The sequence below is a fragment of the Oxyura jamaicensis genome, chromosome 8, assembly GCF_011077185.1.
Source record: "Oxyura jamaicensis isolate SHBP4307 breed ruddy duck chromosome 8, BPBGC_Ojam_1.0, whole genome shotgun sequence".
NCBI classification, from domain to species: domain Eukaryota; kingdom Metazoa; phylum Chordata; class Aves; order Anseriformes; family Anatidae; genus Oxyura; species Oxyura jamaicensis.
The window spans coordinates 20,610,259-20,732,357 of record NC_048900.1 but is presented as its reverse complement, the minus strand read 5'-3'; the positions used below and the strand labels follow the sequence as shown (position 1 = coordinate 20,732,357).

Below are 122,099 nucleotides of genomic sequence, written 5' to 3'. Positions count from 1 at the left end.
GCCGCCGCCGCCGCCGCCGTCCTCCTCGTCCCCACCCGCCCGCCGAGTCGGCCCCGCAGCCGGCGGGCACGGCACGGCACGGCCCGCCCCGGCCAGGTGTGGGCGGGGGCGGCGGGGCGGGGACGGGCACGGGGAGGGAGCGGCCGCGGCCCGGGGCTGGCGCCTCAGGAAGGAGCCGCCTGGGAGCCGGGGGGGGGCCGGGATGGGCAGGGGGGACCGAGGGAGGTCCCCGGGGGCGGGAGGCGATCGGTCGGGGCCCGCGCGGGGTCGGCTCTGAGGGGGGCAGCGCGGCCCCGGGCGGCCACCGCTGCCCTCTGTGGGCGGAGGGGAGCAGCGGCCCCCCGGGCCCCCCTTTCCCCCCGGGGCCCTTCCAGCCTCGCACCCACCCCCCACAAACCTCCCCCTCCGTAGCAGCAGCAGGTGAACGCCAGCCTGAGACCTGTTGCGATTTGGGTTCATTTCGGCCGCGTTTCGTTCAGCAGCCGGGACTTGAGAATGGTTTCAGCCTGCAGGCTCGCAGCGTGCTTCCCTCGGCCGCCTCGTTTCTCGTGGCCTTTTTTTTTTTGATCCCCACCTCGCTCCCCGGTCTGGTGGAGCTGAGGTGGGTGTTGTGCGGCCTGGTCGGAGGGCCGAAGGGTTAATCAGCTGGCCGCCGGGTGTTTTGGTGCTCTTTGGCTCCTTGCCCAACCCTTCCTAGGTGCTGGTGTTGCATCAGAGCAGCCACTATCACCGCCCGGCTCGGTGTTTTCACCTCGCCTCTGCCATTCCCCTCCGCACGCTGCACTTGGACCGCTCAGGCATTTCCCACGGCATGTTAATTTTTTCCCTCTGTGGTCTCCAGGATTTCTTCCCATGCCTGGCAGCTGTGTTTCTCCGGGATGTTTTGCCCTTGTCCTCTCATCCAGGGTGCTGCCAGGAGCCAAGGAGCAGCTCGCGGGGTTAACACAGCTCTTCCTGCGCCCTGGCGTTGTCCCCTCAAGTGCTCGGAGCAGCACAGGGCTTCAGGTTCCTGACCGCGACACCATGAGCTCAGTGCGGCGTGCGTCACTCCGCTCTGCCCTAAACTAAGCACCTGGAGCCAACCTTGCACCTCTGCCGCACGGCGAGCAGCCCTGACACAGAAAGCCTTTGGTTCTGAGACACTTCCCTCCCTGCTCGGTATCCAAACGTTGCTGCAGAACGGCCCTTCAGTGCATTCCACAGCGAGGCCGCGGAGCTTAGAGTAAGTGTTGCTGGCACGGCGCCACACAGCACTGCCAAAGTGCCCATGGGTTCGGCTCTGTATTAAAATTTGGATGTGCTTCAGGATGCTTCAGAGCACAAGACCACGGGGAAGCTGGGAGATCCTCGCTGCCAAGCGGTTCACAGAGCTGCGAGTGGGAGTCCAGTCCCTCGGCTCCCACCGCAGCCCTGTCGGCAAGTTTACAGGGGGTCACATCAGCCCAACCCCTCTCTGTTTGAGGTGGAAGCAACAGGTTTTTGAAGTTTGCTTGAAAAATGGAAGATTTGGGATTTAATGCTCCTTTGCTAATCTTGTCAGATGTTTAGCAGCTTATGAGAGGAGACACTGAAAAGTTGATCCAATCTATGGGACAGATACAGATACTTTTAGACACCTAAAATGCGGGTTCCTAAGCACCTTTACAAATCTAGATTCGTGTCACTGACACAGAGCTGCCTCATAAACTTTTGGTGCCCTGGAGCTTCTAGCCAAGACTTGCAAGTAAAAGATTGTCCCATGGGTGTAAGCCATTAATCATCAGCATCATGAAACAGTTTTCACATACAGCTACCACCCAAAAATCTTTATTTTTCCTTTGCACACTTCACGCCCTTATGACGTATAAACTTGGAAGACAATTAATAATGTAAGCCCAGGAGGCACTGATGCCTGGTGATCCACCGAACACAGGGCTGCCCGTCGGTCACCCCTTTACCCGTTCAAGGATTTTGCAGTGGCAAGGCACCGTAGCTGAAAACAAAGGCACCAACCTAAGCAGTTTGCTTGCTACAGGATATGCTGGCATGTTGCCACCGGAGCTGGTGGGGGTGTACAGCGTAGGGTGTCCACCAGTTTATGGGTAGCACCCCGTTATTTCATCTCTCATGACTGCAGCCAACCCAGCCGTTGCAGTGGTAAGCTGTTCGGAAGGCCAAGTCCTGGTGTGCATTCGCAGTACCTGGCTTGGAGGTCACTGCTCTTGGCTAAGCTCTCAGCAGCCCTTCCTTCCCTTTGATCAGATCTTCAGAGCAAATGCACACACCCATATTCTTGTCATGTGTGCCACTTGATAACAGGCTGGTGTGTAGATACTGTGGGATGGGTTTTGCTCACCTTTAACATAATAAATTAGTATAAAATCAAAAGACCAGGATTCTGAATTTTTTAAGACTTGTCAGAACAACTTCCCTTCTCCTTTCAGGTGTTGCTAAACTCACTAAATATTTTGGATGGAACCTATAAGCTGCAGAGCCTCGTGGAAGCTCGTCCTTTCTCCAAATATTTTTTCTTAGAGGGACAATTCTGGGTGATGACTTTTTCTCACCTGATTTTATAGTAATTGTCAATTGTATTGTGAGGTCTTCTGGTCTGTTTCACAAGTGCCTACTGCAATGCTCAACTTTGCGCTAGTGTAAGATAATACATCTCCATCTGCAGATCAGCCTGACAGCACAGCTTGAGGACCATATGGCCTTGACTCTGACTGCCCACCATTTTTTCAATATTACCCCTAAGACTCTTTCATTTCCTTTGTAAGACGGGGTTATTAGAATTCTCTGTTTTGCTTCAAATAAAAAGATATCCATCCTGCCCATTTTTGGTTTTCTCTGATTGAAGGAACTGCAGCTTAGGAGGGGCACAACGATGCTTTCTCTTCTGCAGCACTAGGCGTCTGGTCTGTGAAGCCTTTCAGCTGAGGATAACAACTCACCCTTAATTTTGCTTTACTACAGTTTGCACTTGGTTGAAGAAATAAAAGACAGTAATAAAAGTGCAGCCACAACACCAAAGTGGTGGTTACTTCTGCTTCCTGGCTCAGCCACCAGCCAGCAGGACTGGTCAAGCCCTGCGAGTTTTCTGCTCCTCAGTTACCTTTCTGTGAAGTCGGTGCAATTCCTTTTCCTTTCCTTCAGCGTTTGCCCCAGTTGTCTGCAGAGACCTGGACAGGATGTGTGCACTCTCTTACCGTGGCGTTGCATAGTGCTTAGCCCAGTGAAGCTCCCTTCTTGATGGATGCCTTAGAGATCCTGCCAAGACATAGCATAAGTAATAACTCTTGTAGTTCATTTACCTCCTCCTTATCATAATAAACTAGAAAGGTAAGTTTATTGAAAAAGAAGGAAAAAAAGCACACAGCCTGACAGCTGGTTCCTGGCAAAAAATTCTGCTCCTGACCAAATAAAACATGGTAGAGGAAGGCCCTGGGAATGCTGGCCACCGAGGGGGGAATTGAGATGACCTCCTGCTTCTGCTGAGGGCCAAAGCCTGGAAGTACAAATGGCAACTGGCATATGGGAGACACTTCCCAAAAGTAGCAGCACACTCACTTGTTCAGAAAAGCAGACTTACAGATGAGTAATTCTTTGCAGTGTGGTCTCCATGTGTCCATGCTCCAGAGATAAGTTCAGTCTTTCTTTAACCCTAAATAAACGGTAATGGAAAGAGCAGCTTAATTCACTAAAATACAACATGTTCATTTAAGTTAAAGAGAACAGTGCAGGACATTCGGTTAAGCTCACCACTGGAGTGGTCTCTGCTCCCCTCTATTTCCTGACAGAGTTTGTCTCTCATGCATTTCTTTCTGTTCTTGTCAGCTCTGTGAGAGAACATGTTTTTCTGGCCATGGCTGCAATGGCCTCTGTGCTCAGCCTGTCGGAGGGCTGCTCTGGTGGCCCTCAGCCCTGACCCCTCACGGGGCGGCAGGCCACCGGGCTGCAGAACGCAGCCTGAACAAGAAGTATCCAAACACTGATCGCCCGAGTATCTGAGCGCTTCCCGTGCTGATACATTTATCCTCACAGGATTGCTGTGAGGTAGGAAATTGCCACTGTCCCCCTTTTAAAGATGAAAACCAGATGAAGGCAGAAGCTAATTGACTTAGCTAATGTCGCACCGGAGTCTGTGGCAGAGCAGAGCAATGAGCTCAGCATCGTGCCCCAGTGCCATGTGCCAGAGGACAGTTAGTCCCCAACATTTTAAGATCCCGGTCAGTGCCCAGGGAAAATTACAGGTCCATGTAAATTCAAAGCAGAAGCTTTCAGATCATGGCAACCTGGGAGGGAAGGGACTGGTTCTCACTCAGCTCCAAGTCGTTCAGCAGCAGCAATACCAGCCTGGCCCGGACCTGCAAAGTGACTGGGCTTTGGGGACTGCTGTGAGGAGGAAGTGTATTTTCCCTTTTTCCCTGACCAATGTCAGGAGATGATTCATGACATTTGATCAAAACTCTTGCTTAATTTCAGCCTTGTCAGGAAATCCTCATCTTCACATTAGTAAAAGCAGTAAATGCAAATGAACTAAATTTCAGCCCAGTCTTTTTTTTTTTTTTAATATTCATTTTTAGTTCATTCTACCCTTTTATATTTAGTTTTCAGAACATGCTGAAAGCATTTTAAAAGGAGCCATGAGGCAATTAAGAAAATAGTAGAAACTATGTTCAGAGACATTAGAAACAATTCTGTTTTAAAATTTCGGGTTTTGAACATGAGCTGCGGAATGCCACTAACACAGCTCCTGTGTACAAGAGTGGCTTTTGATCAAATGTTTGTCCTTATAAGCATTTAGACAGGAAAGGGAGTGGCATTGCCTTATCCTTGCAGCAAAGTTATAGACCTTGTTAGCGAAGTGAAACTTTTGTGCTGACTAAGCTTTTCCACGCCCTCTTGCTGTAATAAAAATCCACCTCAAATTTTCAGCTCACAACATTGCAGATAAGCAATATAGAATGCTTCATTTTAAAGCAAGGGAAGTATCCCAAAATACTCTTCTGCACCAAAAAAACGATTCTGCCCAAATGTCTGCTTACTCAGGCAGAGCACTCCGCCTCTGACCAGCTTTTAATATTTTATCGGATTGCGAAGCTAGGGCTTTCCTTCCGATGCATCATCAACTTAAGGTCTGATTGCAAGACGGATTCTGCCCTGGGTCGTGCGTGCAGCACCCTGTGACAGCAGCCACCTAAGACAGAGAGGCAATCGGAAGACTGGAGCCTGTGAGTGTAACTGAGGGAAGGATCACCCTGACCACAGCTCTGCTGCAATAGGGAACAGAGGTAAACAGGAAAAAATATGTTGGATTGACTCCTATATTCCAAAAGGAGCTGATGTGATCTCTGTTTACCAACTTTTCTTTTTAACTTAGAAGCTCAGGTCTGGAACTTTTGAGGTAGAGCATATGGGGGGGTCCTGTATTCCTACCTCAGACTGTGAGGACTGGAACCCTGAAATGGTGATGGAAATCAAGTATTGTTCCAGTCAAATAACCTCAGGCTTTGGGATGCAGATGGGCAGACTGGATTTGAGAGGTGGTAGGAACCCCCCAGGCACAGCACAGTTACTGTGGCTCCGCTCTACCTCTGAGGTCTACAAAGAAATCGAGCAGAAGAATTTGGGCTCTGCAGTCCTCCACGGCAAAGGCACAGAGGAGGGATTTTGGGGGCTGCCCAACAATGTATGTGAAAGCTGGGATTTCCTGGTTTAAGTATTTAAGGCGTCAGAGTTGGCCCGTGCTACAGGCAGCCATGAACTTGGCAGAAAGTTGAATTTCACAGCTGCACTGTACCTGTTCCTCTTACAGCCAGCGGAGCATTTTCCCCGTGTGAAGCTCAGCACCGCAGTTCTGTGCAAAGCCCCAGCTTTAGTGCTCAGCGTGGGGGTGCCATGGCTGCTGCGGCAGTGCACAGTGTGGCGGGGCTGCGACGAACACCCGCGATGGCGGGATGCACGCGGGGCAGCCTTCCTCCTCCGCTCTGCGTGACGAATCGTCGCAGCGCTCACAGGGCAGGGTGCGGCCTGGGAACAGGCCAGGACAAGGGATATACCACACTTAATCTCATAAGCTTCAACAGGAGGTAAATGCTTCCCAGAATTTTGCTACTCTAACACAGAACATGCATATATTACAAAAGTAAACTGAAGCTCTCCCCTAATGATTTTGTTTGCATTTAATTCATTCCTTCTGCCACCCCTTGGGGGAAAAAAAAAAAAAAGAAAAAAAAAAGGCAGCCAGCAGGAACCAGCTGTTTTGACAGGTCATTTAAAACCACTTTTGTAAAAATAGAGTTGTATTTTATGGCTTAATATTTTAGAGGCTGGTGACTGGTTAAACATCTTTCAGCACCAGCACCTCTTGCTTTGGGCTCCAGCCTTCAAATAAGTCACTGGTTGTCATGATTTACTATGTATACTATGGGACAAGTGCAAGATTTTGACAAGAAAAGATATTTGGGTGTTATTTGAGGAGACATGGGGAAAGTCACTTAGCTCAGTGTTTATATAGAATGGCTTTCTTGTTTCAGAGGTCACCTCTGTTAGAATAACAGGTGCAGTCTTCTGAGCACTTCAGACATCAGCTGCAAGGGCTGTTTTGTGAATCAGGGAGGCTATAGCTTTCCCTATCAGAAATAGACCAAATTTCAAGGAATAAATTTTGTTTAAATTTAACCAACCTTTCCAGCATGGTTCCAACAGCAAGATGCAGCCCATTAGCATAACAATTACTTTTGTGGTGATAATGCTAATGTTTTTATCTAAACACTGTTCCCAATTATTATGTTCTGAGCAATGGATGTGGAAACCTGTTCCTGGAAAGTGCGTCCCGACTTTGAAGACAACCGTCTACAAGTTTAAGTCAGAGTAATAAAATGGGTGGGGAGCAGGCAGTAAACACAGCATAGACTTGGTCAAATCTGGGGATAAAGAGTTCCTGCAGAGCTGTTCAAAGTGGGGAGATTTGGCTCCAGCAGCCACTCTGCGAATATTACAGAGTGGTTTTGTTTTTAAAAGCACCTTCAGCTGGCACTTCTCCGAAACTGAAGGGCTGGGTGTGCTCCGCAGACGTGATCAGCTGCTGCGCCTTCCTGGCCGTGCCCCAAAACAGCTCGGAGCTGAGCCCCCCCCAGGGACCCGCCACCCTCAGCAGTCCCACACGCTCCTTGCTCAGACCGCCTTGGAGCCAAACTTCCAAACACAGGCACAGAGCTCACCCACGCCTCTATTTCTCTGCCCTGCATTTTCCCATCTGCAAGTCTTTTTAACAACTTAAGCCCAGCGCTTGCCAGATCTGCCCTGTGCAGGTTTCTGGCCTGGGCTCCCCTCTATCGTATCTGAGCACCTCTCAGTCATGCATGAAGTGATGTGACGGATGCCTGGCTTGGTGATTTGTTCTCCCTCTCCATTCTCTCTCAAGAAGGAGAGTTGGCCCTGCTGTGCCGTGGCTTTGTTGTGTTTTGGTGATGTTTCAGTTTGTGAGACTTGGCTGTGGCTGAGAGGCTGGAGGTGTCACCCACAATCTTCATTCTTTTATCCCCTAAGTGTGCTCTGTTGACATGTTGAAGACTTTCACAATTTTTATGTTATCTGTGCACTGCATTCCTCTGATACCAAGGATATTTGGTGTTGTCATGTATAATGACTAAAGCCATCCAGCAGTATTCCCTCTTCTACCTTTGGGTGCAAGTCGGTCCTTAACTCTTAGTGGTCAGGCTGGGAGCAGCACAGCCCACATGGCTCTTGCCAGTTTGTACACCTTCCTCTGCATCATACACCGCTGGCTAGGGCTGGCGGCAGGACGTGGGGCTGCATGGATGCCTGCTCTGGCCCACTTCAAGCAGTCTGTGCTCCTCTTTCCCCAAAATCTTAATTGATGCTATTCAAGGTACTCCCCGAGATTCACAAAACCAGAAAAACTATAGGCTTGTGTATCTTTTCCTACTTTTCTTCCATGGAATATTAACAGGAAGCTAGCTACTTGGAGAGTTGGCTTTGTTTGTTTGTTTGTTTATTTTCTCTCTCATTTCTACGTTGTAATTTTATTTACAGTGAGAACTCCGCTTTAGAAAAGACACTGAAGGAAAACAGTGCTGCCATCAGATTCACGTTTGCTTTCACTGGTGACTCTCCTCATCCTCCAGCCAGTTCTGAGCTGAATAGAAAAGGAACAACAGCTTTCCAGGAAGAGAGGCGTAATAAAACAGGTGATTTTCAAAAAGCAAGTAAAGAACCGTAACTTCTTAAACAGTTCATCTTGGCATTCAGAAAACAAAACCTCTGCTCAAAATCTCATAAAATACAAAGTGATCTTTAATACAGTTGTACAAGTAAGTTCCCTCGGGCGTTCCTGTGGCTCTCCATACATCCCATGCTGTCTTAGGGGCTGGCTTAGAGCAATGTGAACAGATAAAAACAGTGCTGCAAAGAAGGGCAGACCAGCAAGCTTCTGCTGCTCTGGTTTGCTGTGAATGTGGGGCAGGAAGACCCTTCTCTTCCTCAGCTTCCTCCCACCCTCACAGCCTTCCCCAGGACCTGGGGCCTGCAGCTCCCACTGAGACAAGCCTGATGAAGGGGGTCTCCACCCAAAGAGAGAGATATGGGATATTTTAAGGCCTGAGCATTGCATACAGCTGAATCCCGAAAAATTGGGTAACTCCACCAAATCCACCAAAAGAAACAGACACATCGTCTTATTCTTACCTGATATTTATTATCCATTGCACTGACAGAGGGGGCTGCACTGTAAAGCAAACCAGGGGACAGTTCTGGATTAAAACTAATCTGAAAAAAAAAAAGGCAAGGTTTAACCACAAAGAGCTTTCCCTTGTGCACACCTTGCACATGCTTGCAGCAGCAAGGAGCCTAACTTAAACGGAGTTGCTTTGTGCCTAGTTCAAATTTAAAAGGCTTCCACAGGTTAAAATGTGTGTAAGTACTTCCAGCTGTATGACCAAATGCTCGCCCTGGTTGCTGTGTTCTGCACTGGCCATGTAACACAGCTGTAAGTTCAAGTAGCTGCTTGCATTACCAGTGGGGCACAATGCAGCCAGTACCAGGGTTAGCTAGGGATATACTTGATCTTTCTATCCATTGCATCAGAGAGACAAAAGCAGACAGAATCTCTATGCCAGAGAGCGATTCGTCTCCCTCCTCCATCTTCCCGGTCCCTGAGCAGGGAAAGGGACTCCTACAGTGCCTGGGAGCAGCCAGGCTGGAATAAGGTCCCACACCAAGGGACGTGAGCTGAACGTGGACAAGTGAACAGCAGAAGCTCATGGGAAGCAGAAACCTTACTGCAGGTGACTGCACGGCACCTCCATCCTGCTGCTCGTAGCATCCCCACATGCCACTGCCCTCCCCAGTCACCAGCTCCAGCACAGCATGTCCCCAAACCCGGCTGTCCACTCCTGGCCATCCCAGTCCCACCTGCCAGCCTGCTCAGCGGGCTGCAGCTTCAGGTACATTTATCCCATCCCTTTGGATCCCGTTTCAGTGGTTGTTGTTAAAAATGTGCATCTTAATTTCTAGTCTGCATTTGTCCAGTTTCATCTTTATTAGCTTTTATTATGCTGCTCTAATCTGCTAGAGAGCCCTTTAATATTGAAAGGCTAGAGACTGCCAGAATCCTCGCAAGAGCTGGGTTCTGGTTTCAGGAAGCTGCAGCATATGCTCTTTGCAGGAAAGCTTTCTATTTCTTTCAGTGTGCCTTTCATAAAAGCATCCAAACACAAGTTTGTATCCAAACGCCATCTTTCTCGGAGGGGCAGAGTAGTGCTGCTGAAACTCGAGCATCTGCCTGGGACTCTCTGCAGGTGCAGGGGCTTCAGCAGACATTTGCGTATTGTCCAAGCGAGGCACGCAGGCGCTGCAGCCAAAAACGCGTCTCCGAAGCCAGGCTGCAGATGTGCAGGCTGGGGGGGGAGACGTCTTGAAGCAGCGCTCAGGCTGTCTGCAGGAGCTCAGAGCAGGACGTAGGGAACGTGAGCGGTGTCATGGCTTGTCCCAGGCTCTCGCTGTCCTCCCTGCATGTCCCCTTGAGGAAAGGCATGCCACCAAGAGGGGCTAGAGGTCCCCTCGGGGTGCCTCCTCATTCAGCATGTCCCTCACATCTTGTTAGCGCTTCCCCAGTGCATGACCAGGTATTCTGTGAGACTGAAAATGCTCCAGGAGTTTGCTCAGCGTCGGCTGGAAGAGTGCATCAGTCTTTCCAATGGCATTTAGTGTTGCCATCCTGACTCTATAGATGAAGCTTTGTCATGCTGCCATCAAAACCTTCACCTTACAGCCTTCACCACGAGGCTGCACGGGGCGGAGACAGCCCAGCCGAGAAGGAAGTAATCCTTTCAGAACGTGAAGATACATCACCCCGCTGAAAATAATTTGTATGTAGGAAAAACACGCATTAGTGGGATTTGTTGTTTGTATAACCCAGGAACAGTTTTAATTAAACAATAAATCTAAGAAGCAATTAGGCAAAAAGGGGTTGAGGCAGAACTGGTATTTTGAGAGAAAGCTGAGATATTGCAGTTTAAAAATCAGCCAGTCTGCGTGTTCAGCAAGTATCTGCTACAGCACCTGTGGAAACACCACAGTGTGGTGTTGCATAAATAGATGCCTATCAGGCGAGGAGCTCCATGGGTAGATATGTAATTATACAACTTAAAAAAAAAAAAGCATAATATTTATACTGCTGCCGGGATTGGCTTCAATCATGTGCATAATACATTTATTTGAAAACATCCTAATTATGTGTTTACCTGACAGAAGGAGCCATTACAATCACCCTGGCACATAAACCCATTTTATAAATCTGCCTGCTTTTGCCTTTACCCAAGAGACCTACACCAACTGCACATTTATGATTATTTATATAAATCTGCGAAATATATAAATAATAGTATTCTTAAAATATATCATCAAAGCACTCTGGACTTCTTTTTCTCTTCATTCTAGATCGCTGCAAAATGTTTTATTCTCGGAGATTTTTCAGAGCAGGGACGTTGCGTTTTATGCGCGTGGGGAAAGAAAACACATTCTTAACACTCTGGCAATAATAACAAACTCCTCGAAAGATTTAAATTAGTTAGTTCCCTGAATTAAATGTCCCATCTGCTTCCCCTCCTTCCCCAGGCCTCTTCTCGCCGCCCACCAGTGCGCATGCACTGGGTTTGCTGGTTTTTGGGGATGCTGCCCAGTTCCAGAGGACTGCCCAAGGACAGCTGGCGGCTGCGGGAGCCGGAGGCAGGCCAGGGCTGGGTGCACGTTCACTTTAAACCCGGGGCACTGAAGCGTTTGAGAGCAAGAAAAACAAGTGTTAAGAATTCTAGCAACTTTGCAAACAATCGTAAGGGGAAGCGAAGTGGATCTGGGGCTTGGCGACCTTGGCAATGGGTTTCTGAATAGTGCTCACAAAGCTAAAGTAAATTCTGATTTCAGGCTGGCTTCATCTTATACTCACAGGGCTCGCTCTGTCTCTCCCCACCCTCTCTCCCTCTTTTTTCTGTCTTAAGAGAGAATACTTCACTTATACTAAAGAATGGCCTGGCAGCCTCAGCTGAACATCACTTCTGCCTCGTTAGAGAGGAAATATTACTTGTAAATATTTTCAAACATGATGTTTTGTTGACTCCTTTTCTGTAACTCATCCTAATCATTAGCTTACATTTTAGACATTTGTAACTAAAATGCAATCATTTACATTTACTCTTCCTGTAGTGAAATATTTTAAAATTTAAAAAAGTGGGGGGGGCACGGCTCTCCTTTCTGGTTGCATGTCCTGCCAGCCTGATTACACAATCTGTTACAATTACGCCGAGCTCTGCAGACCTTCAGGGAGCCATGTTATACAGTAGAATGACTGCTAATTGCTATGGGTAAAACCTTGAGCCCATCGAAGTCAATAGCAAAATTTCTACTAATTTCATAGAGAGACTAAGACTATCTTCAGAATGATAAGCATCAATATTATTCAATTTACTAACCTGACTGAGAGGAAAACCAAATCTATCATCAATATTATATAGAGGCTAATAAACTCCATTCCTTGAATACTCAAGTTACCTGAAAATTTAAAATCTTTAGGTCATCAGTATTAAAAATACAGAACGCCTTAATTTAAACTGACTGAGCTATTTCCTTCTAACACAATTTGTTATGCCTCTGCAAAATTTTATGACGGAAAGCTGTATGACATGTCTGTGGGGTTTTTATGCCAAGGCAAAATGCAAAATGGCAGGATAGATCTGCTGAGAGGCTTAAAAATGTCATCTGGGCTAAGATTTGAGATCCAGAAGAATTAGTGTAAGCAAATTGTGAGCAACCAAAAGAGGGTGAATGAGATGTAGGACGCATCCCAGCCATGGCATGATGGATGGCTCCGCATGTTGGGGACGTTAGGAACAGAGGCTGCTGCCTGGCGGCCCGGCTCCCACCTCCTCAGGGAGCCGTGGCCCAGCTCCACATCCTCCAGCATCTCCCAGCTCTGCATTTGCCTTTCTGACTGCTGCAGACTTCCTCATGTTTCTAGTTTAGAGCACAGCCTTTGAGTTGTCCAGCCTCCTGCTTGGCTCCATTTCTGATCCCTTTCACAGCCATGCCCATCTGCCTCGACCCTGCTGTTTATCTCCCGTAAGGACAACACTTGGATGCCTATCTATGTCTAAATTCACCCTTCCCCGAATCCATTTCCAGAACTGACTGATGAATTTACTAAACTAGATACACCATTTTTTAATATGATGGGGAGAATTTTAGAGAGGAATTGGAAATCAGACCCACGGTCTGAAGTGGGAGAAAGCTCTCGCCAGCACTGACTCATTTGCATCTCTTTCTCAATTTCGTATTTATTTCAAATTATCATTTCAGCTTGGGTTGAGCAGTATTTTTCAATGCTGGAAGATAACCGCAAGCCAAACAAATTTAAGAATCAGTACAGAAGAACCCAAAATCCTGACTAATCTTCATCATTTTTTAAAAGGAGAATCAGTCAGGATGAGACTAGAAAGCCATGCCTAACATAATTAATTTTTAAAACCTTTTTTTTTTGTAAGTGTATTTGGAATGAAAACAATCCTAGCGGTAATATTGCTCTATTACTAGAAATGAGGAAATTGTGAAAGCATAATTTTTTATAAATCATCATCCTCCGTCTTCAGAGGAAAAGATAGATGACATTGTCGTGTTAAATGATGGTGAGACATAATTAACTCTCGTTGATCATGGAAGGCATTGCATAGCACCATTTTTAAATCTGTAGCTTAGATAGTTTGCATCTGAGAATTTCATCGGAGCCAGCCAGGAAATTATCCAGATGATTGCTGTTGATTTTCAAGAAGTTTGGGAACTAAGAAAAGTTCATGGATCTGTTACAAAACTGACACTGTTTGAGAATTTAAGAAGATACACAGTGGTGGTTGTCCGCACCCTGACAACTAGCCACAGCAAAAGAATGAAGTGAGTGAAGCAGCACTTTGGTAAAGAATTAAAACTGGAAAATATAACTCATCCTCACTGAGTTCATGGAAAATTCCAACTAATTTGATATATTTTTTGAATGGCCAAGATCAATTTAAAAAAGCAATAGTTTATTAATACCACCTAGAGCAAGGCTTCTAATTGACTAATGCCAAACATTCTCCTTAGCAAATTAGAAACATACATATAAACATGCTAAAGATTAAGTGAGTTGGATGGTGGTTCCTCGACAGTTTTGACAGAGGTTTGGCAGTGTAATGGTAAACGAGGATTACTCACAAGAGATGTGACTAGAGAGCTCTAAGGGATCAGTTCCTGGCCACGCACAGTTCAAAAGTTTTAACAGTGATGAAGAAGAAAGTATGAATTGTTAATCATTACGTCTCTAGATGATACAAAAATTGTGGAAATACTGGAATGCAGAAAGCCCTGATACTAGAGGAAAGAAGACAGCCTGCACCAAAGGCTTGTGTTGGCAAAGTGCCTTCTTCACAGTATGCCCTAAAATAGCATTTGCATTCGCTATCAAAGGCTAAGAATATACTAGAAACCATAAGATTACACTTAATACTTTTTATAATACGCATGTAGAATGTTATACAGCTTATAGAAATCTAAGAACGTGTGTTCAGTCACTCGGGGCAGGGAGGCATTAGCTGGAGCTGCAACACAATGGCACTTCTCAGCTTCTAAAAGAAAATTTGCAACCACAAGATTGTGCTCCATAGCCACAAATGTGCCTATCCTTCATGAATTTGTCTAATCCCATTCTAAGCCTGTTTATGCTCTACAGTATTTTGTGGCACAATTTTTAAAGTACATATATTTTTGTATATTATATATATTGTAAAGAAAAGCATTTCCTGTTGTTGGTTTTACACCTGTGACCCATTTCAGCTGGGAGCTTGCCAGTTCCTGTGTAGTGAGAAATAGTGTATAGTTTATCTTTGATTACTTTCCTTATATCATTTCTGATTTTACAGACTTCTACTGTATCTCCTCAGCGCTGTCTTTAATGGAGTACATAATCCTAATCTTTCCTTGCACAGCTGTTGCATGAGTTGCTGCCCTCACAGACTCCAAGAAGGTGATGGGGGATTGTGCTAAAATCAGTGAACACCAGTAGATGCCTTCCTGGCCCTTTCGCCCTGCTGCCATCAGTCACAACCCAGGGTTTTTCTAAGCCAGAAAAGGTAAGTTTGTTTTCAGTTTGTGATATAATTTTGTTTGATTAATCTGCTCAGTCACTTCTTGAACCCTATCATCTTTCAGGGTGCTCAGCATCCTCTGGCAGCAAGTTCCTCAGCTCGTTTGCTTCTCATCTAAAGGATTATCTCCTTCACTTGGTGTTGAACTTCCATCTGGTTACTTTGCTCGTGGCCCCAGCTTCTTATATTGAAAGAGGCAACAGGCAGTAAATCCCACTTTGTCTTTTCAAGACTGCTCAGGATTTTATAAACCTCTAGCACAGCTGTGTCAGTCCAGGTTAGGTGTCCTAAGCTTTTCAGTCGTTGCTGTATTCCTGTGCACTTGTGCTCCTTGGTGCTCTGCTTCACTCTTTTCCAGCTCTTCTTTCTGCTTTTTCAGACAGGAGACCAGAACTACACCCAGCACACATGGCACGTGGGTTTTATGGTGACTTCATGCTGTTTTCTGTTTTGGTCTGTATTCCTTCCCCAACCATTCTCCTTGCTTTTCTGATCTCTGCTGAACACGGGCATGACATTTCCAGACGTTTCTCTGTGATAACCTTGAGATCTTTTCTCTGTGTGGTAATAGTCAACTCAGAACCCAACGTGTGTTTGAAATTAGATTTGTGTATTCCCATTACATCCCTTTGCAGATATCTACATTGATTTTAATGACATTTTATTGTCCAGTCATTCTGAATTGTAAGATCCTTCTAATCTCTTCATGGTGAGTTCTTGTCCTTTAGCCTCGAATAATACTATCAACAAATTTTGTCACTTCACTGTTCACCCTCTTTCTTTTCCAGATATAAGGTGACTACACTGATAGTGTCAGCTTTCATACCTCTTCCAATACATTGACATGATCTTTAAGGAGGGAAGGCAAATGAAGAAGAGGGAAGGAACTACTAGTACAGGCTTCAGTATTCAAGAAATGGCTGAGGGTGGATTAAGAGGGCAAAGTTTCTCAATAATTCTCAGTACCAGATTCACTTCATAGACCAATGCTGAGTGGTGAGGTACTGTTTTCAGAGAACCTTCTGCAGTGAGTCCACAACCCCTTTCCTGGTGACAGCAGCTCACTCAGAGTCCACGATTTTATGGGTAGAGTTCAGGTTATTTTCCCCCCTGTGTATTATCTTGAAGCTACAAACACTGAATTTCATTTGCCATTTTAAGATTCACTTGCTTGGTATTATGTGATCACCCTCCTCTCTTTGCAATCAACTTTAGCTGTGTTTAGCTTCATTTCAGTCACTTGAATGATTTCATATAATCTTCAGACTGTGTCATCTCACTACTCACCCTCTGCTTCCAGATTTTTGTAAAGATGTCTTGAGAAACCTGTGCGCCCGTGATGGAGCTAGGGAACCCAGCAAATGGTATTTGCCAGCCTGCTGAGGGTAAGTGGGTGGTGAGGGAGGAAAGTGAGTGCTTGTGCTGCCAGTTTCCTGCTCTGGGGAAGAAGGTCCCTCCAACTGGCATGGACCAGCACTCCGCCTGCCAGGAGCCACGGCTGTTACCCCACAGCCACCCTTCCTGGCGTCACAGGTGATAAACAGCAAGGAGTCATTTACTCAGCAATCCAGACTGCTGTGTATAACACAAGAGCAGGCAAACAATATCTGTTTTAGTATGAGCAATAGTAAACTCATTTATCTGAAAGCAAAGAAGGATGGCTGCAAACGGGGAATGAGGACTTTGGAAGCAGCCTTTCTGAGAAGGGCTCATGGGTCCTGGTGGAGGATCGCCCGCACAGGAGCTGCCAGCCTGGATCGGGGCCACAAGAGCTGGAGAAAGTCAGGATGTAGAAATGGAGAACCCAAATGCTGGCCTCTGTGCTTGGCTCTAGCGCAGCTGCTTTATTATTATACATGATAATATGTGTTTAGATATGATATAAAGTTTTATTTATTTATTATTTTCAGGTCCATATTATGTAAAGCTTTATTATTTCCTTTGATGGGATTATTTCTTTTGATCACATTTCCTAGCCACTGGATGGTGGGCTCACCTACAGCTCAGCTGTTGCCTCAGCTCAGAAGTTGCTTGAGATTGGTGGAGATGGGGGGAAGTGGGATGCCGGCAGGCTGAGCAACAAGCACCAGTGAGCTACGGCCTGCTGAGTTGCATGAAGTTTCCAGCAGGTTGCCACAGGGCTAATACTTAGGCAGAGTATTAATTAACATCTATAGTAATGATCTGCAATGGAGTATTAATAGCACACTGTGAATGCAGCTCATCCCAAAGCTCAGGGTGTTGTAAGCGCCAGTGAGGAGAGATAAATAATACAAAAGGGCTGCGAACCTCAGCAATACGGGCAGGAAATACCGCAGTAAGTACACCCTGGAAGGACAAGTATTATTTCAGGAGGAGTCATTCAGACCATGGGCAAATGGAGTCCTGTTTCATTTGTCCCTGTCTGGAATCTCAAAATGAGTGTGTTTGGCCTGGTCAGGAGCTCATGTGTCAAGGGTGCATCTGATCAGGGTCCCTGCTAGAGGCCTCTGAGCCTTGCAAGGAGAGGGTGGCACTGAGAGAGGCAAAGGCAGCTGTGGGGACCCAGGCTGCCATCGGTGCCATGAGCACACCCCATCTGCACAGTAACTCATAGCAAAGCATCCATGCTCCTGTCTCAAGGGTCTTGTTGAGTGAAGTAGCCCAGAGCAAGGCAGCTGCATTAACCCCAGAGCCTTGAGAAGAGCCTGTGAGTCTGTGAAACCTGTGAGGAGGCCCAGCATGGGAGGCTACTTGGTTTGGGTAACGTAACAGGATATAAACAGAAATTCTGGGCTGAAATCAATCAGAAGATACTTTAATGAATAATACTGACGTGTTCCTCATGGTGATACTGCTGCAATGAGGGACACATCCCCAGCACCAATAGTGGAAAGGAGAGCAAACCTTCGGGAGCACCATGCAGGGAATCGTGTCCATCAGGGAAGAGTCAGGCTGGTTGCCAAAGAGCTTTAAATTGCCAGCTCCCCACAGCTCCTTCCTGGGTGTCCCGTGGGATCAGCCTAGGGTTGTCTCAGGCTCCGAAGATCCTCCAGGGTTGCAGATGTTGCCTTCTGAACTGCCTCTTCACCACTGTGTGGCAGCACCAGATACTGCATTTGTCCTTGAGGACACGCTAGCTAGAACACGCTCTGGTTTTATGGACGTGGTGGTGGGACCCAAACCTCCAGACAGCTGCTGTGGCCTGGCCGTGGGGACAGGTGGCAGCGTGGCCAGGTCGCAGTGCCGGGCATTGTTTTGTTGGCGAGCCGGAGCTCTAAACTTCACTCTGACTTTCATCTGCAAGCAGTTAGCAGCATGTGAGGAGCAGGCTGGCATCATCACAGGCAGTTCCATGTGGCCTTCTGGCCTGGAGCTCAGCACCCTGCCACCAGCGCTGGCTGCTGGGGGCTTCTTGCACCCAGCCTCCTCCTCCCCGCCTCAGCTGCAGGCTGCGTGCAGGTCCTTCCACTGAGGCCATCTTCCAAGGCTCTGGATGAATTCTCTTCCTTCATTTATATTGTTACCTTGAAGGTATTGATAGACCGAGACTGCATCTCCTCTGACTCCCGACATTGCTAATTTATAAAACATTGGTTCCTTCAGTCTTTCATCAGCACGTGCTTTAATCCTGGTCTCATTCCTATGGCATACGTCTGTTCCTCCAAAGCCTTGAGGGATATTTTTTGTATTTTACCCACGGACACACCCAGCACTGTGCTGCCCACCCCTCTGCCACCCAGGCCCTTCTCCCACGAGGAGGCAGGAGGGAAGAGCCCTGAGCTAGAGGCCTCTGTCCCCATGGCTGGCACCCCAGGCAGGTGGGGTCAGAGGGGGTGAGGGACAGGGAGGGGAAACACACCAGCAGTGCCACCAGCAGCCACACAGCCTCTGGCACTCAGTGCTCTTCCCAGCTCTTGCTGCTGAATGGCGTCAGCTCTGCTCAGAGCTGTTAAACTGCAAGATTATGTGGTATTAGCTTGGCTCTCACCTGTTAGCCTCCATCTCACTGCTTTCCAGATATCTGAACTATTTATTTTCTCTCTCTGAGGTCACAGGCTGCTGTATCTTGCTGCATTCAGCCCATGGCTGAAAGGTTTCCAGGCTGCTTTGGATGCGTCCCAGTCTGTGACGGGTGCCTGCTGGTGACACTGGTATGAATGGTGTTAATTGTTTCTCCGTTTAATGAAACCTTAAATGCAGGTGCCGGTCCTGTCTCCTGTGGTAATGTCACTAAAATTGTTCCCAATTTTGAAGTTCCATTTTTCTGGCTACTATCTGAGTCTGTGACTCATCAACCAATTCCTAGCCCACACCAAATCCTGTGTAACGATAGTTTTCATCCAGTTTTTTAGAAAACTTTGTTATAACATGACAACAAGAACTCCTCCAAGGAGACCAGCCAGGCTGGCAGCTGAGAAGCTGGCTTCACACAGGGGACAGCCTTCTCAGGAAGGGAAGAGGATTTGTTGTAACAGCTGGAGGTGGGGTGGCTCAGAGAAAGTTCATCCACACCTGCACAGGGTGCAGAGTGACTCTTTGGGTTGCCTAGGGCATGCAGTTGGGTGCCTTGCAGCTGCTGATTACAAAGCAGCCCTGATTACTGCAGAAACCCCAAAAATGCAAGCTGCTTGCAAGGTTCAAGGTGCATCCTGCATTATCTTCCTAATTACCAAATTTTTGTGCGCACCACTTACGAGCTCTTTGGGATGCATCCCTGGTGTGAGCTGTGTGCAGGAAAGAGCTGGGTAAAGGGAAGCTTCCCCATCCTCAATAAAGTTTATGCTGCTTTACAGTGCTATATAAACCTCTCTCAGCTTTTGCTCCTCAGATCACAGCAGCTCTCTCATATCTTGTTCCCTTCCCAAAACAAGGAAGGGCTGGGGAGGGCGATGCATCTGCCTCCCAGAGAGGGAATGGGAGGCACAGCAACTCAGCAGGGTACCTGAGAATGGAGGTTATTGAAATTCTTATTTCCAGGGGAGTGCACTTAAAAAAGCTGTGGATTATTTCCCGATTCCCCACTTGCACCAAGCTGCCGTCTTATTTTGGAAAATAAAGGGTCCATGTGCAAAAGCAAAAGTAGAGTACAGACATACCTGCTCCTGACACACTGGAAGATCTGAAGCATATTTTTGTATGCAGGAAAAAAGCGCCTGCTGCAAGCAGGCTTCCTGATCCCTGAGCTCCCTGCAGCTGTGTGGAGCCCTGGGCAGAGGCTGCCAGCTCGGTGAGACAGTAACAAGGAGAAGCAGGGAAGGAGGAGACCAGGGATGAGAAAAAAAAAAAAACAAAAAAAAAACAAAAAAAAAAAACAGTTTGAAACTTGCCTGCCAGAACTGCGGGAAGGTGGGTGGCAGACTCCTGCTCCGTCTTCTCAATCTTTCCTGTAATGGGATGCACATTTGGCCTTTCCCAGGCCCCAGATAACTCTCATGATGAAGGGAAGATTATTTTTCAAGATGGTCTTCAGAGATTTCTTTTAAAATTCTCCAGCGTGCTGTGTCTGGACCTGCAGATTTACAGTATGTGGGTTGAGTTTTGTCAGATACTCTTTTACCATCTCCGTGTTTATCCTTTGCTCTTGGCCTCTCCAGCTGCTCTCTCATAAATCCTCTGCTTCCTGCACAAGAATCCCCAATTTCTTCATTATCATTACTGAAACTAAGCTAGAATGGATCTTTCCAGCCCGAGCCACCCTGGAGTCGGCCCAGCTCAGCCTTCAGTTGCTGCAGGACTGGAATTTATTCCCCAATTCCTCTGCCCTTCTGTTCCTGATTTTAAATAAAAATATTAATGCACAAACACTGCAGCGTGACTAGAGCAAAGCTGTCCCCATGGAGGATGTTTAAAATGCACAATTCAAGCATATACTGTATATTACAGGTATGCATCGCTTTGTCACCTGCTCACCTTCATGTGGATCCGGCGTGTTAGTATTTTTGATAGATTAAATTAATAGGTCACGGTTCTGCCCACGTTTATGGGCTGTTTTCTTGTTTCTCATATCTTAGCTCTCTCCTGTAATTCTGATGCAGGTTTCTTTTTATTATTATTATTTTATTTATTTATTTCTAACCATATATTCCTTGTCTGCTGTGCATACCAGCGGGCTACCTGCGAGTTTCTCAGGGGATGCCATGCTCGGAGCCCAGCCGCTCTCAGTGCGGTGCTCCTGCAAGGTGTCCCACGGTCACAGCCCACGAGCGACAGCAGGGCTTGCAGCTGAGCAGGGACAGAATAAGGACCTGGCACTGACCTGCGGGCCCTGGAGCACATGGTGGAGGTGTGCAGGTGAAGGCCTGGCCACCTTCATGCCATCGCTGGGTGCTTGGGCTGTCCTCCTGCCTTCTTTGTTTTTTTTCTGCTGGTTGCTGAGGGCTTGGTTCTGCGAGGTGCTGAGCAGCAGGACAGAACTGCCACAGAGCACTTGGCCTACACATCTGGCACAGGCATGTCAGCACCCCAGCAGTGTTTCAGACACTTGCACACTTATTTTGCTGTGAGAAGGACTCGGTGCCTAGCACATCCTGAAGTCAAGTCTTTTAAGCGAACCCCTCCGTGCTGCTTGCTCACCTGTGGAGTGTGGGAGGCCAGGTTCAGGTGCTGACAGAAGCAGCTGCAGGTGACTGTGGTTACAGAGGGACCAGCCCGAGCACCCCGTGCTCCCACCCAGCCTGGAGCAGTGCTGCTCCCCCAGGACACCCCGCAGTGCTTGCTCTCTTGGCTTAAGCAACTGCAGATTTCCTGAGGAAACAATACTCCACCGCCTGCTTTAATCCCTTTTGCTGCGGTGCAGGCAACAGGACAGGGCTTGTGCTAGGCAGGCTCTGCAAAGCCAGCTGTGGATGTGCCAGACGCTTGGTATTTTGCATTTGGCTGTGCCGAGCTCTCCCAGCGCCGGCCGGCATCCCAGGCCCGCTGGCAGCGTCCCCGTCACCGCGGCCCTGCCCTCTCGGCGCTCGCTCATCTGCCTGCGCGATGCCAGGCAATTTCGGACTGCAGCGCTGCTCTCCTGAGGAAACGCCGGCCATAGATTTCGGAATGGATATTGCCAAACAGTATATTGTTTTCATAAATCTCTGTAGATCTGCTTTATATCCTGGAGGCTAGACATTCTAATTATTGCTTCTATTTTATCTAAATTGGCAACAAAGCCGTCCTAGCTCAGCTCAGAGCCGGTACAGGTAATTCTGCTAGACCAAATTTGACCTTTTAAAGTTCATTCTGAAGTGCCTGCTGCACTCGCTGCAGCTCTTGCCTGGGTCTCCCGTTCTGCTTTCCTGGAGCCATTGCCCAATTTAAAACAGCAGTCACCATAGTTTTAATACATCGTACCTTAAAGACGTAGGCAATTACTGTGTGAAATATCTCAGGAGCAGGACTAATATCAAAGGGCATTCTCATCCCCTTAAAACACCCAAACAGCATATTAAAGATCTCGCTGAAGTTAGATTTAAGCTCGTCTCTTCACAGTTTATTCGCTGAAGAAAATGCCCTTCATTTCACAGTGATTTTTCTTCCTTTTCCTGAGAAGGCGCCTGTCGTGCAGGGCTTTCACAGAGCAGTGCTCACGTGTTGCAGCTGCATTTAAATAATGTAAACCAAAGCATCTCCCTCCTTAAGCTGGCTTTTCAATGACAGACACAGAATTAGCTCCATCTGAAATTCCTTATCCTTTCAATAACTTCCAGATTTTCTGTATTATGCCACATTTTTACTGTACCCCATAGAAGTGGGATTTTTTCCTGTGGAGAGTTCATCAAAATAACCCATTGTCTGAGTTCAGTGCCGTGTTCCCTTTCCAGCCAGCCCCAGCCCAACCAGATACCTGAGAACCCCCCCAGGCAGGGTCTGTTACAGGGAGTGCTTTGCCTGTTTGGCAGCTGATTTATTATTATTATTTTTTTAAATGTAAATGACAACCTTTAAAGGAAAGTGGAACTTAACTGTGGCAAAGAGCGTGGAATGGCACCGGGTGAATATCTCCCTACATGTCATCCCATGGCATTTGCAGTAAAAATATTTCTAATTTCACAATTAGGAGAGGTTCTCAAGTGGTGCATCTGGATATAATTGTTGGGAATGTATTATCTGGTGTTTGTTTAAAGACAAACGGTGTTGTGTGTTATTATTCTTTTTTATATCCTAAATGTGAAGCAGTGTTTGCTATAGGCTCCTGATTAATTCCCTCAGCTGTAGCACCATGCGTTGCCTTGGAGTGGTGATTTTGGAGATGTTTTTTGCCTTCTCCCAGCCCCAAGGTGACTGCTTGACGCTTCCCCCCAGTGCAGGAGGCAGCCCCTTGCCCAAACACCCATGGCCCACTGCTCATATCCCACAAGGTTTTGGAGAAAGGCATTAAAACATGTTGCAACTGCCTTCTTCAGCACCTGAAGGCAAGTAACCCCGCATACGTGTAGTTCCAGGTGGGTTGAGGCGTGGGTTTTAGGCAGTATTGATGACTTTTAGTGGATGCACACACATTTCTCAGTTTTTGCCCTTGGAAGTTTCACTGCTCGCTTGAGCATGTTTGCTCCCCTGGAAGGGTTCACTCTGCTGATATCAGGGCACGGGCAGCCCTCTCTGCCCTCTCTGCAGAAGGCACCGTGGCATGGGTGTGTGCTCCTGGAGACAATTATTTTCTGCTTCATTTGTGGTATGTTTGACTATGCATAATGATTCTCGCCTTGCGCCTTCAACAAAACTTAGCAAATAGGGATTTCCACCTGTCAGAAAATGTCTTATTTCTACTTGCTTTTTCCCATCTTTCAGCATTTTGTGCTCGGAACAACGCAGCGTAAGTAGCTGCTTGTCCTGTGGCAGAGGATTCGGAGGAGCACCTGCAGCCGCTCGGCCGCCCCTCTGCCCAGGGCGAGCTGCAGCCCGGGGGCCTCTGGCCAAGGCACAGGTCATGGCAGCTCCTCCTGGTGCTCCGTAACTCATTTACCTAATGATATTCCACATACAAGCCTGTCTGTTATTAATGAGTCACTAAGTTTTCAAAAACCTTGCGTTTGAGCTTTAAGGTTTAAGCCCATCACGTGTGCATCCACTGATCTGCATTGCAATTAATGATGAATAGAAATGAGCTCTGCTTCTAAACTTGCTCAGGTTTTTTTTTCCTGCTGCTGTGGAACCTCACACGCCCTGAGATGGGCACCAGGTCCTCGTCCCCACATGAAAGCTTTTCATGGCTGCCACAGTGGCTCGTGCACCAGGGGACATAGACCCAGGTCCTGCAGAGCTAGGAGCAATGGCAAACATCTGCAACTGCTCCTCGATCCCCATCTCTTCTGGTGACATTCTTGCAATTCCCAGGCACAAGTGGGCATTTGGATCAGCACTGGCTTTGCTCCAGGGCAGCCTTCTCCTCAGACGACCTCATTCCTTCGCTGTCATCTCCAGGACACTGCTCGTTTCTCCCCTTGGCAAGCCTGCACGGGGGCGGCTGGCACGCTGCTCCTCCCCACGGTGCCCCTGCCGCGGTGCCTCCACGCGGTTCCCTGACGGTGTTTCCGTGGCACAGCATCCCACCAGGCCCCTGCTCTGCCAGCCACATCACAACTGCTGTCACGCACGAGAACGTCTCCTTCCTCCTGCTTATTCCCTCGCTTTCAGAGTCAGTTCTGACATACTCTGCTTATTCCCTCTCTAATTCTTCCTCAGAGTTTCCTCTTCTCATCACAGACTCATTTCCCTGCCTGTGCAGACTCACAAACCCTCGTGCAGAGCCCAGTTGTGGTGAGCCACTTCCTTCAGGCTGCCCGGGCCCTCCTCTTGCCCACAGCTACCTTGAGCAGGTCCTGGACCTCCCTAGCAAAGGAGATATCACATTTCCCAAAAAGAAGCAGCAGCACCACCCCGGTGATGTGCCCCCACTGAGGCTCTAGCTGTTACCCGAACAGGAGACAAATAAAACAACAACAATAAAAAATCATCAAAAATAATCAAAAATCACACACACACACACACACAAAAAAAAAATTGCTTGGTTCCAATGAAAGCTTTTCCTCAGCTTGTTTCACTTTTCAAAACCTGAGCCTGAGATCTTTCCACCCACCCTCCCTCTCTTTTGCCCATCCACATTTTGTCCATCTAATAGTTCGTGGATTTTCCTTTTGCTCCCCTCATTTGCTTCTTTGGAAAAAATAAACCAAGAAAAAAAAAAACAGTTTTTCTTATTCTGACATTCCAGATCACCAGAATTAGTACTTCTTTTTTTTTCCCTCTTGTCACTTTTCCAAAGTTGAGGAAGTTTGGCCCCATTCCAGATAGAAAGGGAAAAGTCAGAAGGCAGCCCCCACCCACCAGCCGTCTGCTCCGCTTCAGAGCAGGAACAAGTCACGGGAAGAGATGGGAGACGAGGCAGGGAAATAACACACCAAACTTCCAAACTTTTTCATTTCAACAATTTCTTAATTTCTTAATTTCTCAATTTCAAAAAAAAATCTTATCAATAAATTAAAAGAAAATGCACAAGGAGAAAACACTGCTTTTGTTCCACAGCATCTTTTCACACAAATGCTTGGTGAGATGTGTCCGGAGGATACTTGCACAGCCGCCCTGCGGGCTGGGTGCTCTGCTGCCCAGCACCCTGGCAGGGGACTTGGGTGTCACATTGTCACAGCCCCCAGCCTGGTAGGGGCAGGAGTCACTAAACCTCCCTGCAATGCAGAGGTGGAAATGCCATGAACACCTCAAGGCCAGGACAGGCAGTCCTGGTGTCCCCAGGGGTGGCAGAAGCACCCCTGGGTGCAGAGGGATCACCTGTGTCTCTCATGCCCACCCTATGGGGCCTCTCCCAGAACCTGGATTACATTTCCGATATGTGAATTTACTGTGAAATCAATAAATGTGCTGCCTTCTGTAGTCAGTTCTTCCAGCATCCCCTGCTAGGATCTTCCGTATTGTTTCCAAGCTGAGTTTTTCCAACATCTGCTTCGGCTTTCAGATCTTGTCGTGCACTTCTCTGCGAGACTGAGGCTGCTGAACTGTCAAGAACTGTTCTCACTGAGATCAGGGCATCCCTCAGTCTTCTCTCCCGCAAGCTGAGCTGTTTGTGCACCCCCAGTCTTGTACCAGAGCTTGTTTTCTGATACCTGGACTGCATGCATGGCCTTCCTTTGCAGAATTTCTGTGTCCTTCTTAATTCTGGACACCCGAGCTGGAAATAACATCCATAGCAATGCTTTCAGCAGTAAAATGAATAGAGGCAAGATTGCTCCCCTACTTTTCTTTGATATTCTCCCATTATATATTCGAGGAAGGTGTCGGCTGCTTTTCAGCGTGCTGTTGAAACGAGCTCATGTAGAGGCAGGTACCTGCAATCATTCCTGAGACTTCTGCGTCGCGGCTTTCCAAGCCCCGTCCTGGAGATAAGGGCAGCATGCCTCCCTCCCAGGTGCCTTGCCTTGCACGCAGCTGTATGAAAATGCATTTAGTTGGATTACAGCCATTTCACCAGGCAATTCAGAAGATACTAGAGCCACAGCCTGGCCTGCTCGTTATTAACATCCCCGCCAGTCTCTGCATCACCTGCAGACCTTGCAGGCTCTTCACAGCCACCACAGCCCCTCCTGCTCATGGTGACCATCCGACAGAAGCACACGTGGTGTTACTGCAGGAGTAGGTTCCCCCAGGGACCCCAGCACCAAAACCCCCAGTAACCTCTGCACCGCGAAGTCTGGCTGAGACAGGTGTGAGTCCTTCTAGTGTGTGCCCTGGTTGTTCCTTACACAGTGTGGGTTTTTTAATCCAATTGGCATGTGATAATAAGGAAAATGTTCTGAGGAAATCCAAGTTTGCTCTACTGGTACACTTCCCTTTATCAGCCAGACCTATAATTCTGTCCAAAAAAGAGACCCCACAAAAATGCATAAGCAGCAGGGTTGAAACGCAAGTCCCTGGGCTGCGCCTTTAAATTTTTCTAAATACTGGAACTACACTGACATTTCACCAATCTTTTGGAATTTGCCCATTTTTCTAAGATCTGCTAAACCAAAGCATTGGCTTGAGCTAGTTCCTTCTAGACTCTTGAGCATCAGCTGTCCGGATGATCTGCAAATGCTGAATTCGAGGAGATCATGCCTCACATCCCCCATTGTTACAGATGGCAGGATTTATATTCCATCCACAGTATCATCTGGAGATGAATATATCCTCCTGCTTCATTCCAAATACAGAACAGAAATATCTACTAAACATTTCTGCCTTTCTGCACCAGTCACCATCTGGCAAGAGCAGGCAAGGAGCCGTGCTGAGCGCCAAGCTCGAGTGCTCCCGCGGGGATGCTCGTGCCATCCCCACCACCGCACACGCGTGGGGCATGGTGTGGCGCCGTGCCCGGGGCTCTCCCCGCTCCTGTGCCCTCTGCAGTGAGCAGGGACAGACCCCCAGCCCCAGACCCCTGCCCCAAGGGCAAGCTTGCAGCCTGGCAATAGATTCCTGATTCAACCCTGAGCCAAAGGCCCCATTACCATGTAAATCACTGCGTGAGGGGCACCGGAGGGCAGGGAGAGGGGAGATGCCTGATGGGGGAGGCTGAGATAAGGGTGCTCTGATTGAAATTCAGAAATCTTCTTTTCTTCTTTCCCTGGCTACTCAAAGAACAGATTAAAGCCGAACAGTCTTGCATGAAACCTGTTGGGGGAAAATACTGCAAGAAACACCCAAACAGTGACTTGAATGTGTTTGCAGTGCGAGTCACCTCTTGTCTCTCTCCAAGGGGCTCCCTTGCTCGAGTCCCCACCACCCGGGCGCCAAGGGCACTCGGTGCCATCACACACAGCAGCTGGGCTGCCCACCTGCAGTGCTGGTGGCCACAGCCCCGGGCTGCTGCTAGTGAGAGCCCAGCAGAGGGAACCCAGCCTTTTCCTTCTTTGACTTCGGTGTTCTTTATTTACTTCTTATTGCATATGGCAAAGCCAGGAGGAGAGAGGGTGAAGAGTGAAAAAGGAATAAAATAAAAACATAAAATAAAATAAAATAAAATAAAATAAAATAAAATAAAATAAAATAAAATAAAATAAAAGGCACAAAGCCTGCAGGGGAGAAGGGAGGCGTTCCCGTGAAGGTGTGCCATCCTCGGACGTGGGACGCGGTATTCCCTGCTCCGACGTCTGCAGCACTGCTTTACAGAGTGGGACATGGGCTCAGCGCCAGCACTCAATCTGCTTCTTGCAGTGCTTGCTGCAAAGGGTGGGGGTCAGCCCGGCTGCGCCCCTCTCAGCATCACCGACCCCATCAATAATGGATGGCTGTGGAGCCAGGCAGCGCACTGCCAGAGCAGCGCGGACATCTGACACCCCCAGCAGTCCCCTCCGGCACAGGGCTGCTGGCGGATGCTGCCTGCAGGAGCCACTGCTCATCAAGGTCACTTCTGTGTCCTGTCCCCGGTGTCTGGGCTGTGACACGGGGCATTGGCACCCACCAACACCCAGTGAATGGCCAACGCCGACTGGTGCAGGAGGCACCATGCCTCAGGGGTCCCTCTGAAGAGGCCACCCTGTTGTCCCCATGCACCGAGGTCAAAATGTGCAAAAGTTCACTTGGAAACACAGAGGAATGCACTTTGTCCATCAGACTTCTCCCATCAGCAATGAGAACCCATTTTAAGCTCCACTTGATTTTAAAGAGCTGGATTCTGCCTCCACCAGCCACTCCCAAGGGGGTGCACACGCACCCTTCCTAATGCTGGCAGTGCCCCCGCGCTGCCCGGTGCCCCAGCCCCTCCAGCCCTGCGGTGACGTCTGCCAGCTATTTCTCTGATGTATTACAAATGCAGTGGCTGCTCCCCAGCGCTGGGGGCTCCTGCCTCCCCCCGAGCCCTCCCAGCATTGGGGTGAAGCTCTGCGGTGGGGACGGTGCCACTTTGTGTTCACCACAGATCTCACCATAGCAGTGGCAGCGATGCTCAGCCCCCCAGGCTGGGGGCACGGCTCCTGCTGTGGCTTTGCTGTGCATACACTGCCAAACCATGTTTTTTAATTTTTTTTCCTTTCAGCATCCTTAAATCCCTCTCCTGTTTGCCTTTTCGAGCATCACTAGCGCTTCAGCGAGGAACCCGCAGGGACTGGGAGGTCTCGTATCTGAACGGAAATGTAAAGCCTTGCAGCGCACGGAAACGCCGGGGTTATTTTTTCACCACGTGTGGCATTTTGCTGCATCTCACCCGCCCTGCCACCACCCATGTTGTGACCCGGCTGTGTCCCAGAGCCACTCCGCGGGGGCTCCAGGGGACTCCAGGCACTGAGGGGACGCCGGGGGGACGTGGGGGCGGGCGCTCCCCCCGCACGGGGTTGCCATATCAACAGGTCCCCGGCGGAGACCCTCGCTGCGGATGCAGCATTATCGGAAGGCGTGGGAGCCCTGATGTGAGCCTGCCTGGCTGGCACCAAGCCCCCAAGCTGCTGCGGGCTCCCCCCAGCCCCATGTCCCCCTCGGATGCCGTTGCCACCCGGGTGGGCTGTGGGATGCTGAGCCCAAGGCTGGGCGAGGAGGGGGGAGCGGTGGGGACTGGTGGCTGCTGCTGGTTCCCTCAGCATCCACATCAGGAGGGCAGCAGGGAGCTGCCTGTCCCCATTTCGGGGTGGGGAGAGGAGTCTGTATCCAGCTGCCCCTTGAACGCTCACATGGTTGCACTGCATTGCCTGAGCAGGAGGCTGGGAGAGCAAGGGGTGGTCACCCCAATCTGCCCAGGGCATGGGGTGCCCCAGGAGCCACCCAGGATCCTGGGGGGAGAGAGGAAAAGGAGGAGAATGTGTACATGGAGTTAACCGAGACCTGGGAGAGCTGCAGGATGGCGAGGGGAGGCACGTCCCCAGCTGAGGGCAGGGGCCCCACAGTTGACTCAGGCGGCGGCAGAGGGGAGGAATTTGCTCGTGAGGCACTTGCTGCTTCAGATAGTTGGGATGCCTGGGCCGAGGAGGGTGTTTGCATTCCCTCCCTTATCTGCTGCCCCGTGGGGCCCCTTCAGCCGCCGGGCAGGTTCTGGGGGTGGGGGAGTGGGGATCCAGGCGCCAGCGCTGCGGTGGCTGCAGACACCTGTGGGGCCAGGTACGGGGCCAAGGATGGGGCCAGGGCCGAGGCCAGACCCCCCGCCGCCCGGCAGCCCGGCTCTGCTGCCCACCCCTGCCCCTCATTACCCCAGTAATGCCCCACGGGTCTGCTTTCACCCCATGAGGAGCCCCAGGGCCACCCCTGCAGCATCGCCCCCGAAGACCACGGCCCAGGTGCTGCTGCCTCCTGCTCCCCGGGCTCCCCGCAGGTACACTGAGCGACACGGGGCCTGCGGAGAGCCTGCCGGCCCCGCTGCTGCCCTGCGCTGGGATGACAACTGCCCGTTGATTCCTCCTCTGCTTCCTGGCTCTCTGTGAGCCTTTGATCCGTGGCAATACTTTGCCTCTCGCTCCACGACAACTTAATTTCTATAGTAACCTCCTGTGCTGGAGCTTGTTGAAAGGCCTTTTGAAAATCTGAATAAACTATGTCGAGTGGTTTTTCTTCTACCCACTCTTTACTGGAGTATTAGAAGAACTCTAATACAACAAATGAGGCTGGATGCTCCTGTGCGGAAGCTGTGCTGGCTGACGCCGAGCACGTTGCAGTGTTCCAGCCGCTCTGCGTGCCCCAACCAACCCCACAAATTCGGCACGGCCACCCCTGCGCGACCCCACACTGCTGAGCCCCCTGGTTCAGGACAGCACCGGCCCCGTCCTGGGCCAGCGGGGGGAGGGGCTGCAGCTAACTGCTCCGGCTCGTTACAAAAGTTTAATTAATCCACTGAAATTTCCTATCTGCAAATAACTCAGACCTTATGAAATTCCAATAAAACCATTTATCACAGCTGGCAATTTGATGCTGCCAGCAAAGCTCGTGGACGCTCAGGGAGTAATTGATAGCCTAATATAATTTTAAATTAGCGTTTGTGTTATTAATTTCAGACCTCAGAAAACACCCCTTTGTTTGGAGTGACCCCCCTGTCTCCTGCTGCCTGTCCCACCGGGGCTGCCCGCGGAGGCTGGGGTCCCCCCATGTCCCTGTGTAGGGCTGTGACACTGACCCCTTGCCTTTGGGATGTCCAGGTGGGGCCCAGAGCCCTGATCCCAGGCCCCATCCCACCGTTTCTGGTTGTGCCAGGAGCAGCTGAGCACCTGCTCTGAGTAATTCCAGGTTGCGCATCCCTCACCTTCGGCGGCAGTGGGATCCCTCACCGCAGCCCGTCCCTGCTGAGTAACATCGCCGCGTGTTGCTAAACACCACCGCAGCCCGCTGCAGGGCGGCTGCATGTCGGAGGTGGGAGAAGGAAAATGATCCCTGTACTTACGTGGTCCTAACTCCACAATGCGCTCTAAACCTTGCAAAAGATGCCGAGGAAATGAATGCGTGATGACAGCTGCGGTGACAGGCGCAGTCCCCCCGCTACAGCACTCACCGGTGATTCACAACGGGAGCGGCACGGAGAGGAGCCCACGGCGGGGTGAGTCACGGGGAGCCCCCGCCCCGGGCAGGACCACGGCCACGCAGAGCCCCCTGCCCCACCGAGGGCTGGGGACAGGGGGGACGATGGTGCAGGAGGGGCTGGGAGGCGAACGGAGAGGATGGTGAGATGCGAGGCGCGAGCACGTTTGATGTGGTTCATTAGTTAATGGGCGCGCCGGGGCTTTGAAAGTGCAAAGCACTGAACAGGTGCAAAGGAGTTCGTGTTTTAAATTAATCTATTTTTCCCCCTCTTTTTCTAAGTCAATGCCACGAGGAGCAGCCGTGCGTGTCCGGCCATGAGCAGCCCGGCTGCACTGGCACTCGGTGAGGCCTCCAGAAATACGGCTGGGGCTGTGCACGGCTGGTGGCACCACAGGGCCTCTGCACCCCGGGATGTCCCCAGCCCAGCCGCATCCCCTTGCCCCGGCAGGACATGGGGTGCAGCTGCTTGGCCCCTTCCTGGGGACCATCAGGAGCGCCCCAGCCACGTACTTGAGCCGGGGAGCTATTACCATGTTAAAAATCTGGACACGACGCCGTAATGAGATTTGCAATTTGTCCCAGGCAGGCAGGCTGCAGCGTGCGTTCCCCATTAGGGGCCGCGTGCTGCTCGCAATCACATTAGTGGGGCTGGGATTTAGCAGCAGGAAATCAAAGTGCTCCCTGCAGACCCCAGTTGATAGCCGGGCAGCCAAGGGATCCCGGGAGCTGCTCATCCACCCGTGGCTGCAGGGGGGCCGGGCTGCGCTCTGCCCACCCACTACCATTGCCCCGCAGGCACTGGGACCCCCAGGGATGCTGGCCAGGACCCGGCCATGCCGTGCTCTGCTCTGAAGCCCCAAAAGCTCCAGGTCGCAGGGAGCTCCCCCCGGCTGCCTAGCCTCATTCACTTTTTTTTTTTTCTTTTTTTTTTTTTCTTTTTTTTTCATTTTCTTTGGGATCTATCAGTTAAACAGATTTTAATCTACGCAGTCTGGAGCTATTGATACCATGCCGCGCTAATTCGTTAGCAGGCTGTCAAGTAGCTGAAACTAAATGCCAAATATTAAATGAAGTTGGTGTGGTGTGAAAGGGGCCAGCGCTGGGACCCTGCTTCCCCTGGTGCCAGGGACCATTTGCGGGTCTCTCCCACACACCCTGGCCACGTCCCGAGGTCCCGGCTGCTGCTGCTCTTGGGACCCACAGAACCCCCCAGCCCCACAGGTTTGGGAAAGCAGGAGCTGCCCCACTCCCTGCCTCCAAATACTCCCTGATCCCTCCCCTCTCTGCCCCATGGCAGGGCTCTGCCCCCAGCCCGCTGGGTGCCCCCTTTGCCCCCCACACGGCTGCACCCTCGGCCTCACGGCACAGCGGAGGCGGCCGTGCAGGTGCGGGGGGCACTGCTCCCCGAGCACCGCGCCGAGGCGATTATTTATTCGGTGAGTTATGACTTTGTTTTCCCCTGTGTAAATATCTGGGAAGCACAGCTAATGTTCTGTGCACAGCCGAGGCAATTACAGCCCTTATCAGAGCGCTGCCACCCCCCCCCCAGCCCCCTCAATGCAAATCAGCCCCGGCTCCCCCCACGCCCTGCGTGCAGGGAGAAATTCACATGGGATCAGCCCTACGAAGCCAGCCCCGAGCTGCCCGCACCCCTCTGCCTGCCCAGCCCTGCTCCAGCCCCCACGTCGGCCAGAGGAGCTGGGGTGACCTGCCAGCTGTGCACGGGCTGCCCCCGCCAGCTGGGCGCTGGGTTCCCTTCCAGCTGTGCCGGGGGCTGCAGATGCTGAGGGGTGAGCCTCCCGTTCTGTGTGGGGAGCCTCTGCAGCTGGCTGGGGACGGGATGGGGCTCCAGCCGAGCAGGGCTGGCCCCCAGCTGTGCTTGCGAGGGCCGCTCCAGCTGTGCTGGGATGGCTCAAGCTGCCCCCAAGGAGCCCCACGGCCCGGCACAGATGGGTACAATCCCAGACCACTCTCCTGCAGAGCAGAGCGGGGCTGCTGATCCCATCCCAGGGCTGCTCGTTAGCCCTAACGAGGCGGGGAGCCAGGCAGCGGGGGCACCCAGCCCGCCACAGCCCGTGCCCGGCAGTGGAGACTGCGCGGCGGCCGAGCCTCCCGGCCCCAGCCCCTGGACGACAGGCAGCCCCGAATCAGCTTCATTAAGAGCCATTGATCTGTTTCCTGCTTAATATATTTTTCATTTCCAAATGTTTTTTTCCAGGCTCCACAGCGTTTGCAGCTTGTACCAATTAAGGCGGCAGCACAGAATGAGCGCTGCAGCCCATTAATTAAACTTACAGGGGGAGATTAAGTGCCCACTCCATCCTCCCTGGCAGCTCTCTCCGAGCAACAGGCAGGCAGGGGACCGGAGCACGGCCGAGCGCTCATGTGCCGCTCGCCAGCCCTCCATGCCACCCCCCTGACCCGCCACGAGCCCCCAAACTGGGCGGGCGCCCATGGGTGCAGGCATTGCCTGCGTGGGGGAACAGGGGTGTGCGGCTCCTGCACACCGTGGCTCAGCACAGGCTCTGCTCCAAGGGGGGCACTGAGCTCGGTACTGCCTTGGTGGTGGTGCAGCCATCTGGGGAATGGGCACGGGGCATGTGGGGATGCTGCCGTGCCCTCTGGCTGCTGAAAGGCACGCGGGCAGCTCCTTGCATCCCCTGTCGGGATGAAGCACACCTTCAGGGATCACCCCAGCCTGCAGCGAGGAGCCAGCCACCGGCACCAACACCACAAGGCAGCCGCGCTCGCGCTGTCACACGCAGTTGCCATGGAAATGGTGACACTGTCACAAGCAGCCATCCTCCAGCCCCGGGCCCCTGGGTACCACACGACCCCGCTGGCACCGCAGGCGTGTGGAGCTGGGGCAGGGGCTCCTGGGGATGCCGGTGGGACGTCCTGCCCCAGCGGGAGGGGAAGGAGCAGCAGCTGCTTGGGTACAGCCCGGGCAGGTACACGGGTATGGAGGGCTCACCCCATCTCCTGCTGATGAGCCCCCCAGGCACAAACCACTCATTTGGACAAATGCTGGAAAAGTGGAGAGGGGCCCAAAGCCTGCAGAACGGCCACGGCTGCTGGAGCAGGTGAGCTCCCCGTGGTGGGATCCTTCTGTGGGATCAGTTGGAGGAACCGGGGAGGTTTCGCCGTGTCTGGGATGCAGCCGGGGCCTCTGCCAGGCTGACTGTCCAGGTCTGGCAACCTGCGAGCATCTGTGGCTGCTGCTCCCTGCCGCGGCCCTGTCCTCACACCTCTGTGTGCAAAATGCACGGAGAACAAGCTCCCCATCGATGCGCATGAGCATGGTGACGAAAAAGTGACAGTGCAAACAGCAAAGGGCAACTGGGGAGCTGCGAAGCTTTGGCAAGCAGTGGAGCATCCACTGGGATTGTGTTGGCAAGGAGCTCGGAGGGACAGCGGGGCACATCCCAGCCCAGCGCTCACACAGCCCTGCTGCCTCCTGGGCAGGAGCCGAGGCCAGACCGAAACTGTCTGTAGTTTCCATCAAAAGACAAGCTAAGGATGCAAAAGCTTTGCTGGCTTGACTTTGTGCGGGTGATACAGAGGCTTGAGGGATGGTAAGCACAGAGATCATTTGCTGCAGCATCGCAGCCTGAGCGGGGGGCACAGCAGAGCGAGCTGCTCTTGGCAGTGACACCTGCAAGGGGTGTGACCTGCAAGGGCGACACCGCAGGGGGCTTTATGGGAAGAAGTGGGGTGTCCTCCTTCCTAACACAGGCTGCTCTCAGAGGGGATGGAGAGGATGGCCTTGGGGGGGAAACACCCCCACTAGTCGTGTTGGATGCCTGGTTTGGCCCTGCAGGCATGCAGCAGCCTCAGCCGGGGTTAAGGCAGCGGGGTGAGAACTCCTGCAGCGGGTGGTGGGCTCAGAGGGGCTGGGGGCAGCAGAAGGCCCGGCCTGGCTGGGCACACGGGCTGCGGGAAGCTGGCTGCGTGGCTGCTCCCTGCGGCGCTGCAGGGGCGAGGGCAGGGTGCCCATGCCCAGCGTGGGGCACCCACCCGGCTGGGACCCCCGTGCAGCCCTTTGCAGCATCAGCACAGCTGCTGGAGCACCAGCAGGCATTTTGGCACCCTCCTGAAGCCCAGACCTCGGTGCACACCCCTGAGAAGTGAGAGCAGCCCGCTGGGAGCAGAGCGGGGCTGTGGGGTCGGGCCGGGCTCCGCTGCGCCCATGGCAGCGGCACGGTGGCACCCGCTGCACGGCTGTTTCCGTGCCTCGTTGCTTTTGATTTAGCAGTTGCTAGAGAAACTAAAAGTTGCAGTTTGGGGAGCATCTGCATTTTAATGAGCAATTACCAGCAGTGCTGCTCTGGCCCAGCTGTTGCTTGCAGGGTCCCTGCTGCTACTGGGGGCTGCCCTCACCGGGGCCAGGTCGAGGCTGTGGGGCTGTGCCCGTGTCCTTTGGCGTGTCCCCAGCAGGTGCTGGGCAGGACACCAGGGCTGGTGGCACTGTGGTGCCCTGCTCTGGGTGCTGCTTGGTGCCCCCTGAGCCCCTGGGGCAGATGCCCTGGCCCTGCCTGCCCTTGTGCCTGTGCTGGCCGCCCCGCATGGGAGGAGTGCTGTCCTGTCACCACCATTGTCCCCTCCAGTGTCCCCCACTGGAGCAGTGGGGCCAGACAAAAGGGGGGGGCAGGACCAGGGGCAGGACCCCCACACCCTTTGCAGCCCCTCGGTGTCCCCTGTCCCCTCCCTGGCTCACTGGGCCAGCCTTTCATTTTAACAAGGCTTTCAAGCTTAAGTGCTGCTTGGCGTGACTGGGAAAAATTGATATTTTGAGAATGAGCTTGCGAGGGGCCATGAATAATTCACGCCGGGGCGGATCCGTTCCCATAAACAGGTTGCTAAAAAAAAAAAAACAAAACACATAGAGCTTAACAAGGAAACAAATTACCATCCTGCAAACCCCAGGCCCTGCTCTGCCTCCCCTGAATCTTTAATCTCCAGAAACAGACTCTGGTGTGCACAAGCATGGGACCCTTGTCCTCTGCACCACATCTGGGGGACCCCACGCAACACAGGAGCATCCCAAAACCTGACCCAGTGCTGCGGCGGAGAGCCCAGGACCCCCAGGCAGTGGGGACAGGATGGGGCCACCCACTGCCCGGGGAGCACCTCCCATCGCTCGGGGGTCCGGCTCCCTGCACAGAGCTGGCAGCCCGCGGCAGCAGAGTCTGTTTGCTGCCACCCGGCATCGCTCCCCGGCTGCTGGCTGCTGGACGCCTTCCAAGCGAGGCAGCTCGGTGACACTAATCCAGCTGGATTCCTAGCGTGGGGACCCCAGAGCGCCCTGGGGATGGGATCCAGGGCCGGGCACAGGACTGGGATGATGAGCACGGACTCATCCCCTCCATATGCACACCCCAAACTTGTCTGCCTGGGCATTCAAGGGGTGGTGGGGGAACCCCCAGGTTCTCCAGGTTCACCTTGAGCCCCACGGACAGTGCCCAGGCCCTGGGGACAAGGGCACATGTCAACACTGTCCCCAGGGATGAGGGCACGGCACTGGGGCAGCGATGCCGAGGACAAGCCCTATGGCCCCGCCACTGCGCTGGGAGAATTAGCGGTAATAAGTCATGATCATCCCCTGATGACGAGCACTTAATGTGTGCCAGTTCTGCTATCAAAGTGCCTCTTAAACCCCAATCGCCCTGTCGATAGCGGTGGCAGAGGCTGATGGATCCCCAGCCGCCCGCTCGGGGCGCTCCCGGCATGCCCCAGGCGGGAGCATCGATTTCCCTCTGCTGCAAAGAGGCAAATATTTGAAAAGTGATAAATAAGGGGAGCTGCCGGCTCGGCTGCACGCGTCAGCGCCCGGGATTAAGGCAACGAGGTGAGACTGCCCAATTAAATCCCAATAAAAATGGCTGCAAATTCAATTTTTCCCCCCGTCCATATCCATTTCCAGAGCCGAGGGTGTGGGGGGGAGCTGATAACACAGAGTTCATCGATTGTCACTGCCAGGAAGAAATCTCTCTGAATTCAATTAGCCTGGAAAACATGCTGGGCAGCGCGGGGAGGTGGCTGCCCTCTGTGAGCACCCGCCGGGCATGGGGTGATGACACCCACAGGTGCCCACAGCGCCTGGAGGGATGGAGCATCGCCCTCACCATGCACCAGTGTTTCTCCTGTACCGGGGAGGTCACCCCGGGTCTGGCACCCACCGGTAGCAGCAGCAGCTGTGTGAGTGAATTAAACGTGCCCTTTATGTTCCCTGGGTGGATGGCGGGTGACAGGGAGCTGCCTGAGTGTCCCCAAGTGTGGCTGCACTTCAGGAAGGTGCCTGGCCTGTGCTGACCCCATAAGCAGCAAGGCTGGCCCCCGTGAACCCCAGCCCCAGGGCATGGGGAGGGCAGCAGGTCCCAATGGCGTGGGGAGCTGGGGGGGCTGGGGGCTGCAGCTCTTCCCCAGCCCCGGGGCTTCAATGCGGCGCGATGACCCCGCTGGGATGAACAGCCATCATGTCTCATTGCCTTGGAAACCGAGCAGCAGCACTGCAAAGCCTTCCCTCTCCTCCTCCTCCTCTTCCTCCTCCTCCTCTGAGCTGGGCCCGCAGGAAGGGGCTGGGGGACTTGGGGACATGGGGGCTGTGCACCCGCTGTGCTGCCGTCCTCCCTGCTTCCTCCTGCCCAGGTGTGAGGGTAAGTGCGAGGCCCAGTGGATGCCAAGCCCCCACGGGGCAGTGTCCAGCTGGCTCAGAGGACAGCACCCACTCGTGGGTCATGGGGGGACGGTGACACCCAGCTGGGGTCTGCAGGCACAGGAGGGGTCAGGGCAGGGCTCCGCCTGCCGCTGCTGTTTGCCTCCACGTTGCTCCAGCGCAGCAGCACCAAGTTGCCTGGTAACCCTCCTCCTCCTCTTCCTCTTCCTCTCCTCCTCCTCTTCCTCTTCCTCTCCTCCTCCTCCTCGCAGCCCAAGGACGACCCTCTCACCAGGAAGAACTGAGCTGCTCTCAACAGCCCGGGCACTCAGAGCTGGTCCCAGCCTCGCTGGCCCTGACTCCCAGGGAGGAAGGGAGCCCCCGCCGCTGGCTCCATGCTGCAGGGGTGGGCAGAGCCCCCCGGGTGGGCACCCCTCAGGGGGGCACCCCCTGCCCGGGCTCCCTGCCCCTGCCCTCCCACCGCACCCCAAAGCTCCTGGGGCCCGGGCTGAGAGTTGATATTCTGCCCGCTCCCCTACACACATTGGCAATTAGATCGTAATTGTAATATTTGCATATTCATAACAGCTGAAATTAATCGCATTTGCATAATGGTAATGAAAGGGACTTCATTAATTACCGCTTTTTTTTTCTGGGGATTTTGCATATAAATGGCTTCCATTAGGCAGGTTGAGCGGGTGGGAAGGCAGCACCACCGCTGTTTTGGGATGGAGCTGCCCCCGGTGTGGTGGCCGTCTCCGGCTGCTGGCTCCTGCCCATCCCCAGCCCCTGGCAGCCCAGCGGGACCAAGGACGGGCACCAGGGCTGCTGTGGCCACAGCTGCTTGTGGGCCGGACCCGAGGGGCACACGGTTAGTGCCGGGCTGGGGTGATGCTGCTTGGCGCTGGGAGTCACCTGGTGCTGTCCTGGTGTCCCCGTCCCATCGCTCTGCCTCTCCTCCGGGATAGCCGTGCAGCCCGGGCGCTGTCACTGTCTCTTCCCTCCTGCCGTCCCCAGGGCTGCCACCAAAAAGGGACACCAGCACCTCTGGGGTGCGCGATCACTCCCGTGTGACAAACCCAGGGGAGCCCCACCACGGAGGGGATGTCCGGGGCAGCACCAGGGGACCTGTGGGACCCCAGAGATGGGGACACGAGGACAAATGGCACTGGCAGAGCCGGGGCTGCGGGCAGCCCAGCGCTCCCCTTGTCCCCAGTGGAGATGCAGGAGAAGAGATGGCAGCTGAACGTAGCACGTGGAAGCTGGAGAGCTGGGAGCAGGGAGTGAAAGCTGGCAGTCGGCAAATGCAGATGCTGAAAATATCAATGAAAGCCAGCGGCTGGCGGAGTCGCGGGGAGCGGGAGATAATTGTGGAAGCAAACGGAGAGAAAATCAAGTGCAGGCAGCAGCAGCCTGGTCTGGAGGTGAGGGAAAGGTGAGAAGCCGTGGCCTGGCAGATATTCAGCTCCAGGTTGTGCTGAAGTGCAGGACCATGTGTTCTCCTGGGCGTGAAAGGGAAGGACACCATCCTGCGCTGGTCCGGATGCCCCAGAGCTGGGGGCAGGGGGGAGCTCACATCCCATACAGAGCCAGGAGGGTCTGGCTGAGCCGTCTGTGTTCAGGGCCTCTGCCCCGCAGGGAGGATGCTGCAGCTCCATCGGGGTGCAGGGGCACCTCTGCTCTGCTCTGCTCCGCTCCAGCCGGGGCCGCCTCCCAGCCCTCATTGCCTCCTAATGGATGGCTCCATTCCTCCTGCTCCTCTCTCGGAAGAGGCCTGCAGAATAAATCAGTGCAAGAGACAGATTATGGCAGCTAAAGACTCCAAATGAGATGATAATTGCCGTGGTAATGACAGCGAAGAAGACCTGATGCTGCGGATAAGGGAATATCTCCACTGTTCTCGGCTGGTGCCCAGCCCGGGGCTGGCGCGGGTGGCACTGCGGGGACTGTCCCCAGGGTGCTGTGACCAGGCACCGCTCCCCTCCCACGCTGCTGCTGGGGGGCACGGGGCTGCCCCAGCACCACCTTTGCCCCAGGGAGCTCCCTGCAGCACCTGGGCACCCAGGGTCCATCCGTGCGGCTCCCCAGCACCCGCAGCGTGTCCCAGCAGAGGCAGGGATGCCGCTGCCCCGTGTGGTGCTGGGCTGCGGGACCGGGCACCGGCCGGGAGCTCTCGGTGCCTGCAGCTGCCCCTCTGCCACGGGGCCTGATCCTGCTGCCCACCATGCCCCCAGCACTGGGCACCGGTCTTGGGGTGGGGGACAGGGGGAGCAGGAGTTGGGGTCGGGGCGCTGGGCGCGAGGCAGGCGGCACTGCCGGGGCTGTTTGCCTGCCTCTCCCGCCGGCTGCGTGTCAGCTCTAATTAGGCAAACTTCTGTATTCATTGCGAGCCCAGCCAGCGGAGAATTCCACAATTGAATTTTAATGCCCTAAAAACACATTACAATCAGCCTGATTAATTAAGAGATGGCTTAACACGGTGACCGGGCTGCAGAGGGACACTTGAGGCAGGACCACGGGGCTGCAGCGTGCCAGGGGCCAGCAGAGCCAGTCCCGTCCCCAGATCCCCACAGGGCTGTAGGAGGGGACAGGGAGCTGGGGACGTGCCCTGGCGGTGCCCATAGTGGCTGTGGATCCCTGCCCGTGTCCCACCACCAGGACCATTGGTGCTGTGCACCCCGCAGCTGCTCCCCGGCCGACAGGTGATGGCACAAGCCCACAGGTGCCCTGCAGCAGATCTGGGGCCGGTGGCAACGCTGGGCGCGCTCCCCGGGTGCAGGCAGCCGCCGACAGCGTGATTGCAGGCGTCTGCTTAAATATTTGTGCGGAGCCACAAAGCCCTGGGCTGGCGGGGAAATCACTCCCCGCCGAGGTGGCTGTTACGGGGCTGATTGGCACCAAGATTACAGGGGTGCAGGGGAATCGCTCGGAGCTGACAAAATAGTTGTGACAAACGCGCGTGTCGGGGGCGAGGGAGGCGGGCGCAGCCGCGGCGCCAGCACGGGCGGCCCTGCAGAGGGGCAAAGCCCGGGGCAGAGCCCAAAACTGGTGTCTGTGGTGGGCGACAGGGGGTGACCGGTGTAAAATGGGTGGGAAATGGGGAAATTCATAATCATGGTAAAGGAGAGGTTACAAGCGGCAGCGCATAAATCAGGGGGAAATTGATAAAGGGAGCCTCTCGCCAGGAAGGGACCGGCAGAGGAGGGAGGAATGTCTAAGGCATAATAAGGCCAAGAGAAATCCTGGCAAGGCTATCAATCCTGCGCCCGCTGGAACTGTTCGAGCGCTAATGATCATGCAAAAACGCCAGACACGTTTAACAAATATTTCTGCTCTGTATTTGGAAAGAAGCGGGACGACATGTTTGAATCATACAAGAGTGATGAAGCCGTCTATTAATTACTGCCGGGAATGTTAAACAACATCTGCCAGCTCAGCAGGCCCAGGCACCGCCTGCACCGGCCTCCTCCAAGAGCTGGAGGAGAATTTGGCCTCCTCGTTAATTTCCCGTGAAATCTTGCGATAGCACTAAAATCCTAGAGGCCCACGTGGGGCGAGCCCACCCATGCCGCTGGGGCTGAGGTGGATGGACCAAAACCAGCCAAATAGCAGGAAAATGATGCCGAGGGGCCAGGGGGTGCGGGGCTGTGGGACTCTGCCTCCTCTTCTTGGCCTTGCCGGGATCGATGTCACATTCAGCCCCGGCTCGGTGCTCGCTGATGAAGAATGGCCATAGTGCCGGCGGCTGTGCGTCTGTTTCCCAGCGCATGATGTATGGATCTTCAGCCGAGCGTTTTCGGAGGCTGCAGCGAGGCGAGCTCGCTAAGGCGCCCCGCAGAAATCCTCACCCAGGCTTTGGGGACAGGTTGGCAAGGCTCCCCGCGTGGTGCCCAGCAGTGGCACTATCACAGGTTAAAGCTACAAGCCAAAAAGTAAATCGACCCCCCCAGCTCTGCCAAAACAAAGGGGCTGTTAATCCAGCTGAATGGGAGTGAGTTTCCCTGGTCCCAAGAGGAAACACCTCACATGTCTGGCAGGGGGGCGGCTGCTGGGGAGGGCTTTTTGTCTGCTGGTACCTCCACATCCAGACGGGATGGGTTTTGGGACGACTGCCCACCTGGCAGGGTGACAGGCGCGGGTGGGACGTGCCACCCAGCCACCCCAGCCTGCGGTGGCAGAGCCCTCCTGGCCCCCGAGGGTGGCATCCAAGCCTGGGGACAGGTAGTTAAAAATACAGAAATGCCAATTTAAATTAAAACACAGCTTGTGAAGAGAGAGAGATGAAATCTTGCCTGCAGCACAACGAGCAGGGGGAGTTACGGGGTGCTGCGAGGACGCCGTCCCCGTGGGCTCCGGGTTGGCTTGGCCACATGCTGCGGGTGCCATGGGGCTCCCCGAGGCACCGTGCTGGGGCACAGGGCCCTGCCGCCTCCCCGTCCCTGCCGTCACAGAGGCCACAGCCGGGTCTGCGCCAAAATGTCAGCTCGCTAATAAAACGAGCCAGAGCTACGCTCTCCCCGGGCCCATAAAGCTCGCGGCAGGGATGTGTCTGTGGCTCCCCGGGGCGCGCAGGGCTGGGGGTGCCGGCGGCACGGCGCTGCCCCGGCCAGCCGCGCGGCGGTAAATCCTCAGCGCCTTGTCAGGGTAAAGTGACAAAACACCCGACTGCAATGCAGGAACTGCAGTTATAACAAGAGAAAATCAATGAAATATATTACCAGAGATATAAAGACGCCGTTAATTTGTAGAGCCCAGCAGATGCGCTCGGTGCTGGCAGGGCAGGTTTGATGTGCAGGCTGCCTGAATCCGTCTCTCGTGCTCACACCCGCGCCCTCCCAGGTCTGGACCATGCCCTGTGCCTGACCTACAGCTGTGGCTGGGGCCGGGTTTCCTTCAGCTGGAGCGGGCACGGCCTCGGCAGGAGCCTTGTGGCTCCACGGAGCAAGGGCCAGGAGCATGGACCGGGGCAAGGAGCAGTGGCAAGCACCAGGCTCGTTCAGGGGACGCGCCCTGGGGACACACGGCAGCCCCGGGGCCTGCAGCTGTCCATCACCGGGGACAGCTCTGATTATTGCTGAGAAGTCAAGTCAAGCTTCTCCTAATTGATTAATCAATAGCCTTAATTGAGTTGAGACTCTTTTAACAGATAGCTTTGCTGCCACCTTCCCCTCTGCCTGCAGTGCCCTGACCTCTTCCAAAGCCCTCCAGGTGCGGGTGGAGGCAGATGGGGACAAGAGGACCTGGATGGGGCCCTGGGGACACCCCAGGGGACAGCTCGGGTCCCCTGGTGGGTTTGTCACTGAGGGAGGCAGGAGCTGGTGGTAGCCACGTCCCTGCACTGCTGTGATGGGGCTCAGAGCAGTGCTGTGTCACCCATGGGTGCTGGGCTGGTGGCTGTGGATGGGGACAAGGATGAGGGCGAGGGCGAGAGCAACGCCAGCCCTCAGCAGCCGCCCAGCCCCAGCCCCAGCCCCAGCCCCGGGCAGGCTCCGAAGCCACGAGATGGCGGCGGCTCCGCCCCTTGATCTGCATGGCCCCGCCCCCTGATCTGATTGGCCCCGCCCCCGATCTACACAGCCCCGCCCCCTGATCTGCATGACCCCGCCCCGCCGCCATGTCGCTGCGCTTCGCGGCCAACGTCTCGTGGCTGTTCGCGGAGCTGCCGGCGCTCCCGGCCCGCCTGGAGGCCGCGGCCCGCTGCGGGTTCGCGGCGGCGGAGGCGGCGTGGCCCGAGGGCTGCCCGGCCCCCGCCCTGCGCGCCGCCGCCGAGCGGGCGGGGCTGCCGATCGTGCTGCTCAACGCCCCGCCCGGTACCGCCGCGGGGGGACCGGGGGCTGCCCCCATGGCGGCGGAGCGGGGTCGGTGACCGCCCTTCCCCGGCTCTCTCCTAGGGGACCGGGAGCGGGGCGAGCTGGGGCTGGGCGCCGTGCCCGGCCGGCAGGACGCCTTCCGCCAGGGGCTGGCCGCCGCCGTGCAGTACGCCAGGGAGGTGGGCTGCCACAGGTAGGTGCCCACGGGGCCCTGCACCGGCAGCCGGGGCTCGGGGGCCCGGGAGGAGTCAGCCCCGGGAGAGGTCTGTCCGGGGTGAAGGCAGCCTCGGGCAAAGCCTGAAGTCTCCCGGCCCGGCTGCGCCCGCAGCAGGAGGCAGCGCCCTGTGCAGAGCCCCCCCGGGAGCAGGACCAAATCCACCCCCCGCACAGGGTGCCCGGTGCTCTGCTCCGGCCCGGTGATACCCCCCGGGGCTCTTGTCCTCACCTCCGCCCAGCAGTCCCCCTCTCACAACCCTCCGTTCCCCCCCTCGCCTCCAGTTATAGCAGTAATTTCCCCTCTCACACCACCACGGCTCCTTTATCAAAGTCCCCGCTGACCAAAGCCCAGCAGAGGGGCTGTAAGAAACACAAGGAGCTTGGTACAACCCGCTCCAGCCGATCAGCACGGCCCTTTGATCCCACTTTGCACACGGGGAAGTCTGGCTGGAGCCAGCAGCTGCCTGGGGACTGGATCTGTGTGTCTGCAGGATCCACCTGATGGCCGGGCGGGTTCCTCAGGGTGCCGACCGCACAGCCCTGGTTGGTGAGATGGAGACCACCTTCATCGAGAACCTCAGATATGCCGCCGACATCCTGGCCCAGGTAACGAGGGAAGGAGTCCTGCTGCAGGGGGGGAGCTGTTAGGGTACCGAGGATGGAGAACCCCCAGAGCCTGGCAGTGGGAAGGAGTGTTCCCCACTGCAGAGGTGAGGGCTGTCCCGCAGGGTGATGTTACTGTTCCAGGAGGACATGATCGGGCTGGTGGAGCCTATTAACAGCCGCATCACCGACCCTCGCTACTTCCTGAACACCCCGCAGCAAGGTAAGGCAGACATCTCTCCCTAACGTCTCCTTCAAGGGAGGAGGGGGAGCCCCACACTGTCTGAATGAAGGCAGACCCCTCGCTGTTACCTGAGCACAAAGCCGGGTTTCTACTGAAGAAAGGCCTGAAGCTTCCAGCCTGGCAGTGACTGGCTCTCACTGTTTGCACCCATAGCTGCTGCCATCCTGGAGAAGGTGGGACGGCCCAACCTGAAGCTGCAGCTGGTGAGTCTGCACTGACAGCTCCAGGGTCCACCTCCCACCTAGGTACCTGGCTTCCCACATGCAGAACAACCCCAGTGCCCAGGCATAGCTGAGAACAGGAGGCACCCAGCACAGCAGCATGAGGGTCACAGGCAAGGGTTACACTTCAGGGCTGGGCAGCCCTGCTCCTCCAGCCCCAGAACACAGCACACAGGAGTACAGTGCCTGGGCCCCCAGGAAGTCCCAGTGGCCAAGGGCACGTTAGCCCATCCTGGGGACAGGGGGAGGGTCAGGGACTGTGACACAGCCATCCCCAGACAACTGCACCATCTTCCCTCTTCCTTACACAGGATATCTTTCACTGCCAGATCATGGATGGGAACTTGTCCCGCAACCTGGAGACGTACTTCCCACTCATTGGTAGAGCCCTGCTCCTGAACGGGCTCCTCTGTGACCACGGGGCAGGACGGACTGGGAGGGGACCCTCCTTCCTCACGCCAGCTGGGGATGAAGGGCTTCTCTCAGCTTACCTTGTACCTGCAGAAAGCTGCAGGCAGGGCTGCCTTGGGCACAGCCTCTGATTTCCTCTGTAGGTCACATCCAGATAGCACAGGTGCCAGGGCGGCACGAGCCCGACAGCCCTGGGGAGCTGAACTTCCCCTACATCTTTGAGCTCCTGGAGTCCCTTGGGTACACCGGCTATGTGGGGTGTGAGTACACTCCAAAAGGTGAGTGGGCCTGGGGGCAGCGTGTGGCCTGAGCTCCCCAGCAGAGCATGGACCAGCACTGGGGGACAACGGGGTCCCTACCAGGGGACAACAGAGCAGAAGCTGTTCTAGCTTGCTTTGGGCTGCCAGCAGGACACTGTGTCTGTCACTGCAGGAGACACGGTGGAAGGTCTGGGCTGGCTGCGCTCGTACTGGGAGAGCCGCGGTTTGCAGCCTGGTGGGACCAGAAAGGCAACAGACTAAAGCAAGGAAATCACTGGAATAAAACGTCAAACAGCCTAACACAGGAGTATGTCTGTCTTCTGTGGGAGGGAGGAGGGAAGAAGGGAGAGAAGGCGTTGATACCTAACATGAAGTTAGGAGCACCCATGTCCTGTTCCCCTTTCCCAGGCCATACTCAGCACCTTCACTTCCAGTCTGCAGGGGGGGCGTCTAGGCAGAAGTTTCCAGGCCCCTGTGTTGAAGCAGCATTCACTCCTAGGAAACAAGTGTGTTTTCCCAGGCCAGCTCCAGCTTGCTGCTCCTGCTCAGACCACAGTACAAACCCAGCCTTCCCCTGCTCCAGAGGAGGCAGGCTGAAGGGCTAGGGTTGCCTCTGCATCCCTGGGAGGCTTGCCACATTCTAGCCTACAGCACACAAGTAGGGATTTGATTGAGTTTATTTCACAGATATGTCCATGGCTTTAAATGTACACCTCCATAAAACCTTCCCCTGGTCCAGTTCACCCTTCCTGTCCCATTCGATGCTCTCTTGACGAGAGCAAAGGGCTGGGAGCGGGCAGCCTCCCTGCCCGGAGGTACAGTCTTTCCACCAGCGGGCAGAGTGCTGTGCGGTGCTGCCCACTGTGCCCCTCCAGCCCTTCCTGGCAGGCAGAACTCACTGCAGGTGCCAAAGGCACATCCCTGAGAGCTGCTCTGCTTCAGCCAGGCTGCAGCAGCCAAGCTCCTGTCCTTGTGCTTTGGTTCAAGGTCACTCAAACCCACCAAACCCTGCACCCAGGGCCCCAGTAGGCAGCCAGAGACCAAGGTGCAGCTGGGGCTGGAGCCCACGAGGAGCAGCCAGGCTGCCCGCGCCCACCCGCAAGCTCCTGTTTGGTACCCATGCATGCTGCCAGCAGTGCTGAGAACAGGTCCCGCCCGGCGGCCTGTTCTTCCCCCTCCTCACCCACGGCACAGGCACGCAGAGATGCAGTACGTGTGTCCCTCCAGGACGTGGGTGCCAGCGCTAGAGCAGGCCTGTCCAGAGGTTGAAGCAGGCGGTGTTGATGACCGACTCCAGGTGGTGGTACGTGGACACGAGCTGCGGCAGGGGGCTCTCGCTGTTCTGGGGCTGCACTGGGAACGGCTCCCGGAAAACCACGGTGAGGCTCTGCCGAGAGGAAGGAGCGGGTCAGGAGCTGGGATTAGGGGGAGCACTGCGTAGCCCCAAGCGCAGGTGCGTGGGCACTTGCTTGGCAGTCAGGCAGAGAGTTGGAGAAGTCCCAAAATGCCAGCGGCACTAAGCTGTGCCTCCTCCTGTGACAGCATGTTTGAGCCTCCTCCCAATTTTCACGGGGGAAATTAGGTGCAAGGACATGCCCACTCCCCATCCCAGCCCCCGTGCGTCTGCAGTTACACAAACCCCAGCAGCTGCCTCGGGAGAGGAGGGGATCCTACTGCCTCCACAGTAATAAGGGGTTCCAGGGAAATTAGAGGGAAATTTCTTGTACAAAGGCAAAGAGTAGGAGTGGAACGAATGGGGAAGGGGAGGAGATTAGCTGTAATAACTGCAATCCTAAAAATAAATGCTAGCTGCTCCGTTCTCATTAATAACTGTGCCAACAAGGTGGGGCAAGGGCAGAGGGGGGCAGAGAACAGGGTGCAGAAGAGAAGGTTGCAGGAACCGAAGCTGAAGAAACACCTGAGTGACTCAGTGCACTCAGAGCAGCATCGTGGAGGCAAGACACGGGGACTGGATGTTCTCCAGAGCTGAAATAGAGCACATCTAGCAGCCAGGGCCTCCTAACAAACTTGTGAAGCCCTGAGAACAGCTTCCTAGCTGCAAAGCACCAACTGCACTGCTGCCACTTAGAAGGGAAGAGAAAGTGATTTGTGAGCCTAACTCCAGGAGCGTGCAAGGCTTTAAAGCAGGCTTGGAAGGAACAGGTAAAGGCAGCTCTGTTTTACCAAAGCGATGTGCTAACACGAGAGTTTTCTTTGATAAGGTAATATTTCTAGACAAAGGAATCATGGTGTATCTTATCTGAGCTTCGGGTAGGATTTGATGTAGGGCCACATGGGAAATTTAGGTAAGCTGAAGATAGGAATTAATGCAAAAAAAAAAATAAGGTGAAAAGGGTAGAGCTGAAAGGGGAAGTGGTTGACTGCAGATGGGTTACAAATGGAGTTCCTCCAGGACGGGTTTAAGGACTCACGTTGCCTAGTACTTCAATGAGTCTGGCACAAAGATGCGGAGCACATTGATAAAACTTGAGGAACTAATACAAAAGTGAATTGGGATAATACGAAAAAAGCCCTAGAGATTTTTTGAGAGGCCACAGGAAAAGGATGATCATTTAGTGAAAAGTACACGGTTATAACAGAAATCCTTCATGTTCTTAAACGGAGCTCAGCGGGAGAGGCGATGGAGGTGCTCAAGGGCCTGGCTCGTCAGTGACCACGCGGTGGCACTACGAGCAGTGCCACAGCCACCAAGAGGCAAAACCACCCTAGGTTGTACCAGAAGCAGCCGGCAGGGACAGCAAAGCCTGCCTTGCGACTGCAGAAGGCTCTGCTGAGACTTCTCAGGAACACAGGGTGCAGTCCCAGACACCTGTGTTTACAAGGGCTGACCCGAGCCTTTCGGGCTGTGAAGGACAGTGAAGCCGTCGGGGAAGGGAGGCCTGAAGCTTGTGCAGCGGGGCTAGCAGAAAATCCCACCTTCAAACGTGGAGGTGGGTGTAGGGCTGGGAAGAAGCGGGCATGTGTAAAGAGCTGTTTCAGCTCTGAGCTATGACTGGCTTGAGAAGCGACAGATGAAAGTGGCTACAACAAAAGCTCCAGCTCAAAATGGGAAGGACTCTTCATCATCAGGTGGCGAGAAGCACTGAGCAGCCTTCCAGCAGGCACCACCTCTTCAGTCTCCCCTAGCCACGTAAGATGCCGTGCAATTTGTTTCCAGAGGGATCAGATATGCTACAGTCCCTGCAAAAGCCTCACTGGACTGAAGCATTCTGTAGATCCGCTGCTCTCACACGGAGCTGCATTCCCTGTGACCCACGCCATCCCCTGCCTGCAGCACAGTTGCTAACAGAATATTTTTTGCTCTCAAGTCCAATGAAGGCCAAGGCCCATGCAGCTTTGCTGTGACCCTCACTCACAGGTCCCCTTCCTTTTTGCTCAGGTAGGAGCAGCCTGCAACACTGCAGTTAAGTGTGCTCTAGATTTCGACTGAATAGAAAGGACTCAGCCTGGACCAAAATAACCCGAGGGATCTAAAAGCAACCCCATGAAAAAAAAGGGGATTGGCTGCTCACTGTTTTCGAATAGAAGAACAAAGGGGCATCAAATAAAGAAAGCGTAAGTATGTCCAAAAAACAAGCCAGGAAAGCTCTTTACCCAGGTTGTAATTGCATCATGGAGCTGCAAGTCAGGGGAAGTCACGGATATTAGAAATTAACCAAAAGAAATAAAGCCACTGAGGGCTATTAAATAAAAAGGCCTCTAGCTCAGGGCAGCCCTGTGCCAGATGGTCAGACGTTGGGACAGTTATTTGGGAAAGGTATCAAAAGCTTCTTGACTTGCTCTTATTCTTCCCACAGGCACTTGCTCTCAGCCACTGCTGGGTGAATCCAGACAGACTCCTGGCCTGAGCCAATAAAACTGCTCTTGTGTTTCTAAGTTCTTACCGTCTTTCCTGAATGAGAATCGAGGAACACAAGAACGAAGCAATCTGTGAACTTCTGGTTGAGCACGACCTGTTAAGAAAGTGACAGCACACACCTCAGGACAGGGCTATGGACTACACCCACCCAGGGACGTGCTGACGTGCAGGGTGAGGGGCCCGATCAGGAGCAGCGGAGAGCAACGTGGCAGCACCCCAGCTGTCCTGACAGCACCCACCAAGCCCACACTGTGGGAAGCCACGGCAGGAGAGGGCCTAAGGGGACAGGCCACAGGTGGGCCACAGGCTGGGTCTTACCAGGTACTGGGTGCCAGTTTCAGCGTTGTGGAAGTGCCGGCAGCTCTGGGGAAAGCGGCTCAACAGCACTTTGATGAGGCTCTGGTACCACGAGACCGTCATGGTGAGGAAGCAGCCCTGGGGGTGGAAAGGGCCTGATCTCAGCTGCACCAGCAGCCATAATGCTACAGCAGCCCTCAAGACCCAAACCAAGTGCATCTCCCAAAGGTGTGCTGACCTAGGGCCCGTAATTCTCCACAGACGGACCTGTGCAGCCTCCCCCACCAGCTAGAAGCCATGCTCCTGCCTCCGCCCCCCCATCAAGCAGGAAGAGCTGTGCCCTGCAGGCCCTTCACCTGCAGCCCCACTCCCTCCCCCAGAGCATGACAGCCACTGCTGGGCACCAGGATTACAGCCCTGCTGCTCACCAGCTGGGGATCCACATCAGCAATGGATTTCCCATGCACGGCATCGAGCAGCTCCTCCAGCTCCACCAGTGACAGCTTGCCCAGCTTCAGCTTGTCGGAGGCCAGCGGCTCCAGGAGGAAGAGGCGCTTCCAGAGGTTGTCCCTGCGGCAGTGGCACTTGGCCAGCTGCACCATGCTGCTGAGCTGCTTCTGGGCCGAGGCCACCTCCGAGGCCAGCAAGGGGAAGAGCGGCGAGGTGTAGAAGAGCCCAGGTCCAAGTTTCACTTGCTTGCCCCCTGCGTAGAACTCGCTGCTGTCCTCCACGTCCTGCCACAGCTCCTGCTCGGCCGGCTGCTGCCGTGCCAGGCTCGGCTCCGGCTCCGCGGCCTCCCACGCCGCCCGGCCCACCACCGGCTCCAGCACCTCTCGCTGCAAGCGGGGCAGCTTCTTGAAGCGCCGCATATCGGCCGTCAGCCGGGGGAAGAGCTCCCGCTGGCTGGTCATGATGACGTAGAATCGCAAGCTGAGAGCAAGGAGACATTGTGACCTAGGGAAGGGCTGCTCCCTTCTCAGCTGGACTGCGAAGGGCTCCTCCTTCCCCACCAGTAAGGGTATTCCTCTGCCCACACCAGGGCAGATACCACACTGCCCTGTGAGGAATCTCCCGAGGTAGCACCACACCTGCTTGTGATGTCCCAGACAAAGCCAGTCCCTCCCAGAGCCCTCTTTCCTAGCCAGGAAGCTTTACTGACATGCCTCTGGGCCCTCAGTTCTCACCGGAGCATGCGCCTCTCTGCCTCACTCTGCTCCTCGAATGGTGCTGCGCTGTGACACACCAGCAGGGACACGTCAAAGTCGTCGTGATGACGCAGACCTTCAGAGTCCTTGTAAGAGCCCGAGCTAGGAGCAAAAGCACATCAATGTGAAGGGGATCTCACCTGGTTCCCACAGAGCTCTTGGTCACAACAGAATTGCTGGGCATGCGAGATTTGACACAGCAGGACCCCTCAAAAGCACTATGGGAAGCGGGTCAATTGCACATGCATACACAAACACCACCACATACACCACCTCTGCTGGACATCATCTCAAAAAGCTGGCTAGAACCACTGCCTGGCGCTATGTAGGACAGAGTCAGCTTTCCTGGCACCTTTGAGGGCAAACTCCTCAAGACTGGGGTGCTGCCTGGCAACTTGAGGCAGCTCCAGGATCTTGCAGCAGATGCACTCACCTGTTCCAGATAGAGACCAGCGCGTACTCGTTCTGCTCGGTGCCTGGCGTCCCCTTCTTGCTGTCACTGCCCGTAGCTGGCCGGGCCATGCGCAGGGGTTTCATGTGGTAGGTGTTGGCGTGGTCAGCAATGTAGTTGTACAGCTGGTGGGCAGTGATCATGTTGGTGGGCAGGGCCAGCATGCCTAGTGGAGGAGGACACATTACTGCCACGGGAGTCGCTCGGTGCCTGTTACCTGGGCAGAGCAGTGTCCTACAAACTGCTCTAGACACAGCTCTAGAGCAACCAGCCTCCCTTCCACAACAGGGCAGCAAGGACTATCCCCTGGAGTGGCACCTCATGTCACCCTCCTCCTGGATGCTTACAGGGTCAGGTGTATTTGTAAAACACTTGGGAACCTGTTGCCAAGTTATGGGCTGGTGATCAACCCCCGACTGATTACATGCTGAGCTACTCACCTTGGAAAACGTGATTGCGGCCAAATTTGGGGATGTCAGGGTGATGGGCGATGAAATCCTCCAGGAAGCTGGTGAGGTGGTAGCCCTGGCGGAGAGTCATGTGGGAGCCCAGCAGGTACTGGTGGACTATACGCAAGTGGAAGTCGTAGCTGAACGAGTGCACGTGCATGAGGTCCCGCACCTTGTCACACTCCTCCGTGAAGAGCATGGAGAGCTGTGGGGGACAGGGAATCAAGGCAGGCATGTTACCAGGCACCTCACACCCTTGTGCATGGCAGCACCAGCGCAGTCACCCCTGCCCAGACACCACAGCAGGATGCAGCCCAGAAGCTGTGTGCACAGTGCAAATAGCAGACGTGCAGACCTGGCCCCTGGGACGAAGTGATCCAACTTGGTAGCACTTTCCACACTTGACCTCATCACTGGTCTCCAGTAGCAGCACAGACCGATCAGCACTGCCTCCTTTTTGGCATCAGTACCCCTTAATCTGAAAGCCACAGGGACATGAAGGAGGACACAGCCTCCCTTCAGCCAAGCGCTGCTCTGCACTGCCTCGTCCCTGAGCAGGTACAGGATGCACAGGGGCTGGAGCCCCAGCAACTTCTGGATCCTCAGGCAAAGGCTGACTCACCGAACAGCCCTGGGAGCAGGAGGCAGCACGAGCCTGTGCAGAGTGGCTGGACCCAGAGATGGGCATCAGAACTGCTAATGCCCAGTAAAAAACAGAGACCCAGCCATGGCTGGTGTGTCACAGCTGTGCCTGGGGGAAAGCCTCCCTAGCATGGCTGTCACCTCTGCCCAGCATGCCAGTCCTTCACCAAGGTAGCGCCAGCCTTCACACACACACCCTCAGCCATGTCCCCAGCACAGCTGCAGCTGCTGTGGCAGGGGATGGTGTTGGTGAAGGCCTCAGCCTTACCCTCATGCCAGGAGCCCGGAGTACCATTTTAATGTCTTTCAGCTCTTTGCCCTCTTTGGGCAGTTAACCCACACCATTATCCCTTGGCTTAAGGACGGGGCAAGCAGGGAAAACCAGCAGGCAGGAGGCACTGGCACGAGAACACGTCTGCTCCCTGCCCCATGAGCCAGAGGGCAGCCAGCACATCCAGGACCAGCCCAGTGAGGAGCCTGTAGCTCTGTCCCAGAAAAGGCAGGGTAAGGAGCAGGAAACACAGGGCGCTGCCCCATGCGAGCACCCGAGGCCCACCCCATCCTCCTCCCAAGCTGTGCTGCCCTCTGTGGCACGTACTGCTCCGGCAGCAGGAGGCGAGAGGCTGGCTGCTGGGGCACAAAGGGTGAAAGCACAGCCCGTGGGAGATTCAGCCCTGCACGCGGCAGGTGCTGCCGTGCCCAGCATGGCAGCGGGAGGAGAGGACGTACCGCAGACTCAGAGACGGAGCTGGGTCCCATGCAGCTCTTGCTGCGAGCTCTGGCTGCAAGAGTGCCCTGATGGAGAGAGATGCACAGCCAGTGGGAAGAAGGACAAGGCACGGCCCTGTACCTGCTCCAGCCTGTCCTACACAGGCCCAGGGTGGGACATGGGGAGAGACAGGGCAGAGGAGCCCTGCCGCACCTGAGGGACACCTCTGGGCTAGTTCCAGCACTTGGCAAAGCTGGCCAGCCCCCTGCAGCAAGCCCCATACTGTTCACCCACTGCTCCCAGCACCGTGCCCTCCCACGGCAGAACCCAGCAAAAGCCTTTTCCCAAGTGAGCCAGAGAGCCTAGACGATCCATGCAATGCCAGCTGCAGACCAGTAACCCTGCCCTATGCAAGGCAGGCTTCCCAGAAAAGACTCAGAGAGCTCTCAGGGACTGCAGCAAGATCCTAGTAGGCTCTAAGCTTACAGAGCTATTCTTGACATATATAAGACAAAACGTTGCTACAGAGCCACCCTGGGAAGGACAGCATGGTCATACATGTCTGCTGCCTCAAACAGGCTGGGGGTGGCCAGCCCCCAGGCAGCCACCTAGTCCCCTGGGGACAGGCAGGAGACACCCTAACACACCAAAAGAGAGGGGTTCAGGCAGCCACGTGATGCTGTAGAACAAGGCAGACATATTAAGAACCAGGGCTCATGGTGCAGAAAGTCATCTTCTCCAGCAAAAGGCAGCCAGCCATGTTCACAGATCCCTGTTCCCATTCTGTTTCCCCCTTGCTCAATGGAAGCAGAAAGCTTCTGGCTTTCCATGCACTGATGTTCCCTGGAGCAGCCGCTTTTGGCCAAAATTGCTCCTGCTCCTTTCCAGCATGTCCCATCTTGCTCCCCAAAGCTAGGACAAGAGTCATCCTCTGCAAAAACCCCATCCCCTTGCATTGCACTCCAGGTCTGCTCAAGCAGCCTGCTATACAGGGCATGTAGCTGCACAAGGCTCTGCACGGTTCTGCTTTTCCAGGAGGGGGCCGAGCTTTCCAGAACTTGCTGCACCCAAAATGCTCACTCTGTCCCACAGATCGCTGCCTCTCCCACAGCAGCCCCTGACTCCAAGGAGCACCAACTGCATTTGCAAAGCCATTACCTGGGAGTTGACAGACTGGCCCATGGGGATCCGCGAGCACTCCAGCGCGTACTGCTTCACACAGAAGTAATAGCCCTGGAGGAGAGAGCACACTGAGCACAGCACAGGCCTTGGGCCTCTCCGAGGAAGGAGAGCAACTCCCACAAGGCTGGCTGCACCCCAGACTTGTCAATTCATCCTCTGGGCTGGGTCCCTGACACTCTTGCTTCCTGTTTCATCTCCTCTCCTGTCTGAACTAAGCAGGCCTCAGGGAAGACCAGCCAACATATGTCTGAGCACAGAGTGCTACCTGGTGCTAAGCTCTTGCTTGTGGCAGTTCCACTCCAGGCAACTCTTACTCCTTTCATCCCTTCAGAACTGTCCCTAGCTGATCCAAAGTCCTGCAGGACTGTGGAAGATGCAAGACAAGAAAGGAATAATCATACATTCCTGCTGCACTCCTCACTGTACACATCGCCTCCTCTTCAGACCATCCCAGACTCCCACAGCCCATCCTTTGTTTCTTGTTCTCTCACCTGGAAGGCCAGCTCCATCAGCACAATCCCACCTGGAAGAGCTCTCTGCAGATGATAGGTGGCAACAGCAGGGCTTGTGCTCTGGGAAGAGAAAGACAAAGCTGGAGAGGCTCTCTGGCACAGGAGAGCAGCCCACACACAAGGGTGCAAGGCTGCCATGAGGTTCTGTGGCAGAGGTGGAAACAGAGGAACTTCAACCATCCATCCTCACTGGAGGTAGGTGAGCAGCCATGCCAGAGCTGACTGTGAGAAGAATTCTAACAAAGCTAATAAGCAGCCTTCAAGAGATGCTGCTCCCTTCACCTCCTGCCCACACTGGGCAGGGTGTCCCAGATTCTGAAGGCCCTGTGAGCTGAGGGGTGATGCTGCCCACAAAGCCTCACTCCCACCTCTCCCTGCTGAGCACTCACCAGATCATCATATCTGCCTGACACAGTACTTATCAGAGGCATCCAACTGGGATTTCGAGCTTGGCTGCCAGAAAATTCACTTGCCCCTGCGCTAAGCTGTTCCAGTGGATGTTCCTTGTTTTAACTGCAAGGTGTTGTCTTGCCCACGGTCCTGTATCAACTTCACCCATAAGCAGGTACCAGGAAAGGGTGACAACAGGGTCAGCAAATGCTGCGCTTCCATTCTCCCTGAGTTTTCTAACCCACAGGTGGATTCTGCCTACCTAGCAATTTTGATGGATTCTTCTCCCAGGTACTTACCTATTCTCTCTTGAACCCATATAAGCTCTTAATGTTCACAAAACCTTTTGATAAAGACCAGCGCTACCAGATGAATGAAGAAACACTCCCTTTCACTTTGACGCTAGCCCCCATTACTCATTTGATAGTGAAAAAAGACAGCAGGTAGCCAGTCCCTTTCCTGGCTAGCCATGCACACAAGAAGGCAGCATCCCCTGCCCTCAGGTCATCCTACTGCACTTTCAAGGTATTAATGTCCTCTTGAGATTTGCCCTGGTTCCACCCAGTCTCAGGAAGGGTTTCTGAGAGCAGCAGGGAGACAGGCAGGAAGGGAAGGTGGTCTCACCTGGCCCAACATCCCAAAGATGATTCTGGTCTACGTGGATTCTTTTCCTGCTTCAGTCCCCTCTCTGCTCTCACACCTCCCTTCTGTGAGAAACTGATTCAAAAGCCAACCAGAAGCACCCCACGCCACAGCCTGACTTCCATCCCAGTTCCACTTCTCTAACAGCACAAGCACTCACCTTTGGACTCCCCTCTGTTTTTGGCTTTGTGTAGGAAAAGGATCCTCTCCCCTCCACACCCATTGCTGCCAGAGCTCGGATCCGACTTGTGCTACTGGAAGCGACAAGAGAGCCCCTTGAGCAGGGGAGCCAACCTCTCCTGTTGTGCCAAACCAGGGCATGGCTCTGTGTCAGCCCTTCTCCACCAACAGTTCTCCCAGAACATCACTGACCTGCGTGTGGTAGGTGACGGTGGCCGCACCTGGACCAGAATGAAGCCCATGCTCTGCAGGTACTGGATGTATTGCTGCAAAAAGGCATTGCACATCTCCTGCAGCCAGGGCTCCTCCTTCAGCTTGCAGGGCAGCCCTTCCGCTGAGTCACAGCTGTGGCTGCGGTCTCTCCCTGAAGCTGTGGAGTCATTTGAGCGGTGGCGCTTCTGGAAGAGAAAAATAATTTCCTAAGGAGCTCTCTTGTGACTGCTGTGCGAGGGGATGCTCGCTGGGATACCACCAGCTGCGCTGGCTGAGCACAGGGCAGATTCCCCGCTGCCAGAGAGCACTAACAGCTGACACTGCACGTGCTGGAACACAAGATCCAAGGCTTACCCAGCCCTTGACTGACCTAACAGCACTGCAACAGACCGCCAGAAAAGGTGCACTGGCAGAAGGGGATAATTCACATCTCCCCCTGCAGAATGGCTTACACAAAGTGGTGTTTCACTCACAGCTGGTTCACAGAGCTCCATGGTGCCTCAGTTTCTGCTGCCATGTAACAGTCCAATTCTTTTATGATTCCTGGTGACATCTCGGGTTTTACTACTAGTTCAGTAACAGGGTATGAATAACGTTTCCTTTTAACCATTTTCAGTTCCCCTTTTGATGTATGTGAATACGACTTGTCTTTGTGCTGTGAGACACTGAAGTTTTTCTTGATCTCCCTACTTGGAGCCTGTGGCTTTCTCACATATTTCTGTCTGCCCTTTCATCCACCTGCCCCAGAAGTAGTCTCTTTACCTAGAGTCTCTCCAGCTATTCTCTAACCTTCTCCGAGTTGCTCTAGTTCAGTGCCTTTGCCACAAGATGCCTGGTGTCTCACTTGTCCAAATTAAGACATTTATCCACTAGGATTTTAGAAAAGTATTAGGATATTACCCCCTGGTAATTAGGATATTAACACACCTGTCTGATGTATTCTAATTAGTTTGCCTTTTGTATGAAACTGTCCATGAACTGCAGAAATCCACTGGGCTGTCTACTCTGCTCATACAGGCTCTGCAGGTAGTGTACAATACAGGAGGCATTAAAGTTTCCTCCCACACTTTCCTGGAAACCAGGTCCCAGCTCCAAAATAACCCTCATTTCACAGGCTGCTCAAGGGAGTTCCTTTCAGCATTTCTGTTCTGAGCAATCTGAAGCGCTACATGGCATCTCAGAGCTTGGCATCTCATATGTGCTGCGATAACTTATCGGGAGATACAGAACCCAATACACAACCTTGTAGCCCCTGCTGCCAGGCTCTTCAAATCAAATAGCCGATTTTCACTTTGCTCTGTTCCAAACACAAAGTTAAGTTTTCATTGGGGTAATACTTTTCTTTTCTCTTTTGAGTGCTCAATTTCTGTAGCAACCTCTGCTTAAAGACCCTGTCAGAATCCTCTTGACATTTAGATAAATTACAACAGCCTTTTCTTCCCTTCTCACACGTACAGACCATGAATGGCCAGTACAGGATCTGCACCGCTTAGACTCTGGTCACAACCTGCTCAGGATTCAGGCAGCTTGCTTCCAATTGTTCCAGCTATTTGCTGGGCCCTGGCAAGTTCTACCAGGTCTGGCTGCTGAACACATGGGGAAATTTTGTTTCCCCACAGATAAGAGACAGACAGCTGGCTTTGCTAGAGTCGTCCCTGGATTCCCTGAGTAGCCAAGGGATTTCAAGTCTTCCCAAGGATGGCGCAACAGCAGGAAAAAGGCTCTGATGACCCAATGATTTTCTCAGTCTCCATCTTCACCATGGTGAAAGCCCTGTGCTGAGGGTGCAGATTTATCCTGTAATGCAGGGGTCAGCTCCACTCTGAGCTATCTTGGAAAAAAGACTGCAAAGCCATCCTTTTTTCCAGTGCACAAAACCAAACCCCACTGTCCCTTTCTGACACTCACCTTCCCTTCTACCTTGCCCTGCTGGTCAGTCTGGATCTGCTGCCGGAAGGTTGGGTCAAAGAGCAAAGGGGTAGCACAGTAGTGGACAAGGCGTGAGGACTGCTTCAGGGTCTCCAGGTCTGCCAGCTGCATAGAACAAGAGGAACACAGTTACAAACCTCACCAAGATCAGGAACAAGCTGTCTGTAACATTACCATGCTGCTCAAGTGGGGATCAAACTTCTGAGGCAACCACCCTGCTTTTACAGCTCTTCCAGTGCTGGGCAGCAAAGCCCCAGTTACAAAGCCCAGCACTAGAGCCCAGCAGACCCACAAGTTCAAGCAGAAAGCACTGCTCCGCAGCCAGACACCACCCCGACATACAGCCCACTCTGAGCTCCACTGCTCCCTCTTGGGCCCACTGCTGTCTGCCCGCCTGAGCTGCACTCACACTGATGGGCATGTTGGACTGCGCTGATCTCTGCTGCCAGGTCACAAAGAGATTCTCAATCTTCATCTGCTTCTCCAGCTCTGGAGGAAAGAGAGCAGCCATAGATGTATCAAGCCACATCCCCAAGTGTTGTCACTGCATTTCACTCCCATCCTACCCACTCCACTTACACAGGCCACAACCCATCCTATTACCCTGGCAGGAATAGCTCGGAACTGTCTCCTCTGCCAGAACTCAATTTTGCTCCTTTTGAGCTCCTTTTCCAGGAGCAGGGGTGGGAAGAGGCAGTCAAGACTCCAGTGACAGAACGCCTCTTGTTTTACCTTTCCTCTCCATGCTCTTGATTTCCAGGAACTGGGCCCCATGCCGCGACACTGGGTCAAAGGGTCCCAACTCAGGCCCGTGAGGTATGCGTTTGACAGTGGTAACGTCCCGCAGAGCTTCATCAAAGGGCACCACATCGGGATGGAAGTGCAGAGATGGCAGGTTGCGTGCGGAGCTGCTCAGCCGGCCTTGTTCCTTGCTGGGTGGGGGAGTGGGGCTCCGGATCAGCGCATCCACATCCAAAGTGGAGTTCAGGAAAGGATTTGGCTCCTAAGCAAGGAGACATAGCCATGAAAGCCTCCTTACTGCCAGCCTTGGAGCAAAGACCCACAAGAACAAAGTAAACCCAGTTTCTGTTATCTCCAGACATCTGTTGGCCTTCTCCACCACCAGTCCAGAGGACTGAAGCCTTGGCCCAGAATGGCCGTTACGTGCACTGGGAAGTCCATTCCCCAACCTCCTCTACCCTAAACATTACAGGTACAAACACTGCCAGCTACAGAGCATACTTCCCTTTCCACCTCTGGCTGTCTGCTAGAACACACAGCAACACCCTGGCTGGACACAGCACCAGTTGGACACGCAAGCCCCTGGGGACGTCTTCCAACTGGTGCACAAGAGCAAAGAAATGTCTGTAACCCTCCTCAGACCCCAGAGCTGCCAAGGCCCCTCCAGATGGCAAAAGGACTGCTCTGCCAAGCAGGGTGCCCTACCTGTTTGCTGTCTTCATGCCATGGCGGGTCCATGAAGCAGTGGTGGTGGAAGAGTCCCAGCTTCTGGCTGATGAGGCAGTGCACGATGTGCGACCGGGCGTTCTGCCACTGCAGCAGGCGAATGAGTGAGCAGTTCAAGTTGGCTCCCAGGTCTGGGGACCAGTTGTATGTGTAAAGTGTCAGCTGGAGAGAGAAGAGGGGGAGGAAGGGTGAAGGATCTGCTCAGAAAAGCCCTGCATGGTGACACAGGCTGCTCCAGGTGCTTTGGGAAGGACTTGCTGCGGCTTCAGGTGGCTTCAGATGGCGAGGCTGGGACAGGGATAGTGACAGCCACCCATTTACACCACCCCGTTAGCGGCCACAGCATAAGGTGCTGAACTAGCAGCACAAGTGCCCAGGCTGATATGGGCCTTGCAGTGGGGAAGAAACAGGCAACTGCAATCCACGGTGGGACAGCTGGAGTCAGGGACAGCTGCAGGGAACTCCTGCTCTGCTTGTGGCACAGGGCTCCTGCCTGGGGCAGGCTGGTTGCCCACAGCAACACTGTTCCTTTTTCTAGCCCTGGGCCAGTTGGAAAAAGCCTGACTCTCAGCAGACAGTATCACATAGGCATCATTGCTACCTTTTTGTCAATAATCTCAATGAAGAGAAACCTCTGCCGGGGTGCCAGGTCTCGTCCAGCGAGGCTTGGGTCAGAGCCTCTCTCTGCTGAGCTGAATTCCATGGCCTCGAAGCGCTGGAGCCCTTTGTGAGCTGGAAGAAACCAGAGTTGTTACCCTCAGTACCAGTCCATCCCAGAACAGCAGGATGTTGTGCCATGGTACTTAATGCTCAGCTCATCGCTCCCAAAGGACAGTCGAACACAGTCCACACATCATCTAACCAAGACCCTGAGCAACAGTGTTGCTGTTTTCCTCATCACAACCCAAAGCCTCCCCTCTTGGGGCCTTTGTTCACTTTTACCTTTACCCCATGAGTTTCATCTGAATACTATTTACCCAGTTCTTCATATTTTCTCTGCATACCTCCCCATGAAATAGGCAGTTAGAAGCAAATCTGAGAATAAGAGCTCAGCAGCTGGCAATGGACACCTCACTGCAAACCTCTGTGCACAGGCAGCCTGTCCCAGCAAGGAGAGGCACCCTGCCCATGCATCTCCCACCCCAAAAGTCCCCATTACACAACCCCATGGACCCCGCTCACCCTGCTCCGTGCTGCAACGCCACTGGTGGAAGTTGCGCCCCAGCAGGATGAAGTGTCTGACGGCTGCGGGGCGAGGACTGGCACTCTGGCCAGGTTTATAGGGCAGGAAGGCAGTGCTCCCATGGCAGCTGCAAGGAAGAGCACCAAAGGTGCGTGACAAACAGAGGAGAGGCTGGCACAGCTGATCGGCTTCTGCTGGTGCCAAACAGCCCCCGTGAGCCACGTAACTCACCAGATCCGTTCAAACACCTTGACGGTGGTGTCGCTTGCCAGGGCAGTGACCAGGTTCACCACTTCCACCAGGATGGAGGACAGGAGGAAGCGGGATACAATCTCTGCTGAGCACTGCTGCACAGACGGGCACCCTGCAGGGGAGAAGCACTATTGGACTCACCCAAAACTTTGAAGCCCTGTCCTTGGCAGCACAGAAGGCCAAGGGAGCCCCACTGCAGGGCTGCTGCCCAGGGCAGACCCAATTCCTGCCTCGCGTGGAGCAGAGGCAGAGCTGTAGAACAATGAATACAAGAAAAGATAAAAGCTGAAATAAACCCTGTTTCAGGTTCTGACCTGAAGTCAAACCTGCAACAAAATTCCCACATGCCCTGAGCTTGGCACTTCATTCCCCCATACATTCAATGTTTCCTGCCTTATTCCTCATCAGAGAGGGTGGACAGCTCTGCCTCGCCAGCATATGGTATGAGGACGAAAGCTGGAGTGGGCAGTATTCAGAAAGCAGTAACAGAGCAGCCATGAAGACCCAGATCCTGCCATCTGAAGGGCATCCCTCTTCCAGTTTTTTGCCTGCCTCCTCCTCTCCCTCCTTGCATGGGTGAGAGTTTCCCATGCAGCTACTCAGTCCCAGAGTTTCAGAGGCTCAGATCCTCCCTCCCTGCTACATCTGGGAGCTCCATCATTTCCACAGCTGCTGTGGCCTGAGATACACACCCAGGTGGTTCATGAATGCCATCCACTGCTGGCAGGTTTGACTGAAAAGTGGGTGCATGGTGCCCACGTCCCCTTCTTCCAACTGGCAGGCTCGGCGCCTGGGAAGAGGAAAGAGCAGCATCATTATACAAGATCAAATCAACAGCAACAAAGGCAAAAAGGTGCAACAGTTCCCTCCCAGGTCCAGAGCAGAGCCCAGGGAATCCCCTTTTTGGGTTGCTCTAGTGCTTGAGTTTTGTCCCCCTGAGTCAGCAGTCGTAGGTGTTGCGTGGGGAAGGGATCTCTGGGAGGGAGAACCAGCTGTGCTCCCAGCAACAATACAGATCAAGGCTTTGTGTGTGAAAGGCAGCTCCTCTAGCTGGCTGTGTAAGGGAGACACTGCAAGGAATGCAGACATGGTCCAGAGGATTAAGATGCACAAAGAGCCAGGGGAATGTCAGGCTGGGGAGCTCTGCACAGCGACACCCCAGCTGCGTGACCCACAGACCGCACTCACCTCTGTGCCTGTTCCAGTTCAGCTGTGGCCCGATCCTGGCTCAAGTGCTGCTTGACGTTCTCAGTCTTGTGTCGCCGCCTTGTGCGAGCCTCTTCTGGCCTCTCCAGCACAATGTCATCAGTAGTCTTGGGGCTGCCCAGCTCTGAGGACTCTGCCTTGCTCTAGGAAGAAGCAGTGCAGGGTTAAGGCTCTGCATATCCACAGCCCAGCTGTTGCCCTGATCTCAAATGCCCTGGTTACCAAGCCTGGCCTCCCTACCCCAGCCAGATCCCCCCTCTCTCCCTCCTGGCCTAATACACTACGAGGCCCTGCAGGCCCTGCTCCCCACCAGTCCCTCAGCAGCGTTACCAGCATATCCCAGAAGCTGCGGCGGCCCAGCTTGCTTGTGGGTGTCACTGGCTCCCCAGGGCTGGCTGAAGAGGCAGATGTGAACTGCAAGGGTGGAGGACAGCTCTTGCCAGTCCCACTGGTACTCAAGGCCAGGCCCTTGGTCTCTGACATGGTCCTCCTTAGGCCTCCTGTGGAGACAGAGCAAATGAGATGCTTTAGAGTCCCCCACTGTGACATTCACATGCCCATGGCTTGCATACCCCACCATAGCTGGTCAGAGCCTGGATGGGGAGAAGGGAGGGAACCCTCAGCAACACTTGGCAGAGTTAATTCAGTCTTCGGGAGCAGAGATCAACCTCTAAAGATCTCTTCCAACCCTGTTTCTATGTTGCTTTTCCCCCGGGACATCACAGAGCACAGCTGGCAGAGGCAGCAGTGGCTTCCTTCCTCCCTGTCCCCCAGCACAGGCTGAGCTCCCACAGGGAGGAGAAACAAGGCTGGTGGGGGGCTCGGGGTGCCCGTCCCATCCCATCCCACTCTCACCCGCAGAGCTCAGCTCCTCCATGTCGGTGGCAGCCAGAGGGCAGGCGGCCTCCAAGCAGAGCGGGGCGGGCAGCACGAGGAACTCCATGACGGCGTCACACAGAGCGTGGCGCAGGGCCCCGCGCAGCTTCTCCGACAGCTGCAGCAGGCTGATGTTGCCCTTTTCCCAGATGTCCAGGCGCACCAGCACGCAGGGCTCTGCTGGGAAGAGGCAGTCCTGCATGGCTCTGCACCCCCAACCTTTGGAGACACCCCAGGGGATGCAGAGGCAGCAGGGCATCAGTCATTTTCACTGCCTACCTGAAGGCAGGGCGCCGGTCTCAGGCTGGTGCTTGCTAACAGCAGTGAGGCTTTCGAAGTCAGCTTCCTGCAGCAGGCCCACGACGGGTGAGGAAGCAGCCATCCTCAGGGGGTCGGGCTTCTCCCCATGGGGCAGCGCGGTGGGGCTGCCGTTCTCATCCACAAACGTCAGGGCAATGCACGCGATCCCTGTGGGGAGAGCCCGAGGCAGCCCCTGTCAGCCCAAGGAGCAGGGTGGCCACCCCACGCCTGCCCACCAGGGCTTGGGATCATCCTCTGACCACTTGGGTTTCACAGTGCCATGGGAGCACACAGCAGGCAGAGCCCACGGGAAGGGAAGCAGCCAGGGGAGAGGTAACTAGCTGTGTTCATCAGGAGGCAGGGTAAGAAGCACGGTGTTTGGCACGGGGTGTCCCCATCACCCCAAGAATCTCCCTCCTGCATCCTTCTGGGATGGAGCTCACCATCCCTATCCTCCCACAGGACAGAGTACAGACAGAGCCCAGATGTTCTCCAACAGCCCCCTCTGGGCTCACAGGACCTGATTCCCTGCAGAGGAACACTACACATGACACCTTGCTGCAGGTTACGCTCAGGGCCTGCTTCCCACTGCACATGCCTACAGACAAAGTGCCTTCCCCACACGTTCCTATCAGCACAGCTGTGGGGCAGAGCAAAACGGGAGCTCACTCCCCACAGCCCATCTCATGGCCAGGATACCTTGGGAACAGCAGTGGGGATGGAGCTGTAAGGTCCAAAGCCCCCCAGCACTCAGGGGACTGGATGGCAAAGCTGTCCCTAGGTGTTGATGGCAGGGTGCGCAGGATGGGTGTTCTCTCCATGCAGATGCAAACCCAGCCCTAGCAACCTGTGCCCAGGTCTAACCAGCCAAACAACCTGGTTTCTGTCCTTCCTAATGAAGTGTAAACTCCGCAGCACCCTTTCCTCCAAGACATGCCAGATGCCTCACTCAAGACCCTCCTGCCTCACGTAGCCTCTTGCTGCAGCAGGGCAGCTCTCTGGGATTTAGGAAATACCGGGAGCAGCAAATATGCTCCACGTGACAATGTGCAAGTGCTGCTAGAGCTCATGAGCCTAGTAGAAGAGCCATAAGCCTTTGCAGAAGGCACAAAATCCTCATCTGTCTGGCTTGACAGTAAGCCCCAGGCCCACCAGAATGACACTGGATGCTCATTAGCCTCTTCTTGAGGCAGGTAATTGTAGACCAATTATGACCAGGTAGCCATGTTCCCCTCCTCCTGGATAAACTCCTGCACTGAGCCCCTTCAGCCTCCCCCTCTCTGGCAGGCCTCCAGACCACAACCCTTCCTGGAGCTCCACTCCGCTTCAGTCCACCTGAAGCAAGGAGATAACAACTGAGCATAACATCCCACGTCCTCCTCATGCTAGGACACGTGCTCCAGGGAGGGAGGACCCACAGCAGTGTTTTAAAGCGGGCCAGGTCAGCAGCCACAGGAGCAGATGCTCCTTTGCACGTGCTCCCAAGAGGAGCTGGTTTGCCAAGCAAGCGCCAAGCACCATAGCAGGCTTAGTTCCTTGGGGCAGAGCTGACGGCTGCTGCTACCCTGCCAGCAGGAAGGCTTGCTTCCCTGCCACAGGGAACAAGGCTTCCAGTTTTGTTACAGGAGCACAGAGAAGCAGAAATACAACAGGTAAGAAACAGCCCTGACAGGGTGGACACAGCCTGAGCTGTGTGGCTATGGGAAGAGGTAAGCTGGCGAGGGCTGCCAAAAACCTTCCTGCCCAGAGCCTTGGAGTTTGGCTACGCACTCATCCATCGCACCCTGCGAGGATGTTGGGGTGCAAGTGGCCTGTAACCTCCCATCTATGAAGGGCTCTCCAAGCCCCCTCCAACCCAGGCTCTCTGAAGTACTAAGTACACGCCTAGAGGTGCCCAGTCACTCCAGCCCTTCGGTGTGTAAGGCAGCCCCCAGCCCAGGGCACAGCCACTGGGAGCATAATGGTGCTATGCCCCTTGAGACTGCAAGTGAAAGATTATGATCCCTGCCCTTCTCAGGGGTGAGATGGCCACTTAGACCTGTGGGGAAAAGGGCTGTGGAATTCTGAAGCTCACTGCTTGCAAGCAGGTTCTGTTTGCTTGTTTGTTCTGTTTGCTCGTTTACCCAGCCAGCAAGAAAAAGGCGACTCAGCTGGATGGACACACACACAAACACACAGAGGAGTCAGAGCTGAAGCCACAGCACAAGGGGAACAAGAACAGCAGGGACCAGAGGGACCAGGGATCTGCATGAGAAAGGAAACTAGAGTAAGTACTTGGAGCCAGAGGTGCTACCTTGGAAGTGGGAGAGTGGAAAGAGGTGCTGCACAAGGTCCGACATGGTACCTACATAACAGAAGAACATTCAGACTGTGCACAAGGGACACAACAAGACTCAGGATGGCCAGGTAACATACCACATGGCCTTGGCACAACATGACAGCATGCTACAGGATTAGCCCTATCCAATCCTTCCTCCAGCAGTCCACAGGGAAGAGCAAGAGCATTGCCCCCACAGCTGTGTCCCTAGCTGTGTCTTGCCCCACAGCAGCTGCAATCTAGAGCTGCTTCCTACAGCAACAGGCCAAGCTTCACAAGTTGCTCTGGGGGACTCCTTAGCTCCGTTCTACCAACCATGCATGGTTCTGCAGTCTCCCAAGGACACGCCCTGCACATCCCTTAGCCATTGGGGAAACACACTGCTCTGACACTGGCCCTCCTCAGTCATTCAGAGCTCTCCAACATGGGGAGTTGCTCCCCAATGTACAGCCCCATACCCTCCTTCAAAAAAAGTTGAAGCACGGTACCTTTGCCACCAGTGCCTTGGCCGCCCGGCTTGTTGTACAGGTAGAGATCCTGGTCAGGGACACCACCGCTGTGGTTGAAGTAGTGCTAAGGGGAGCAAGAAAGAGGTGAGAGACTGGAGAACTTGCACTGACCAGAAGCAGAGGTCCACACATGCAGAGCTCGTCCCCTGGCACATAGCAAGCCATCCTTACCTACTTAAAAACCACTTGCCAGCAGAGTCTTGGCAACTGTTTGGTGGAGGGACCCTCCTACAGCTCTATTCAGTGCTATAAGGCACTGCACACCTGGCCTCACCTTCTATCCTTGCTATGGCCATGCTGAAGGAGTGGGTAGCTGCTCCCAAACCTTTAATAATAGTGATGTTTCAGTCCTTAGAGCTTAGCTGTGCAAAGAACCAAGCTCAGCTTTGCAAGGGGGTCTCCTCCCATGATCCTGAGAGAAGACTGTGGCATGAGTTTTTTGGCTGCTATTTTTTGCACAGCAAGTGGCCGCTTGAGACAACACAAGGCCTGTCCAAGTTTACACCAGGCCAAACAGGATCTGCTTGCTGTCCTATCCAACTCCTGCAGGCTTCACTATTCAGTGTCAATTCCTCCCCAACACTACATGGCAGAGCTGGGAACACAGTAGCTGAGCTGCCCCAGAAAGCACCCCCCAGCAGCAGGTGGAAACTGGGCAGACTGTTGCTCTCCTCACCTTGAAGTGGTGCTCCACATTGCTGTCCGTGTACTTCGGGGTGTGCAGGAAGATGAGCAGGTTCTGGCGCAGGTAGTAGGCCACCGCATGCAGCCAAGGCAGAGCTGAAGGTGGCAATGCAAACTGCAGGACTTCTGTGGGCGGCGTCCCAGGGGGCTGGATAAACTGCAGAGAGAAGGCTTTAAAACTCAGCTGAGTCCAGCAGGATGTCCTGGGGCTTTGATACACGTCTGAATGATACCAGCTGGGTACACAAAGGGAGAGCACAGTGTGCAGAGCCCAGGCTCACAGACAGCACCCTGAAACAGACATGGGGCCAATGCTCCATGCGTATTCACAGGGGGAGGCCCTGCCATACTGTGAACCCCAGCAGAGGTGATCCTACCAGCTACCCTGGTGCTCACACAGAGCATATGTCTGTGAATGCCAGACTAAGCCAGCACTGGAGCTGGGATGGGATGCAGCAGACTGCCCTGGCCTTCCCTGCCCTGGGGCAGGAGGGGCTGAGATTGGTCAAAAAGGAGGAAAGAGTGATGTGCAACAGGATGAACAGAGGGGTTATCCTGGTACGTACCTCAACATCTGCTGGGGTCAACTTGCAGTTCCGCACCAGCATCACAGTGATGATATCCAGGGTGGCCTCGTCCAGGCGCCTGCGCAGCACTTTTACCAACTCATCTGTGATCTCAGGCCCTAACAAGGAAGCAGAAGCAAAAGCAACTTTTTCACTTCATCTGGTAACGACCACAGCCACCTCCCTGTGCCTGTCCAGAATGCACCACCCTCACAAACACTTCTCACAGGGAACATATCTTTCCTCACCATCAACTTCTTCAGACATCATTTTCCACTTGTTGTTGAACACAAAAGACTACTGATAAAGCAAAGACCAATATACTTCTGCTCAGGGAAAGCTGGCATAAGCCATCTGGTCTGCAAGAGGTCTTATCATGGGCCCTGGATGGGCCCATGCTGGGCCCTCACATTCCACCCAGGCAGAATAGAGAGCAGCTCTGGGCTAAGGAAGAGCAGCTTGCTCAGGAGGGACATACTCTTTGTTCTTCAAGCAAAGAGGGCAAGGACCGGAGCTTCATTCCTCTGCTTTGCAGCAGCACAGTTTATCTGCTGCCAGGCTTTGTAATGCTTACCTGCTGGGGCAACTCCATGGACCATCAATTGGATGTGCCTGTCTACCTGTCCCACTGGGCGAGCAGAGTCCACGCTACGGCACGAGGCTGTGTCCAGAGAGGAACGAGAGCCCTGGAAAAACAAAAACAAACAGATGCATGAAAGCAGTTTCCATGTGAATCCCAGAACCAGTACCACCCATACCTCTCAGCAAGGTCAGGCAGAACCACTTACTGCTGCCCCCTCCACACATCCTCAATATAAGTTTTACCCTACATAAAATCCAGGTAGCTGGAATTACCAAGTTCCCCCCCTTCCCCAAACACCCATCCTCCTCTACTCCACGCATGCACTCCGTGACCAAAACCCACATCCAATCCCAGAGAGCAGCAGACTCACCGTTAGATCCTCAGTGTAGATGGGCTCCTGACTGCGTGTCAGTGCCAGGGAGCGAGACGCTGGATTAACAGCACTCTCTGCTTCCCACACCTTCCCACTGTACGTGGTTTCAGTCAGCCTGAATATAGGAGAAAGACATGTCAGCCTCCCTTCCCAAGAACGGCAGCATCATACCAGAAGATATATACATCCTCCTTACTCCCCAAAGGACTTTCCAGGAATCAGTTCTAACAGCACAGAGCTTGTGCAAGAATTGCTCTCTGTTTCCCTCCCATAACACTTCTTCCTTCCAGGTAAAGGCTTAGTGCAGGAGGGGTCTGGTTTGACATGACTTGGATTCATCAGAAACCAGATGTTTGCTGCTTGGGTCGCAGCAGGGTCCCTGAGAGGCTGGATAGACACTTCCTGCTCCAAGGAGCTCTCAGCCTGGTGCAACACATGTAGCAGGGCAGGGTTATGCCAACAAGTCAAGCTGACTCTTACCGGAGGTAGAAAACAGATTTAGTGGCACGTTCCTGGTAGACGAACATATTCTTCCTGTTCACCACGGAGAAGGCATTGAGCACCGACCGAAGAGCCTGGATAGCTGTGGGCAACGTGGGACGTTAGCCATCCCACACACCCTCCTGTCGTACCAATCCAGCCAGAAGCCAGACACCTGACACACAAAACGAGGAGGAACCTGGGCTGTACACACCTCGCGAGACCCCCATGTTGGGGCCCATCTTGAGGCGTGAATGCACGTGGATGAGCGTGCTCCACACCACGTCACAAGCAAAGTGCCCTGGCATGAACTGCATGGTGGCAGCCAGGTAGTCCCGGGGCTGGTAGCTCTCCTCTACTGAGTAATCTGCAAAGAAAACAGCATGTAGCTGGGGCCATCATACAGAAGACATTGCCTTTTTAGTCAGCTGCGCTGCTGCTGAGGCAGAGCCAAAAGGAGTATTTGTACCATCTGTGGGCAAGACACGCTGCCTGTAGGAAGTATAGGGGGTTTCACTCTTCCAGATGTCCTCCTCACTCTCTGCTACCAGCAATGAGTTGCATATGTGGCTATCATGCAGGTCCTGGAGCAGCAAGCGCTGTAACAAATGAGAAAAGACAAGTCCTGTTGTTTCCGCAGCCACACAAGACAGCAACAGGGAGGGCCTAGGGCCAGAGTCCCTTTTCCTTTGACCCCCAAGCTAGGACTCCACCTGCTGAACTGGCTCCCATGCCCTTCTCAGAGCTGTGCCTGGACCAGACAAACTCCAGAGGTCCCTTTCTCATCTAAGCCATCTCGTAACTGGCAGCTCTACCCCTGTCCTCTGCAATTTGTTACCTGATTGACAACCCTGCAGATTTCACTGATCTTCTTCACCACCATCTGGTTGAGACTCTGGCACTCCCCTGGCTGCTCTTCTTCTGTCTCTGCTGATGCTGCTTTCTCCACACTCAGGCTGCTTTACAGGGAAGGGGAGACAGGGGTCAGTAGGGCACCTGGACAGTGCCCACCTCTGTGTGCAGGAAGGATGGTGGCTTTCCCCACACAGAGCACCAGTCTAGTCCTGCAGCTCCCCACCCACACAGGGCAGGAAGGAGATCCTGCCCACAGAGATGAGTGAGCAACAATAAGGCCAGACAGCAGGACCCTCCTTACCGTGTGTGGTAATAGACTTCCACTCGGTCCTGCTCAATTTTTATGATGAGCCAGAAGTCTGGCATGAGGGGACACCTGGGTTCCTGGTCGCTCATTAATGCCTCCTCATACTCCGAGTCACTGCTCCCCCCATCGTAACCTGCAACGTATCCTCACTTCAGTCCCAGGACACCTGGCAAGCCAGCCTCCCCCGAAGGGAGAGCAAGCTCTGGGAGATCAAAGCAATTCCCAAGCCCTATCCTCAGGGCTCAGCCCAGCCCAGGCACACAGCCCCATGTCCCTCCGCTACCACCTCACTGCCAGCACCTGGCTGCAGGCTGCTGCTGTCAGCAGCAAACTCACCCAGGTGGTCAGAGTCCATGCTGCCCTGGCTTGACACAAGGCTCTGCACGCGGCTGGGACGCTGCTTGCTGGAGCCTGCAAAGGGAAGAGGAGCTGATGAAAGCACGTGCTAAGCCTCTGTGCATGCTCCACATGTTAGAGAAGTGCTACAGGCAGGCAGCGCTGGGGAACATAGTGCTGGGAACAGGCCTCATGCAACCATTACTGGTAACACCAGGAATTTCATGTCATTATGGATATCAGTGCAGCAGCACAGACCAACCCAGGTAACATTAAACAGCAAATTGTCTGCACGCTGGCAAGGGAAGGGGAGACTAGTAGCCCTGAGGGCTGATTCTGGTATTTGGGGACTGGAACAGGAATAACAGCCTTGTTTCACACACTACAGCCAAAATTGGGCCCTTCCCTGAAAAGCTTCCGAGGCTGAGGTACACCCTGCCCACGTTTGCAGCTCCTACCTTCCCTGCCCTGTGTTACGGACTCAACTAGGCTTGCTGCAGATGGTGTCACTAACGGTGATTTCTCACTGTTGCCCTTTTCAGAAGATGAGGATGGCAGGGATTGTATGGTTGTCTCCAGAGCTGTCTCCTCCAGGGAGTCATGGCCAGGTGCTCTGCTCTGCTCAAGGCTCAGTGCTTCTCCTGTGACCTGCACACAAGCCGAAGTTGCAAAAAGTGACCAGACAAAGAGGCACAAAACCCAAACAACTCCCTGCACATCACCCTCCTGCATCCTTCTACCTTCAGTTGGCAGAAGGTCCCACACCATCCCACCACCAGACCACCTTAGTCTCTTACCTCATCCTGCACGCGGCTGCCCCCACCTACAGGGTTTCCAGCTTCTGGCACAACATGCATCTCACTCTCTGGCCACCCCCAGAGACCCTGGGCTTCTTCTGGGAGCGCACAGCTCGCATGGTGCAGCTCGGAGCTCTCTACCTCTGCTTCACTGCTTCCCTCCCGGCCTGCCTGGCCCAGGGCTGTCCTGGTGCTCCCTCCAGTTTGCTGCTGCAAGCACGGCGTCCCTGCAGGGTTTGGGGCTGCCCGTCTGGAGTGCAGGCGGCTGATGGAGATATAGTGGTAGTCACTGCCTTCTGCATTCAGCACGTAGCCTGGTAGAGCCATTCTTCTGAACTCCTGCAACACAGGGAAGAATAAGCAACCTGCTAACTACGGGCATGACACTGCCTCAAGGCTCCCTCTTTACCTCCTTAAACTTCTCCAGAGAGTGCTCGGGTCCAAAGACGAACTGGAGCAGCACCACCTCGCTGTGGCAGCTGGGCCGCCCCTTGGAGTTGTAGATGTGGGTGGCCACCCGGTGCAGGATGGAGGTGCTGATGACCTGCGAGTGGCGCAGCGCAGACACGATCTCATCGTCCAGAAGCCAGCGAATCTGAGCAGAGCAGGGACACAGAGCAACCTAAGTGACTTCCAGCTGCAAGGCTGCCCCAGTTCTCACCCAAGTCCCAACATTCCTCATTTCCTTCTTACTGTACATAAGAAAAAGGTTCTGGAAGAGAGGTCTGCCTGTCCCACCCCAACTGGACTAAGAATTGTATCAGGGTAGTCCAACAGTTTTGGGCAGCACAAGGCCAATGGCCTGCGTGATACAAACAAAGTCACTTCAGTTGACAGAGGCTACAGCCTGGAGCAGGCTAGGAAGTGTGGAGCACCGGGTGCTGTGGCAAACTGCTCCAGTTAGAAGCAAGCGACTGGCAAGGCTGCCTTACCTCATTCATCGTGGCTTCAATCGCCTGCCTGTGCACTCCAGGGAGGTTGGAAAGTGCAGGGTGCCTAGGGAATAGCACAAGAATAATCTATCAGTCATTCTCATTCATGCAGCCACCACAGTGCAGCTCTTAGGCAGCAAAAGGAGCCCACAGAAAGCTGCAGCACCATACCTCTCATCTCCTGTGGACGGCAGCCGGTCCAAGTTGTGCATGATATCCTCATCTGACCGGAAAGAGGATGGCTGCCCTGGAGAGCGGGTGAAGGACACACTGCTCTCTGAGGTGCATCTGCCACAGGAGAGAGAGCAGGGTGAGCATCAGCTTCTGAGCCAGAGAGGATAAACAGACAGTCTCCAGAGGAAAAAGAAAGGATCCCTCTAAAAGGTGAGCCTATTCTGGAAAAACCTTAGTTTTCTAAGGGCTGTGCCAGGTTCTGTGAAGATGATAATCCACAGCCTCAGTACAGGGAGAGGACCTGAAACTGTCTTGCTGGGAAGGGCAGGCAGAGGATGGGTAAAGGCTGGGCCTCTCCCCACCTACCTGTTGTGGAGAATGTCTGTATTCACAACTTCTATCTCCTGGGGTAGCGTCAGCACAAAGATGTCCAGTGTCACACACAGGTCCCCCAGATCAATGGTGTTCAAGCCCTGGCAGCTTTCCAGACAGCCCAGAACTTCCCCTGAGGAGAGATCCCAGATGAAGGGGATCATACAACAAACAGCTCTGCTTACACACACACATAGCCTGCTGGCAAGTACAGAGACTGTCCCACACCTGGACAGGATCAAGAATATCACCATCCTCCATGATCATTCCATAATTAAACCCACAGCTAATGCAGACCTGGTGAGAATGCCTTTGTCTGATGCTAGGAGACCATGGGGCTCCATTACAGGGAGGGCTAGCCCATCAAGAGTGCTGTTCAGGACACACGTTTGTTCCAGGGGTGCTCCTTCAGCCAGAACTCCACAGATGCCCTACTGCCCTGTAACTTCACTGCAAGGCTTGCGCTTACCTAGACAAGTTGGTAGGGACTGCACAGGCATGGAGCTGTGCTGGCTACGCAGCTTCACTGAGCAGGTGAGGTGCACAAAGAGCGGGGGCATCTCCTGCTCCAGGAACTCTTGCTCGTTGAGTGAGTCCCCTCCCAGCACGCTAAAGGAGTCGTCATCCTGGTTCACTGTGTTGGAATCTGAGAGGGAATCCGTGTCGGGGAACTCATGCTCCAGCTTCTCACGGTATTCCACCTCCAGCTCTGGGTCACTCTCTGTGGCAATGCAGCACCCAGACACAGCTCCTGTTGACATAGGATCCCTGTTAGGAAACAGGCCCCACCAGACACAGCCAAGCTCTGACAGGCATTACCACAGTGAGATACCTTCTCCTCTAGGACAGAACAAGAAAATTTTACCTTCTTCGGCTGCCAGTTCTGCCTCTGATCCCTCCATGTCCTCACTGCCTTTCCTGTCTGTCTGATCCCGGGATGCCTCTTCCTGAGGGGAGAGAAGGAGGGCAGACACTAGAACCATGCCAGGCAGTGAAGCAGGCTGTTGATGCCCTCCAAGGGCTCAGTCTGCCCAGGAGTCCACCAGCCCAAAATCCAGATCTGATGACAAGTAAAGCTACTTTGCTCCACAAAGACTAGGTGCCTGCCAGGGCAGCACCATGCCTACCTCCTTCTTGGCTGATGGTGGGCAGTAGAAGAAATAGTGAGGATTTGATGGCACTGGCTTGAAATGTAAGCTTCCAATTTCCAGGAATTTTTCCTAAAAGAGAAATCCCAAACATGAGGCAGACATTCCACTCCACTGTCCTCTGGGAGCCAAGCCAAGCTCCCATGCTCCTCACCTGGATAATTTTATGCAGGTCAGGGTGTGCCTGGCAGGGTTGTCCAATTTCAAGTAGTGAAAGGGGAAACTCTGAACAGCAACTGGTGCCCACACTGCTCTTTGGCTCTTCTGTGGGGCTAGCAACATTATGGGAGTCCTGCTCACTGTAGTCCTCCATTTCCGCACTGAAAGGATTGTGGACAGGTCAGGCAGGCAAGTCAAGAAGCAGTAGTTATATGTATTTTCTACCCAGCAAGCATCCCACCTCACAGTTCCCCCACATGTCATCTGCGTAAACACGTGGTGACTTGTATGTCCCCACAGTCCCCACCCGTGCAGCCCCAGAAGCCCTCCTCCCACCCACCAACCCAGATAAGCACCCAGGCTGTCTGCAGCCAGGCCAGAGGCAGCTAAACCACACCAATCCTGTGGTCACTGACTCTGCAGCACGCTATCCCCTCCCTGGCAAACAGAGACAAGCAGCAGAGTATAAGATCAGCCTGCAGCAGTGTGAATTCCCCAAACCCAGTTCAAGGCGTTTCACAGCAAATATTGCCGTGCCAGCATTCCTAATGTCTTGGCAGCACAGAGAGCACAAAGCTCAGGCCCAGACACACATCAGCTCTGTGACAGAATCGGTCCCTACAACTCAGGGAAAGTGATCTGGGGAGTGGGATGAAGGTTGGTCAAAGTACTGCCAGGTGCTCAAGTTAGTAATACAGATGGCAGATAAGCTATACATCCTTCAGAAATGCTTATCACCAATCCCAATTCAGATTGTATATTTTATAAATCAAGAAAGTTTCCCACAGTTTCTCTCTGAGAAGTTTGCACTTGACTAAGTGACTGGACTAGCCAAACACTGAGTGTTCTTCAAAAAAAGAGCCTCATCTTGCTGACTTACAATGTAAGAAGAAATAGGGTTGGGAATTCCCAACAAATTCTAGTGAACTCACATGAGGAAACCAAGAATAGTCAAGAGCAAACAGAGGATAAAGAACTTAGAATGTTTCTTCAACGCACAGCATAGTAAGGCAGAGTATTTCTCCCTCCTTAGGTTTCCAGAGGCAACACAAACCTCAGAAATATCCTAGCGGGACAGAAGTTTATGATCAAAGGATAAAGCCTGATGTCACCTGTCCTGGTCACCAGAGTCAACAGCAAATCTCAAATGAGTCAGGCAGCAGGAGACACAACTTCTCCAGAAACAACAAACCTGGGAGTGTTACTTGCAGACAAACTGCCCTCCAGCCCAGGCCAGTTGGGACTTATGAGCTAAGACTACAAGAGGCAGGTAAAAGATGCATGTCACCAGAGATCATAAAAACAAGAAGGTCCTGGTAGACATCATACTAGGGGCATATTCCAGTGGAAATATCTTTTCCTACACGTCTCTTAACACCTGCCCTATGACATCCTTTCTAGAAGCAGCAGCAGACTCTTCATCTGTCCCAGCCCAACACAAGCAACACCAAGGCAGGCCCCTACCTTGATTCAGAGACCAAGACGCCCCGCTCCCTAGAGCTCTGCTCCTCCTCTTGTTCTATGCTGCCCACTTGGAAACTGGCAGTCTTGGGGTGCATACGGAAATGTTGATGGCTCTCTCGGAAAGAGCGGACATGGCTGCACACTGTCAGCAGGAAGTTGGTGATGTCGATCTCCTGGAGCAGCTCCTCGCAGTAGTCCATGGCTGTAAGCAGGTCTTGGGAACTGATGCTGTGTGACTGCTGAAGGCTCTTGAACAGCCCTATGGATCAAACACAGCTCTTGAGCACGCTGCAACGATGTGAGGCCATAGTCACATTCTGGGGAGCAAAGACCAGGCTTTCACCAAGTCCCAGCATAGAGCTGCTGTCAGTGCTGTGAGACAAGACTCAGACAGGACGTCTAATGCTATGCATTAGCCTGGCCTTGGCCATGCCAAGAGTGGCTTAGGGATCTGTCACCCTGAAGGTGAGAGAAAGCCCAGGAAGGAATCCCACCACCACAGCACTGCACAGGTCCAGGAACAGCCTGTGCAAGGCCCTCAGGGAATATACTGAGGCATCTTTAAATCCTTCCTGGTGAGAGAGCAGTGTCACAACTCCTCCCTTCTTCCTCGGGGTAACATCACAAACAAAATAAGACATTGCTTTCTTAAAGGAGACCCAGGATCCAGCCCCAGTGCTGCCTCAAACCCCATCATGCTACTCCTCACCTTTCACGTAGCACTGGTGGGAGTGTTCCTGCAGCAGCGTGCAGTAACTCACCAACTCCTTATGCTTGTGGTCTAACCAAGCAGCAGCAGGAGGACGCTCCAGAGACTGGGACCTGGGAAAAAAGGAGCCACAGAAGCCTTCAGCACCTGTAAAGCATGTTTTAGACTGTAAATGGCTCTGGCGCCAGTAAAGCAGAGCCACAGCACATGCACAGACAGTGGCTGCACTAAGGTAGATAAGCCAAGCCAAGAGAAGAAGGCAGGGCTAGAGCCAGCCTCTTGTCAGGGGCCCTCCTGACAAGCGATGCAGCTCTGCCCTCTGTCTAGGAGCCAAGTATGGTTGGCATTACCTGAAAAAGATGTCCCGGGGAGGACGATGTGTCCGTGGGCTGACAAGCTGCTCTCGTAACAACTCCAGAGAGCAGCTGTAGATATAAATGGGGCAGCGAAATCTGCGACACTCGCCTAGCTCATTTTGTGAGTTCTGGCGACAGAAGGAGATGTGTACATCTCTCCGTGAGGGGCCACCTTGTTCTCCAGTGTCACGGCTTACTTCTGCAAGAGAAAGAACCTGAGATAAAGGCCTTCGATGGGCTCCTCATTCCTGGCCTGCAAGGTCACAGCTCCCACAGCAGCATCCACAGGCAGGTATTGGTTTTACAAGCTTCTCACCACTCAAACCCCAGGGCCGTTTCCCCCAGTCAGCACCCAACCACTCAGTTCTGTGCCTTGGCCACACTGATGCCCTTCCTGGGCAGCTGTGATCTGTCACCACCATCACCAGCTCCTGCAGCAGCACAACCCGCCGCCCCCAGCAGAGACCTAGCTGAGTACACCAGGGGCTGTTCAACCAAATGCCACACACCTTGAGACACCACCTGTGCCCTTCTCCCTAAGGCAATGTGCTGCTGGTAGTGCCAGCCTGGATTGTAAGGTGCTAGTTGCTGACTTTCCTGTGTAAACCACTGACTGCCATTCCTAATAGTCTCTATAAACCTGCAGCCTCCTGGCCCACCGGGAGCCAGCCTTGGGCCATGCTTACTCAGCTCACATTGCACTCCTTCACTCTCCCATAAACAGCATGAAAGTTGGCTGAGGTTTTACCGTGCCCCTTGTCCTGATCCTGACTATGCTGACTGCCAGGCAGGAGCTGACAGGCCGTAGTGGTGTGTTATTCCTGCTACCACAACCTGTCCACCAGCAGGAACTAGTGTGCTTGGGAATAGCCAAGGAAAGGCCTTGCACTAGCACGTTAGCCAGGTGTAGTTCTGAGGGCAGTACCATGTGCTGGTGTTATGCTGAGGGTGGGTAATGGCACTGCAGCATCCCTCTCTTCAGGCTCAGCCCTGCCTCGCTCTGCACAGACAGGTCTCAGGGTATCCTCTCCAGATCTACTCTCATCTTTTGGAGGTTTGTCCAATCCACAAGCCATCAGCTTCTGTACATCTGGAAAAAAAAATAATAAAAAATCCTTCTCTGTTCAGTGTGAACAGCTTAACCCTTCCACATACATTCCCAAGAGGGCAGAGGTTCCCACTGCCTGTGTTCCAAAGAGTTCCTCCAGCTGAGCCTACCAGCCCCAATGCCCAGAAGCAGGGACTCTCCCAAGCCACCCCATCAGCAGTGAGCAGCACCATGCCCAAGGAGAGAACAAGACGTTCACCACTTTGCACTGCTCTATTCTCAGCCATATAGTGCAAAAAGACTGGGTTTAGATTCTGCTGTTCCATCCTAGAACAGCTGATTCTACTTTGTTTTCCCAAGGAGGTGCTTGGGACTGCTGTTTCTTCTCCCTCCCCACAGCAGGGGGCCTCACCTGAGAACGTGGCTGGCAGAAAGGTCAGGAAGACATGCTGCGGGTTGACCAGCTTCGCATAGCATCGCCACTGCGGGGGAAAGGGCCCCGAAGCATCACTCGGGGTCACATCATCCTCAGGCAGCTCTGTGTTGCCAAGGCTCTGATGGAAGAGCAGAAGCCGGGTAAGTTCACAGCACATGGCACAGCCTACCCCAGGGCAAGTAGCAACCACACAGAGCAAGCTCTTCCATGACTGCTGGTTGGCATGGCACTGAAATCACTCTGTGGTGGAGTCCACGCAGCATCCTCAGAGCAGCCTGGCTCCAGGAAACACAGTGCATACAGTCATGAGATGCTTAACTTAAACCAGCTTTGCTGGGGCTGGTTCTGACCTCAAAGCAATGATTGCCCATGGTTTCTGAGCTCTTTACAACATAGCATCAGTACTGCTCTAACAGGCTAGACCCATGGTGAGTGCAACTACCCTGCCCACACACCTACTGGATTCCTGCTCGACTTCAGCCACAGCCTAAACTGCTGCCAGTTGTGGGGAAAACATCAGCCTCTCAGTGCTCTCAACCCATATGCTAACTCTCCTGATCCTCAACAGCTGCTGCCTTGCCCCCAGAGAGGGCTCAGGAGAGGGACAGCAGTGTCGCAGTACCTGCAGAGTACTCGTGGAGCCAGTCATATCCCTGGTGCCATTGCTGCCAACAAGATGATAGGATGCAGAAGCATCCTGCTGCTCCACGGTCCCAGAGGCTTTCAAGGTTTCTTCTGGAATGGAGCAGAGAAACTAACCTGAGGAACACCAGCTGAGGAAGAGACCAAAAAGCAAGGCTCCTGAGACACCCCAGCTGTCAGCGTCCCTGCTGCCATGCTCCTGGCCCTTACCTCGGATCACAGGGAGAGTGAAGGGTGGTTGATGGCCATCACGATCCCTCTGCAGAACCTGCTCCATGAAAGCCACGTGATCAGCATCAGCCATGGGGATCTCCCGATCACTGAGGTCATGCTGCAGGCAGCCATGGAAGAGGTTTAGTAGCATTTCATTGGGCACAAATGAAGAGTCCTTGGTCACCTCCTCATTCTCTGCTCCAAAACAGAACCATGGCAAGTTCAGAGACAGCATCTCCACAGCCACCACCAGCCCAGGCTCCCAGGAAGCAGCCCCTTGCAAAGTGACACTTCCACACAGCCAGGAGTTTCCCCCAGCACCCCACAAGGCTGCCTTGGAGGATGCTGAGATGCAGTGCCAGCACCACAAGCTGCCCTGCACTGACTCGCCATGCTACTGTAACTGTTCTGGAGATGCCCAGAGAGAAGGACAAGAAACTGCCACACAGAGCAACTGCCTAGGTTGGATGCTTCCAAAAGCAGCTCTTACAAAACTGCCATCCCAAGAAAGCAATGCATCTGCACAGCCCTCGGGCTGCAGAGCTGGGAAGAACAGAAAAGGCACAGCAGCCCTCCCAGCTGCTTCCCAGGGAGACAAGCACACACAGCAGGGTGCCCAAAGCCAAGGAGGGAGGACAAGAGAAGGCAGGCAGTGAAGAGGCACTTACCTTTTGTCAGCATCAGGAAGAACATTTCAACCTGCTGACACCTGGGCAACAGCTTCATGAGGTTGAACTGGAACGGGATCTCATGCACTCTGAAACCAGCCCCCATGTCCGGATCTACAAAAATTGGGAATACGACATTCCTCATGGCACCAGAGTCCTGCCCCCCAGGTCGCCTGCATGTGTGCGGTGCCAGCCCCAAACACAGCACATGAGCACAAGTGACAGTGAAGAGCAACACTGCCCCAGTTCCCTCTGCTTGGGAGGACAGAGGTTTACAAAGAATGAGTGTGGGGAAGATCAAAGCCTGCTGGGGCCTGAAGCAGGCTGTGGGGTACCTGCAGAGAGGTACCTCACTCTTAGAGTCTCCTGGGTTTATTGCCATCTTCATACAAAGGTGGACTGGAAACCACGAGGCCCTACACAGCCATGCTAGGAGCCAGAGGCAGCCTCTGATGCCAGAGATGTCAGGGACAAGGACACCCCTCTCTTCCCCCCAGCTCCTGCGAGCGACCTCCTATCCAGCAGGCTCTGAACATCCCTGCAGACATTTCCTGTCCTCTTACTCAGGAAGGAGTCTCTGACCACCATGCCCTGAGCTTTCCTGGCCATCTCCTCCTCCCACGGGACCAGTGAAATGACCCAAGAGGGCTCCTTCAGGTCCTGCCCTCTGACTTGGGGATGATCTTGGCTCCCTCAAACCCACTCAACACCTGTTGTGTTATCCACTGCAAGGCAAGCAAACAGAAGATGGAGGATGGGATAAACTCGTGACAACAAGCAACATTTATGGCTCGATATTTGGGAAAAGCTTTAAAGCAAAAACAGTGAGACACCAGAACAGGCTGCCTGGCAGGAGTGAACCCCCTCCCACATTCCTGGATTTCTCAGTGAACTATGATAATCCTGTCAGATCAGGGTAGCACAATCCCACCCTGAAGGAAGAGGACAGACCAGACCTCCCAAGAGCTCTTTCCCCATCTTCATGAGATAATGGAACATTCACAGAGGGTTTAGAGATGAACAGGGCCAACATAACAGAAGCGTCCCACGAACCGCTCAGTTACAAGACACAAACTGCTCAATTCCAATTCCAAGAGTTTCCAGAGGATGGAGGAGCTTCTGCTTGCATCATTTGCAATTTCTGTACAATCACCTGCCCAGGCATCTCCTGCCCATCACTGCATGGGTGAGCTCATCTTCCTTCTGCTCCAGAAACCAGCCCCTCACAGAAGGGCTACAGTTACAAAGGACCTCTGTGGGTCATCTGGTCCAACCCCCTGTTCAAGCAGGGCCACCTCGTCACTTCCCCAGTCTGGGCAGAAAGTCTCAGTGCTTTTTTGGCCTTCCCAGGATGAAGCCACATCTATGGTAGCTTAGCACAAGTGCAACAAAGTGACCCAGAGCCATCAAAGTCTAGGAAGTCGTTGTCAAAATACATGTTCAACCTTGCAGAAGCATCTAGCATTCCCCAGCACATTCAGGGCCTAGCTGCCTTTTGCTCCCTCAGAACTGCTAGGACATGTACGCTGTGCTCACCTTCAGTAGCTTTGGTGTCTGAAGGAGGGCAGACCCACTCCTTGTTCTGGCACAACTGGCTGATGTACTCAAATGTCAGCATGGTGGCAATGCACGCAAGGTCCCGTGGATAGAGCTGCAATAAGCAGTCAAGGCTCAGCTGTACGCAGCAGAATTTTGCTATCCCCAAATGCAGCAGAAGGCAGATTAAAGGCAAGGAGAGGAAACACCCACGTTCCTGTCCCCTGACCCCTTTACTCGTTGCTCCCCGCTGCTCCACCAGCCTGTCCTTTTGCCCTGTTCAGGGGGTACACAGGCAGTGCTGCCTGCAATCCGTTCTCTGACCCAGCCCGCTCCCCTCCACTGGAATGGCTCTTGAAACCACCTATCCCAGAGCACCACTGCATCCACTGCCTTGCAGTTAGTTCAGAAGCCATTTCTGTCCAGCCCAGTTCCTCTTCTGGAAATCTCAGCCTCCTGTTACCATCACTGCCATCTCTACTGGCCCTCAGTGACTTACCTGCAGCGTTGTGGTGTGCTTGCAACAAAACCCTCTCTCTCCACAAAAGAGTGCATGCCCAAACCCTTCCAGGGACTCACCGCTTTAGGTATTTTCTGGTAGGGCAAGCCGTGGAGGTGCTTCCAGTTCTCCGCAGTACTGTGCACGTAGCCACTCTGTGGCTCTACCCAGCACTCAGTGACCAGGTTCAGCTCTGTGTCCACCTCAATGGCCTCCACCTCTGTATCATTGTCATCATCTGTGGAAAAGCTGTAGGAAAGACATAAATGAGATGGAACAGAGGCAGAAACTTACTGCAGCTCCTCTCAGAGCCGCAAGAGGAGCCGCAAAAACCGCAGGTGTGCAGGCAAAGCCCCATCTGTGTGGTGAGCAATCTGTGACAGGTAGGTGTCTGTTGTTGCTACCTGTGCAGGGTAAGTCTGAAGCTGTGCTCCCCCCGCTGCCAGCCCTCCCCAGGAGCAGGGCCAGCCTCACCTGTCCTTGGTGGAAGTGGAATGTGGGGGGAAGAGGATGTACTGGACAACACAGGTGTGCTTCTCTCTGCCGCTGCTGCTCTCACTTGAGCCATCGATCTGGAGGGGAGACACAGCATGAGCGTGGCCAGCAGCAACAGCCCACACCTACCCAGAGCCCAGGCCCATCCTTCAGCTCATGGTGGTGGAGAGAGGGAGCCCGCACCAGCCGCAAGAATTCCTGCAGCACAGCCTGTCACTGCAGGCAAAGCAGCTCTTTAACTGCTGATAAAGACAGGAAAAGACCCAACCCATAGGCTGCTTTTCTTCAGGGGAGGAGGTCACGCTCCCTGTACACATCAAGGGTACATGCTAGGAGCAAGTGGGAAGGTGAATCTCATGTACCCACCACAGGAAGGTGAATCCACCTAAGAAGAAGCCACAAAGGATTGCCTCCCCAGTGCAGCCTCCAGGCTCACCTGTATAGGCAGCTCCAGCACCATGTTGATAATTCCATCCCCGCTGGATGCAAAGTGGAAACCCTCTGACAGACGGACCCTGGCAACAGAGAGGCAGTCAAAGAGGATTTCTCTACCTGTGCTGCAAGCCTTAAATACAAGAATGACTCAACCCCTGACTCTGTAACACCTCCCTTCCCAAGGGAGCGATTTGCACACACAGAATGTGGAAAGGTGGCACTCTGCACAGGACAGCCTGAGTGAAGCTCAGCACACTCCAGGCATAGTAACACCATCTGCCCTTTTGTTTGTCTTCCAGGACACTCCTTTTCCTCAACTGCAGATGCAGAACTGGGCAAAGCACTGGTTCAAATAGCTCTGGAAGCTGTGTGCAGGACCAAAACTCTCTGCCTGAGATCTGCATCCCCAGAACCCCGGAGAAACCATCTTCATTCAGGTGTGCAACTTACTCTGTGAGCGTGGAAAGGAGCTGGGCTACAGCCGTGATGGGCACGGCTGGTGCCAGCCCCGACTGGACGCTCCATATCCAACGCTGGTGGTAGAAGTAGCGGGACAGCGAGGCCAGGGTGGAAGAGGCGGTACGATTGGCCACCATAGTGAGCGGGCCAGACACTGGAGGATGCTCCAGGTTGAGAATGAAGGGAGCTCGATAGTCAGAAGGCAGCTTCTCATACCTCGGAGAAATAAAAGTTTGGCTTGCTGAGGTAGAAAGGATGTTCCACTCAGGACCAGAGCTGCCTGGATTCACAACCTGCTTGCTGGGCCTGGGACAGAGCCCTCCAGCAGCAGAGTGTGGCTAGCCCAGCACAGTATCCTGCTCAGACAGTGGTACCTAAGCTTAATCCTGCATCATACTTGGTAAGAGTAAGAAATCTGCCTTTCCGGCAAGGCCCCCTGCTGCAAGTCACAGTCCCCCTAGACTACAGCCACCATTCCTAGCCACACAACCCCAACCACAAGCCCAGGCTTCACAGCCCTCCCATCCTGCCACTGGCAGCACCACCCACAGCCCCTCTTCTTCCCATCTCCAAGGGCAAGGAGGCCACCCTGCCCGCCTGGCTCTCCCTCACTACCTGATGAGCAGCTTCTCCAAAGGCTTGTGCAGCACTACGAGGCAGGGTCTGTCCGAGAGGGCTGACTGGGCCCCAGCCACAGGTGGAGACTTGGAGGGAGAACTGCTGCCAAGCATTTTCCTCTTTGCTTTTGGAGTTGCCTCCTTGCTCTGGACCCTGTGGGGAAAGCGGAGCTGCAAGATTCGGTCCCGTAACTCCTCCACTATCTGTCATGGCAGAAGCAAAAGGTAAACATGACCACCTTTGTCTGGAGAAATAAGGTATGCAAAATAAGCTTCCAAAACAAGAGCCTGACTAAAAGGAGTAACACACTCGATGAATACCCTGATGAAGGTCATTCTATTTCTGAGGCCCTAGTAAGACCAAGACCAAAATGACACCAGGTTCTTAGGTCTGCATTTAAACAACCACAACAAATATTTTCAAAAGCACAAAAAAGGTCAGAACAACCCAAAAATGGTTTCAAGGCTGGAAAAATCACCTTCCATAACTCTAAAATTAATTGCATGCTAGCTCCTCCACAGAAGCAGGCTAAATACCCACCCTCACTCCTCCTTCCCTCAACAGCCTGTAGTAAATGCAAACTAGTACATTTAAGACAGGGCCACTGTTCCCACAGCTGATATATTCCCCCGCTATCATATTCATGTGTCAAATCTCTATAGTAAAAGATTTCAAGAGACTAACTAATTTTTAAATTGAGTTATTTTTTCCAAAATACTTTCCAAACAACCTCCAGCAGGTAAAAAGTGAAAAGAAAGAAGACTGTGCATTATACAATTTATGATTTACAGCTCCTGCTGCAATGCTCTGGAGCTTGCCTACAGCTGCAGGGTATGGTGCCTGTCTCACACCTTCTTTATGAGGCAGGTTTTAACTTATACCTGCTAGAGAGAACTCCTTCATAAAACCTGTCCATGCAACCAGTAACCAAAGCCTGGATCTCCTCATGACTTGAAAGGGCAGGTCCACCAGAGTGCCAGAGCAGTCAGTGTTATCTAGGGCCATCATTATCTCAAGAAGTGACGGTCCTTTGTGTATTTGTCAGCTTCTCCTCAGACTAATCTAACACTAAAGTTAAGTGAGACATACCAAAGATTTCTTTCATGAAGACCAAAGATCAAGGTTTAGTGATAAACCCCTTGTTTATAACAAGAGGTTCACACCGATGCAGGACATCTTTGTCACACTTACTGGTTTACCTAGGAACACTTAGACTTGTCCCTGCCACTGGAGCTGGAGCAACAGTTCACGCAGTAAGCCCACCTTCTGAATCAGACTGGGGCAGCCCATTTCTTTGGGCACAACGGAGCTATTAGAAATCTATCTAGCAGACTTGCATCTCTCTAAAGCATTTTCTGGGTGTCACTGTTTTTTTTTCGTCCCTGTACTGGTCACACAGGGCATTGTTTGCATCTTAACTCTAACCCCTCCGTGCCTAGATTATCCAATACATACATGAACTTTACCACCTACTGCAGCAGATAGCCTAGGGAACATGTAGTACATCCATCTTAGAGGTCTCCACGGATGAGTCAGACAAGTATCTGCTGCTCCTGACAAACAGTATTGATTGTGCTTTGGTCACGAGGATAGTCTAGATAACCTGTGAGTCATTTCAAGGCCCACAGTTCTATTAAGCAGTGGGAAGAGCATTCATGTGACCATCTATTTATTGATCTTCAAGTTTTCAGGTTTAGATCTTTCACAGGCTTAACAAAGAAAGCTTTGTCCAAACTGTTCCTTCCTGTAACAGTAAATTCACACCTACCTAATCTCTAGTATATTGAATGTTGCCTGTGATCTACCCACCACTTCCACATCCAAAACTACTTGCTTTGCTCCTACCCCAGGAGGCAGGCAGCCAGCTCTCACCTTGTTCCTGGCCTGTGCAGGTGTGCCGATGGGGAAGCCCAGTCGAAGAACCATGCATGGAGCTTTGGAGATGATCCGCACCACGTAGAATGAGGAAGGAGTAGGATCCTCAGAGCTAGGGAGGATGGATTAAGACAGGGCTGAACATAACATGGCAGCAATTAATCAGTTCTAGCACACACAACCTCACCCCCCCCCCCAGACCCCAGCTACCTTTCTTCTCCCTGTGGGCTGTGCCTGAAACCCAGTAGCAGCAGTTCAGAATGTAGTTTTACATCTGAGTGCTATGCTCTAGACATCAGCTTCTGGCCCATCACAGCATACTGGTCTAGCTGGATCTCTGGCCTGGCCACGCGCCCAATTCCCCACACAGGACTGTCTCCGAGCCACTCACCCATGGATCAGTTTGACGTAGGAGTAGCCTTCCACCAGCACAAAGCTGCTCCAGTCCCGCAGCAAGGAGGTAAGGGCAGAGTGGGAGATGCGGCACTGGATGGTGCTGTAGCGGCCGTTGTTGCCCGGCGTGTGCAGGTGCTTGGGCACGGGCCTGCAGAGTGCAGTAAACAGTCATTTTAAAACCACAGTTTCTCTTCTCCTCCCCAAAGCTTAGACTTTACTACATTCATTGCAACTCGTCCAGCAGGCACAGGCTTCTTCCTGCACAGCCACCCATACCCAAACATATCCCATGCCTGTGAGCAAGACCCGCTCTCCCTGAGCACACCGGAACCCCATTCTGCAGCTTGCAGACAGCATGCTCTTGTACTGTTTCTAACTCCCTCTGTACAAAAAGCAAACAAAAGCCTGCGGGATAGCTTCAACTGTACGGTCCACACCCTCTGCAGTCAGGCAATCCAAATCTAAGGACTTGAGAAATAATTTATACTCTCGAGTACAAACTCCCTCTCACCAAGAGCTGACTTCCCAACCAGAGCCTCTCCCAGAGAAATGAGCCTTTATCATCTGTCAGATCCAGCTACCAAAGTCCTTCCCGTGGCCACAAACACCTGCAGCTCTGTAGCAGGACTGAATTGGCATGCAGTTTCCATGGTGTTTGGCTGGACAAACCGATGCTGTGCTTTCCCTGTCTGGCCTACCCTGTACGCGCAGGCTCAGCCCTGCCAGTTACATACGTGTCATGCTCCAGGAGGAGAACGATGCGATGCATGTGCAACCACCGCTGCCAGAAGTTGGCATCCATGGAGAGGATAGGCTTCCAGTAGGAGGCAAACTGGGAATGGCTCGAGTCAGACCCACTGTGCTGCAGGGACAGCACCTGAGAAAAATGACAGGATGGACTGGTAAGAAGCAGTGTTCAGCAAGAATCTGTCTGTTTCCACCCAGAGAGCACAGGGATTTCTCTCGTGACTAGCTGCATAGGTCTAGAAGGCTGGCCACATCCCTGGCTTTCAATAATTGCCCCACAGAAGAATAACTAAGTGTGCTCACATTGAAACAGTACAACACAAGTAAAAATAAATTAGGCTTCTGAAATGTCAAGTTCATTAGGAATTTAACTACTTAGCATCTAGTAATTCAACTACAGAAGAGATGGCATATGTAATGGTGTCTTTTCTGATAGGAGGATATTTGGCTTGTGTCAGCAGAACAATTAAACACTGAGAAAACCCGCCTGAGAGAGCACATGCAAATAGCGTACCAGCAATAGGTGGCACCGGGCAACTCTGACATGCTTGTATGGTAACACTGTAGTTTCACCAACTACAGCAATTCTGCTGACGCAGGAATAAAGTGGTTAGCCATAAGACACACCGTGGGATGTATATCCATACAGAGAGTAAATTTATTACATAAACCTTAAGGAGTAAAGGGCTTGAGCAATAAAATTTAAATGAAAGCTCTCCTAACGTTGATATCTGCTAGTCATCATCTTCTGCCAAAGCCAAGGACGCTACTAGCAAGGACCAGGTAGCATGTTAGCCCTTTTGTTCTGTGAACTTCACAGTGGAAACTGTTAGCTCATAATTTTTTGTTTCTGCTGTGCTGATGACAAATATGTCTCTTTCACCCTTCATATGTGCTCAGAGCAATGAGCCTATTAAATAAAAGCCACTTAGCAGAACCTATCTTCACCTTGTGATATATCACCAGGGTACAAGGCTGCCAGCAGCAACTCCACGCATATCATTGAAAAAAGCACGGCAGCAGTGTCAGCTTGCCCATCAGTCTCACACATCACTGCAAGAGAAGGCTTTGCAGCATGCTTAGGAGGCTTGCTGTGAGGCTTAGAGGTGTAGCTACAGCAATAAAGGCAGAGTGATGCCTCAGAGGGGAAAAAACAAGGGATAGGACGTTCACAGGCACTGCCTTGTGCCTGAACTGTTACTGACTGGGACAAAAGAGCAGGAGATGAAGACAGTTACAGGAGATCTTGGTTGCTTGTTGGGACTCAGCATCCCCAAGTGCAACACAAAACAGGCAGGAGGGACAACCTGCCCTACACTAAACGGCATAGAGAGGGGACATACCGGAGTAGTGGAGCCTGGGGGGATGTAGAAGAGAGGCACCCCATTCTTGGTGCTCTCAGGAATGGTGAAGTGTTCTGGGACTGTGTCAAAAGACTGCAGATGAACCAACATCTGATCCGTCTGGTTGATGCTGAAAGAGAAGAGGCAGTTAGCCACACAAACCCATGTTCTCCCCCTCAATGCCTCAGTTACCCAGTGGCTGCATGTGCAATGCTCCCTGTGTCTTGGCCCATCTGCCCCAACTCAAAAGACAGATGATCAAAGTTAGGAAAGACGTGCTAAGAAAGAAATCTGCAGAGAGGTGGGGAGCAATGGTCACCCTGGCCAGGAAATTGTTATAACCCTCAGGCCTAGGAGACATGAGGGGTTTTCCAGTAGCACGGCTACTGCGTACAAGCCCATTGCAGCGCTAGCCTTCAGAGCAAGGCAGTGCTGTAGGAACACACCACCTCCATGGGATGGCAGTCAGACTTAAGGTTCGCATCACAGCATCAGGACTCAGAGGAAGCAACACCTTAGCCAAGAAGCAACATTACAGACAAGGTCACAGGCCAGTTTGAGTATCTTCCTTGGCCAGAAGGCAAGCTTGTTGCCAGTGGTGCCTCTTCCTTGGAAGCACATTCCTTTGGGACCCTGGGTTGAAAGGGCCACCTGCATAACCCAGGCCCCAGCATGCCAAGGAGGGGATTTCTTGGTTACAATGGACTGAGAGGGATGGTGCAGCTCACCTCTGCAAGGTGTTCCAGAAGCGCCGGATGACTGTAGTGCGGTACAGACTGGTGATGGGTTTCCTCATGGTGCAGCTGATGTCGTGCAAGATGTCGTAGCTCCCCTCCATCGTCACCTCTACCCATGTGCTGCGCTTTGATGGGTCCAGGGGCCAGGGTGTCACAGCTAAGTACTCTATCCTCATGTTGTGCTTCCAAAGCAGCACGAGTTTCACCTCCAGCTGAGACCCACCTGCGTGAGAGCAGAGGAATAGTTACGAGTGCTTGTTCTGCAAACATCTGAGCGTTATCTCTGACCATGGGCTCCCAAGGACACAGAGATTGCTTATTGACCATGAGGAAGACAAAGTCATCTAAAAACTGGCTGCTATAACTGAAGTCATTCTCTCTTCTCTCCAACAGAGGGAGGCTTTGCTTGCTCAACAGCATTTGGTGAACAGTCCTTTAAATGTACACATACTATCTAAACTACAGAAGGCAACCGAAACTTGGGGGAGGTTCTGACATTTGCAATGGGCTGTCCTTACAGCCTCAGCTTTGTTTCCAATAAAACTTTTGCTTTGCACTGATGAGCAAGGCTTAAAGATAAACTTAAGTTAAGCTTGAAGCTTAACTCTGCAGACTGCACTTAAATCTATCCCACTGCAGAATCATGGACGTTTGGACATGATGGGACCTGATCAAAAAGGAAGGTCCTTGCCATGGAAGGTGAGGACCAATTCTTGATTTAAACTGCACATTGTTCCTACACAGAGAGTATTTAATGCGATCTTCAAGAATCTTCAAGTACAAAGAGCTTCTCACCATGCTTACCCTCTTCTCCTCAGCTGATCCCAAAGTGGAGAAGTTAAGACTTAATATTCACCCATTCTTCAAACTGTAGTTTTATCCTTGAGACAGCCATCGCATCTCTAGCACAATTAACGCAAACACCCGACAGCAAGCCTCACTGAGCCAGAAGAGCAGAAACTGTCCCAGTCCTGCTGACTGTGCCTGTGTATTTGTACCAAAACAACCCAGGGAACACATGATTTTCTATAGCAGCACCACGCTGCTGTTTCAACTGCTCAATCATCTGTTCTGATGTCCAGCCTGCTCTGTAGTATGCCAGACCTGCAGAATTTGTGAGGTGAGTGATTAGATGTGCTGCAAACCATCCGAACAGGTCATCAGCCTAGATCCTGCCTGTTTCCTGCAGAGTTGCATTTGCTGCTGTCATAGATACATCACGCCACCTCCTTCATGGACTGGTTACATTTTAAAGCTATCTTGCTTGTTACTCCCATGGTCCCTACTAGGAAGCTGCCTTAGAGCACCCACCAAAATTTAGAAGCAGCCTTTCAGAGTACGTGCCCAATTCATGCTTAGCTGCTCTTTTGCTGAAATTGTTTATATTCTGAGAAACTTCATTACCAGAAAAATCAGTAAGAAGCAAGTACTAAGGGGAGAAATCCTCATCCAGTTTCAGCTTTTACTGTGTAGGTTAAACCAAACCGTCAGCAGCCTATGACAGGCTATGACAGACTATGCATGAACAAGTATTTATAAATGGATGTAGAAACAAGAATTTATAAATGGATGCCTTCCCATTTCATGCTGCTAAAGTGCGTCTTATTCCTACTGCTCATCCATTGCTTTCTGCACAACATTTTGGTTCTCATAACAAAGCCTTCCTACTTCATCAACAGCAAACATGATAAGTAAATTCCTACTTATTTTTCATCTAGATCGTTAATGAAAATATTTCCTCTTTTCACTGTAGGAAATTTCCAACTGTTTCCATTAGTCATCCTGGCTTTGCTCATACTACCCAACACAAGCAAAACTAAAATCACAGGCAAAAAAACATTTACTTAGTTTGAAGTCATACCTAGATGAATCTTCAGTCTGTTCTTAATGCTCAGCAATCCATTTCAGTTTCTTGACTTTATAGCTAATAATGGTGTTTGCTTCTTTGATTTCTTTCATAAAGTCCAGCTCTGTTTTTTAGAAAACCAGAGATTTTTTTTATTATTTTTTTCTTAAAGTTTTTTCTTAAACACTGAGGATTGCCATTCTTGCTGGCCAGACTATGCCCAGCCATTTTGGGTGCTGGACTGGTTTCACAGAAGATGAAGTTTCAAAAAAATAAAAAAGTCCTCAAAGCTTTCCTTCTCTCCCAAGTGCACAAAAGCACAAAATAGTGTTTTTATTGTTATTACTTTTTTTTTTTTTCCAGGCAGCAGTCCTCTGATGTCCCAGAAAGAAACAGGAGAGGAGCTGAGCTCCGTCACACCTTCTCAGGCAGAGCTTCTCTCTCCTCCCCTTTCATAAGCACTTCTGTATTCCCAACTAACTATAGTAGCCTTCTAAACACCTAAGTATCTGGAATCAAATCGTGAGGGTAACCAGAGCACTTATAAATACCACAACCAACCTCTCGGGCACCTCCGAGCACAAAGCTAGCTATTTATTCTATTCTGCCTTTGGCCAAGTAAAGCAGAAAAGCGACAGTGTCAAAGTCCACAGCTGCACTCTTTCCTCTTGCTTCACAGCCAGGTTGGCTCTTTAGCAGCCTCTAGTTGGCAAGCTTTGGCAAAAGCTTTTGGCAATCCAGGTTAATTAACTGTTCTTTGTTAGACATTTCTCTACAGAATGGCCCAGAGCACCCTGATTAGCCAAGCATGCTTTTACTTTGCAGAGGCAGTGCTGGATGTCTAAATGTGTTCATCTTTTATAAATTCTGCTTTAAGATGTTAGTTCAACAATTTTTCTGATCAGAGCCAGCAATTCCCCAGGGCATTTAGCCTTCCCAAAGGCTAAGTAACATTATCTGCTACTATTCTGAAGGCTGGCGTAGAAATACATGCTGTATTTTTGATAGTTCAGACATTTCATTTTTAAATCCCTCCTAAAAAGACCTCATGGAAATACACAGGAAGTATTTTTGGCTCTGGGAGCCCCTGAGCTGCAGACAGATTGAGGGTGCTCAAAGCAAAACAAAGGTAATGAGAAAGGGAATATCTATGTTCACCCTATCCTTACTTCTCCCTGCTCTTAGCTACTCATCACCAAAGGCAATGCCAACCCAAGGCAGCCACTCTTCTGCTCTCGTAAGAAGAAGTGACCACCTCAGTGTCCAACAGCTGAAGGAAGGAAGGCAGGAAGATACATGAAGCACGCCAAGCGTGCAGTGATCTTTTTGACACATTCTTCCAGAGCCCAGGACTTTGCTGCCTTACAATATCCTGAGCTAGAGGGTGTAGCTCCACCCCTGTGCAAATCCACAGCGTGGATTTGTCTGACTGCTTTCGGAATGATTCACACCTGCTGCCTCTTCCAGCACTTCTGTACAGCTCCACCGTCACCAAGAGCACTGCACCATTGTTGGTGTCTGTAAGAAAGGCTTTCAGCAACAAGCTGTAAGCGAGCTGGTGCACAGAAGGACAAAAGACAGCACTGAGCAGAACCTGGACAGGAATTGACTTGTTGGACTGTTTCGTAGGCATTCCTAGACAAGGAGAGTGCAATGGACCTAATCTGTCTGGGTTTAATGGAAGCATCTCAGGCCACACCTATGGATTAGTGAATGCAATCTGGGGACACCATAAGGAGAGATGGAGCTTCTCAGTGGGAAACCTTCAAACATTCTTAGTTTAAATAGAAAACTCCCAAAACAAGAAAATTTGGGTATTCCTTGAAGACCATCTTTAGATATTATCCTATGTAATCTAATTGTTAGTAACATTCAAAAACAAACCAAACAACAACAAAACACACTGCTCAGAAAAATAAAAACTCAAACCAACACCAAAACAAACCAAGGCCAACACCCTTCTGCCCCCCCCCCCCCCCCCCAACTGGTTTCAGATTCCTTCTGTTTGTAAGAAGCATCAGGCCAGCAGAACAACTCCCAGTCATCACACGGGAAAAGTGAACTGACCACTCAGACCAAAGCGAGAGATTAATTTAAGTCTACGATGATGTGAAGAACAGCACATTTAGGGACTACTAAAAAGCAAACAAAAACAACAACCCAAAACCATAAGACTCAGCAGCTGGAAGCACAGGTCTGTAAAAGATGCAGGCATTTCTGAGCTAACAATATAATGCAATCATGGGGAAAGCTCCTGCGATTCCTGGTCTGGGGTACTTTACTTCAGAAGTATTAGCATTACTAAGCAAAGCACCGATAAAACCACATTTACTCTTATCAACTGTTTCAAGAAATATGAAACCAAAGTGAAAATGAACTGGAAAAGAAGTACTGTTAAGAAAAATAAACAAAACAGAAAACCTGTCCTTGCAAAAGGAGACTCAAACACTGACTTGCCTAACCTGCCAAAAGGAAGGTTAAATGGAGAAAGGCATTCTTCCTAAATAAATGTGTACAATGCCAGAGGAGGATAAACTTAATTAAGGATAATAAAGTCACACAAGTCTAATTTGGTCTGAGTAAGTTTAGAAAGGAAGATAGAGAAAGAGCAAGGCAGCTCTGGGACAATTTTCCAAGCACAGCATGAAACCAACTTATATGGTCTGAAGGCAGAAGAACATGCCATCACATGGCACGATTGGAATTGTTTCCCAATCGTATCACAGATTTAATTCTCTCATAAAATATATCCTGTGTAATAATGTCCCAAAGAGGATAGTGAAGACATGGGATCATTAGGTGTCGTTTGCATTTACAGTGTATAAACAAATCTTATTCTTCAGTTTTTCTGCTGGTCATTGTAAAAGTCAAAAGTATTTTTTTTGCCTTGCTTGCAATTGATAACTTGCATTTACATTCTTCTCATCTCCCCGTCAGTTGAGGCTCTAGCTACCAGTCACAGCTGGAGATGGAAAGTTAGGTAGGGCTTATAGGAACTCCTTGGGATACTCAAATTGTTCAGTCCCCTACTCAGTGGCTACTTCTCAAGGTGCCGTAACAACTTCCAGCAAGTCAGAAATAGGAACACTGAATTATTTTGTGTTTTTCTAGCATTGGTCACAGTTCTGACCAATGGGGGATTTTCACTAAACTATCTTTGGTTCCTTCAGTTTCTTCATTTGGAACACTGTAGTTAGGAGGCTTTGAATCTTTTGTATTGAAAGGCTCAACTTTGTGTTAATATTTTGGAGTGCATCTGGCAAAAGACTAGAAATGGACAAAAAAAAGGAGAAATGGAGAGGAAAGCCCAGAAAACTCTCCAAAACCGCAAGTTATGTCACTAGCTTTCTTGCAGCTGTAGGGACTCATTACCAAGATCAAAAAGGTCAGTTTGTCTATCCCTCCACATGCACATAAAACGAGCAAGTATACAACTGCAAACATCCTGAGCAATCCTGCGCCCTGCAATTATTACAGAAAACACACTTTGTCACAGTTTGGGGAAAAAGGCTCCTTTCCCCGTGTACCAGCACTCTGCTAAGACGGCAGAGCCTGCACTGTGCCCTGCACAGTTGGTACAGAGCCCCATGCAAGCCTCCAGGCCCATTACAGAGCTGTCACCTTTAGTGATGTTGACCTCCCGGATGCTGTAGCCCTCGCGCAGCCGGACTGAGACAATGCTCACGAGGTCAGCGTGCACCTCCTTCTCCGTGTGCTTCTTCCTCCTCATAGCCAGAGCAGGGTTGCTGCTGGCAGACACCAGGTGCTCATTGAACAGTCGGTGCTGCGACACTGCAAACAACAGAGATGGGGTTTACGAGGGAGCAGCTCCCCTGCTCCTCTTCCTAGAGGAACAGCCCTCCCCAAGTGCTTTACAGGAGCTGCCTGGAACACCCCCTGGCCCGGAGAACAGTACATCCTTCAGGCACCACTTACACCTACTCCTGGTTCTGCAACACAGCAAACAGGTCTGCTGGCGTGAGGAGGGGCGGGGTGTCAGGCCTGCTTCCTATGGGACAGCCTTTGTGACAAGGCACTACTAGAGCTACACGTTTAGCCTAGACAGGCAGGAAACACACAGCTGTTACAGTAGTCACATGGGAAGCTTTTGGGCTTTACCGCTTTCCCTGGAAAACCTCAAATTCCCAAGTACTTTCTGAAAGGTATCAGGCTGTGGAAGCTTTAAGTTTAAACCACTGACACCGGATCCTTCTCAGAGTCAACATCCCCCAGTCCCAGGCCAGCTCTCTTCAAAGTTTTCACTGTCTGCAGTTTCTGCTGGCAAGTTGCAGAGAGCACAGACGGCAGCAGCACTATAGCTGGGCACAAACGGGTGTCTCGTGCTTTATTGGTAACTAATCTCTCTTGGCGTACTCCCAGCTGCTAACATACATGGCATAAGAACAACCAAGAGAGGCATTTGGGGTGGTTCTCGGGCGTTTAATCTTTGGATCCAAACTGCCATCTGCAAGCCTGATGAGGACAAGCTTTCCAAGATGTCCCCATCTGTGAGCTAGCCAGTGTGGAGGAATGCTTGGAAGATAACTTCTCAGCCCCTCCAGGTTCCAACGTGGAAGGACTAATTGCAGTTTGCTGAGTGAAGTCCAAAGAGAGGGGAATGGCACAGAACTGGGCATTAGTTTTCCCGAGTCCGCCCCTTTCCTGGAACCTTAAGAGCAGTGACAATTAGGCTGAATGGTCCCGTAGTGCCCAGAGCCTACAGGAGGCGTGCAGCTCTGCGGAGTCCAAGATAGTGAGCACCCTCGGAGCCCTCTATCTCACAGCCCAACAAACACTGCCCATGTGGGAGGGCAGCATTCCTGCCAAGTCACACAAACTGCTGCCTTTCCCTTGCCTCCGTAATACTCATAAGTGCCCATAGAGGACAAGGGGGAACATCAGCATAACCAAGCCTGGGGGAGCCACCCCAAAGATTGGTGCTATAAGACACTCTTCTGCCAGAAGGACATGCACACTCCTCACCGCAGTAGTATTCTGGATTCAGGGACTCTCCGGTACGCAGGAAGGAGTACAGCAGAAATGCCTTGTGATACACATTCAGATCCAGGCTCAGGGGATCCAGCTCAGGGCACGTGGAGAGGTAAGCACCAAAAGTGGCCATGGCGATGAATTTCATCAGTTCCACATTGGGAACATGGCCAAAGCTGCAATCGTATGAGTAGACACCGCCCACCTAATGGATGGATAAAGAAGAGCCCTGAGCGAGCACAGCACTGCTCAAGACATGGGAGAGGACTGGTGAAGGGCTCAGACAGGCAGTGGGGTCCCCTCTTCCCCTCTGGAGGAGAATACTACCAACAGCAACTCACCTTCCTCCCTCTGGCAGGAAGCAGCCCCCACAGTCCCTGCTAACAGCAGACGTACCTGGACAAAGGAGCAGGCCACAGTGCCGCTGCGGAGCTGGTTGAGTAAAGTCTCACACACAGCCACATCGGGGACGCTGGTCACACCATCCGTAATTATTATTATACCTGTAAAGAAGGCATTATCTCAGAGAATCTTCCACCTCAACCAGCTACCGCTCTGGTATAGAATTTAGGCAGGGCAAAGATAAAAGTAAAATTTTGGGATGTCTTAGGACAAAAAAAAAAAAAAAAAAAAAGCTTGGGACTGACACCAACAGCTTTCAAGGCATTCTAGAGCTGGCAAACTTCCCAACAAGGCACAGTGAAGCACTCAGCCTGAGCACAGCTCTGCACACCCTGGGTTATTCCAAGCAACAATCATGGCTATGCTACCTCACAAACTCTCCAACGCTGACACCTGGTGTGTGGTGCAATGTTTTCCTCCATCCCATTCCCACCACCACAATTAGCCCACAGAGTGCAAAGCAAAAGCCGCCCTTGGAATTTCATCCCTAAGTGAAGCATCCACGCACCAGCCCTTACAAAATTCATCTCAGCCTACAGCAAGAGGAGCACAGCCCTCTGCAAACAGCCGGGCACCCTGAAAGCCAGAGAACAAAGCCAACCTGCGCTGGAGTTGGAGGGCAGCAGCTGCAGGGCCAGTATTCCCTGCCGGACCATGCTGACCAGGCCAACGTCAGCAGTGACAACAGACACACTGGGCTTCCTCCCAGATGGCTCCTGCACATCACCAGGGCCCTCTTGGCTCAGAGGTGATAAATCCACCTGGGAGAGGAAAAAAGGAAACAAACAAACAAAGAAATAATGCCCCACTCTCCGAAACAGCCTTCAGCATAGCAGCCCCATGGTACCACAGCCCTGGTGTACTTTGGCAGGCTCCACTTTTAGCTTTAATTTCCAAGTGCTCTCAAAGCCCTTGTCACTTGGGCCCCTTAAAACAGCTGAGAAAGGCTGCCTGGGGGTGGAGGAAGGGGACAACATGCTCAGAGCTTTATTATAAGTTGATTTCTGACACTATGGGAAAGATGAGACACTTTGGGGTCACTCACGCTCCTTTGTGGGCAAAGCAGCTCTGAATTAGAGATGCTGAATAACTTTATTTTTTCCTTGTCATCTAGTAGAAGCTGCAGCCACTTAGCATTTCCTCAAGTAAAACCCAGAAAGGCCGAAGACACTCAAACAGTTGTGTCTCACCTATGAAGCACGGCAGCAGAGTGTACAAGGAGCCTTGTAAGGACAAAGTCTAGTGCCTTTATATTTATCTGTTCAACCAGCACTAGTTATGCAGTGCTGATATAAGCAAATGCAAATAGGCTTCTCCTGCATTTTCTATCAAAAGTATTCCCCAGGCAAAGCCTAAAATTTGTATAATTACAGTTGTGAGGAACCTACTGTGTTCATAGTCCCCTCATCTCCAGAAGGCTCTGACAGGGCAACCCTGTAATAAACTATTGCTTCATTTTTACTGCTAACACAGAGAATGGGTGAGACCCTCCCCTGTACAGCTACACAGATGACTGGAGCTTGGAAAACAGAGTTAGAACAAGCTGAACTTCTGTTCTGCACCAATGGAGCAGTCTGCTGCTGTGAGAAAAAAAAGCCTGACTATCCATCACTTCGGTTTGCTAGATGCCTTCAGTTCAGACTCTTGTTGACAGCAATACAGCTCATGCAACTTCAGAAGTTAAAAAAAAAAAAAAGTTTCAGTTCCTGCCTTTCCCCTGGGGCCTCCCACCTCCACCCCACAGCCTGTGGCAGGACTCGCCAGTTCCTCTGGCCTGCAAGTGCGTCTCTCCTGGATTTGCATGGCATTAGTTACAGGGTAGTTTGTTATGAGAGAAATACTGCAGCAAGGAGGAATGCATACAAAGCACTGCAAAACACCAGCTGGTCACGCTAGAAAACTGTTTACTTCCTGCAAGCCCCTTCCTATTCCAGTACTGACAGGTTTTGTATTCAAAGACAAATTTCAGCTAGAATGTGAGATTTTATGCACTTCCAATATATAACTGCGAGGGGTCACAAGTAGCCTTTTGCTCACCTGACTGGGACCTTTTTTTTTCCTGCCTTGAGCTCAAACACTAAAAACTAACACTAAGTAAGGACTAAGTAACCTCAACCAGGCCAAAAACACCTTTGAGCGTGAGTAGAGTCCTCATAGATATGATTCCGACTGCAGATCGGCAGTAACAGTACCCCAATGCACTCTCTCTTGATGAGAAATTCATAGACAGCCTGAATTCCTACAAAGTCACACTTTTACCTTCCTCCTCAGCTGTAGTTTATAGTGCTGTCATTAACTGTCTGACACCTGCATCCTTAGCTGTGAAACAGCATCTGCTTCAGATTTCAAGGAGTATGAGGAACTGCACCAGCTGCATATTCAGTTTCATGGTCAGTTTTTGTGGTGACAAGGAAGTATTTTCGTTCAAGATTGTAATAAGGGCCAAGGGCATACTCACAGCTATTTATAGACTAATGATAGGGAAGTAATCACCTCTCCCACCATTTTCTTCAGAGAGAAAGCACATCCTACTGTCTGTCCCACGATGTCAAAGAAGTCAAGCTGCTTTACTCTACTTTATTCAGGCCCTTTATTGCAACAGTCTTGGGGAAGGTGACTGCTTTCATCTCCTAAACACTTACTGGTTCTGCTTTACTCGGTGTTCATTTCTTTTTGCTGGATTCCAAACAGTTTTCTTCCAAACTCCTGAGCTGTTCCTTCTCCAGACCTACACCACTGCTCCTTGCCTCACGGAGCAGATCTCCAGTGAGCAAGAAACCCCAGCCACCTCTGCCCTCCTCACCTGCGGTTTGGGTTCATACTGCTGTTGGAGCATCTCTGCCACCTTGTTCTCAAAGGCACACAGCTGTGTGTAAACCTGGTGCAGGAAGGCTTCTCGCTTCGTCTCATCCAGCTGGCAGCCCTGGAACAGTACCTGGCCCGAGGACACACATGTCAGTCACCAAGCTCAGGGTTTATAGTGCCACCACCCACAACAGTACATGGGAACACAGTTCAGTGCAGCACAGTTCAGACACATCCCTGACAAAGGAGAGGTACAGCACAGGCCTCTTGTCCTGCCTGCAGCCAACCGGCTGTGTGCAGTGTTTCGTGGCATCTGCAGTGCACTCCGCAGCAGATGCTCACATTGGTCTCTGGGAAGTCTCCCTTTTGGGCAAGAAATTTCTACTTTTGCCATCTCCTAAGATAAGCAGCAGGCAGGAAAAGTTAACCTGAGATCCTCGTTAGAAGGCATTAACTCTGGCCCATATTTCTAAGGAAGATTTTTTCACTCCAATCTAACCCAGCTACTGAATGATCCAATTATCTTCCAGTAAGTGGCTGGATAAAAGAACGGTAAGTTGAAATAACGGAAGAAAAACTTAGATCAGACATTACAGAAGAGGCTGTGAGACATGACAGAGGGAGCCTGCCACCAAAGAAACTCCCTAAGCTGACAGGAATGACGCTTGTATTTACAGCGCCTTTGTACAGGGAAACCCCTGCCAAAACTAGGAGGCAAAGAGGATGCAGTGTGTACACAAAGAACTCAACAGACAGCTGGGACGTGGCACACGATCCACATTCCCTCAACACCTCATGAAACTTAGGAAAAGTAAACAGTTCCAAGAAAACTCATCTGTATTGTATGAGTGATACACCTATATGCCTTTTCCACCATAAAAGGCACACACAGCTCCTCCACTTGTGCCCACAGATTACAGTCACTGGTCTTATACAAAAACTTTAGAGAGATCCAAAAAAGAAAGTCATAGCCACTTCTGTGCTCAATGCAGTGTAAATAGAGGAGATACTGAGCCAAAGCACGATGACACCTGAAGGAGAGCTGGACCAGAACACACAAAAACATCACTAGCAAATCGGAAGACTCTCACTATGCTTACTTTGGTAGTACCTAAGACTAAAGCAAGGGCCCTTCAAGCAAACGCTCTTCAAGCAATGTACAAACCATTCCAGCCTGCAGACTGCCCAGAAAGCTTGACTAGAGGTGAGCCGGGGAGAGGGAGGGAAGAAGCCAGAAGAGACTTACAGGCTCACCCTCTTGCCACCCACTTTCCCTGGTTTTAGCAGAGGAATGAAATGCACCATCAGAAATGTGAAAATACTGGGAGGTGGAAGGAAGCAACACAGGGAGGACAAACTTCAAAAACCCTTACAGGCACTGTAAACCAGACTTCAATTTACTAAACAGACCTGCCCTGGCTCAAGTAAGTGTGAGATTACTGGGGCTGGCTGCTCTCTCCACCAAGGAGAAACACATTCACACCAACGCGACCAGAGAGCAAGGTTTGCCAGAAAAAAAATAATAATAATATCATTGAATAAAGCACTGCTACACAGCTGGAGCAGGCAGACAAGCTTTTAGGTACACTGCCTCTTCCTGAATATTTCAAACTAATTATAATGGGCCAAAAAGAATTAATCAACAGAGATTTAAAAAACAACCACCACGCAGTAAACACAAGGGAAAGATGCGCTATGGCCTAACTCAAAGGACGCTGACTGCAGGCGCCATCTCAGAAGGGCCCTGCTCCCCCAAAAGAAACTTTGCTTCCTCCCAGAAAAGAGAAGTTGCTCACCTACACTTCCTCGTCACCCCAGGCTACACGTTTTAATGAATCAAGGCTACAACATCCTAGTTGACAGAGCCCGGCTAACAGATGTCCCCACTTTCCTCTGGGTTCACAGGAAAGCAGCGCAACAACCTGCTCACGCACCAAGATGTGCCAAGGGTGAGGCCGAGTTTTACCTGGTGGGACTGAAGGCCGATGATGGAGGAGTACGCCTGGATGGTGACGAAGATCTCTGGCTGATAAATGATGTCTGAGCCAGGGATGCGGAAGGGTCTCAACAATCCCACCAAGCACCGGGAAAGGGCATGGAACACCTCATCAAAAATGATCTCCCCTGTTGAATCATCCTACAGAAACAGAGAAATGAGGCAGCTTTTGCATCTTCCAGGACTTTTGATCTTGTTGCACCACCACACAGAGCCAACAACAAACTTTCTTCTGCAGCAGCAGCTGCATCAGAACGACAGCTTCCTGCAAGCCAAGGGCACGCACACAGCATTCAGCAGAGAAACGGGAGGTTCCATAGGGCTGCCCTGCTAGGAGCATCATGTGCCTTGCTGCTAGGAGATAAGGCAAGACCCCTGCAGAAGCAGAGGCTAACACAGAGGAATAAGCCTGCTCGGCAAGGAGGTTGCTTCTCCTTTTAAGACAGCACCCCAACAGCCCAGCCCCTGCACTCACCACGATGCCCGTGGAAGGGCTCAGATCCAGCTCGATCACGAAGCGGTACTGGCGGGCCAGGAAGGTGACGCGCGTGGAGGGCACGAGGAGGTAGGGCCGGGGCTGCACGGGCTCGTCCGGCTGCCAGCCGTGGGGCAGGATGCTGAGCACGTCCAGCTCGTTCTCCGAGTTCACCTGCGGCGGGGGGACGACAGGCGAGGGGGCACCGCCGTGAGACGGGCCCGGGGGCAGCACCCCAGGGGGACGCCCCCACGCGGGGACGCCCCGCAGGCCCCGTCCCGTCCCCGCTCACCAGCTCGGGCTCGGGCAGCGCCCAGATGACCTGGTGCAGCCGGCTGAGCACCCATGCGAGCCGCACGTTGCGGGAGATGCGGTAATCCTTCTTCATCAGCAGGAACACGTGCCCGGCCTCCTCCACCTGCGGGGATAACCACGGCAGCCGCTCGCCCCCAACGCCCCGCGCCCCCCGCCCCGCCGCCCCTCTCACCTCGCCCTCGGCCCTCTCGGCGGCCGCCATGTCCGCCCGGCGGCCCCGCCCCCTGTTCCGCGGCCCCGCCGCCTTCCGCCGTGCCCCGGAAGCGCGGCGCTCCCCTAGCAACCGGCCCGCGCCGCCATGCAGGTGAGGGGCTGCGGCCTGCGGGGCCGGACGGGACGGGACGGGATGGGGGCAGCTGGGGTGGGAGGGGACGGGACGGGACGGGGAGCCGCAGCCCCAAGCCCCGCTGCCGTTCGCACTCCCTCGAGGCTCGGCCCGCTGCGTTGTATCAGCTCGCGGAGCGGCGCGCAGCTCACGGCTGTTTCCCCCCCTGGTTTCCCGCACGCGGTGCGTGTCGCTTACCCGCCCCGGGCTCCACCTCTAGCTGCCGTCCCGCCGCACCGGCAGGGCCCCGAGCGGCCCCTCCCTGAGCGGCCCCTTCACAGCCCCGGGACAGCGGCACGGGGGTGGCCAGATCCCTGAAGTCCATCGCCTCCGGATCCCAATGGCTTTGGAGAGAGCCTGCAAAGGGAGGAGGCCGGGGTCCCAGGGCCGCAGAGCAGTGCGTGCAGTGGGATTTAATTCACCCTCCTGAGAGCAGCTGCGATAAGCACTGGTGATCGCAGAATCACCTAGGGTGGAAGAGACCTCCAAGATCACCGCGTCCAGCCTCTGACCTAACGCTAAAAAGTCCTCCGCTAAACCATGCCACTAAGCTCTACATCTAAACGTCTTTTGAAGACCTCCAGGGATGAGGCCAGGTGAACTCTCTCGGACGTGTACCTCTGGTGCCTTTTCAGTAAAACACTGGCTGCTGGCCCAGCTCGTAGCGCAGCGTGTGGTTAATCTGCTCGCACAGATGCAGTGCACGCAGTGCACACGAGCAGGTGGAGACTCGTTCCTTCCGATCAGCCAGGAACTGACTGGCCCCGTCATGGGATGGAGGAGTTGTCGTGCTGTGCTCCTGAGGTGTAACAGCCCCCAGCCTGCTCCGGGAGTCCACGCTGTGGACCAGGAGTGGTTTTTAACAAAATTGACTCAGCCATTTCTTTTGAGGTGGCTAAGTGAAGTCTGATCAGCAGTTTCTAAATAAAAATAAGGCCTTTATAGTCTAGCTAGACTATAAATTAAGTAGAATAGCTTTGTGTTCTCGTGAACATGCAAAATACTTGATAGTCTCTCCCATGAAGCTCACGCTAGTTGAGTTTGTTTAAACAGTACAAGGACTAACCCAACAGCAAGCATGCAAGCAGCCTGAGTCACCCCATCTGCTTTCCCAATCGGCATTCCCTTTCCATTATTTGATTGCTTTGTCCCACCCTCTTCATGGATTACTGTACAGTGCCTGACTTACATTAGCAGTTCATTAGGGCTGGGACTTTTAATTACATTTTGTGCAATTCTGTTGTATGAATAAGTAAGAATAGATAAGGTTTTAGAAGGTTTTTGCAAGAGTCAAAGATCTGACGCGGTGTCACCAGACACCCCCTCACCCAGAGAAAAAGGTTATTTAAGCAGCGTAGTCCAGAGTAAAAGGCAGGAGGAAATCTTTGCACGTGTCCAGCTACGTACGGTCTGTCACCGCAGTGCTTTCCACAGCTGGTAAGGGACAAGTCACATAGGAATTCCCAGTTTCTTACCAGTTTTTTAGCAGCTGGTAGTGGCACTAGGGCAGGAAGAAAGTAAAAAGTGAGGTTAAGGGTAGAAACTGGAATCTTTAGGCCGCAGACCTGATTGATACTCATTTTGCAAATGGCTGTGCTTGGTGAACACATCACTGTGCCCACGTCTGCTGTCAGCAAGGGTTCAGAGAATCCTAATCTGCTTTGAGCTGGGTTAGCATAAATAGCTCACAAAGGTGGTGTGAGCCAACTTTGATGACTTTGCCTGATGTGGTAAAAAAGCAGATGTAAGAGATAATGTCTTCACTATTCTCATCTAGATCTTTAAAAGGACAGCTAGCCAGGGATTGGCACAGGTACGTGTCTCTTGCCTAAGTTTTCTTCCCAAGGAGACATGTTCGGTGTGAAAACACAGTATTTTTTTCTTCAGGGTCTCTATTTCCTTCCCCTGCAAAGGAGACTCTGTAGAAGAGATTGGACTATGGATGCATGTGTGAGAATCGCTGTGGTCCTCGGAGAGGTGTTAAGCTTTGTCCTCATCCCTGTCTTTCCTGTCTTTTTTTAGAGAGAGGAGAAGCAGCTGGAGCTGACTCTGGAGGCGCTCATCAGCCAGGTGGCTGACCTGAAGAACTCACTGGTCAGTTTTATCTATAAGCTGGAGAATGAGTACGACCGGCTCACATGGTAAGGCATCTCACAGAGGCAGGGCGCCCCTGATCACTGCTGAAACTCTTCCAGACTCTGCTCAAAGGACCACAAAGTATAGTTAAAAACCACAAGCGTGTTGTCAGTAGGCTTAAGTTTGCTTTTCACATTTCTACTGGAGGAGCCACTAAATGTCTTCCACCAAAAAAACAATTGAAATCCATTTATTCCACACGATGCAGTAATGGTCATGCCAACACCCTGGGAGCTAGGCACTTAAGGGAGCTAGCATCTGATGCTTGCATCTGCAGTGAATGGGAACTCCTTGGATAAAGTGTCTTTAAGACCCACATATGCTGTGAAATGAGCAATCATTCTTTCTGCATTTCTTTACCTTTTTGGATTTCTCTGGCTCTGAAATAAATGGAGTTCTTATGCTTGTGGTTTGCTGCTTCAGCATGTTTTACCAGACAGTTTGAGAGGCTTGCAAGGTGGCATTCTCTTCCTGATGGAGCATAAGGATGATATATCTGCAGATTAATAACCTGTGCAGCATCTTAGGCAGTAGCTGCCACCGAAGCAAAGCGTCACAGACAGTTAGCATTAATGTTGCAGAAGGAAAGAGAGGTGATGAATTCCCCAAAGAAAACAAGCTTAGGGGGACCTCCTTGACAAGATTAACAGTTATTTTGCTTCATTATCCCCTAGTCTGGATGGTCAAGCTATAAATACCGTCTCTCCTGGCTGTATTGCTCAGGAGCTAAATTGTGTCTCAGACCTTGCTTTTGAATTTTACTGGGAGAGTTAGTGATAAGAAAAGCATTGCTTCTGTGTATGTTACTGAAATCCCAAACAACTGCCACTTCCAGTGGTACTTGTAATGTCCCTGGGCTGTTTGCAGCTGTGTGTATAGGGCCTGGGATTTGTCCACACCTGCACACTCAGCCCTAGGTTTTACTCCTTAATGTCCAGAGTAGACTGATTGGAGGAATAATAATGTTAGTTCCTCACTCCCAGATGTTTGAGTGAGGAACAGATAAAAGCCATCTGTGGTATCTGTTTGCATGCTCCGTCTTCTTTATTTGCTTTCCCAGGCCTTCAGTTCTGGACAGCTTTGCATTGCTCTCAGGACAGCTGAACACTTTAAATAAAGTGCTGAAGCATGAGAAGACCCCACTGTTGCGAAACCAGGTTATCATACCCTTAGTGCTGTCTCCAGACCGCGATGAGGAGATCATGGTAAGAAACTTCTCAATGAGTGTTGGACTCATTGGAGTATTACAGTGTGCTTATGTACCCGCTTCAGGTTGCTGTTCTTGCGCTTGGCATTCCTCAGCTCGGGGTGTAAAGAAATAAAAGGTGATGAGTAGTTCTGCCTTGGAGCTGCTTTGCTAGGGGGCTTTCACCTTCCAAGACTTGCTCTGGATATACTTTACAGGATGTGCTCTTCATAAATACTGTATTTCCATAAAGTCAGGAACAAAGGAGATGGTGTCTTGCTGTGTAACTGGAATGCCTCCTTGCCATCTCCTGATTTCCTCTGCCATAGCTGTGCAGTTTCTGTCAGACATCTGCATCTAGGTTTGCACTGTTATTTGACCAACATGGGCTGTATTTCAGAACCTATGGCACATGCCAGCAATATTTATTCTCTGCTCAAGTAAGAAAACATTTCAACTGATTGTGGCCATGCTGGCAGGCAGCAGGTGGGATTGCAGACCGCTGTGGGTTGCACTGACCAGACACAGTACAAATTCCCAGACAAATGGTTGAAAATCCCTCGTGCTCCCTAGTCAAGGGTTCCCCACAGCATGCGAGCAGCCTTGTTCCATGGCCTGTGCCCTGGTCTTAAGCTCTCTGAGTGCTTGGCTGGAGGAGGAGGCCCTGAGCGTGGCTTGTCCAACTATTGCAGCGGCAGACGGAGGGGCGCGTGCCTGTGTTCAGCCATGAGGTAGTGCCTGACCATCTTCGAACGAAGCCTGACCCCGAGGTGGAGGAGCAGGAAAAGCAACTGATCACAGATGCAGCTCGAATTAGCCCTGATGTGGCACAGGTAGGTGAAAAAGAGTTTGTTGCTTTTGCCTCTTAGCCCTAGGGCACAAATGTCCCTTAGCTCTGTTTCATTCACTCTTCTGTCTGACAGTTTTCTTTTTCGCTCTGCCCTTTTCTGCCTGAGATTTCTCCATATGACCCTAGCTGATGTTTGGGTTCCTCCAGTCACATAAAACTAGGGTGTCCAGCCCACTGCCTGCTCACGAGAGGTGCCATCAGACCAAAGAAAGACAAAGGCTATCCCACCCCCGTACTGCCCTCCTGCATGCATTGGAACTGGGCTTTCTAGGCTTTGCTAACAAAATATTTATGTTTGGTTACACAGACCCTGGGAAGAAAAAATTGTTAATTTACCTTGCTGACTTGTACTGTGGTGGAAATATCCTGGCAGTTACTGTTGGTTTCCGTTTTGCAGAAACAGATCCAAAGTCTGAATAAAATGTGCTCAAATCTGCTGGAGAAAATCAGTAAGGAGGAGCGGGAATCTGAAAGTGGAGGTATGTCACTGAGGTGGGAGCAGGGTGCAGGATCCAAGCAACAAGCTTGAGAGATGGTGGCAAAGTAGGTAAAGCAGAGAGCCTAATGCACGGGAAATGCAGATTACCAGAGACAAAAACATTCAGGAACATGCAAGACTGGCTGTCCTGGAGTCCCCTCATTGGGAAGGAGTCCTGTGGGTGCATGGAAAGGAGTAGGAAGTTCTGTAAAATGGAAAGGAGTGGCAGTTGTAGAAGCATATCTTAGCATCTCCCCAAAACTACAATTTTTTTCTTGGAATGTTGGATACATGTAGAAGTGCATTCTTTGCCAAGCAGCAATTAGAAAATTGATGATGTGGGAATATATGATGGGAGGCTGCTGAAAGCAGCCCTTTTACTTAATAACGGCTTGCAACTCACTGCTATGTCACTTGTCCCTTCACATAGAGAAATGATAGCACTGTTGCAAAGATATGCATGATTAGTTCTGTGCTGCTGAATCCAAAATTTTTAAGCAGATAGCTCAGAGCTCTCAATAGGAAGGGGTCACTGCAGGCAATATGAGACTCACTGTCACAGTCTGAATAAATATATTTGTGGCAAACAGAATTTAAGAATGACATAGGACACTCTTACAGACACCATGCTGCTGCTGAGCCTCAGAACAGGGATGTTGCCATTGATTATTTAGAACGTAATGCTTGTTACCTGCCATAGGATTCAGCATGGAAAAGAGTTAGTGGAGTTGGCTTCTTCTGACCCCCTTTCTTGAGCAGCATGTGCCCAGCTCTCAGTGGAGAAGCTCTTGGAACACCACTGTCCTTGGACTTTTTAGCTTCTTTGGCCCTCCCAGGGCCTCTTGTCATACAACTTGTTAGAAGCTGATCTCTTGCATACAGCAAACTATCAGAAAAGTAAATTCAGGACAAGCTATGCTAGTTTTTGGACTCAACTGCCAGAGTGCTTCAAAATCTTTTCTTTATTTTTCTACAGGATTACGGCAGAACAAGCAGACTTTCAACCCTGCAGATACCAATGCCCTGGTAGCAGCTGTGGCCTTTGGGAAAGGATTGTCAAACCGGCGACCCCCTGGCTCTGGGGGATCTGTCCAGTCAGGGCAACCAGGAGCTGGTGCCATCATTGCAGGGGCTTCGGGCATGCAGCAGGTACCAATGTCAGGTGCACCAGCTCAGCAGCAGCCAATGCTGGCAGGAGTGCAGATGGCACAAGCAGGACAGCCAGGTAAATATGTTGTGTATGTGAGAGTGATTGAAAAGCTAGGAGCAAGAAAAATAAATGCAGGTGCAGAGATCCTTCCCCAGCCACCTTTTAAATACAACTGAATAAGAGGGTCCTTTCTAGCCTTAATAACATAAGTCAGGTTGTAACAGTGGAGTAATACCTGCTTCAAATTGGCTCAGAGGTTGAAGTAGATCCCAGTCATTCAGCTTCATAACTCACACTGCAATACCTGTTTAATAACAGAGTTAGTGAACACAGGCTTTAGTAAGGAGGGAGATCACAATGTGGTTTTGTAGGGATCTGCTGGGGATTTTGCTGTCAAACTAGATTTGAAGGTAGGGAGTAAAGTAGAAAAGTTTGATTGTAATAGTTTGTAAAAGTTTGATTGTAAGGTAGGAAAAAAAATGTCTGTAAAGAGCCACAGAAAGATTTCATATTCAAAGTGACTTCACTTAATTATAGTAGTTACATTTGTATTAAATAGAAAGTGAAGCACAATCAGCAAAAGCAATTTGTCTTTACATGTCCAGTACCTAGACTCTAACTTAGTTGCCTGTATTTGGCAAATTAATACATGATATAAGAGTTTTGTAAAAACATTAAGTAGATGTTCAGCTGGAGCTAAAAATGCAAACTGAATGTAAGGAATTCCTAGGAGAGGAACAGAGAAACAAAGAGTATTGTTAGGCCATTATATAATTCCATTGGGCACCCACATCTGCAATATTATGTGCAGTTCTGATCTCTACTCTGCAAAAAAGTTGTTGTAGAATTGGAAAGGATCAGGGAAGAGTGACAAAATGGCTAAAGGTCTGGAGCGGCTTTCATTGGAAGGAAGACTTCAGAAAGTTCTGGTAGTTCATCCCCAGTTATCCTGGCGATAGCTACTGAGGTTAGGTTGGGAGTAGGAGGAAGAAAACATGAAAGTCTATAAAATCCCAAATTGTATAGAGGAAATGAATGGGGAATGATTACTCGTGATTTCCCATGAAACAGAAGGATCAATGACAGTGCGCTAATGAGAATACTAGCTTGGAGGTTCACAGCAAAAGGGAGACACTTTTCTGAATACTAGGTAATCAAACTGTAGAGCACATTGCCCAGCTGTGTGGTAGACACATAAAGTTTATATGGAATGGAAAAGTAAATTTCTGGGTGAAAAATCAGTCAGTAGCTACTAGTCCTGAAGACACTATCTCTGACTCAAAGTTCCAGAGCTACAATATTGGAAGCCGAGGGTGTATTTTGCAGAAGTATCACTCTAGGCTTGCCCTGTTCTGGTATTCTTCCATAAATGTGCCCTGCTAGATTCTGTCAGAAATGGGTAGGGCTTGGGGGACTTGCAGGCCTAACCCTATATTGTCATTCTTGTGTTCATATTAATGGAGATTTGGGATATTGGATATTCTAATTGGTGGTTTTTTTTTGCCAGCATAATGACTGTGTTGTTTAGAAATGAACTTGAGCAACTATATTAATCCTAAGTTAATTGGGTATTTATGTAAGACTTAGAAAGTAATTTCCACTGTAATTTGGAAACAAAGAAGCCTCCTGTGATTTCTGGCTACATACCCACAAACACCGTCTCCAGGATGGCAAGACATCCCCTCTCATACAGCTTCTGCACATCAAGCTGTATGTGCTGGCAACGAGCACTTGTCCAGCTCGTGTTACCAGGGAGTTCCGATTTGATAAGAGCAGCTGTACTGTTTGGCCAAAGGTCATTCCCCTTATCCTGGTCCTGATAGTGGCCCACAGTGGAGCCTGGAAGAGTACAAGAACAAAGCGTACCCAGACAGACACCTCCAGCAGCTGTCGTTTAGGCAAATTTTAAGCTAGAGTTCAGTTTGAGACCAGTGGGTCCAAGAGCCATCAATTTCTGCAGTTCCTTTCTGAATTACAGTTTTGACTCCTGCAAGGCTGGTGGCAATATGTCCCACAGCATTACTGCATGTTTGGCTTAAAAGAGTTTCCTTTTTTTATGTTTAAGTCTTTTACCCAATAATTTCATTGGATGCTTCCTCTTTACCCATGTACTGAAAAACAGTGAATAATCATCCCTCAGTTACCTTCTCCATACTAGTTTTCATTTTTTGGAATTGTGTCATGTTCTCTTCCCTGTGTACATCTTTTTTTTTTTAATAATTTTTAATTTTTTTTCCTAGCTAATGAGTCCTCAATATGTCTTTGTGTGAAAATTTTAATATATCTCAGACAATTCTTGTCACTCTTCCCTGCACCTTTTCTATATGATTTCAAGATTGGGAGGACCAGAACCACTCAGTTTTCCTAACGTGGGTGAACCACGCAGTCCTGTTCACTCTTCCCTTTGGACTAACATCTAAAAGTATTTGTCTGCTGATTATTAGCTAGCACTGAAGTGATGTCACATTACCTGCCAACTCTTTGCAGGCAATGATCCGCCTTGGATGTGCTTGAGAAAGGTTAATCTTTGTTCTGTTTGCTAGTTGTTCACCAAATCTTTTCTTGTTCAGTTGTAGTGCAGCAGGACAAGTCCCACACTCCTGTAGAAGCCTCCAGACAAAAAGAAAAGCTTGTTTAAGGTGGAACAAGGATAGAATTCATAGGGGGACATGGCATCTGATGTCAAGGAGATTTCTCAACAGAGAAAAGTGCTGATTTATAGGAGAGAGAGATTGTATTAAGTCAGAAGCTGAAAGATGCTGTAGCTCATAAGCCTGATGTGGTGCCTGGGGTGGAAAAGGAAAAGCTTGGACAGGACAGCAAATATCCTTTCTTATAGCTGATTTTTCACTGCTTGTTTTCTTTTTCTAGGAAAGATGCCAAGTGGCATAAAGACAAACATCAAATCTGCCTCAATGCATCCATATCAGAGATGAGCCAACATGAACCAGACCCAGGGAACAGCAGTTACCAACATTGCTCCTGCTGCAGCTACTGCACACGGATTCCTTTTCGGACTTCTGAGTTCCTTCACACATCCATACACCATATCTACAGAGCTGCGAGTTATGACACCCTTCCCTGGGTTTTATTTAGTGCTGGGTGGCTTGTGTGGAGCTGCTAGGAGCCATGTCTCCTGGAGACAAGTATTCTGTTCAGCCAGAACAGCTTTTTTTTGTAGTAGCAATCCCATTTTCTTCAGGTCTGGCCTGGAGCGCACCTACCCTTTCTTGATACCGAACATGAAGAGCTGCATGGATCACTCTGCTTCTTGTTTCTGTCTGTTGATTCAAGGTGCTCCTAACTGTACTCCCTGTTGTTGAATAAAGATCTTGTTCTGCACATTGTGAGACACTGGCGTCCATCTCTTGGGTCACAAGTAGTCTTATTTCCCTTTGGGTGAGGCTACAGAGCAGCTCTGATCTGAAATAAACAATAAATTTTAGAGGCAGAGTGCTGGAGCTGCAGGCTTGTGTGTAAAGAGCTGTTATAAAGTGAATCAGCAGAGTACAAACATAAGTAGTAAACATCTTGTTCTTTGTAAACCCATTACAACTATTCCCCAGAAAGCAAAATACCAGCAATGACTATTACAAGACCCGCAGCAAGAAGGCAGCATTTCAGGAACAGAAGCACAGAGCTTTTGCACTCTGATGCTGCTGCAAATCCCAGCTGGATCCGATTTCACTTCCATAATTCCCTGCTTCTGCGTTCCTATAAAGTTCTGAATTAGCCAGGCCCTGAGATCTGACCATTTCTGTTTGGAACCAGACGTTGTGAAGCCATCCCTCTTCTAATCTCGGCCCTTTAGCTGTAACGTATAATCTGCTTAATGGAAGATTCCTCTGTGAATTAAGGGTGGGGACAGATGCCTACAGAGCATGTTAGTACATACTAACTATCCAGAAGAGAGCCATCTTGCCTCCTGCTGCTCTTGCCTGGACTTCCCCTTTGACTTGTGGTGAAAGCCAGGGCTGTGCTTTACTCAATAGCATCTGTCAGCAATCTTAAGGGTGAGGAAATCTCCACTCAGCAGATACAGCCTGCAGCTGCTCCTGCACCGCTTGCCTCTGAGCTAATCAGATCCAGCTTATTTGTGGAGGCTGTTCTCCCAAAAAGAAACCTTCCATAAAACTGTGACTAGGGAAGCTGTCAGCCCATTTTGATGTGCAGAGCCTGGGCATTGTCCACTGGAGGTACGGGCACTTACGCATTAAAACCTGTTCCTCAAAGAGGTGCTTTGCCGAGTTATTCTTTGTAGCTGCTTAGAAGTAGCCCAGTATTCTTGAGGTTCTGCAGATGGGTTGAAAGGCACTGCGCTGGGAAGTAGAAAATTTAACTGGAAGCGCAGCTTGTCCAATAAGCAAAGCGGCTCCATTACAAACGAGCCCAGCTACGTGTCTGCAGCAACATCCTCCCAGCCAGGCTGATGGGGCTGCGTTTTGCCCCCAGCGAGCGCAGCGCTTGGGAGCTGCTGACTGCTGCAGGGAGCTGCTGGGAAGGCAGGGGCAGGCTGCTTGGGGCAGCACCGGGAGCTGGATGACGGGCTGCGTGTGCCCTGCGAGGGGCTGAGCGCCGCGGGGATGGCTGTTCCCTGCTCGAGCTCACGCCCCTGTTTAGGCTGGGAAGCAAGGCGGAAAAATGTCAGAGGAACTCGTGCCAGATGTGTGGTGCTCATGGTCATACGCAGAGCCTCAGCTCTGGGATGTTGCTTTGCTTTGTCCCCCAGCCTGGCTTCCTTATAAAGCTAAAACATTTCAGGGCTGGGGCAGCCTGGGACACAGGCAGAGCGTGGCTGCCTGCCACCCGCGCTAACCTGGCTCTCCCAAAAACGCCTCCAGTGGGGCAGGCCAGACCTTTCACACACTTGGACAGGAGGAAGGGAAATACAGGCAGGGTTTTTTTTTTTTTTTTTTTTTTTTTTTTTCCGTAGATTATAGAGCTGGGGAGGCCGGCAAGCTCGCCAGCGTAACTTCCTGTATGACACAGCCTGCCCTGAATTAGTTCTTGTGTAAATTGTTGTTAGGAAAACAGTTGATCCTGAACTGATACAGCTCTGCAGTGGCTAGTAGGTTGTTGCAAAGGTTAATTTTCTTGACTTATTGCACCTTATGTTCAGGCTGTATTTCTTTAATTCTCTTCAATCTGCTGGATCTTGGCCAGGGAGTGAGCCCCTGAGTTATTAGCCCCATGGAGAGGAGGCTGGATGTTATACCCGAGCCTTCTTGATCCTTTTTTACAACAAAGTGAGCTGATGGAGGACCCAGAGCATTTTGCTTTAAGGCATTTTTTTTCCTGGTTTCCAGCATTTGGCTCTCATCCAAGTATTTTTATGCATTCGTGTCCTCTGGGACATGGGACTAGGCCACGCTATTCTAGCTGTGGGAATGGGAATTTCAAAGGCAGACTTTAACCCCTCATCCAGCCGCTGACAGTGCTCAGACATGGAAGCAGGGAACAGGAACAGGCCTTTCACCCACAAAGTCATGCTGGAAATACATGGTCCACTGACTGTCCCTGTGGCCTGTAAGTCCAGCGGGGTTTCACCATTCCCAGTGCACCGTATCAGAATAAAAGCACAGCCCTGCAGGGCCAGGGCAAAGCCCTGAGCCCCGCTGTAGCAGCAGCCCCAGCAGATGCTCGGGGATGGCTGTTCTCCCCGCCAGCACAGGGTTGTGCTGCACACAGAGCCCCTGGGACTCCTTCTCCTGCCTGGTCCCATCACCCTGTGAGCCTGTCACCTCCTAGCAGGATAATTTCGGCAGGGAGGAGGCTCGCCCCGGCACAGCAGGTGCTGCTGGGCTGTCTGGGCTGCTGTCCCCCCAGCCCCAGGGCACCAGGCAGGCCCCGCAGCAGGCGATGGACACCTTTTGCCCTGGGGATCCCGAAGGCTCCACATCGCTGCCATGCCCCTGGCTCCCAGCACGGCACGCTTTACCTGTCAATGCTTCGTATCCTTCCAGGCCATCAGCTTCACGCCGTTTAGCATTCCCTGATAGAAGCACATCGGCGGTGCCAATTCCCCGGGGAGCATCGCCTCTGCTGCCTCGCGCCCGGCCAGGTTGTCAGCAGCTTGTTCCTTGAGCGCTGCCATCACAGCCAGCTCTCCCCCAGAGATTTCAGGCTATACGGTGCCAGAAGAATCATCACGTTAGCTTGACAGGTTTACTGTCTGATGATTGGTATTTATATTTTTCTGCTTTAAGCGTTTATTGATACGATCGCATATTTTTCTGTCATTATTGTGCATGGAATGACTGTGGAACAGACACACCTGTTTACAAGGCCATCCTGTTTACTTTGCTAAAATGCTGGCATAACATCAGCTTTCTTGGCCTCTGCAGCTTCTCCAGTCTTCCTTGCCTTACTGAATGTCAGCATTTTAATAATACATATATATATTAATTTAGAATACATATATATGTTTAAATTTAGAGATGCAGGGTACGTGGACTTTCTGTATTTTTACCTTTTGCCTTGAGCAACCACTGCTGAACATCTTCCTGAGTTACTGTCAGAGTGGAAAGTGTTTCGCCCTCCTGACAGGAACACCTCATCTGGCTTCCTCCCGGGCGCAGGACCGGGGTATTTATTGCCTTTCCTTCCTGCCCAGCTCGCGCCAGTCCCACCGCTCCACTTCGTGCTGCGTTCCCCGCGGCCTGTCCCGCTGCCGCCCTGGGCAGCTCCTCCGGTCTGGAGGGGATTTGGAGGTTTGCCGGGGTGCCGTCACTTCCCGGGACCTCTCGGCATCCACCGAGCAGCACGGCTGACATCTGCCGTGTGTTTGTCCTCCTGGCCCATCCCCAGGCGGAGGTGTGCCCGCAGGTGTCTCGTTGTCATTAAAAAAGAAAACACAGACGGGTTTTGTTGTTTGGTTTGTAACCTGCAGGTCTTCTTATGAAGAAGGTGAGGTACGTAAGGTGAGCGGAGATGTGACCCAAACGGCCAGCGGGACGGCCGAGGGAAGGGAGCCTTTGCAGATCTTTTCTCTTCATACCAAAGCCAAGGCAAGGACCGGGTGTCTGTGGGACTGCAGGAGGTTTCTGGTGGCTGGGCTGAGGGAGCCAGAGCACTTCTTTTTCACTAAGAGAAAGACAATGGTGTGTGTGCTGCCAACATGTGACGAGCCAAGTTTTGCATCTGCATCGTCCTCAAAGCATCTTCACCTGCAGGTCACCGAGGCACAAACACATGGACACGGCAGCAAAATGAACTGGAAAACAAAAAGCTCAAAAACTGCTCGTAAGCCAAACGCACAAACTGAGGGAAAATGGCCAAGAGGTGGAAGCAGGAACCCCCTGTGAGCTTGGTGGCCCCAGGAGAGCCACGTCCTGTCCAAGTGACAGCTGGCGTCTAAAAATGAACACACGGGCACTTTGGGAAAATCCCCCAGAGCTCTGCCTTTCAACCAAGTGCAATAAATCTTCATCTACCTCAGAGGTAAATGCTTTGTGCCTCACATAGATGCTGTGGTGGTAAAAGCATGCTCCAGAGGTGGGATATTTGGGTGTATTTGTAATACATGCTGTAAGAACTGTTCAGACTGATGTGATCCCAGTGTGTTTATTGTCCTTACGACACTGTAGCTGTCTGGCTGGATCCATGAACTTTGCCTTGGTGGAAACCTGCACTTAGATATTAATAAAAACCTTCTGCAAACATTCGGGGGCAATCCTGCACACGAGGGAATGCCGAAGGCCTACGCAAATTCTGTTGGCTGGCCTCCTGGAAGGAGAAGCATTTGTCTTTTTTTGTCTGTGTGTCAATGTGGTGTTTGTTTTGTTTTGTTTTGTTTTTTAAGAAAGGAAATTTCTGTGTGTATTTTTCTGACGGAGACACATACTTTCCAAAGTCGGGGATCAGGAGCTGGTTCCTGCAGCGGCTGTCTTGTCCCTGCTGCTCTGATCCTGTCCCTGGTTTGCAGGTTCGCTGTGAGGCTTCTCCCTCTGCTGCCTTCACGTCCCAGCAGCTTCTGCAGCACCCCAGCGATGGTGCTAAGGCCCTGCTGTGCTTTGTGGTGTGGCAGCTCCATTTCTTCTGAGCAAACACTGTGCCCCAGTGTTGTTTTGAATTTTTTTCATCGAGTGTTCACTGGCCAATTTGGGGGCCAACAAGGCATTGCTGCTGTGTGATGGGTGTAATTTCCTTGCTGAAGCTGCAGTGTTCCCAGGATGTTGCTGGTCTCACCCCAGACCTGTCCCTGCAATGCCTACTGCCAGGCTTAGGGAATGCCAAAAAATAGCAATAGACCTCGTGGCTGTGCTCCAACCTGCGTTTTGAGCACGCAGACCCCTCTCCTTCCTGTCTTCGTACCCTGTGCTCTGTCTTGCCTCAGATTGAGTACAAAATGCTTGTCCCCACACACTGTGCAGGCAAGAAGGCACCCAGGGAAGCCTGTGATGTTCGCCAGGAGCAAGACTTTGTTGGAGAGATGAGCATTTGCAAAAAGGAGGCTGCTATGTTCTCTGCCCACTATCTCGGAGCAGCTTACTGCATATCTCTGTTTCCCTCGTGGTTATATCTGTCCCTTCAAGAGAGGACGGTTGCTGCCAGCTATCTGGGAGAAACACTGCAGCCCCTCACGGTGGGAGCTGCCCTGCTGCTGCTCTCCTCTGTCCCTGTGCCCCTGGGACCTGCCAGGCAGGTGTGGGAGCCCAGGACCTGCCATGGGCTCTCTTTTTCTGAATTTGCTTTTCCTCATCTCCCATCGTGGCTCTTGAGGGATGTGCTGTGCCACTGACTGCACTGGGGGAGAACGTCAGAAGCAGAGAAGATGCCAGGAGGGCTGGGGAAGACAGCAGCCACCGGGGAGCAGTCAGCGTCCCCCACCAGGCTGCAGCCCGGACAGGCAGGCAAAACCCATCCCAGGCTGGAGCTCAAACACGGCCTCATTTCACAGCAAAACAATCCCTCTTTGTGTGGCCTGTTCTCCCAGAACAATCCCCCGTTCTGACAATGTCCTTTCTGTGGCTTAGTCCCCGCAGAGCGAGCAGCAGCGCGCTCAGCCTGACGCCTGGCAGCTTGCAGCAGCGCCCGCCCGCAGCCCCGCGGCCCCACGGCCGAGGCGCAGCACCCAGGACCCCTGTGAGGCCAGCCAGCCTCCGCACGAGGCTGTGCTCACTGCAGGTAAAGGCAAAGGCTTCCCAGGAAAAGCTCCGGCACAGCTGAAGGCACCTGGGAGGTGTTTTTCTTCTGGTTTCATTCATTCCATGGAGATGCTGCAGCACGCGTTGGGAGGGCAGCCCTGGAGCATGGCATAGGGGCGGCAGTCACCACATCGGCCCGGAACCCCAGCCACCCGTTGGGAGTGGAGAAGTGGCCGGGCTTTGAGGAGCAGCTCTCAGACTCCAGGCAGTCTGGGACGGGTTGCTGGAGCTGATCCACCACTGCAGGCTCTAAATCGCAGAGACAAAATGAAATGGCTTCAGAGAGAAAGGAAGATGCTGGGGATGAGCAAAGCTGGGGCTTTCCCATCAGCTGTATTTTCTCTCTTCCTGACCACGTGCCCGTGGGACAGCTTTGGAAGCTCCCTGCGACGGGGCTGTTTTTAGGTTCCTACCAGAGGCAGAGCTCGCAGAGCTGCCGTGGTTTCCTGCTGCGGCATGCTGCAGGTGGCCACTCATGAAGGTTAGCACTGGCAAGGAAGAAGGAGGGTGTCTTAGCAGGTCCAGTGACTGCTGGCATGTCCGTAGAGGGTCCCAGGGTGTCACGTATTGCTGGAGTCATGTTGGCAGCCTGTGATTGGGGTGTCAGGGCTCACGCCAGCAAGGCTTTTATGCAGCTGATAAACAGTTCTCGTCATGGCAGGAAACCGCAGTCATGCATGCTGCCCACCCAGGCCGGCAGGCAAAGTTCAGCAATTAAGCACAGCAGGGTGAAAGTCTGCCATCAAAGCACCCGAGCTCAGCCACCACAGTGCCCACAAGCTTTGCTTTTGTCTCCCAGGACGCCTTGTTCCAGGTGATGTTTTAAAGGGAAACTACGGCGCCGTGCTACAGCTGGGATTTGAGCGGGGTCATTTCATGGCTGCTGCCTACAGGAACGGCGTGAGCTGTTTCCAGATAGCTAGAAGGGCTTCCAGGCACGTGGGATTCCAAGGCTGATGGTATTTCGTTCCTCTGGCCAAAGGGAAGAGTGCAGCACTGACAGTGCAGGGGTAATGGGCTTTACTGCCAGGGTGATGTAATCGGCACGAACAACAGATGCAGGTTTGCACAGATGAGTCACTTAATGTTGATAACAGCCATGGAAGGAGGCAGCGTTTCAGCCTGAGCTTAGCCACGCATGCGCACTGGGCATGGCCTATCTGCCCATCTGCGGCTGTCGAAATCATGAGTGGGCATTAGGGCATTTTGTGGTCTTTCAGGCTCCAGGCATTGCGTATGTCTCCGCTTTTAGTGACTACGAAAGCCTTGTTTTATTCTTTCAGTAGCAGATGGGGGGATGTAGGAGCATCTCTTTCTGGGGCTCTCAACATAATCAACTTCTCATTTTTCATCCTGGAGTTACAGAGAAAGTGTGCAGCCATGATACATGATTGATAGTGCTTTAGGGTTCAGCCGCAGGAGAAAGTGAGAAGGGTTAAACCACATTACATGCAGGGTTTCTATCTGACTTCTAAATCTTCTGGATCTAGAATCCCTGGCTTTTTAGGATTAAAAAGAAAAGGGTAGGGGGGACCTGGACATCATCTTTTCAGTCTCCAATTAGATACGTGAATTTGCTAATTATGTGAGTCAAAGGTCACTGAAGAATTAGAGGGCCAAGAGTACCTATGCTTACTTTTCACTGAATTCATCTTATCTATTATCATTTAGATTTTTTGAGTTGAATAATGTCAATGTTTTTGCCAACAAGAAATTCATGATTCAAGTTTTGAGTATTAAAAAAAAAATCATAGCTATAAATTCAGTGAATGATAAGAAAATATAAATGTATTATATAAATCAGACACGAGCTAGAAGGTATTTTAGGTTCTTGGAAAGCCAAGATATTGAGAATTTCTACCTCTGCAGTAAAAACTGAAAAACTATTAATGGAGAACACGGGCTGATCTTAGCGCCTGGGGGGGCTCACGCCCCACTTACCCCCCCTGCTGCAGGGTGACTCTAAGCCATTTTTCCAGACTGGCAGGGGCAGAAAAGGTGAGAGACTTTGCTGTTTCTCTCACTGAGAAACCGCACCAGCATCTCTCATCACATACAGACAAAATTGTTGTTACTAATCCCTAAGGTCATAACCCCTCATTGAACTTCATTCCTATTTTATTGCTTAGTTCCTCCAGACCTTCCCATCTGATAGTCCGATAATCCTCTGTGCTGAATACCTCCATCTTTGCGCCTTCAGCAAATTACATTAGCGCACACCTGCTTTTTGCACCAAGACGGAGCAACGAGGAGAAGGAGAGCCACATCTGGCTCTGCAGCAGTGAAGATAACAACCGGTGGGTGGCAAAACAGAAAGGCAGATTGCAGAGACTCACACCCACATCCACCTGAACGGACTTCCATGCTGAGAAAGATCAGCAGGTCCCTCACTAAAGCCAGTGGAAGCGGTGTGCCGTTCTCCCAGGTAAGTGATGGAGGAAGAAGCCCAAACTCTCCAGAGCCAGGGCCCAGTGTGCCTCAGACAGGCAGCAGGCAGCCCATGCTGCTGCGAACTAGAGCACGACAGCCAGGTTGTTTCTTGAATTGCAGGTGAAGAGTTAATGACCCGCAGGGCTTTGCCCACTGCAGGAGTGGTTGCATGCGTGTGACACGATCCTCTCTGGTTCGCAGCCCCGGCTGCTGCCAGTGACACACTCGGCTGGCTGCAAACAGCCACTCTCCCGTATTGTGGGTCATGCTGGCAGGGTTCCAGATCAAAGCAGATCATCCATTTATAAAAGTCTCTCTCCAGACACTCCGGGAGTATCAGCCTGTGCATGACAGGCTGTGTCACTCTGTGGCTATGTCTCCTTCATCCTCACCTCCCTCATTTTTTGAGGGATTTTCTTTGTTCTGTGTGCTCATCCTAGCCCGCTCCCAAAGAGGCCAGAAGGCAGGAGCTCCACAACACGCAGGAGGCTAGCCAAGTGCTTGCTGGAGACCTGTCCCCAAGGGTTAGGAGGGGGCTCTGCATCCCTCTAGCCTGCTGTAACTGGGTGCTCTGCTGGACAAGGGTCCTTGTGCCTCCTGGAACTCCTGCCCCGCCTGGAGCAGCTCGGGGGACGTGGAGGGAGAGGGACTCCAAGGAACTGCAGACACCCACGGAGCATAAGTGCAAATGACATGCAGACAAGGGCAACCCATTAAGCAAATGACCATGAAAAAGAAACAAACAAACAAACAAAACTAATAGAGGAGAAATAAAATGAAGAAATGTATTTGCTGTGTTGGAGAACTGACAGCACAAATAGAAGATGAGGAAGCAAGGGAAAGCTGAAGAGCAAATACCCCACAGGAATAATGGTGGAGACGGCAGACGCAACTGGGAACTAGAGTCCAGGACTGAGAGAGAGGAGAAAGAAATTTAATTCAGAGCAGAAGACAGTGACCTGGAAATTTATTCCAACAGCAGGAAGAGGCTGGGCTGTGCAATTTGGGGCTCATTGTTAGAGCCTGACAAGCCTGCCAGCAAGGGTGGATCCAGAGGAGAGAAGGAATGCTTGGAGAAAGCTCTGAGATGCGGGATACAAGGCTGGAAAGTATCTGGTAGGGAATGGGAAGGAATCCACTGGTGATCTCTCATTTCATGACAAACAACATAGCAAGATTTCCACTTAACTGGACCAAGAATCAACTAAAAGATTGATGGTTCAAATTAAAAGGAGGACAAGTTAAAAAAAAAAAAAAAAAGCGAAGAGAAGAAGAGAACAAACAAGATTGATCCCTATACTTAACAGGGGAGAAAAAGTGATCCAGACAGCTGCGGGCCTGACAGTCTAATGTTAGTATTCAATTAAAGAGTAACTCAGCACATGGACAGGAAATGGAAAGTGGGATAAAATATAGTCTATTATGTCTGACTAACCTTTCTGTAAAGTAATTGGCCCTATATAGGCTTCAGGGAAGCAGCTGATACACGAGAAACCTTGGTAGGTAGATGGTGGGGGCAGAGGTGAGCACAGGAATTTCATGTGGGAAGGAGTGGTTAAGGTCAAGATGAAAGCAGAGCCTGGTGAAAGGGAGCATATCAGGACACGCAGAAGGTGACTACGGAGGTACTTTGTGGATGTTCTTATAAATTAATTTCCTTAAGGACCAGTAAAAATATTAGGAGTATTCTGATGAAATCTGCTGGAATCCAGTGTTGTGAGGCATCAGCACTGCAGGAAAGGAATACGTAAAAGGTGTGAAAGTCACCACGAGCGCAATTCTTTACGTCAGTTTTGGGGTTTTGTGAGCTGCAAGCACCTGAAGCACAGTTACAAGTGCAGCCCTGGTCTGTCCAAATGGGGAATTCTCACCAGGCAAGCACCAAGCGTGCCACCACGTCTGGTCACCCACCTTCAGAAGAGGGAATTTGAACAGCAGTGTGACCAGAAGCAGTGCCAGGCAGCAGCTGCACAGACAGGCTGGCTAGTAAGAAGATGCTGGAAAAGCTTGTTTAGACTTCCATAAAATGACTGAGAGGGAGGTGATTGCTGACTACAAATACACTGGAGCACAAATACCCAGGTGAGGACCTGTGTGAGATAAAAGACAGTGCTGGCACAGGAACAAATGGATATTAACTGTCTGTGAATCAATTTAAGCTGGAAATGAGGAGATGATTCCTAACAATTAGAACAGTGAATTCTGAAACTGCCTTCAGATCAGAAGAGCGCGAGCCAAAGCTCAGACACTTTTTTAGATGAAGCTTGATAAGTCTGTGAGGACAACACACGATGAAGCGGTGTGCGAGACGAGGCAGCCAGACTTGATGTCTTTGAGGACTCCTCCTGTCCTGTGTCCCCAAGTGCTCACCACAGCTGTTGTGGTGTCACTGGAGAAAAAACAGAAGTGCATGTGCCACCTGGAGCTGGGTGTTTCCTGAAAGCCTAAGACTGGAAGAGCTCTCCCAAAACACCGAGTCTGGGGCCTCCCGTTGACACTGAGCTCTGGTGAAGGTGTGTGCATCACTACCTGCAGATGTGGAGGTTGTGCCTCGGATGCAGAAGATGACCTGAGGTGATCGGGTCTCTGCCCACCATGGCGGACCCATGGACCCTGCTGGGGTGGAGCACCCTGGGGATGCTGTGTTAGGACCAGGACTGCCACTGGAGATATGTTCAGACAGCACAGTTTTACATTTTCACCCCACTTTTGATGCCGGCAGCTCTCGCTGCTGCCCCTCGGCCTCCTCAGGGGACTGCCTCGCCGCTCAAAATCACCAAAACCGCCCCCAAACCCATCTCC

At 52.0% G+C, this 122,099-nt stretch overlaps 3 protein-coding genes and 2 long non-coding RNA genes across 11 annotated transcripts; 2 read left to right on the top strand and 3 right to left on the bottom strand.

The window, feature by feature from the left end:
* Positions 1–17,265: 17,265 nt before the first annotated feature.
* LOC118171105 lies at positions 17,266–17,967 on the bottom strand. The gene is made up of 2 exons (XR_004753040.1): positions 17,559–17,967; positions 17,266–17,447 (listed from the first exon to the last, which is right to left on the bottom strand). It is a non-coding gene; the product is annotated as an uncharacterized LOC118171105 (long non-coding RNA).
* A 7,610-nt stretch (positions 17,968–25,577) lies between these two features.
* Positions 25,578–27,408, bottom strand: LOC118170989. Its single transcript, XR_004752980.1, has 2 exons — positions 27,131–27,408; positions 25,578–26,075 (listed from the first exon to the last, which is right to left on the bottom strand). It is a non-coding gene; the product is annotated as an uncharacterized LOC118170989 (long non-coding RNA).
* Positions 27,409–43,354: 15,946 nt separating this feature from the next.
* On the top strand, positions 43,355–45,835 carry HYI (hydroxypyruvate isomerase (putative)). Its single transcript, XM_035333757.1, has 8 exons — positions 43,355–43,580; positions 43,662–43,773; positions 44,288–44,402; positions 44,544–44,622; positions 44,797–44,846; positions 45,176–45,245; positions 45,419–45,553; positions 45,708–45,835. The coding sequence occupies exons 1-8, from the start codon at positions 43,385–43,387 to the stop codon at positions 45,794–45,796; spliced, it is 846 nt and encodes a 281-aa protein (XP_035189648.1). The 5' UTR covers positions 43,355–43,384; the 3' UTR covers positions 45,797–45,835.
* A 550-nt stretch (positions 45,836–46,385) lies between these two features.
* On the bottom strand, positions 46,386–101,921 carry SZT2 (SZT2 subunit of KICSTOR complex). 7 transcript variants are annotated; one of them, XM_035332757.1, is made up of 73 exons: positions 101,769–101,921; positions 101,574–101,699; positions 101,282–101,455; positions 100,777–100,947; positions 98,809–98,940; positions 96,607–96,766; positions 96,000–96,106; positions 95,598–95,808; positions 94,236–94,406; positions 88,760–88,991; positions 88,032–88,161; positions 86,676–86,818; positions 85,937–86,089; positions 85,543–85,657; positions 83,668–83,873; positions 83,044–83,268; positions 82,595–82,673; positions 82,138–82,235; positions 81,744–81,912; positions 81,165–81,279; positions 79,629–79,742; positions 78,958–79,158; positions 78,728–78,840; positions 78,082–78,223; positions 77,547–77,711; positions 76,616–76,820; positions 76,266–76,378; positions 75,557–75,815; positions 74,088–74,253; positions 73,913–74,005; positions 73,651–73,732; positions 73,255–73,536; positions 72,780–72,918; positions 72,411–72,527; positions 72,240–72,303; positions 71,717–71,902; positions 71,308–71,646; positions 70,969–71,158; positions 70,511–70,585; positions 70,169–70,307; positions 69,851–69,971; positions 69,482–69,611; positions 69,227–69,379; positions 69,013–69,115; positions 68,530–68,647; positions 68,151–68,262; positions 67,577–67,695; positions 67,003–67,167; positions 66,306–66,390; positions 63,480–63,668; positions 63,180–63,380; positions 62,655–62,824; positions 62,307–62,467; positions 61,811–61,908; positions 61,098–61,230; positions 60,866–60,993; positions 60,285–60,415; positions 59,663–59,845; positions 58,949–59,219; positions 58,626–58,705; positions 58,196–58,321; positions 56,267–56,472; positions 56,055–56,148; positions 54,842–54,922; positions 54,327–54,401; positions 53,189–53,254; positions 51,809–52,022; positions 51,351–51,534; positions 50,897–51,019; positions 50,141–50,642; positions 49,734–49,850; positions 49,441–49,509; positions 46,386–46,922 (listed from the first exon to the last, which is right to left on the bottom strand). In XM_035332757.1, exons 1-73 carry the CDS (start codon positions 101,796–101,798, stop codon positions 46,779–46,781), a joined length of 10,983 nt encoding a protein of 3,660 aa, XP_035188648.1. In that variant the 5' UTR covers positions 101,799–101,921; the 3' UTR covers positions 46,386–46,778. The 7 variants fall into 7 exon arrangements, with proteins under 7 accessions (XP_035188648.1, XP_035188650.1, XP_035188651.1 ...); XM_035332759.1 differs by having other exon boundaries at positions 63,180–63,377; XM_035332760.1 differs by having other exon boundaries at positions 69,851–69,968.
* MED8 (mediator complex subunit 8) lies at positions 101,750–111,063 on the top strand. Its single transcript, XM_035332774.1, has 7 exons — positions 101,750–101,900; positions 103,944–104,062; positions 105,118–105,262; positions 105,936–106,076; positions 106,491–106,572; positions 107,548–107,796; positions 110,593–111,063. Exons 1-7 carry the CDS (start codon positions 101,895–101,897, stop codon positions 110,655–110,657), a joined length of 807 nt encoding a protein of 268 aa, XP_035188665.1. The 5' UTR covers positions 101,750–101,894; the 3' UTR covers positions 110,658–111,063.
* Positions 111,064–122,099: the final 11,036 nt, after the last annotated feature.

Coding starts and splice junctions, on each gene's coding strand:
- HYI (XM_035333757.1), top strand. CDS start 43,385: ATGTCGCTGCGCTTCGCGGCCAACGTCTCGTGGCTGTTCGCGGAGCTG. Junction 43,581..43,661: donor GCTGCTCAACGCCCCGCCCG/GTACCGCCGCGG, acceptor GCTCTCTCCTAG/GGGACCGGGAGCGGGGCGAG. Junction 43,774..44,287: donor AGGGAGGTGGGCTGCCACAG/GTAGGTGCCCAC, acceptor GTGTGTCTGCAG/GATCCACCTGATGGCCGGGC.
- SZT2 (XM_035332757.1), bottom strand. CDS start 101,798: ATGGCGGCCGCCGAGAGGGCCGAGGGCGAG. Junction 82,236..82,594: donor TGCTGGAGCTGCCTATACAG/GTGAGCCTGGAG, acceptor TCTCCCCTCCAG/ATCGATGGCTCAAGTGAGAG. Junction 51,020..51,350: donor CTGGTCTCTATCTGGAACAG/GTGAGTGCATCT, acceptor TTTTGCTCCTAG/CTCGGGCTCTTACAAGGACT.
- MED8 (XM_035332774.1), top strand. Junction 104,063..105,117: donor GAGTACGACCGGCTCACATG/GTAAGGCATCTC, acceptor TTGCTTTCCCAG/GCCTTCAGTTCTGGACAGCT. Junction 107,797..110,592: donor GGCACAAGCAGGACAGCCAG/GTAAATATGTTG, acceptor TTCTTTTTCTAG/GAAAGATGCCAAGTGGCATA.